Source organism: Pleuronectes platessa, chromosome 19 (assembly GCF_947347685.1).
Source record: "Pleuronectes platessa chromosome 19, fPlePla1.1, whole genome shotgun sequence".
NCBI classification, from domain to species: domain Eukaryota; kingdom Metazoa; phylum Chordata; class Actinopteri; order Pleuronectiformes; family Pleuronectidae; genus Pleuronectes; species Pleuronectes platessa.
The window spans coordinates 16,513,658-16,638,335 of NC_070644.1; the positions used below are offsets into that span (position 1 = coordinate 16,513,658).

The window sequence follows — 124,678 nt, forward strand, 5'->3', positions numbered from 1 at the left end:
GTTCAGTCCATAGAGACGGTGAAGGTGGACGGGACCGGTCGTTTCTCCTTCAGCGGACTGTTCCCCAGGCGAGTTCCTCTCAGCCTGGCGGTGTTCGAGGGTTTGTTCTACTGGGTGGACGTCAAAGGGCTGTGGCAGGCTCCACAGAACCATCCCAACCAGAAGAGGTTCCTCTGGAAAGATGATCTGCCTCTGTTGACTGTTTTCCATGAGCTCCAGCAGCCTCAAGGTATTTGTTACAACAGTATATTGACTTTTTGTATGATACGTTCATCATATTTTTTAATCATTTCATCTTATCATCCATCAGGCTCCTCTGCCTGTTTGAAGACTCTGTGTCACCTCTGCCAGTTAACTAAAGGAAACCCAGCCGGATTCATCTGCACCTGTCCAGACTTCAAAATGCTGCTGCTTGATGGGTCATGTCAATGTAGGTTAATTATATCAATTTATTGAGTTATGATCAATAAATGCATCTTTTAAAGGACCAATTATACAGTAAAACAGTTTCTTTTTAATTTCTCCATTGCTTAAACGGATCAAATAAAAGGACATTTGTAATGGCACCTTTCTCTTTAGACTTCAGGGAATTGGAGCCATTTCAATATATTAATGAAACAGATTATAATTAGCTGCACTCCTGTGATTAGTTGGAAAGGATGTGGGAGTCATTCAAATCTCGTTTGGTTCCACAGATCCAAGATTTCTTTACGCCACCAGCACCAACATCAACCTGTTGGAGTTCAGAGAGAAAGTGTCGTCTGACAAGCTGCTGTTTACCACCAATGACGGGATCCTGTCGTTTGATGTGGAATGGTACAGAGACTGGTTGTACTGGGCCAACCACACCGGCCACATCCAGCGCACCAGTCTGACGCAGGTCAGGACCGAGGTGGTGCCAGCTCCTGTGCCAGGTTTGTGTTTGGTTTGACGCTTTACATTTCATTGGAATTGAATGTATTGAATTTGAAATAAATGTGACGTTAGTTTCAGTCCCATCATTCTGATCTCTACTGACTCGTCTTCCTGTTTTTCTTCTTTTCAGTCTGTCATATAAAAGTAGACGAGAGGAAGGGAAGTCTTTACTGGGTGTCCTGTGACCAAAAGAGCCTGGGCACCACCCCAGCTGGCGGTGGTCTCCCACAGCAGCTGTACCGCACAGAGAGGAACATCCGGAAGTTTTATCTGGACTGGCTGAGAGGTGGCATCATCTGGATGGAGGACGACCGCATCTTCAGCATGAGCTCGATGGGCGGCAAAGCCAAAGAGCTGCTGCAGTTGGCTGGAGGAGTCCGAGGGAACATGGCCTACGACCTCAGGGCCAATACTCTGCTGTGGATCTCAGAAAGCTCAGGTCGGCTATTCTATATTCAGTGTAGATTACATTTTTGGGGTTATGACAAAATTATATTTCCAAGATAGACAAAATCTATTTATTTGTCTTTATTTTATATTTGTTGATTTATATATTCCTGATAACGTGCCAGTAAACTGTACCTGAACATGGGTACTATTTTTAAAACATGCAACAGACTCATAACTCATTCATTTTTATATGGATTCTCTACTGATGAGTTTTATTTCTCGTTCCCCTTTCTTCAGGCCTCACAGCCTTGAGTTTGGTGAAGGGGCGGAGCCACCAGGCTGGAAGACGATGGAACATTTCCGGCTCGGTTGTCGGCGCCTGCGAGCCCTTCCTGTTGTCGCTCTCTGATGATGGCATGACTCTGTGGGACCGGCGTGACGGGACGCCCCTCCAGAACATCGCAGTGAGGGGTCAGGTGGTCACAGTCGTCTCTGTACTTGGGGAAGTTCGAACAGGTATAGAAATAATATTCAAAAAACATGCTGTTAACTATATTAGACATCAGGATTCCTACGATCATGAAAGACCTGGCAAAGTCATGGAATTTTAAAATGTGTTTTTCCAGGCCTGGAAAAGTCATGGAAAAAAATAATATCCCCAAAGTTTTTGGAAAAGTCATGGACATTTTTTATATTCAAATTTTCATGTTAATTTACGCTGAGTTTTAAATAATTCATATGCTTCTAAAGAAATGTGTTCAAAATATAAGCGGGCATACTTGGGTTTGTGTCATTTAAGGTATACTGTGGGCCTTGGAATTCTCATTGTTAGTTTAAATAAAATTCATATACATATACACCGAGATTTGACAAAATGTTCGGTCATGGAAATTTGGTTTAAAGTTATTGAAAAGTCATGGAATATTGGTCAAAATGTGTATGAACCCTGAGATATATTGTGAATCATCTTGACCGAGACTTTTTTGTAAGTTAAGAATTTTCTGTTGAAGTTTCAGGTAATGCTTGATTCCAATTGGCTTGGAGGGCTAGGGACAGTCAGGCCGATTATGAAAGACAGACATTTTAATCTTAATAATTTTCATTAACACAACTTTCCACAGTGCCGAGTTCCTCAGCCTGCAGTGCTCCGTCCGTGCTGTGCAGACACTCATCAGTCTGCTTCTCTCAAGCTCAGCTGTGTGACGGTAAACGGGACTGTCCCGAAGGAGACGACGAGGAGTTCTGCGTCACCACATGTCCATCTAAAGGTAACGATACAAATCTAAACTTAAACTTATTCTAAGTATCCTGTAGTTTGTGTAATTTTCTTTTTAACTGTTCATTTTAGAGGATTTCAAGTGCAAGGACCACAGCAGCTGCATCGCCAGGAATCTGGCTTGTGACGGTCACGCTCATTGTCGCGACGGCTCGGACGAAGTCGACTGTCCGACCGCGGCTCCTCCTCCGAGTCGCCAAAAAGCCCTGAAGTGTCGTGTGGGCTGGAAGCTCTGTGACGACGGCACAGAGTGTGTTTCAATCAACCACGTGTGTGATGCAGAAGTCGACTGTAAGGACGGATCAGATGAGATGGGATGTGGTGGGTGTCACTAAATCAAAATCTCTCTGGTTATTGTCAGTCAAGGTTTTTGTTTTTAGTTTGTAGAAATAACCATTTGATTCTTTATGTTCAAGATGCAACTCCAGCCAGACCTATCACCTCATCCACCACCTCTCCTGCTCCGACTGAGCCGCCCTGCAGCAGCCCCTCCGTGCTCTGTCCTACAGCTCAGCTCTGCATTGCTCCCAAACAGTTCTGTGACGGCCGTGAAGACTGTCCTGACGGCTTTGACGAAAAGAACTGTGTGAAAAGATGCCCTTCAAAGAGTACGCTGGAGCCTGTTCAATCTTAATGGTTTTCATGGTTTCAAGAGTTATTTTACGAAGTCCTGAAAGTTGGAAACCTTCAGATATTCCTGACTGTTTTCTTGCAGGTGATTTCCGCTGTAAAGACCGACGGAGCTGCGTCTCAAAGAGTCAGGTCTGTGACGGTCGCTCTCACTGTCACGACGGCTCGGACGAGGTGGCCTGTGCGGCCGTAGCTGCTCCTGCTCCTCGTGTGAACGTCCTGAAGTGTCGTGTGGGCTCCAGACTCTGTAGAGACGAGACAGAATGTGTTCTCTTTACTCACGTGTGTGACGGAGAGAGAGACTGCAGAGACGGATCAGATGAGGAACAGTGTGGTGAGTTATTATGCAAAGGTTGAAACAAACTGAATTGTAAAAATGTGAAATAACTCTTACACTTGTTCTAATATCTCTAGATGCTGCACACAATGCCGCTAATGCAGAAAATCCCAAAACTACGTCACCTTCACCAGTGGCACCATCGACTGAGCCTCCAACCAAACCACCCTGCACCAGTCCCTCAGTTCTGTGTCCAGGTTCTTCTATATGCATCAAATTAACACAGATGTGTGATGGAAAGAGAGACTGTCCTGATGCATCTGATGAGAACTGTGTGAAAAGATGTCCCTACAAGAGTAAGTGCACAGGTTGAAGATGATGGTATGAGCACTGTTAGGAACAGTTTAAATCATTAAACCGAGCCAAACTGGAAAATAAGACAACTTGCTTTTTATTTTGAAGTCATATTTTTCCAGCCAACATCGCAGAGTACCGGTTTGAGCTATTTCAAGTTATTTTTTAAAGTACACAGAGCAAATCGGATAGGATTCCACTCGTGTCTTTGAATATTCTTTTTCCCTCCACAGCCGACTTCCGCTGCAAAGACCGACGGAGCTGCGTCTCAAAGAGTCAGGTCTGTGACGGTCGCTCTCACTGTCACGACGGCTCGGACGAGGTCGCCTGTGCGGCCGTAGCTGCTCCTGCTCCTCGTGTGAACGCCCTGAAGTGTCGTGTGGGCTCCAGACTCTGTAGAGACGAGACAGAATGTGTTCTCTTTACTCACGTGTGTGACGGAGAGAGAGACTGCAGAGACGGATCAGATGAGGAACAATGTGGTGAGTTTGCTGATCTTGTATCACAAAAACAAACAAATGTTTAACTAAAAAGACTCTAAACATAATCTCTTGTTATTACTTTTCTAGCTGCTGCACACAATGCTGCTAATGCAGAAAATCCCCAAACTACGTCTCCTGCTCCAGTGGCACCATCGACTGAGCCTCCAACCAAACCACCCTGCACCAGTCCCTCAGTTCTGTGTCCAGGTTCTTCTATATGCATCAAACCAACACAGATGTGTGATGGAAAGAGAGACTGTCCTGATGGATCTGATGAGAACTGTGTGAAAAGATGTCCCTACAAGAGTAAGTGCACAGGTTGAAGATGATGGTCTGAGCACTGTTAGGAACAGTTTAAATCATTAAACCTGAACCAAACTGGAAAATTCAACGACTTCATTTTTACCTTGAAGTTATTTTATCCAGCAAACATCTCAGAGTACCGGTTTGAAATATCAGAACATCTCAAGTACAGAGAGCAAATGTTTCCCTCCACAGCCGACTTCCGCTGTAAAGACCGACGGAGCTGCGTCTCAGAGAGTCAGGTCTGTGACGGTCGCTCTCATTGTCACGACGGCTCGGACGAGGTCGCCTGTGCGGCCGTAGCTGCTCCTGCTCCTCGTGTGAACGTCCTGAAGTGTCGTGTGGGCTCCAGACTCTGTAGAGACGAGACAGAATGTGTTCTCTTTACTCACGTGTGTGACGGAGAGAGAGACTGCAGAGACGGATCAGATGAGGAACAATGTGGTGAGTTATTGTGAAAATGCTGCTTTTGATCTTGATGTCAAAAAATCCTGGATCCACCCCTCTGTCTTGGCCAATCTCCCATCCTACCACTAAGTTTCCTAGAAATCTGTACAGTAGGTTTTATTTAATCCTGTGGAAAAACAAACCGGACGGCCTGGAACATGACGACCTTGGTGGAGGTCATGCTATATTGATGTTTCATCGATGGTTTGTGTTTTTCTAGATGCTGTAGAGATCTCTACTAATCCAGAAAATCTTCCTTTTTAAATATACCCCCTGCAGTCGCCCTGCCCTCGACTCAACCCCCCCACCAGCCGACCTGCACCAGTCCTTCAGTTCTGTGTCCAGGTTCTTCTTCATGCATCAGACCAACACAGATGTGTGATGGACAGAGAGACTGTCCTGATGGATCTGATGAGCGCTGTTTGACACGATGCCCTGACACGAGTGAGTCGACTCAAATCCTACTGGGAGGGTGTACGGGTTGTTTTGTTAGACTGATTCTAATGCATAATGTTCGTGTTACATTCTTACATTCCCAGATCAGATTCTCTGCAATGACCACAGGAGCTGCGTTTTAAAGGATCTGGTCTGTGACGGCCGCGCTCACTGTCACGACGGCTCCGACGAGCTCGACTGTCCGAGCGAGTCTCCTCCTGTGTCTCGGACCAATGTCCTGAAGTGCCGGAGGGGCTCGAGGTTGTGTAACGACGGCGCAGAGTGTGTTCTGTACAGCCACGTGTGTGACGGAGAGGAGGACTGTGAGGACGGATCTGACGAACGAGGATGTCCGGAAACCTGTAAACAAGGTGGTTCCACTAAAAACACTCACAACTGACCCATTGGAATCAAATGTTAGGTTCAGTGCACTTTGTGAACACGTTTTCTTAAGGGCTCCAGAAAATCATTTCAAATTTGGCACAAACATTCAGTTTGACTGTTTTAAAGGTCAAGATCACATGGACCTCACAGGTTGGCAGAGGCTCAGGTGGATGATTCTAGTTTTTCTCTACCCCCAAAAACACAATATTATCAAGTCAACAATCTAATCACTAAAGTCCTGAAGAAGTTAAGATGAACCCCGGGCTTTTCTAAACACACTGTCCTTTAAACGAGGATTAGCTTTAAGGCTGTTTCATTCAATTCGTCCTCCGCCCCAGATGAGTTCCAGTGCTCCCACGGGAAGATGTGCATCCCTGCGGCTCAGGTGTGTGATGGGAAGTCTCAGTGTCGGGATCAGTCTGATGAGCTCAACTGCCGGCAACAAACCAAGAGCTGCGAGTATCGATGTCCCGACGGCAATCGATGCATCCCCAAGAAGTTCCTGTGCGACGGAGAGAAAGACTGTGTGGACGGCACGGATGAGGAAGGCTGCGAAGGTATGGAGTGGAAAACTAACTTAAGGCCAATGTATGCTTCTCCGTTTTGACGGACACGGACAGATAGGACCGCCCTCTCCAACGTGGAACGCCCTCTCCGGGCCTCTCCGAGGCTCCTCGGAGAGCTTTTCGTGCAGCTCTCATTTTTCTAACTACACGTCGAAATGACGGACAGCCCACGGATAGCACTTGGCTGTGATTGGTCCGCTAACGCCAGCATTTCGGAATGGAAACTTCCTGTTCCATTCCCTACATCACAATAAACCAAAATCACAACTACGACTCTATGATTAATGTGACAAGTGTGTTAAGCCAGCGGCGTTTTCCGGCTGACGGTGGCTGGTTAGAGCACTTACAGCATGTGTGTACGGTCACATACGGTTATAACGAACTTTGATAACGGGGATAGCGGGCTAGCCACCATGCTAACTGCGGTGGGAACAGCGCAAAAACCCGCTGACTTTAATCCCACGGCTCTCATGACACTGTTTCTCAAACACCGTCAGGTTAGAAGCAAACACTTGGTAGTAGCTAGTATCGGGTGTCCCTGCTGACTGTGTGTGGAAGCTAGCTGCCTCCGTGTAGCTTCAAGCTGTTGCAGCTGTTGAATTAGCAACGCAGTTTGGAAACAAGACCGGGGAACAGCTGCGTTAAGACATGATAACAAAAGCATTTTGACCCGCTGGGTGTCACTTTATTCAGCAAAAACTGTCGCGTCATCAACATCCTTTTTCTGTTAGTTGCCATCGTTCACTGTGTGTGAGGAGCCGGGAGGACGTAAATAAACCAGCGTGGACTTCTTCTATATACCTCATGAGGTAGGCTTGTCTAAGCTCGACTTCCGTTTCGCCATCTACTGTTCTGGCGGTGAATTGTTTTCACAACAAAAAGGCTCGTAGAACTATAAATCAAAAAGGGTCCGTCCGTCCGTCATTCCGAAACGGACTCGGAGAAGCATACTGAGGCCTTAAGACAGTCCTGCCTGTAAGTTCAGTTTAACATTTACTTCTCACGTCTCCAGACCCTGCGACCACAGCTGAGCCTCCTCTCCGCAAATTCAAGTTGGCTTGCGTTGCACCTTCAGTCCTCTGCCCCAGTTCATCCATGTGCATCGCTCAGAAACAGCTGTGTGATGCACGACGAGACTGCCCTGATGGATTTGATGAGAAGGACTGTGTGTTCCAGTGTAAAAACAGAGGTAAGCTATAGAGTCTGCAAAGCAACAGTAGCTGCACTCTACTCCACTCGGCGACCTAATGGTGAGGTTTGACTATTTCTCACCCTGCACCTCAGATGACTTCCTGTGCAGCGACCGGAGAAAGTGCGTCTCCAGGGTGGAAGTGTGCGACGGACGTTCCCACTGTCCCGACGGCTCTGATGAGATGAAGTGTCCGTCAGTTGACTCCTGTAAGAAAACAAGAAAAATACACTTCAACAATAACTGCAAGAACATTTTTAATCATCTTTAGTTATCGATGGACAATTATCACTATTTGCTTGCACACTAGTAACTACACACTTTGAACTACAGTCCCCAAGACAAGCAAATTACACCCCATAGCATCCTAGGCAGGACACCATACATACTGGCTACCGCTTGGTTTCTAGCTGTATCCCAGTTCAGGGGCCGCCTCCTTCAAAGGACATGAAGGCGGAACTGCAGAGACTTGTCTGGTCGATGGAGGATTTCAGTAATCATTATCACCAGCTTGTCCCACCCTTATCACTGTTGCCTAGCTGTTCAGTCGAGTTAAAAGGGACATAATGTTCCCACTGCGGGGCTGCGCTGGGGCTCTCGCAGCCAGACTCACCGGGGGTGAGGGGGGCGGGGCACTCAAAACAGGTCAATCTGAGGAGGGCTGTTTTAGACAGGGTAAGAAAGTGCTGTTTTAAATTATCTTTGTGGTATTTTGACCAAAATATGTTACAGACATACACTGTGGTAAAATGGGCATAATATATCCCCTTTAAAGCCCGACACTTGCATTTAACAGTGTAAGCTTCAAATATTTTGGTCTCATCTCTTGCTGCTGCTGTTATCTCTTTGAAAAGCAGTTTGTCACAGAAGTGCAATGAATCCTGGGATCGACTGGCCTGAGCAGGATGCATCTGTTAGAGCCTCTGGTGCTCAGGGACGGAGCCTCTGAAGGACGCAGCCCCTGCATTGAGACACAGCTAAAATACACTTTACCAAACACAACCACCATTTAATAACCACCAACTAAAAGGCATCTGAGAAACCACCGGGTAACTCGCCACCAACCTTTTAGCCACATTTTAGCTTCAAATCCAATCTAACCACTCTAAATTTGCATCGTTTGAAAAATCCCACAAAAAAAAAAGTTTATGCTCTAATATCATTGTCTTCATAATGTGTTAAACTCATAACTTTCCCTCTGCCCAGCCTCCAATGTGCTCAACGACAAATCGGCCCCTCTGAAGTGCCTCAAAGGCTTCAAGCCGTGTCACGACGGCCTGGACTGCGTCATGTACAGCCACGTGTGCGACGGAGAGAGAGACTGCCACGACGGCTCAGACGAAGAAGGATGTGCTGTTGAATGCAAAGAAGGTCTGTTTGTGTTTCGGTGAGGGACTTGTTTGACAGATGTGGACATTTTAAGGATGACATGTTGAGACGTTTATTCGCTCTTCCTCCAGGTGAGTTCCAGTGTTCTCACGGGAAGAGCTGCGTCCCACTGGAGCAGGTGTGTGACGGGGAGTACCACTGCCAGGACCGGTCTGATGAAATGGACTGTTCCAAGATGAGCGACGGCTGCCATCAGCGCTGTGACAACAACACCCGCTGTATACCCAAGACCTTCCTGTGTGACGGCGAGAGAGACTGCGCTGATGGGTCGGATGAGGAAAAGTGTGGTAAGAGATTTTGAACATTAAACGGCCCGGATCCAGACTCTCAGAAATCCCCTCTGCAGTCATCAGATGATTTCCATATTTCTCTCCCCTTCTTCAAGGTCTGGTGGCCTGTGCAATTAACCAGTATCGCTGCACCAGTGGTCACTGTGTATCTGAGGCCCTGAGGTGTGACGGATACGCCGACTGCAGCGATCGCTCCGATGAGAGGGACTGCACCAGACCCCCCCGCTGCCTGGCTCACCTCCGGTGCCTGCACAGCCACGAGTGCCTGCAGAAGGAGTGGCTCTGTGACGGAGAGAACGACTGTGAAGACGGCTCAGACGAGAAGGTAAGGATGGACGAACAATGTCCTAATACAAATTGAATCATTGCTTTTAACGTTGTCTCCTCATTTGTGTCCAGAACTGTGTGAAACCGGCAGCAACGTGCAGGGAATACCAGTGGCAGTGCGGAGACAGCAGCCAGTGCATCCCTCTGTCCTGGAAGTGTGATGGCAAAAAGGACTGTGACAATGGAGCAGACGAAGACAAATGTGAGCATGTTTTATTCTCAGATCTTCTCTTCTCGGCTCCAGCTGGGGGCAAAGTGTTCTATCCTTCTGTTTCATTTTGTGTCTTGTGAAGAAATTCTACCTCTGCTTCCACAGGCCCCAAGAGAAAATGCCCCTCTCCCCTTTACCGGTGTGGCAGTGGAGAGTGTGTGGACCCTGGCCTGGTGTGTAACGGCTTCACCAACTGTGCCGACAGGTCAGACGAGGGCGCGGGGTGTGCTCAACGCAACTGCTCCAGCCCGTCAGCTCCTCGGTGTGAACACGGCTGCGTCAGCACCCCCAAAGGAGCGGTCAGTGGATCTGGTTGTTTCCATCACTTTGAGCTGAATTTCACGTCAGTACAACAACCCTTCTCCTGCTTGGCTTGAACAATGCATTTCCCCTCACTTCTGCAGAGGTGTTTCTGCGCTGCAGGTTTCACGCTGCAGCCCAGCGCCGTGTCCTGTGTTGACATTGACGAGTGCAGCGAAGCGCCTCACGCTGTTTGCAAACACAACTGCCGCAACACCCGTGGGTCGTATGCCTGTGACTGCAACCCTGGTTTCTTCCTGGAGCCTGACAACAAAACCTGCAAGACCAAGGGTAAAGAAGGCTTCATGAACCAAGATCTCCATAGTTGTGCCTTTTTGTATTCTACGATTAAGTGCCCAAAACCTTATGCTTTTGGAGTTAGATCTTTGACGGTGAAATATTTGAAATCGGATCCTGTCATGCACCAAAATGATCTCTTAATTCTGCTTAGACAAAATGAAAATATTGAAATGAATTTGATGTATCATTCTTGCAAAGTTCAAATCAGTTTCATGGCGGCCTTTTCGTCACGTCTCCGTCTCTAGACGAACCTTTGCTCCTGGCGTCCGTGCAGTCGGAGCTGTTGCTCCTGGGAGTCCACAGCAGCACCTTGCGTCTTCTCTCCTTCGCCAATCGGCCGGTCTTCTCGCTGGATTACCACTGGGCGCAGCAGAGGGTTTACTGGCTGAGCCCCGACTACCAGAGCATCCGCTGGACTGACATGAAGGGGTCCAATAACAAGGGAACACTTATCAAAGGTACGACTGACACCACGTTCAATAAGTCAGTTCCTTGGTTCTGGAGTTGTGCTAAATCTGGCTTTTCCTGCTTTGCTAAGTCAAAATGAAAATGTTTAAACATTAGAACATGAAACATGAAAGCGTCCCACCACGTTCTGTTGCAGGAGTGAAGTCGGATTTTATTGCCGTGGACTGGGTCGGTAAGAACCTGTACTGGGTGGACGGACTCGTCGGCCAGATTCTGGCTGTGAAGCTCAGTGACACGACCGTGAGATCTCAGGACTACACTGTGGTTCTTGGAGAAGATCTGGAGCAGCCGAGCTCACTGGTGCTGCTGCCACACAGAGGGTAGGATGCTCAGTCGGGTTGTAGATGAAATTATAGAAAATCTGTATATTTTTCAGACCCTAGATCTTTCATAATTCCAGGCTGATGCTGTGGTCCGAGATCGGCAGCACCCCTCAGATCGAGCAGTCTGGTATGGATGGTTCCCAGAGGAAGGTGGTGGTGAGTCAGGGGCTGAGCTGGCCCGTCAGTTTGGCCTATGACCTCCTGGACGACAGGGTTTACTGGGCCGATGAGAAGCTGCGCTGCATCGGCTCGGCCTCCCTGGACGGACACCAGGTCAAGGTAAAGTGATGAACCTCGAATCCTGCAGGGGCCGTTTTAAAATTACAGATATTATATATACAGCTCATCTCCCAGCCTCATTATTAAATGACGTTGTCCTTCTCTCACTAGATTCTCCAGTTAGCTGAAACTCCTAGCCCTTTCTCTGTCGGGGTCTTTAACGACAGATTGTTCTGGTCCGACACGAAGAGGAGAACGATCCGCTCGGCTGATAAGAACACTGGCAAAGATCAGAAGGTTCTCCTGAAGAGACCCGGACAGCCATTTGGACTGAAGGTGAGTATTTGGCTTCTAATGATGTCAGCAATCTAGAGGTTCCTAGCAAGAAATTAGTTTTTACATATTCATGTTTCCTCTCCCCCAGCTGATGCATGCCCTGTCCCAGCCGGTCACACCCAGCCCCTGCGATCTCCTGCCTTGCTCCCACCTCTGCCTGCTGGCTCCTGCAGAAAGAGGCCAGTCTGGAGCACCAGGAGCTCCAGTGGTGAGGGGGCTCACGGCAGTTTGTCGATGCCCAAAGGGGCTTCTGCTCTCCAAGGACAAGATCACCTGCTCTCTGCCGATGGACTCGTCTTTCATGCTGCTTTTGTCTCCCACCACAGTCTATCAGGTGAATTATCTCAGCGTGGAGACCAGACCATAGATCTCTCCTTTCTGGTGTGCACGTCTTTAATTTGTAACTTAAAACATCTTTTTTTTTTCTGCTAAACTGTTCTGTTTTGTTTTCCCCCCTTTTTATTTTTCCTCTTACTACTACTCGACTAGATTTACCTGCACACCCTGCAAAAAGAAGGCGTTGCTCTTAAAAAAATGCCAACCAGTCGAGTTTTGCCTCTTCCTGGAGTAACTGAGGCTTCAGGCCTGGACGTGTCCATCCACGAGTTCTCTCTGTTCGTGGCCGATGCAGGACAAGGAACTGTGGAGGTGCTGAAACTGAGCGGCTCCAGGTCCAGGCAGGGGCTGACACCTGCTGGACAAATCCTGAAGCTGAAGGAGGATGCAGTCACAGCTCTGGCGGTCGACTGGGTGACCTCTAACCTCTACTGGAGCAGCACCAATATGCCTGACCTCCACGTGACCTCCCACCAAAACGGCTACACCACCTCTCTGCTGCAGGGATCACTGATAGTAAGGCAGGATGTCTTCTGTAGACTGTCCTCATAAAATAACCCTAATATACAACCAAATTTAATGGAAATCTTAGTTTGGAACATTTGATTTGAAGGAAATTTTGCATTTGTTAATTATTCATGAACCCTAAAATCAACTCTTGGTCATAGATTGAATTTTTAAAGTGCAGATAAACTCTTTCCTTTGCTAAATCTATTATAAATCATGTATTGCCTTTTTCAGGGAACTACATCCATCGCTCTGCACCCCCCCTCGGGACGACTTTGCTACACAGCGATAGTTGCGTCCGATGAAAAGAGCCGGACAGAGGTGAACTGCGCTTGGATGGACGGCCGGGACAAGGCGGTGCTGTCGAGGAAGTCTCTCATCCCCACCTCGCTGGTTTTCTCCCATGAAGGATCCACGATCTACTGGGCTGACCCGGGTAAGCACTTAGAATAAACCCCATGAACTTGATGAGACAATGCAGGTTTCTGCAGGGTCATAAATACATAAGAATATTATGTGTTTTGTACATTTGAGCATTTGGTAGCAAGCAGTCTTTGATTTCATTTAAACTTTTGGGATCCTGTATAAACCCTTTATTGATTTATTCAAATTTCTCTCTTCTCAGGTGAGGGGGTGATCAGCTCTATCGGAGTGGATGGATCAGGTTATAAAACGTATGAAACGGGACCAGGTCTGCTCATCTCCTTCACACAAACCGAGAACTTCCTCCTCTGGATCACTCTGGACATAGGTCGGGCTACTTTTTGTTTTGTAATACATTTCCTTTCACAGTTGGATGTGCTGCTGCTCGGGGCTCGGTGTCTTCTCTCTCTCCTCTGCTGCTCCGTCCTGCTCCTCGAGTAAAATGTCTCACCTTCACTTCCATTGTCTCTTTCTCCCCCTTCAGGCAGCAGATGTCATCACAGACTAATGTAGCACTGAATTATGCAGCCAAGTAATTATTAGCAAACTGCTCTGTCTTCAAACGCTTCCTCTTTGAATCGCTGGCACTTTGTCTTCTCTCCCTCAGACCTGTCCTTCCTGTCAAATCCTGAAATTCACTGACTAATGAACGCATGTTAAATATTCCCTCCTGAATTCTGCACTGCACTAAACTGAATTTTTAATGTTGGTTGATTTACATCTTTACTTTTTTATAATACGACCGTTTACAGATGTGACCAAACTGTGGTTCAGTGACGGACTTCAGCCTAAACAGCTGTGGTTTGAGACCAAGACGAGACTGGTGGAGGTGAAGGCCTTCAGCAACGACACCCAGTCCGGTAGGTTTCTGCAAAGTGGGTCTCCTTTATCGAAATATAAGAGCAAATAAAATGTTATATAACACCAAGTTAAGCTAAAATTCAACAGGATAAAACGACAATCGGGTAAAACATTTAAAATTGGCAGCATGAGATAAGTCTAAGACAAAAACCTTCCGACAAACTGAAATAATGCTCCATCTGTAGATCCAGACACTGACTCATCTGACAGACTGAGTGGAACAGCTTTGGGCTGAATCCAGATCAGTGTTAATTTTGGCAGCTATTTTTGATTTAGTCTTAGTCTTAGTCTTTTGACGAAAATGCATATTAGTTTTAGTCACCTTTTAGTCATTTTAATCCTTCTTAGTTTTAGTCTAGTTTTAGTCGACGAAAACAAATTCCATTTTAGTCTAGTTTTAGTCGACGAAAACTAATTCCATTTTAGTCTAGTTTTAGTCACATTTTATAGCCACATTAAACTCCTTTTCTATAAAAACATATAGCTGCAGCCTAATAGCTTAAAAATATATATTTAATTTTAAATGTGAAAACAAAAAGGGAGAGCAGGTCAGACTGGAGCCGGACACAGAAACTGAACCTCGGTACAAACCAACTGCAGCTTCTGCTCTGATGAAGAAGCTGAAGCGCTGATCTCTGAGCAGCTGAGACCATAGAAACTCTGGTTTTCACTGTTTCCATAGTTAAGAAGCAGTCGGTCACTGAGAGGCTGCTCCACGAGAACGCGCTCTGCTTTCACTGTGTCTCTCTGAGCGAGTGCGCGAGGCGGGGGGGGGGAGCTACGGACCGGAGCGCTATCTGGGGCGCACACACACACATACACACACACATACACAGACACACACACTCGCCCGCTCCTGATACTTCATGACGGCCTGATACGATGATGTTTTAAAAATTATTGTGACTTAGTCAACCACCAACATTTTCGTCTCGTCTCGTCTCGTCAACGAAAATTAAAATAGATTTCGTCATAGTTTTTATTTTCAAAGATTCGTTTTCGTTACGTCTTCGTCTCGTCTTCGTCATGGAAAAAAGGTCGTTAACGAATATATTTCGTCATAGTCTTCGTCAACAAAATTAACACTGATCCAGATGAGCTCAAACACTTGTTAATAAAGAGTTTAATCAGAACAGAGAGCAAAGGAGCAGACTGATAGAATCTAGTTTATTTTTGTTCTGCCAGTGAAATGCTCGCCGCTGCAGTTTGTGGGCGACGTGAGAACATGAGCAGAAAAAAGGACGAGAAACCAAATCGAGATGTGAAACATTTCATGGATACAAATTAATTTTCTGTGACTTCTATAAAAAGAAGCATGACTTCACAAATTGACATGCTTGTATGTCAAAGTCGATATCGCAAGCAAGACGATGTCATGATGTTGATGAGAGGAAAGATCTGAGGCAAGAAGGAGAGGTTGGAAATATAACATTTTCAACATAAAAGTATACGAAAACCAGTTGAAGTTTCGCATTCACCAAATTGTGGTTACATTTGAGAAGCAGATGAGAAACACTGGTGTTTAAAGCTCCTCCAGTGATGTTGAGTCACAACATGCAGCTTTAACACGGAATATTATAATGTTGCAATCAGAGTTGATTTACCAGGAGCTGGTTGGACAGAAAAAATAAGCTTAAGGATCTCGATCACCCCCTGGTGGCTGGCTGCAGTGTAGCACACAAACTCTGCCTTGTCCTTGTTAGTGGCTGGAGCATGGACCAAAGGTAGTACTTTTTTTATTTTGTTATAGATAGCTCTTATCACACGGATGTTTGTTCAACTGTACATTTTTCTGGTGAGTAGTGAAACGTCATGACGCTGGCTGAGACTGACTCACGATTGAGTCAGAGTGTGTGTCGGGGCTGACTGTGGTTCTGTACTACGCAGGTCTGTAATCCTCACCGACAGGACGTGCAGCACTTGGATTTCTAAAGCAGAAACCTGCCGGACTAGTTTGTTAGTCATCATCATCATCACAAAGCTTTTCACCTCTACTTTGCTTTCTGGAGAAAGCAGCTAAAGTGTTACTGGACACCCCGGGCAGAATGAAAAGCCTCTCTTAGGCTGGGCTTGAGTTGAATAGAAGCTGATGTGATAGCTGCAGGGAGACGTGAGATCAGACGCCTGTTACAGTTTTCCGCTGCAGTGGGAAAGACGGACGATGAATGGAGCTCGAACACACACTCACTGTTCCCTCCTGATTCTTCTTCTGACCTGTGACACACACAGTATTAATATATTCAAAGCAGCGCTGCTCTCTTGCGTTAACCAACATCCTGCTGCTGTAATTGGAGAACGGATTGTGTGTTTTAGTTTGTGTGTGAGGCTGCTTCTCAAATCTTTGTTATCCATGTTTTTTATTTTGAAATCCAACCTTTTTACTTTGAAAATAATATACGCAGGCACACGTATGCCAAGTCTTCAGACATCTGCAATCAGCAATCAACATTCTGAAGAAATACCAATTAGAAATACTATGATTTACAGTATAATTTCCTGATTATACAGTATCATTTTCTTACAAAAATATCTTTACAAAGTATCATAATGATTTTAATCACAAATTAAAGTCTCTTAAATTATTTAGTGCCAGTATTTCAGATTTTAACAAATTCTGGAAATCTGATTGGCTACGAAAACTGAGACTTTACTCTAGTGCAAAATATGTTGTGTCGCCGAGCACGTCAACAAATTGACAATCGTCCAGAAGCACGCGTGAATAAGAAATCCTTGCACAACATCACATCAGTCCTCAGTTGATCACACACTGAAGCCAGACGCCCTTTAATAATACTCAATTATCCATTGACAAATCGTCACACCTTTTTCCTCTGAATCTGGGCGTCACCACAGTCTGAGAGCTGTCATTCCTGTGCCTTAGTTCAGTGGTATGTCAGCCAGAAGGCCCTGATTTATGTAGACCGCAATTAAAAGACTAAGTTTTTGATTACCTGTTGTATACTATTGTTATAATCTTGTGTAGCTAATAAGGACGTGTAAACAAAATGCGGTATCGATGAACAGAAAAAATTCTACGGACACTTTAAGACCTGTGAAATACTTTAAAGAACGTGGCTCCAAATAAAGTGGTCCCTCGGTTATATCAAGTATATCAAATTGTTAATTATCTATAAATTAATCATTTTATTTCATTTCATTTATCAAAATCCATGACCCTCACCTTCCTCTCAGACATCAGTTTTCATTTGGACTTCCTTCATCTCCTTCAGGAACAAATGGCTGCTCCGACAGTAACGGCGGGTGTGCCCATCTGTGTCTGGCCTTTCCTGGAGGTCGCACGTGTAAATGTGGCGAAGACTTCTACAGCGTCGGCGCCACTTCCTGCGCCCGCCTCCACAACTGCCCGGACGGAGAGCGGTCCTGCTTTGATGGAACCAAGTGTATCAGCAGCAGCAGGTTCTGTGACGGACGCGTGGACTGTCAGGACCAGTCTGACGAACTGGACTGTGAGTGGGTTTTAAAGGTTATGAAGTACAGCAGCATTTTTCTTGCCTAGAAGATAAAAACCCAGCACATAGGATTCTGTTTATTTGCCAACTTGTTATAGACTCCAAAAAACATGAATAATACTTAAAGATGCTTATTTGTTTTTTTCCTCATTTGGTCATGAATATGTTACATTATTGAGAAATAATTTGGTCTTATATCAAAGTTAATATCAGACTTATAATATATTCATAATTGCTGCATATTTTCAGTGATCTGTGGCTTTTCTTGGTGGTTTATTTTCTCCTCAGGTCCAAACACAGACAATTTCGGGAGCAGAGCCGGTGATGACCGTCCTCATGACTCTAACTCTCCTCACCCGAACATCCCAAAACACGAGAACGCTCTGGAGTTTAAAGACTGTGATCCCCAGCGCTGCCACGGTCAAGGTCACTGCGTCGCTGAGGGTGAAGCCGCTCGCTGCCAGTGCTCGGCCGGGTACAGCGGAGAGTTTTGCCAGGAGACGGAAGGTGGATACCATCACGGGGGGGTCATCCTCGGCGTTTTCAGCCTCGTGGCCTTGTTGATGGCGGCTGCTTTTGTCTTTGCAAAAAGGTAAAGACAACAGGTTGTTTTCTTTTACCCTGAAGAGAGGGATTCACTTCGAACACGAGTGGTGGCCAGAAGACTGTCGAGCAAGATGTTTACCTCCACACAGGAGTTTTCATCTCTGTTTGTTTGTTTGTTTATCAGCAGGATTCCTCAAACTACTTTTTTCCATGAAACTCTAAAGAGACATGGGCCAAGAAATAACCTTTTTAAAGTTGTTTTATCTCGGAGTTTAAATTTATACAAACTGATATTTACATGTGACCAATTTGTTCCGGCTTGATTAGATTTATACTGAGTATTTGACCCGTGTGCCTTTGATTCCTCAGGAGAGCCTGGGCGTCCATCAGGAGCAGATCCATTGAGAAGGAAACTCTGTTGGCCAACATGGGTCTGCCGTCTGAAAACTACGATTCTGAATCTGAGGTAGACACATTTTTTCTTTTTAGAAGATTTTCCTACCTATTATTATAACTGATATTTTTCTTAAGTACGCCTTCATTAGTTTGGAAGATTTGATTATTTCCGTTCAGTTTATCTAAAGTTGATTTGCTCTGTTCTTCCTCCTCAGGAGCTGGAATCCCCAGTCGACACCAAGAACCCAGCGTTTATGTTAAAGACACTCAAACCTAAATAATCATCTGCATCCGCTGAGATGTGGAAAAGTCATATCTGATCCTGGATTTCAACATGCTGATGCAGACTGTATTGTAATAAATCAAATGTATAATGAACCAGTAACCAGACTCAGTTTTGACCTCTCATCCATACTCACACATCTCACTAGTGAACTTGTAATATCAGGTTTGTTTATCTCAGTTCACTTTGAATGTGACGAGTTGTTGTCACAGGTCCTCGTGTGAATCTGTGGCCCTTTTCGTAAACTGAACCACTTTCAACCAAAAACTTCCTTTTGTTGTTCTGGTTCCTCTTTCCCTCCGATTAGTTCTATAGAAACACTATCGGCATTAAAGGTTTCTTTGTTCATTTACTTCCACCTGTATTTCAGACAGACTTGATCCGGTATCACACCATGAGCAGTTCAGAGGCACTCGTCTATGGAAACTCTAGAAGAACAGATTCTGTTGAGAAGAAACGGCAGAAAATGATTTTGCTCTTAAAGTCCCTTCTCAAGATAACTACCAAAGTTAGGACCTGCCCTTTGACAACTTTCAGCTGTTCATTAGGATCCTTTAGAAATGTCTTCTCTTTGCACAGAGTATTTATCCAAGCCGCAGGACTGAATCCAGGACAAAACACAAGGATTCTACAACTGTATGATCTGCTGCACAGGCATGTCCCTCCTGAGAGCTGTGTCCTGTTCCAACCTGCCTTCTCTCTCTCTTCTCTATCCCCCTGTTGTCTCGCCCCACACCCTCTGCTTGGTCAACAGTGTTGTCGTCCTCAGGTCAGGGTGTGTGTCTGTGACTGCAAGAGAACATGCAAGTTACTTATCGTCCAGTTGCAGCTTAGAGAGAAGACGTGTTTATTCTGATCAAACCAATACCACATTTAACATTTGCTTAACTTTTATCATTTTAGTTGAGGTGGATCCTGGTGCCACACACATGAATTTATTTTCCCCATGCAGGGCTGCCAGAGCATTAAACATGAGTCACAGATTACCCTGAAGCAACGGATTGGTCATGAGCACACCCCTTATGAAATGTGAGGTTGCTCCAGGAACGTGAGCAGCAGCCGCGAGTGTTTGGCTTAAGCCCAGTGAGAGATAAAGCAGGAGAAGGAGGAGGTGATGTGTGTCTGTGTGTGTTTATGGTAAAGAGCAGGCAGGTATTCTAAGTTCTCAGCTTTCTTCCTCATCCCGCCTTCCTTGTGTGACTGATTCCCTCAGAGGAACAGGAACTTTCAATTCTTCAGAGGAGCAGACACACACACTAACACACACACACCTGGGGAGCGATACAACCAAGACCTAAAACTCGACCACCTTCGTTTCAGGACGTCCCGACTGCATTCTTTGTTCATGTGAGTAGATGGGTTTTCATTTTGTCACTGCTTTCCCCCCCCCCCCCCCCCCCTGTAATCTGTGCTGGAGGGGAACCTGATGAACAAGATGCTTTTAGAGGCAGTAAAACTTCACCTAAAAGCGATTTATCAGTTCTCCTGCCTTGCTCAAGAGCTTTAGAAAGTCTCGTTTCTTACATTTTTCCACATTGGTTATTTGCAATTTGTGTTTGGGACCAACTCCCGAGGCTCAGACTGTCGTTAGAACATGTTTTACTGAGGAAGAGAAAAACTGTCAGCTTACTAGTCAATGTGCACTTCTCTTTTCAACACACCTTGACTCTGTGTTTTGTGTTCACCTGAATCATCTGTGAACTTTTACCTCCATTTACTTCATCCGTCAACTAGTTGGATGTTTTTTGAATAGGAGCCGACCACATGTTAAACTACCTGAGTCCGTTTGTGTGTTGCTGGTGCAGATGAAACGTGCACATCCGGAGATAATGGGACGAACAATGATCTGGGTTTATCACGTGGGAAGAAGAAGTGAAAATAACTAAATGGACTAACATGGAATAGTTGATTTAAGTTGTGTGCGCGAGCAGGCTGCTCCTGTTTTGGGTAATTTGTTTGCAATGATTTAAAAGTAAAATATCTCTTGAGGGCAAGTCACTACAGGACAAGCAGCTCTGTGGATATTTACATTTCCTTGGAACACGACTTAGTCTGTGTCAGAGTATCTGGTTTCATTGTTGTTGATTCAATGTGAAAACTGTGACGGTGAATGTGTCCGTATGAATCTACATATATTACATTGGAGTTCATTCTTAATTAAAAAACACAATGAACATTCGCTTCCTCAGACTCTGTGGTGGGAAACATCAGATCTCATCCGGCTATGAATCATAAACTGTCCCAGTAACATAATGTCTACCACATTCTGCACTGCACACAGTGCTGTAATTATGACTGATGTTTTAAATGTTAGTTTGCAGGATGTGCACAACATAATCACATGCTGCACCTTAGATAGAAAGATAGAGAGATAGATCTGGTTCTTGGTCAAAGGGAAATTGGGAAAGTAGAATTAGAACCACAAAGCAGGTAAAGATACTTTAGGCCTATATTTACAATATGTATATACACAGCAAACAACGAGATAAGAAATAGAATGAATTATAAAATTAGGATTTAGGTTATTAAAATTTTTTGTAATAAAACAAGGGAGAGAAATGTGGTCGTGAAAAGGCTCAAAAGAAAAACTCACTTGTCTGTGGTAATAGATCAGATTTGTCTGTTTAAATCTTTCCCACAGTTAAAATGTTTTTATTTCACTGCTCTCAAATCAGATTTTACAGGATCCGTGTGTGCAGACCTCAGGGTCGTCCATTAGACCAGTGAGAGACACGCAGCTCCCAGTGAGAGGTCTTTGTCTTCTCTGTGTTGTGTTTACCTATTGTGTTTCAAGGTGTGTCTCCTCCATTCAGCGTCTCTCCTGTTCTCATTCCATTCCCCCACACAGTCTCCCTCCCTCCTGCCATGGCCACTCTTGCATCCCTCCTCCTTGCCCCCCGAGGCATCGACCTCAGCCTGCCCACCTGCGGAGAGAGACAGTGCAACAGCCACGGGGCCTGTGTGTCCCCTCCGGGTGGGGGGGTCAACCTGTTGTGTGACTGTGACCTGGGCTACCAGGGCGAGTCCTGCGAGGACACGGTGAACGGGTCGCTGAGCGTCCCTCTGACCCTGAGTGTGCTGGGCGCCATCATCGGCGTCGTGATCCTGGCTTTCATCATCGCCAAGGTCCGGCAACATCAGAAGAAGAATCGCAGGTACTGAAACCTCAAGGAATTTGATCTTTTACCTCTATTCATTTTAACAAACCGATTGTGTCTCCTTCTCTTACTTGTGTCTTCGTGTGAGCTACTGGATTGATGAATTTCCCCCTGGGGATGAATAGAATAAACTTTATCTATATATTAGACTCATGGCTGATACAACCTCGGTCCTAGGACTGTTATTATATCACTTGAAGTGTCAATATTTTTAGACAAGAATTAAATCATTGAGATTTATATTATACGCTCAGTTATAAAATAAATATTTAAAATATAAAATATGTATAAAAAGACATTTTGGAAATATCAAAACTTAATTAAATGATAAAACACAAGCAGGATTGAGTCTAGACCAAACCCAAGGAAGATAGGTAGAGCTTTTATTTTGGTACTTCCTGTGACTATAGCGTAATAGCGTATTAGCGTAATATTTACTTTCATCACATTTATATCAACATTCACATTTTAGATTTAACATTTAATGTGTACCTCTACAAGTTAAGTAAATGTGATGACGTTCTTGTGACTGCCTGAGAGCACAATACCCATCAATCTCAGATGACATGTGTAAATAGACAAAACACACAAACATTAAGAAAACATGGTTCACCTCCTGTCGGCAACACAACACAATGTTACTGGTGACGTAAGATCAGAAAATATTTGGAAACTAACTGTTTGTCTTTCTGTTTCGTCAACAGGAAAAATGCTGCAAAGAAATTAGGGCATGACGTTGTTGTGTAATGAGAAGAGTCTCCTTAAATCTGAGGTAAGGTGCTGACTGGAATTACCCATTATGTATTGGTTATTGAACATTTCGGGAAAGTGTGTGATATGCAAATCAAAGGATGGACTATGTGCACAATCACCAGACAGGAAACAAAGGACCCAACATTGCTCAACAGCGCCACTAGTGGTCAAACATTCCACAGGCTCCACCTTTAAGTCACAAATTACTTCCACCTTAAAATCTGTGTCTCTGAGTCTAAATTTGGGTTTTGAGTCTAGAACCATGGAAGTTGTATTTATTAATTTATGAAACTTAACTCTCACAGATGAAAGTAATAATTCTCTTATTCTCATGCAGGTCAACCACCAGGGCTTGCAGTCCAGTTTGTTCAAGTATGTTTCTGACAGAAATGGACTCAGTTACACCCGTCTGGCACAATGTCTGACTTTTTACCGCAGCTGTGGGACAAAACCAGAACCTCCAACACTGAACTGGTAAACTGAACGTTTACTGAGAGAGAGACTCGACTGATTTTATTATCATTCGCCAACTTATTTGACACTAGCATCCTCCATACATCTGTGGATTTCTTAGAATCACAGCTAGTCACTGATCGTCCTGTAAGATTTTACTGATTCATCAAGTAGTGACTTGATTGTTGTGCTGTTTTGTGTTGTATTATTTTGTGCACCACTGACTGAATTAATGTTTCTATTTTACTTTTTGTCATTTTCTCTAAACACAAGCTTTTTTCTCTGAAGTGAAGACTCGGATTGACACAAGAACATAGAAGATAATGTGTTTTGATATGTGCCTCTTTTCTATTTTGTGCAACAATGAGGAGAATATATTAATTTTGCTCAGAAGGCAAACGATAACTGATGATTTACGTTTCTGCTGCTGCACACAACACCTGGCGACTGATCCTGAAGGTAGAGACCGAACTGTCCCAGCAGATCACCATCACCGATCCAGACAAAAACATGTTTATAACGTGAACTGACCGAGAGAGAAGACTGTGGTTTTTTATTTCAACCACGGAAAACGTGTTATCGACCAACAGAAACCACGACGTGTGCCCACACTTTCTCAGATCCTGTTCTGCTTCATTTTAAAATTCCTCACGTGCCATAAATGTTTCACAGGTTTTAACACAGGAATGTTCTTTTCACTCATTTGTTTGTTATAAATGGTTTGTACCCTTTTATGCCTATTGAAGCTGTATATTTATCTTTGTACAACATTTTTAAACCTTCAGAACTAACTTTGAAAATGTGGAGCAAGCTATAAGTCTGTTTTAAAACTTATTTCTTTATCCATTAACCGGCTGTTTTTCAACTTTCTTGTTTATTTTCTAGCATATATATTTTTATTATTTAGGCTGAAGACAACACTGGATTTTAAGTTAGCTTGAGCTGCTGTGTTTTATTTTCAACATTAAACTCATACCACGTGTATGGTCTCCAGCTTTCAAATAAAAAGTGAAATCGCCCCAACAAGCCAGTGGTTTATATATAACTACTGTATAGAAGTGTATATAAATAAATTCAGTTACTGACATGAAGACATTGTTTATTTTTGTCGGGTAAGACAAACAAAAACTAATTTGGGAAGTCAGTCCTCAGTGTTAATGTTCACCCAGTTTGTTTCACTGATCTGTGTATTACTTGTCTCCTCAGAATGTCACTAATTGTTACTTAATTCTGCCCAATCCAATTAAAACATAATTATTCAGTTGTTCCAGTGATCTGCTCTGAGGTACTGTCAGCATGTATTAACAGTGAAAACAGACAACTGCCAGTATGTGTGTGTGTGTTGAGTTTACTCTGAAAAACTGTTAAAACTTTCTCTGGGATCCAGTGACACGAGCTTCTGTGTTTACTAACAACAAATACCAGGTGATGAATACAAATTATGGAAGTTAACCTCACTGGTATTATTACACAAGACGACATGTGTCTGTTTCAACAAGGAAGAGGAGGGACCTGCCCTGAGGGTGAAACCACGTCGAAGCCTGTTTCCGGATTAATGAGCCATCTTTGCATGTTTGTTTTGCAGGAGGAGCTCAGTGAGATATTATGGAAATTTGTAGGTATGTTGACATTGTGTAAAACTACTGGTTTTACAAATAATGTTTAGTTTAAAAACCACTGGGAGTGATGGACAGTTTGGACACGATGAACTATACACGTCTGAGAGTGGAGGAATGTGAGAACGAATAAACATAATAATAAAAGTTATTTATAGTTTGTCACACCCTAAACAAAACATCTCTTCCAACCCCAACCTGCAGTCTGATCAGTCTCTGTCGTGGCCACAGTGTTTCATGATTAACACGAGTGTAAAGGATTCATTTAGACAAATATTATAAATAACAGTGTAAATAGACAGCACCTGACTTCCTCCAATAGTTTCTCCTGTGTTTATATTTACTGTTCTTCCTGACTCATTCTCACAATAAGGCTGAGAACATGAAATAACTCTGGAGCATCCGAACCACAAACTTTATCTGAGACATCAGCAAACTAATGTCACTCGTCGTCTTCCAAGTCACAGGAAGTGGACGATACAAACTCTTCCACAATAAAACTCTAAAATAGTATCAGAGGATCCATCTCGCTACACAGAGCAGTGAGCGAGCACTTGCAACTGCTGAGTTTAGAAGTCTGCTTTATTTCATACTTCTCTTTTTGAAGAGCACATAGCCGTTGACATGTTTTGCCTGTTATAATATTCAATACTGCTTTGTCAACTCAAATTACACAGCAGCCTATATATGTCTTATCTGTATTCTTTGCCTCAGTTAGCAGGATGTTTCATTTGAATTCACTTTTAAACTTTAAACAAGGAAAATTAAAAAAAGGAAAAATGTATTTCGAAGCATCACCGAAATAAATCTCGCTGTGGTCAAACTGACTTATCTGTATTGAAACAGATATAAAAGGACATTGGCTCTGTCACTGTGATCCACAGACGTTAAACCATCACTATTTGTATTTGTCAGAAGTACCAGTTTGGAAACTTTTAATCAAATTGCTCCGACCCACTTATCTTTCCCTCAACTTGTTAAATATTCAAAGCAATTATCAGCAAGTCTACCTTAGCTCATACTTTATTTCCATCTGTTTGAGCCGATACCTTCACATGACACAGTCTGTGTTTGCTCCCGAGTCTGAGCCTCAGAGAGAACACAAAACTAACATTAGCTTTAAAAGAGCCTTAATCTTCATGCAAATCAACTGTCATTGGTTGTAGTGTCTTCCTGGTCTTCCAGGGAGAACTGCCTCGTCTTTCCCTGGGGTCCACTTCAACGACAATAGACTCAGAGTCATGGAAGGATTGTTCAGTACAGTGCAGCCTTGTTTCGAGACGTTAAGCCAGTTTACACACAAGAAGCAATGCTGCTGGACCAGTTGCTCTTAAACCGGTCAGGCTGCATTGTCTGTAGACTCATGTGGTTCGGACCGAGCCGACTGGATGGCAAGGAAAGAAAAACATCTTTGAGAAGTGACGTCGGGGTGTACGTGTGTTTGAGTAGAGCTTCATAACGACTTTTCTTTCATGCAGGAATCTTTGCAGGTGTGGTGGAGAATCTGAATGTTCGAGATTCCTGCACTGAAAGGCAGCATTGGATCTTTCTTGGGTCCCTGAACATGATGTGTTTGCATCAGTCTGTCACATTAAAGATGCTTCATCCACTTTAAATGTCTCCAAACTTACTCTCCCTGCAGCACAAGAGGAATAAATCCATATGTATTTCAATTAAAGTACTTTTAATAGTTGTCTAATCTCTAATCTCTAAAAAATACAATGCTTTTCCACGTGTTTCTGCAGTGAAACCTTTAATAAGTTTGCTTTGCACCCTTCCCGCCACTCGAACAAGCAAGACAAACACAGTTAAGTTACAAAATAAAGAGACCAAGTCGTGTCTTATTCACAGTGACCGTTTAATGAACTGCACTTGTGCCACTGAGCCACGCACGGTGGGACAATATTGATCAGCTCAGGATGCTTCTCAACAGGGGGCCCATCCTTCTATGAGCTCGGCCACATGTTGTAAAGTGCATTAACAACACAATATTTACATTAAAAAAGAAAGAAGTTGGATTAGGCAGTGATCACAGGGAGAAAGACACATTTTTTCCTCAGAGAAATATTTACAAACGGAGTTCAGCATCATTTGCAGAAAGTTAAAAGACAGACGAGGCAAATCGGTTCCTCCCTCCTCGATTCACTCAAGGAAGTTAATCAGAGAATCCTCCACTTTCCAGACTTAATCTCTTTTCGCTGTAATATTCTTACAATCCTCTACTACATCATCCTACAGCACAGCTAGAGGCACATGGGTGTAATGATGTCAACGCTTATAATGACACTAATCTGTAGCCCTGACCCCCTATTAAACATTAAACACATTATTCTCATAATACACAAATGCCTTCAAACACTTTAATACTATGTTTTAATTCATTCTTCCTCATTCATGTAATAGTGAGTTTACATCTATTTAAGGGTGTTTGATCTCTGGATAAAAAGTATTCAGCGCCTATGGTTTCACACCAGGCAACAATGGTGACTTAAAAGTGATACCCCTGAATATTAATAGGCTATTTCTAATATAGATGGTGGATTGTAAAGTCATCACTCCAGGACTTCTTCCTGGAACAATGTCCACTCTCAGTTCCTTCTCTCGTGTCCCTCCTCAGGTTGTGTTACCCTCTTAGTGCGCCCAGATGTGTGAGTCCAGATGTGTGAGTCCAGATGTGCTCCTCACAGGTCAGCATCGTAGGGTCTGCCGCCGTACGAGCTGTTGTCTGTCCGGACCGCGGGGCTCTTGGCCCGGGGGAAGGACACATCATCATCCATGGAGTTCCTGGAGTAAGGCACGCTGCTGCTGGCGTTGCTCCGGTCCGGACGGCTCAGGCTCGGCACGACGACGGGTCTCGGTGGCGGCTTGGATCGGAACCGCGGGCCCGCGACGTCCTCGACCCGCCTCTCGCCTCGGTTCTTCCCGCCGCAGCAGCGACAGATGCCGATGAACATGACGAAGCCGCCCACCATTTCGAATATCCCGCCGATGTAGCCCAGGATGATGCAGTAGCCGACCTTCACATTGATGGTCGGGCTGACCGTGGCGACCTCCTCGAGGATGTGGGTGTACCAGGCGATGGGGATGATGGTCATGACGCCCGCGAGGAAGAAGAGCAGTCCACCCAGGCCGGCCGTGGTCCAGTTGGGTTCTGGTTTCCAGCAGCGGACTCCCGGGATGGCCACACACAGGCCGATAATGGCAACGATCAGGGAGGCGACCATCAGCCCCTGCGCCGGCTCGATCACCTCGTTTCTGAAGTACGCGGTGTCCACCAGCCCGCACTCCGGCCTCTGGGAGGACGGGGTGGTCCTGCAGATGTCCCAGATGCCCTGCTCGATGTACTCGCTCTCCGGGGAGTTGGGGAGATTGTTGAGGGTCCTCCAGTTGGGGGCCACGGTGGCGACGAGGGCCAGCACCCAGCCGCAGGGAACCAGGACCATCCCAAAGATCAGGATGCCCGGTGTGCGAAGGGACAAGCGGACCCACTCCTGCGCGGATCGGCTCGGCATGGCTGCTGCTGCTCGCTGGCTGTTGTTTGCTAAGCCTTGTTGAGTCCTAAACAAGGAGTAGTAACTTCTGAGAGAAGTGACCGAGTTCTGACAACTTCAACAGCTGCGCTTATAAACAAGTCGGACTGAAACCACCCGGCGGTGGGCGGGGCTCCTGCCTCACCTGTGCGCCAGATAGGACACAGGCTCTCTCATCCTCCCTTAAAGAGATGAACAGAGAGGGGGGGGGGGAGTTTCGACTAGACTTTTATGATGCAAATGTCTTATGAGTGATGAGGAACACGAAAAACATCCGTCAGTTCAAAGCTGGAGGCATTATCAGCAAAAAAAACAGCCCATTCTATATTTATTCCCATTAATGTATAACTCACACAAGTTGGTATTTTAAAAACTTTTAAATAAGTCTGGTTTAGTTTAAATAACTTAAAATGACTGATGAACACGTAAGCCCAAACTAGACACTACATCGCACATCCTCAAAAGTACCATGTCTCATAATTTCATCAAGATTTCATAATTAACTCTCTGAGAATTCGGTGAAAATTATGGAAAAATCCACGACCTTACAATTACAAAACCATTCCCGACCCTTTCCACCAAGACTCAAGGAAATCTGTGCAGTATCTTTTTTTTAAGCAGACAAACAAACAAAGTTTTGTCCGGGTTAATGAAGCAAATACATATTTTACAGCAGTTACTTTATAGTTGAGGTTTTCGAGCTTTTGATTAACGTTGGTGGTTAATCTTTGACAACAGGTTTGCGATCGACACAATAAAACCAGAATGAGACTGAAGCACAAAACTCGGTAGCTTTTATAAAACCTCAACAGACTCTAACTGGGGCCTCGGCTCAGGAAACTCCTTTTTTTAAATCTATTTTGAAGAAATTTCTGTTTTAATCAGGGTTTAGTTTAGAAGAGGAAGTCGGACTGAGAGATTTCAAAGTGTGATTAGGTGGGAACTGTTTTCGATAAGAATGTAGTTCTGCAGGAATCCAATGACAACAGCTCAAAGCCCGTCCTGCCTCTTCCTCTCTCTCTCTCTCTCTCTCTCTCTCTCTCTGTTCCCTTCTTATGTCACATCTAACTGTTGCTATGTTTCACTTAGTTTTTGTTTCAAATATGAACTATTCACACACGCTTAGCTCAGTTCAAAACCCTAAAAGTGAACAACTTACAAGACATCATCGAGCCTTGCACACTACCATCGTCTTCATCAACCTCACAGGGGAAGTGGCTGACCTGTCTAAGTCTATGAGAGGCCCAAAGAGCTATTTATTCTTAAACAGGCCACTTCTCAGCTTCTTGTCGTCCCCGCCCAACGACATCCTCCCTGATTTTAAACCACTGTGGCATCTTGTGATTGATGGTTGTCACCGAACAAGACACACCTTGATCCTTTATTTGAAAAATAACAAACAGCCAATTGCTTATTTTTAATGGGAAAAGATGAGACGATGACTTTATACTAGTTGTGTGACGCTTGTATCTATAGCCTCGGTAGTTGTAGAAGTTAAGGACATAGAATAATTTCTCATTTTTGAATCTTTTCTTGTGAGGATTGGACTTCAGGCTAAGTTTAAACTCTGTAACACTAAGATCGGTTGGAGGAGGAATGTCGACAAACCGACCAGGCAGAATTTTGCTTATTCATCCTCTGACAACACAGTCTTTTAAAAACAACATGTGATCAGCTGATCGGCTTGTGGCTGGTATACACAGACATATAAGTGTTGCATATTATTAAATATTCTTTACTTTTAATTGCCATTTTGGTGCAGATGTCAGGGCCCATTTTATTTGCCTCAGTCTTAAAATGTTTTAATCGTGTTTCAGCCATATAGTGCACTTTGTTTTAAATAGTGATGTATAAAGAAAAGTTTATTATTATTAATATTATCATTCTGGATCATCTAGATATATTTCAGAGTTAAATAAAAGACACCATTAGTGTCTCAAATCATTTAATGAGTATATTGTCCCTTTGGTAAACTGTGGGTCTATTGACCAATGTCTTCAGCCTTCAAGCAGAGATTTAGACTTTTAAAGTGCCTGTTGGCAATTGAAACCAAACTTTCTAGACCCAGAGAAAAAAAGTTTCGCAAGCTTTCAGTGTTGATATGCGATATCAATTAATCTCTGTTCCAGGTTCTGTTTCTGAGCATCACAAAAACGATGCATGAATGTATCCGTGGCTAAATTTATCCTAGCATTTGTGTAACAGGTCATGTTACAATTCAGTGCAGAATGCATTTACAAGATGCTGGAGTATTGTGGTTACACTTCTTGGATACAACACTGACACACAGGGACTGATCCCTCAAGCGGTACTTGTTCTTGAGTTCTGATTGTCAACCAGTGTATGAGAATAGATTGTGCTCAGCATGTGATCAGCAAAGTATGAAATTGAACCTTTATCAAGAAACTGGTAGCGTAGTCATACACATGCTTATAAATAGCACCAGAGGCTGTGAGCCAAATTTCCAATCCTATAATCTCTTAGATCATATTTTTAGTTTTACTCTTTTAAAAAAGCAAACACAATAACTGGAATATTTTTCCGTCATCTGCAGCCCTTGGATTTATTAATTGATATTTGTAGCTTGGATTCCTTCTCAGGACAGAAAATGTAGAATTACGAAACAGGATGCAACTTCAGTGGAGCAAAGGGGGAACAGTAAAGTGGAACCAAACCAGTGTGGTTACTAACATACCTCCAGACAGAGTCAGCTGTCAGTCACATAAACACACCTTCCTTATAAGACCTACCCAGTTATTTGATTGAATAAACATTAAATATATTTAAGGCTCGTCGATTAAAACCATTAGCATTAAAAGCCACTGTATTAGTCAACAATACTTGTAAAATGTTGTTTATATTATTACATATGGATAAGAACGATTGATTTGTATTTTATTATTGGAAATAAGATAAAATCATATACCAACACATATACACATTGTAATTTGTGAATATGGGCTTTACAAATACAAGTTTATCGATTGATTGTTTGACCAGTGTGTCACATGTCTTGACTCACTTTTTCAATTCTATAGTTGTATAAAAACATGTTTTAAATTTCTCAATGCCTTGTAACATTTGCCAAAAATAAACAGCGTGTAAAGAAAAACCTGTTATTGTATATTTGTATAATGTAAACTTTGTTATTTGTCATATGTTTTGGTCTTATCACTTGGTTTTCATGCTCAGTCTGAAGAAAGCCAAGGTAATTTCTTCATTACCAATCATCTCCCCTCGATGGCGCTATTGTTTAGAGCCAGGCCAGTTGACACTCATCAGCTCATCAATTACATCACATTCGATTTAAATTGTGTTGATCCCTCAATTATAATCAGTCTCTGTCTTAATCATTTATACACATTTGATTGTATTGTTCAACTGAATGTGACGTAAAAGCTACGAAGGAAATAAAATGTGGATACAATTGAAATCCTAAATGTGCACAACATTTTCTTTATGTCCATCAAGTATCTGTTTAGCTTTTTGCTTAGTTATAGAGCAACAACACAACATGAAAGAGATATAAAATTATTAAATCAAAATATGAATATAGGTACAAATATTTCGTTTTTGTGAAGGTGAACCCCAGCCTAGTATTTTCAGTCTTCCTCCGAAGAAAAAAAAAATGATGCACTGTATTTTTCCTAAATCTCAAATAACTTGCCTTAAATGTCAAATTGTTGTATTTATATATATGTGTTTTTTTGTAATGTTATTGAATGTGCTGATGTAGTTTGATAAAGTGTGAACCTGTGAAGGCGGAAGTTGTGTTTCCTCGACCGGAAGTTGTCACCAGTGTTTTGTTGCTAATGGGGACTGTTGTGTTGTGAAAATGGCGACGCCTCGTCGCTCCTCTCAGCAGCAGCAACAGCCGAATTCCCTGCTGTCCTCCCCGCCCCGCGGCTCCTCGGGCCCCGGTGGCCCTCCTGGCTCTCCTCCGGCACCCGTCGACGATGCCGCCCCGCTTCCTCCCCGGGACGGATTGATGGAGAGCCCGCCTGACGGTGAGGCAGACCCGGCCTCTCCCACAACTACCACCACCACCACCGCTACCAACAGCAGCAGCGGCTCTCCATCTCTGGCCCTCACCGCCAGCAGCAGCACAACCAGCGGCAGCAGCAGCAGTGGCAGCTCCCCGACCACCACCGAGGGTACCGGGAGCAGCCCGGGCTCCACGCCCGAGTCGGGTTGCGGTAACCCGGGCAGCAGCAGCAGCAGCAGCAGCAGCAGTAGCGGTGGTGGTGGAGCTAACGGTGCCTTCAGGGAGCTGTTTGAAGCCTGTCGGACAGGGGATGTTTCCCGGGTGAAGAAGCTCGTGGACGTGTTGAATGTGAACGCTAAAGACATGGCGGGACGTAAATCCACTCCTCTGCATTTCGCAGCAGGTAAGAATGACCCAAAATCTAATTTTCAACTCATAAAAAGTCATTCGCAGACAGGCTGTGCAGCTGGATGATGCGTTCAGGGACTGGAGTGACCAGAAAGATGCTAACCAACACTGGAGCCACTCACTAGAAGTGTTAATATGTATTCAATTAGTTTGTCAGGATGATAGTGAGTACGTAGAAGTACTTTATTAAAACAGGGCAGAAATATAATAACTACTTTTTCTAATTTTCATCAGTGTAAACAAAGCATCTATTGTGTGTTAAACAGCACTTCCCAATAACAAAGTTCAGAAGGACACACGCATGCACTACACAACTTGAGTTACTGGTGGTGAAAGATGATTTGCATTTGTTTAGTGTTTTTGAAATTATATTCAAATTTGGGCAAGTGAAAATGCAAACATATTTGAAGCAGACAGCGGACTGACGGTTCCCTTTTAAGTTTGTTTTCATCCTGACTTTCTCTCTCTTGTACAAACAGCATGTTATAAGATGTGCATTTTAAAATAAGCTACCCAGCAGCTGCAAAGGGCCCATGGACCTTTCAATATGCACCTTTTATTCTGATAAGGTCTAAAAAAAACTGACAACAGTCCATTCTACACATTTAATGAATTTATGAAACTTTTGCTTATTTTACTTAATTGACTTCTTCCAATATCTCACCTACACATTAGATAAATACGTTGAATCCTTGTTACCACACCAGAAACAAGAATATATAGATATCTTAAGAGGAGACATGTCACACCGTCTGTGTTTATGTTCTTTTTGACAAACGAGGAAATATTCTGCTTGAATTTTATTATCTGGAACATGTCACTAATTCATGCCGCGGTCCGTATTAACAATTTGTCTGACAAAGCAGTCATGTCTGCAACTTAACAACTCGGGCGTATTTGTGAATTTGACGTCATATTTAAACATTGGCTATGGTGTAACACGAGCCGGCACACCTATTAAAATGGAGGGCATTTAATTTTTTAGCCACATGCAAAATCTAAAGCAGATTTGAATCGAGGAAGGAAAACAACCCTGGATATCAAAAGAGCAGTTCACCTCCTCTCTTCCACGCTTGACTCTTTTTTAATTCTGTCAACAGCAAAGACTAAAAGATGAAAATCAGAGACCCAGCTGCTTTACATCTCTCTCTTTAGTCCTCAGCAGCCTGAACAAGAACAGATTCTCTCTGTAGTGAAGCGTCACATTTTCTGAACTTTCACAAACAGCTGTGACTCATGCTTCACAAAACAAATACGTACTTTATGATACAAAGTATTGATTGATTCTTGGAAAAATGAACCAAATGACAAAGCTGAAAGTTCTCAGAAGTAAAAGAAGACAGTGGACAGAATAAAAATCCATAACAAGGCGGTAAAACAAAAGCTTATTTTGAATGTTATTTTATCTCCTGCTCTCTTTTCTTCACGTGTCAGGTTTCGGGCGGAGAGACGTGGTGGACCACTTACTTCAAACAGGCGCTAACGTGCACACGAGGGATGACGGCGGTCTGATCCCGCTCCACAACGCCTGCTCTTTCGGTCACTCTGAGGTGAGACTGAACACTGGAACATTTCAGACTTGTTTGTGTTGTTTCTGTCATTTGTATTATTTTCAGGATGGAATATATTGTGTCGCTGCCTTTCCACTGTGCCTTTGTGATTTTGACAAAGCCAGAGGTAAAGCTAAATATTATACAGCCTGTGTAAACACACACGTGTGCTGTTGTCGAGTTTCTGCCGACCCCAAAAAATACAAAGCGCACATTTATCCTCACAGATCACATTGAGAAAAGCAGAACATTCATTTCCATCGCTTATTTGAGATTCTGGTCATCCCCTCGCTACTGATGATGTTCTGGATTATCCGTGACAGATGTGCTGAAGCTTTTTTTTTTCTCCCCGTCCTCCTCACCATTAACCACAGTGATGGGTTGAGTGTTTACAGTTTCAGTTGCGTTAAAGGCTTTTAGAGGCTTTGTAGGAGAGCACTTTGCAACGTCGTCACAGAAGTGCTGTGCTAATGCTGCTGTATGATCACAGGGATGATTAGCATTATGATGGGAGTAAAAGTACTGCCTCCAAACTGAAACCGCTCAAAGTTGTTGTTGTTTGTCTTGTTTAGTTTTTTGATTTCACTTTAACTAAAAGTGTAGTGGGTGGCAGGCAGAGAAAAGTCAGGCTTTGATCTTCCACTGTCTAACTCAGGCAGCAGCTTTTATAGGTCGTCAAATTGTACATTTGTTAAGACAAAGATTGAACACTAAGGCATTGACAAGCAAATTTTGTTAACTTATAGCTATTTAATTTTTTTAAATAGAAGGTTTATATTCCTCAATCTAAAATAAGTAATTCCCAACTCTAACAAAAGATCAGCACGGGCATCTATGAAGTTCAAGTTAGAGCCGGACCAACATAATCGATGATATCAGACATATCTTTTTCTGCATTAATGTTTGCTGAAAGGAAAACAAATGAATATAATAATAATAATAATTTGTGCAGAATAAAGAGGGTTGAATGTTCTCTGTATGTTGTTTTCAGGTGGTGTCCTTGTTGCTGTGTCAGGGCGCCGATCCCAACTCTCGAGACAACTGGAACTACACGCCGCTGCACGAAGCCTCCATCAAAGGCAAGATAGACGTCTGTATAGGTAAGTACACAAAAACACGCACGAAAAATATTGTGGACCAAGTAAACGTGTATATTGTATGTTTTAAATATCCATATCTCTAAGACTGAATTGGTCTGAGTTGTGAAGACAACAAAAACACTAAAAACTAAGTCCTGCTGGTGCAGTGAATGTCATTGCTTCCTCCTTGTTGTTTTATTACCTGCGGCTATAATACTTTTGCTAATTGTTAGATATTAAATTAAGTTTGTAATTGCGTGTACCTTTTTGTTTTAAGTGCCTCCGCCCCCCCACCACTCCTCCAAAGTCTCATTCCAGAGTTCTGGTTCACTAAGTAATTTTTTAGAAACATAAATAACCAAGTATGCTGTTATTTACCATTAAGCATAAAGCAGCAAATAATGTATAAATTGCAATCACTGTGTTAGTGCTTATTCTTCGGCTCACACAGGGGACAGAAGAGCATTGATTTGTTTGTCCCACAATATATGAGCAGCCACCAACGTAGTTTTAATTTAAAAAGTGAAACAAACTCCACAGGCTCGGTTCAGAAGCAGCAGCAGCAGTAAATCTTAGAAACATGAACTGAAGAACAAGCCACTGATCCCTGAAGTAGACAAGATGCACCTCAGCGTGAAAACCTGCAGGTCTGAGCACTGGGTTGTGTTGTAATCGTTATGATCTTAATGGAAAAGCTTTGCTCGGTATGAGTTATAAGAATAAAATACTAACGAAAGGCTGCAATGAAAGTCGGTGTCACCGTGTTCTGAGTGCTGACAGCGAGAGGGAGGAAAAGGTGCGTCAGTTATTTTATCTCTGATGATCAATTTGCAAAATTTTGATCTCGTTGTCGAGGCTCAGAGCAGGTGATTGATTTGTCAATAATTTGAATGACATAGAAATGTAGATGAAACAACTTTCTGTATCTGCATGATGTGCATTAATAGTTTTTTAGCTAGGATATGCCCCTAAATCACACACACTGCTCCTTTAATTCACCATATCTGATGAAACATTTGTAGGTTCATACATCATTTAGCTTAAACCTGACTAACGTGACTCTCAGATTGATTTTAAGCTCTTTTCTGCACTTCTTCTATCACAATCACCGCTTTACCTTAGAATAACTTTTTTAATTCCAATCTAACTTAATGTCAATCCTTTATGTTTGTTTCACAGATGATCTGATGACACATTGTTAGCAGTCCTATTCATAGTTTTGGATTGTTTCAAGCCACCACAGACACTGAATTGATAATGTTTTCATGAAGCTCCTCTTCTTTTTTGTTGCACAAATGTAGTGGAGCCATAAGAGCCGTTAATTTAAGGGCATTCATCAAACTGTAACGAGCTTTGGTGAATCCAACCTTGAACACTCGTACCAACGAACCTCCCAGAAAAAGGTGACATGTAGGATAAGAAAATGAAACTGTTCTTGCATGAAGCCGTTTTTTCTCTGAGTCACAGTGACCGGGCTGTGGAGGGACGAGGTCACGCAGAGGATGTGCTCACTGCTTTGGTTTTTCCAAAGCCCTTTCGCTAATTGTTTTTAGGCCACATTTAATTCACTTCTTTAACAGTGTTAGGGTGAAGGACACAGACGAGCTCTGATTGGTCCAGAGCAGTGAGCACGACTGAGCACTATCATGTCGCAGCACTTCCAATTTCAGAAGATAGTGTTTCATAACATTTTGTGATGCACGAAGATGATAAATACGCTTTTATTCTCGCGGTTCAAAAGGTAAATATTTTCAGGTCACATTTCCAATTTGTTGGATAATTTGAAAAGCTGACTCCTCCACTGCTCCCATACATCTTTTGCTGCCCTCTGGCACAAAGAGAAACTGCAATACACATTTCCACTTATCATTTTCCAGCCCGGGATGTGCAGCAATAAGAGTTTTGCCATTCTCTGCATTATTATAAGAATACTGACGAAACATAAAGCAGATTATCAAGTTTTATGTGTCTGTGTAAGTTTCATTTTCATAGCATCCTGAAATGATCAGACACCAGCAGCTGCCTGGGATGTAGGGAAAGTCTGAAAACATATGGTAAACTGTGGGGAATGGTCCAAGATTATGTTGCTTGGATATGTGTTTTGCCTGCGTAATGAAATATGACTTAAAAATACTGTTCTCAGTTTAGAGTTCACGTTGTGTTCAGTTTCTTTTTTCATTTTTCAATATCTATTCTGATCAACTCTGCATGAATCAAAAGCACAGTTCATTTAGATTTAACAAGCGGATTGACGTAATGATTTCCTTTGAGTACACAGCTGTGCAAACCCAGTGCACAAAGGTTTTTAAAGAGCTGCCAGACGAGTCCAGTGCCTGAGCAGTTTGTTTAAGGTGAAATCATTCAGACGCCATTAAAGCAGACGTGTGAGGCTTTTTCAGTTTCTCTTCCCTCGGGTGTTATGTAAGTTTTCTGTGTAGAAAAGTTCGGCAAAGTTAAAAAGCTCAATCTTTGGTTAAGGGAGAAAACTCAGCTCCTAAAGCTCCTGAAATGTAGTTCGGTAAAGCCAGAGGGAGCGGAGGGCGATGTTTCCTCCGAAAGCTGGAAGCTGTTGACCAATCACAACAGACTCACATCAGAACCGACTGGGCTTTTTTTCTAGTTTCAGACAGTGGCTGAAAAGAGGAGCTGTAGCAATGGCTAGAATGAGGAAAGTCATGTTTTCTTCTGAACCTTAGGAACCTTTAAACCTTTTCAAGTAATAACCCAAGTAAAATTTTTTGAATCAGAATATTAGATAACAGCCATCAAAGGCCACGTTTATTTTGTTTTGCGTGAGCCGGAGCTGAAAAACTGACCTAAATGTTTGGTGATCCTTTTCTGCATCCTCAAGCAACGCATGTCAACAAAAATCACATGACCCCCGATGGCTTGTTTATTGGACGGAAGTCTGGTGGGCTGTCGCCAGGTTTCGAGATTTGTCGGCTAAATGAGAGTCAGATCAGCTCTGATTCGTCTGTAACTGCAGCTCAGTGTGACGGACGCTCTGGAGTTGGAAATTACTTGACCTGCATCTCTCCAAGCTCAAGGTCCAAAGAAAATCTAATCAACAAAGTTGGGAAAAGAAGATCACGGAAAATCCAGAGGCAGCCATTTCTATTGGCCCTGAGTTTGACAGTTTAACTGTGTCCTCAGTTCTCCTCAGTTTAATTTCACTGGGCATCGTTATGACCACAAGCTGCTAGGACTTGACACTTTTCTCACATTTTTTGTGACAGACATCGGAACCATTGATTAGGAGGAGCCAGGGTTCGTTCATTAGTCATCTGCTCTCTGACCCTCAACGGAAAACCAATACAGCTAATGGATGGATGGATCCGCTCTATGAAATGTCAGAGAGACAAGAAATATTAGCGTTACAATATTCTTTAAAATGAAAAATGGCAGATTCTACCATTTTTCCTACCTTCATATGTGGGAAAAAGTGGGAAAGCAGTGTTTTCTGTCAGTGCGACTTATGAGTAAATGATAGTTTGAGCACCACATAGCATATAAAAACCTGCTGTACATTTCGAGTCGTGGGGGTTTCATGCAAACAGATTAGTTGTTGCCATGAGATTTCAGTCCGTGTTGTTGCAGACTGCATGCAGAGTTCTTTATCTTTATTATGGAAGTTGGAGATTTGACTTTTGTCAGCACCTCAAGCTCTTAAATGACTAAATGTTGACTTGTGCGGAAATGTCACCAAACAAAAATACATCAAAATGTAAATTTAGACCCAGTAAAAGCCGAACTTGTTCCTTTTCACATCTGTGATGCACCTGCCTCCGGTTTGACTGCTGGTTTCTGCTGTTTTCATTCTTCAGCTGCACTTTGTTCCCATGATGTAATCATTTTAGTTTTATTCCCTATTTTGCTTGAACACTTAAAAAAAAGCACCCACACAGATGAGAGGGCTGAAATAAACCTGGTCATTTACCCTGTGGTCATGGACATTGTCCTGGAAACTAATCCTCGCAAAAAAGGGATTTAGTTTAATCAGATGAGACGAGTATAAGGCAGAAGATTTTAACCTCAGTCTATATCAATGATTATTACGATAAATGTCAAAAAATGTAAACGTTGAGAAACCACACAGTTAAATTATAATTCTGAGAAGAACCCATTTTGGTGCTGATCTTGGAATTTTTTTATCACATTTCTTTAACATAACGGGAAGGATGTTGTTTTTCAATAATTTCCCGGGAATAATTAATGGATCTTAATGAAATTATTATTAAGGGGACCATTGTGCTATAATGGAGCTCTGAGCTCTAGTGCCATTCTAGTATTGCTGTTTATTGAGCTTTTGTTTAATTTTTTTGTTGAAGATTACTTCGACAAAGTAACTCAATTGACAACTTATGAGTTCCTAAAACATGTCTGATGTTTTCATCAAGATCCATGAATTATCTTGCAAAGAAAAAAAAGTGAAAAAAAACACACCCTTTGTCCGAATCGGCTCCAAAACGGTTTAGCATAATCCTGCTGAAGACTCAGGCAAACAAATAAATAAATTGAGATGGGGAAAAATATATTACCGTAGGGAGTCATTGCTGTTGTATCACCAATACCTATAGAATATATATGGAAACAGCTCAGACTGGCCTGAAAGGAATGTGAATGATTTTTTTGAGTTGTGTTTGCAGTAGAAACTGACGATTCCCTCTGTAGGCACATCTCATATTCATCACTTCTGGGTATCATAACATGTATAGATGTGTGTGAGAGATGGAGTGATTGCTCGATTTATGTGTGAGGGATTGGTGCAGCGCTCAATCATGTTTTTATTGAGTGGGTGATGAACGTCAGCGTTGGCACAGGTGCACGCACGTGCTCCTATATGCACATGCACGCCGGCTTATCGTCCCTGCTGTGTCTCAGCAGGGCTGGTTTGAAGCAGACAGGAGTCAAAGGGCATGTGCAGCGGGACCGGCTCGCCTGTCACAATAGCGGGATGTGAGGCGGAGGGGAAGGCAGGCGGAGCGGTGACACCAGAGCCCTGGAAGGAGCTAATTTACAGCAAAAAAACGAGCTCAGGCAGAGTTTGTAATTCAGCTCATACCTGTTTGGTAGTCACATGGGGCTCCTCTCCTCTCCTCATCTCCTCATCTCCTCTCGGCTCTCTCTCTCTCTCTCTCTCTCTCTCTCTCTCTCTCTCTCTCTCTCTGCCTCTCTCTTGTTTTGCTCTCCCTCCCCTCTTCTAGCCCTCCGCTACTCCCACCCTGTCTGACTCTCACCCACCCCATCCCAACCTTCTCCCCTCCTCTCTGACTCTCACCCACCCCATCCCAACCTTCTCCCCTCCTCTCCTCACTCATCTCGCTCTCCGCTGCATCGCTCAGTCAGTCGGAGGGGCGAGAGTCTCTCCGCTCGCGCTGCCTGCCCGTCTCGCTGCTGCTGCTGCTGCTGTTGTTGCTCCCTGGACAAGCTGTACCCCCTCGTCTCTCCTTTCCTCTCTCCCTTTTATTTATTTCCTCAGCTCAACCACAGCCATCCTTCCATCATCCATGGAAGTGGGATGTGCCGTTTAGCCTGTCGCGCAGCCCTTTTGTAAGGTCCTGTTGTTTCCCTGGTGCTGTGGTCTGGCGAGTAGCGTTTTCGCTGCTCTTGTTGTGACATGTCTGTTTACATCAGCAGCATGGCTCGCAGGGCAGGGGCAGCCAGCAGCAGCCAAGGGAGCAGCGCTAGCAACAGAGGAGGAGCAGCCGGAGGAGGAGAGAAATGTGAAGCAGGACTTGCAGAGGGGCTGCAAGGAGAGCCAGGAGATAGAACAAGAGGAGGAGGAGCAGGGGGGATAGCAGGAGAAGAGCGAGGGGGAGAAAAGGGTCCGGGAAGAGCAGTTTATGGAGCAGGATGTGGCTCAGTGGCGGCAGCAGCAGGAGGAGGAGGAGGCGCCGCAGGTGGAGGAGGACTGGGAGGAGGTGTGTGTCGGGGAGTTTGTATGTCAGTTCAGGAGCTCAGCTACTGTCTGTGTCTGCCCTGTTGTTGTACAGTGTTGCTGCAGCACGGAGCCGATCCCAACATCCGCAACACCGACGGCAAGTCTGCCCTGGACCTGGCTGAACCCTCCGCCAAGGCCGTGCTCACAGGTCAGTGTCCTGCCGCCGTGTCTGTCCGTCTCACATTTCACATGTCTGTGTTTCTTTGTGTTTTACTGTCTGTGGACTGAACGCTGTTGCAGACTGCTTATGCTTGTTTACGTCTCTGCTGGTGTCAGTTTCTAGTGTGCTCCTTTCTTCTCCCTCTGTCTTTTACATTTCGTCCACAACTCTCAAGCCCACATTGGTTCCTTCTTTGTGTGAAAGGCTGCAGGCACTACCACCTTCTCTCTGTCCGTCTGTCACCCTGTTGTGTTGCAAGGCAGCGCTGCTCACCACGCTCGTTATTCTCCTCCTGCCCTGAACACACACTGGTCACTACTTCACATTTTCTTTGTTCTGCATTCTTTTCTTTTCTGCCTCCTTTTCTGGCTGAGGCTGAACTCATTGATCAGCTACTCAATAAACAACCTCTCTCTGTTGAATTTTTCATGCCTTGCTTCCCCTTTTCTTACCTCCTTCCTTCACTCGAGTAATAACACAAACAATGAGACATAAGACCTTTACTGTTTATTCAGAGCAATCTTATATTTCCAAAAATCTGTTTGTCTGTGGCTTGCATATCTTGAGAACCGTCTATTGTTTTTAGGGCTCAAAGAAATGCAGTATTGAATTTGGTGCGATTTGGACACGTAATACGTTCAATATTAATAAACTGTGATAGACAGGTGACCAGCGCTCGGTAGCAGTGGCAGCTGGCGTCATCAGCATACGTGACGTTGTCGATCAGGACAACTGCTTCTCCAGTTGAGGGCTCTGCATCCTCGAGCTTCACTGAACTTTCAATAAGCAGTAGATCAACTCTCTGTGCAGCAGCGGGGGTGCAGCCTCAGGGTTCTGGGGACTGAGTCTAGCGGCAGGTCGTCACTTGCCGCAGCTCAGTTACTGCAGGTTATTTTTTTACTGTTTCACAAAGAAAGCTGCAGCCGACATCTCCACAGGACCAGCAAACCATTTCAAACAGGCAGGTTTAGAATCAGACTGGGGCCTCATCTATCATTGTCGACGTCATCCCACTTGGGTTTAAACTGGTGTTGGATTTTAAAGGCCAGAACTTGACCTTGTTAACTTAAGTCACGGAACTCTACTTTAATTTAAAGCTTCAATAATTTTATTCCTCAGCTTTTCCACCAAATTAATTGGTCCCCACATTTCCTCTAAATAAAACAGCAGGACACAAGCTCTAGTGGTCAACATAGGATGCTAAAAGTGTGTAGTGAAACTACAATAATTTACTGGTTCTTTTATTGGAACAAGCTGTTAAAGGAAGCAGGACTCGTTACAACTGCTCGTTGGCAGAAGAACAACTGGGCCGGCTCTTGTTTGCCTTAAATGAGAAGCTAATTAAAAGATTGTCCTTTAACGTAAATTACTTCTTTCTGTTTATCCCAACTTGGAAACGATTTTAGTTCAGTGTGATTGTGTTAAATGTTATCTGCTGTTGAGTCTTTTTCTTTTATAGATGGGAAAATTTAAAAGACGTGGCTCTTATTGAAGTAATTTGTGTTTTTGTTTTGTAGTAGATGGTGAGTAAAGAAAAAATTATAAATTCAAATATCCATGTTCATCGTCTCTCACCGTCTCGCTCCCTCAGTATCGATGTTGGCACTCAATCAGATGTGCCAGCACCACTTCTCTGTTTACACTGCGTTACATCATCAATTCCTTTTTGTTTGGCCTCCGCGGTGAACGAGATGAACCTCGAGATACCACAGCGAGGAGCTGTGTCGTGTCAAAACACCGGGGGGGAATTTTCACCGCAGCCGCGCCGTGAAAAATGATTGTCCTCGGCAGCTGGAATTGAAATGAGGGCTGTTCGGGGCCAGGATTATTGAACGCTGCCGCATGTGATGCAGTTAGCCCCTTCACCCCCGTCCCTGTATCAGACACGTCGCATGTTTTACAGTGTAGTTCTCATGGTAGTGCGGTTTACAAGCAGTAAAACCAACAAGATTCAGCAGAGTAGTACTTTAATCGCCCTCGGTTTATATGTGTTCAAAAAACAAACACGGCACACTTCAAATCAAATGTGTGTGTCTGTGTGTGTGTGTGTGTGTGTGTGTGTGTGTATAGTATGTAATGACTCAGTGTGGCTAATAGTGTAACTGATTAGATGACTCGTTAAATCATTTCAGTGCCAGGACACCTAACTGGAATGTGCAAAAAGCCCATTAGAAGTTACATATTCCACACATTTTAATGAAAAGAACAACACAGTAAGTCATTAACACCTGAACGCTCTCTCCCTGTCTTCAGCATCAGCTCTTTTTCACACGTACACCCACTGATGCATTCAGGTGAAAATCAGCGGTTATCAGGGAAACTAGTTCTTCCATAACACCGACTCCCTGACTCTCCCCTCCATCACTGGTCTCCTTCTCCTGCAGTGGCCGTTCTGCACTGAGAAATTCATCTTGCTAGAAACATGAGTTATGCTCTTAACTGCCAGCGCTAATTACCCTAAACTACCCTCCTGTCACACTGTCACTCACCCAGTGCCACCCTGGAGTGATTAGACTGGTGTAAAGACCATCTCAAGTGATGCAGTTCATGCAGTTATCACTTTTATTACTGCGTATGGGAGGCTTTTGTATAGGTGTCATAGAATTTGCTGCAGGATAAACCCTTCGAGAAGTAATTAGATGTGTGTTTCTGCACATATACCTTCATTTTACACAAGTTAATCCTTTTCCCCCCTGGCCTATATGTTCTGTGTCTACGATCTTTTCCTTATTTCTGCCGCATGCCAGCACAGCTTTCAGCTTCAGTCTGTGGTGATGGAAGTTTATATTGACCCATAAATTAGCTCTAGTGCTCTGCCACATCCAGAAAACTGCTCCCAGAAAGGACTCTGTTCCCCTGTTAGTTGGGGATGTGACAGGGAAAAGCAGAGGGTATCTTTCTCTCTTTTTATCAAACCTATCTTCAAACTCCTGTCACACCGATCTAATGTATACAATGGGTTTGTTTTTGTGTTTTGTTAAACTCCATCGTGTAGTTTGTTGTCCTGAATATAATGAACATAAACGTAAGAACACGGCAGAGCGGCGTTGATTGTCTTAAATGTTCTTTGCTCAGTTTCTCCCCGGATACGCCTCTCTACAAACACAACCATGAAATCCTGTAGACTGCTGCTGTACTCGGTTGCAAACACAACACACCACTAATCACACCACACCAGGGGGCAGACTCACACGCACAAATTAATTACCCACATTGTGGATCCAGGGTTTAAAAAAAGCCTGCGCAGAATGTTTCATCAAGTTAATTGGCAGAAGTGCAGTGAGTTCGTTAGGATAGATGCTGTACGTTACAAAGTATTATTGCCCGGGCATGTAATCGGACACCTTGTGCTTTTGCAATGGACGAGATAAATCTATTAAAGACCATCCAAATTAGCATAGCATTATCAGTCACACAACAAATGAGCAATTAAGTTGGATAGAAATATAAATTCTTCAAAGCTAAAAGTGCAAGAAGCAAGCGACTTTCTCCATTGGGGAGTGGGAAGTTAATTGTGTTGTTCCTTATCAAGTTACAGAGGAGGGAATGGGCAGATTTGCTGTGAGATTAGCCTGTCTCTAAATGGTCAGTGGCTCCGGGGGCTGAATTTGAGCGGCCTGCAGTGCACAGCCTTTATCAGATGTCGGAGCTAGGCCGGTGTGTTTCGACCTGATTTATATTCCTGTGTCAACTGTTGAGGAAGTGCTAAACAAATTTGCATTTGCGATCGAGCACGTTCAGCACAACCTGGAGCTACTGCTCTCCATCACCGGCTGAATGAGAATATAAATTTAGCCTAGCCTATAAAAAGAGGTATGCACAGTGCGCTCATTTGCAGGTGTAGAGTTTTGATGGACACAGAACTCACCGTGCACAGTGGCCATTTTAGTTTCTGCTTCAATAATGACATTAATTGCGGAAAATGACAGGGAAATGTGAGATTGGACATTTTCCAGAGTTTGATTTTTACATTTGAAAAAGGCCGTAGGAGGTTGTCAGGATCTGACTGATTCACAGCGAGAAGAAAAGGTCTGGAATATTCAGACGAGCAGGAGCATTTAGGTAGAAAATGCAGTGGGCAGGATGTAATGTATAACCTCTGCTTCAGAAATGACAAGTTTATGTTTACTGCACATCTACACCGGTGTCTGACCTTTGACTTATTGTCTTTAGACATGTATGACACCTCTTTTTTCTTGTTCAGAAGGAATTCACATGGGCTCACTTAAACATTTTCTGGATGTTTTTACTGGGGCCGGCTAAAATGTCTCACCAAGTCCCTCCTGAAAATTTCCGGGAAACTGTCTGTCTGGACTTTTGCTCACAAATATCCAAGAAACAGATGTTCTCACAGAACTTGTTCAAGGCCCAAATCCCCAGTCATGAAACCAGTTGTCGTTAATAATCCACGTTGACCCAACAGCCAAGTCAAGGTTTTTTCTGAAACTCCTGCTCTGACGTCTGAGGGTTATCAAAAACCTGAAGTATCCCTTTAGCAGACTGCAGATAGGTAATTGAGAGAATCATGCAGTAATGATGTGAAAAGCCCCAGAACAGCTAACCTAAAAAACGAAAGGTTCACCACAAGGATTTGTCTGTACATCTGTCTTTTCCGTCATCGATGATTGATCTCAGTCTCTGGCCCGGAAACCAGTGATTAGGACTCTTTCATCAAGTTGTGTCTGTCCTTGACGACTATTTCTCTTCTTCCCTCATCTCTCCATTGCCCACCCCTCTTCGCTCATCAATTGCGCGGCTGTTTAATGAGCTTGCAAGTACAGCACGTACCCGATTCTCTCCTCATCCTCACCTCAGCGTCGGTGTCACTCTCATTTCCTTTGACTCGTCGTCTGTTCTGTTTTGTCCTCTTGCCCCCTGCTGTCTCCCAATCCATCTCAAGCTCTGTAACAATCAGACTTGGCATCTTTCACCCTTTGACATTTGTCATCTATTCTCTTTCTCCTCACTTGAAATGTCTCACTCTGCCTCCGCCTCTTTAAATCTCTGTCAGTAACATAAGTCTAGTCTTACATTGGTCTCTGGTGCATCGCAGACCTCATGCAACCCTGGAAAATGTTACTTAACCCCCTTTTTAGTTTTATCAGGTGAAGGTTGGCAATCATCGCTGCAAAAAGTTATCAACTATTATCAAGACTAAGGCTTTTTGTACAATGAGCTTAATTTAAATAGACTTTTTTATAAGCTTTTGTAATGTAATTTATGTGGTTCTCTTGTCTTTGGTTTTAAGCTTTAATTAGTGATATTCATCTGCATATTTTGGTCTCACCCTTTCACGGTTTTGTTTGTTTATGCCTAAAAAAAGAAGGAAATCTTTATTAATAAATTTTTATATACAAAAAAATATTGAAAAACACCTGTAGAAGAGGAAACTTTTTCAATTGTGCATATTGTTGCTTCAACGTCTGGCTCGATTCGAGTGAGTGACAGGTGTGTGGGTTTGTACTCGGAGCCATTGAGGGGGATGAGGGCGTGACTAGCTAAGTGTGCACTTATCCCACAAAGGCGGGGAAAGTAGCATATTGTGATGAGACTGAAAGTGTAGAATAAAGTATTGAGAACTCTTATTATAATCGAGCATGAAAAATGGAAGCTGATGTCATTGATATCTTGTCACTGCAAATACATCGTTAATCTTTAAAAAACATATTTTAAGCCCGACTGCGCAAATAAAGAATTGGCCTGTGGACAGTTTTCCAGCAAATTTCATCCAATTTTTCTTTCGAAAACAAGCAGGCTGAAATATTCTGTGCTGCTTTGTTTGAAGTGAGGCAGGTAACAAAGGTGTGAAAACCCACTTCAGGAGGTAGGGAGTATTGCATTATGCAGCTGTTATTATGCAGAGTATCAGCTTATAGTGAAAGTGTTATACCAGTGGTACATTGTTCTCACCATTATCTTACCTTCGATTTCTGTTCTCTGTCTCCAGTGCACATTGCATACATTGACCTGCGGTAAACCAACTTGAGTTACGGTAGTCTGAAATGTCTCTCTGTGTGCCAATAGCTTGGGGACAGTAATAAAGAAGGAAGGAAAATTATTATTATTCATTCCTGTGTGTATTATTCCTGCATAATAAAAAAGAGAAAGTAAGACTGAGGGGAATACATAGAGACAGAAGAGAAGGGAGAGTGAGAAGAGAGTCCATTAGCTGCTATTAATTACCTCTGATTGGTATTCACAGACCAGCTGCGTCTGAGCTTCAGAGAGATCAATTCTCTACACTGGACTGTAGTCAACACACACACACACACACACACACACACACACACACTAGCGTATAACTTTTTTTCCTGTTATTTTAACTCTTACTCACACAAATGCTGCCTCTCTGGCCTACGAAGACCTACTTCTTCTACAGGAGTGTTTCCAGCATATTTAGTCTGTGTCATATTTGATACCGACATGACCTCATTGCAGCACTGAAGTGCCACAAGCAGAGTTCGATTAGGACGACATGTCTTGTTGTTTGTTCAAACGAATTGTCAGCTTGCTGTTTGCTTGAGGCTAAGTGTCCTCCAGACGCCAATTTGGCATCCGGTGTGGGATTTCTCTGCATGTTGTCCGGATCGCCCCTTTGCTATGAAGCTGTTGGATCGCCTTCTGTTGATTCTACTTCCCTCTTCTTGACCTCGACCTCGTCTTGGATTACTCAGCATTATGAAACCGTATGTATTTTCATTGTAGGCGTTCTCTTGTGTACGTATGTATACGAGTGCACGCTTGAACAAGCCTGTGATGTTGTGTTGTGTTGTCATTCATGCTACTGCTGCTCTTTCAAATAACTCATTGTCACATCAGTGTGATCCCTTGTACAGCACATGTGATATCTCAAGATGTTGGCTCTAGATTGGTATTGACAGAACCAGACTTCAATTTTCAGCCATTATGCGTTTGGCTCGCCTGTCCATCAGTGCATCCTGTTTTTTCGTGAAAGCAATGTCTCAGGAACACTTTGAGGGATTTTCTTCATCCCAACAAGCTTTAACTTCAGGATGAACTGATTAGATTTCTGTGGTCATAGATCAAGTCACTGTCAACTCATGGCCATCCCATTCTTGTGAATGCGATATATCAGGAAAGCCGGGGGGGTAATATCAGTAGATTTCTGTCTACTTGGACTCACACAAACTGATTGGAACATGGTTGTCAAATGTAAATGTCAAGGTCACGGTGACCTTTTTCCCCATAACCCAAGAATCCATGTTCCAATTATGGCAATTATCACAAATTTCTAGTGAGATAAAATAATGAGATGACAACTTTTTATGTCCAAAAGGTCAACTTCACTCTGACTTAAAGTTTAAGCAATAACACTTTTCTGTCCCTTGTTCAAAACCATAACTCAGTAACCGAAGAGGAGATTGTGACCATATTTCCTGCACCTGGACTGTCGGCGAAGGCGGTAACTCTGGGCGCTGTATAAATTGATCTGATCTGAGGAGGTAAAAATAAAATACGGCTGCCTCCACTGCCGCGGTTAAGATAGCTTTTGATCCTTCTTTCTCATTTATTCTTTTGATGGAAAGGCATCCGCAGACACACACTCAGTGTGGGTCACACAGTCCAAGGCAATATCTGTGTAACCTTTTTACCAGACTCTTGCTGATAGACGGATAAGTAAGGGTCCGGGTTTCTGCTGTCGACCGTAACAATAGACCAGCGGATTTATGATACAGATTAGTGGACAGACTCTGCAGACATTCTTTGAGTATGCTCAAATCCATAGAAACAACATAAAATAGAGAAAGAACATTTCAAAGTGGCGCCGCCAAATAAATTGATAAATGTGTTTTTACAAACTCATTATCCCATTATGTTTCCATGATAAATCCTATTACTGTTACTAAAGCAGCAGCCCAGTTGCCCCTCAAAAATCAATTCTCTCAACTTATGAATTCCTCAAAGCACATTTGAACATTTATCTCTGCATTAGATGCTAATCAATATCCTGAGTAAAGAAAGCATTCGTCTCAACATAATGACATGAGCGGACAACCTTTGGCCACACAGATGGATTTAAAAAGATCTAAAGAATGGAGTTTATGTCGTGGATCGACAGGTAAAAGCCTCCCACCCTTTCTACATGGAAGCAAAACAGCCTGACTGGAAGACACACGACAAACCTCGCCAGGTTGTTTGCAGCTGTTTCATGTCAATCTGTTGTCATTTTGTGTCGAGAGGTAATGGTTTGCATGTGCAGGTGTATTGTCTTTGCACTCATTTCTGTCTTTTGTGTGTTTTTGCTCTTGTTATGTGTCTCATTGTGTTGTCCTATTGCATCCATGTGTAGCCTTTTACATCATTCTGTTGTCATCTTGTGCCGTCCTAGGATCATTTTTGAACTTTATTTTGTGTCTCTTTGAGGTAGTTTTACATTGGTTGGTGTTTTCGGATACTTGATAGTGAATTAATTTGACTTTTGAACAAGAAACCCCCCCCCGACTTCTTGACTGCTACAACCATGACAAGTTATCTTCCCTTTGTGGTGAAAGTCTTCAGCTGCATGTCCAGTTGTGTATTGGATCTCCGTCATCTACAGTCTGCCAAGACGGCAGGGGTGTGGAGAACTTTGAGTTAAGTTGCCTTTGTCAGAACTGTCCCTTGTCATTTTGTCATAGTCAGCTTTTCATCCTCGGGCCTGAGTTAGTGACGGCGGTAATAGGCTGTCGTCGCTAAAGAAACGGTGGCAGCAAGGATGTGCTGATATAAGAGGGACAAGGAAAAAATAATCCACTAAGAATAAAATGGCTTTCCGTCATTTTCTCATAGTCTCCCTGTCATCTTGTCATAACAGGACCTGGTACTAATCGGTATTTTTCGCTGCCACACAGGTTTTCATCTTTCAGAATCAACGAGGGCTTGTGTCCATCCTCCGCTACTTTTCAATCTAGCAGTTTTAACAGAAGCATTTTTCCCTATCCTGGCTTTTGCTGTTTGACTATTAAAATGAACAGTTTGTGCTTGAGAAGGTATACTTTTAACAGAAATTGTGTGTGCATGAGTGTTCCCATTAAAATAAATGTTCCTGCCATGCTTGATGTTGGAAGACCTGCTTTCAGTAAGCACTTCCTCTCGATTTTAAATAAAGAGAAAATATAAATTGCCGCTTTGAAGAGAGGTCTGTGGCGGCCAAGCAGCTTTACCACAGCAGAAAATTAGCCGGCGTGCTCTCGTGTCACATGGGCTTGTGGAAAATGATGGGAGATTTAAGAAAGCAAGGGAGGGATGGGGGAGAGTGGATGAATGAGGGGCGGGGGAAGAGAAAGCAAAGGAATTGGATAGAGGTATAAGAAGAGAACATATAAAAAGAGTGAGAGGAGAGAGAGCCAGGGAGAAAAGGAAGAGGAGGCTGACTGGCTTTGCTGGCAGACGAACAGAGAGATGAACTGATGCAACATCGTGTGAATGCAAAGAAACTGGAAGAGGAGGCAGCTCCGATCGTTGTGTACGTTAACATCCCGATCATGACGACAAAGAGCTGTAGCTGCTCTGAAGCCTCCGTCCTGATGCTGCAGGAACACAGGAGATCTTGCACCTGTGTGCACATTTGAGTGTGTGTCTGTGTGTGTGAGAATTCCTGCGGCGGCAAGGCCAAGTGTGTAGCTCTCTTTTCCTTATCAGCGACATGCTCATTGATTACCATGACTGCTGTTCAATTGGTCCCCCGTGATGAATGATCCCAAACCGTATATTTTTCTCCAGACACACAAACACAGATACACAATGATTCTGTTTTGCTTTCCTAATACCACAAAAAAAAAAAAAAAGACCCAGCAAGAGACGTAAAACAATTTTGTGTTTCTGTTCTAGTAAAATTATTTGGACTAAATTCTTGGTATGGTCGGGGTTAGGTTAAATCTCCAGGAAACGAATGCAAGTATATGTGATGTTAACAGTGACCCATGACAGCTTGTGTGTCGGAGCGAGAGAGAGAGATATGCACCAAGGTTACCTCACCCCCCCTTTGAGTCGTTTTCCTGCAGCTGAAATTGCCTAGTTTTCCACATGGCTGCACCGCTCCACAACACAGAGTAAGTCAGTGAAGGCAGTCGGCCACTGGGCGAGAGTGGACTGACAGACTTTGGCTATTAAAATTTAAAGAAAGTTCCCTCACACACTAATCCGTTCGTCCTGGGTTTGTGAATCTGTGCTAGAATTGTGTCACACAAATAGAAGCAAATCTTTGTTAATCACTGACGATCAAAAAAGGACTCAATGAAGCTGCTTATCTTCAGGAAGTTTGTAGTTTCACACTTTCAAACAGCATATCTGTGGAGCGCTGCAGTAATATCTTTATATTATCTGTCATGAGTCATTGTGTCGAGCGGTCTGGGTGTTTGGTGGACTGATGTAGAGGAATGAGCTGATTGGGGTCTGTTTGGTTTCTGCTCTTCTGTTGCGTGACTCCTCTGTTTGTGTGGCTCGCTCAGGACAAACGCGTCATGATCTAATCTTATCCATATTAACATAAATGCCGACGTTAACTTTGTTTATTTTGTTTTGCTCCTGAGAGGAGAAGCGTGCATTCTTTGTATCGCTGTAACAAAGAAGTCGGTTTATGTGTTGGGGCTTTTCAGGCATGCTAAGCAGCTTCCTGATACCATCACACATTAGCATCTTTTTTCCTGTTGATGTTTTTATTATCGCTATCTGGAGCCGTTTTCAGGCATGACCTGCGGCTAAAAACCTGGAGAGTTGGCTACTACGGAGTTTACCCGCAGTCTTTATTTCTAACTTGCACAGCGGGAGGTTCTCTGCACAGATAAACATCACAACAGCAACAAATCCACGGCATTATTCAGGCGAGATGTAAAGATCACCACGAACTCTCTAGACATCAGCGAGGGTGTCTTCTACGTGGATGATGTTCATGATTTGTTTTAGTTTTTCGCTCATTCACCTCCTCTGGACAGTGCATGTCTGAAACCTTCCGTAAACGTACAAATATTCAATATTCTACCAACACAAGCTGTGCTCTCTGACTCTGTGAGTGACCTCATCACTGCATCCTGTTTGAGTGTGATGCTGGAACCAAGAAAGAAGCTTGTGGAAGGACACACACCGCATTGAATAATCACAAGCAATTCCTCCTCTGGTTCAAAGAAGTTTATGCTTACAAACAATCCGGATTCTGCTGTTTATCACACGTGGGGGGGGGGAGTGGGTGAGTGGCTAAAAAACACAATTAATCCTTAGTTCTCTTTAGTGCACAGTGTGAGGCTATTAATCACACAGTGTAAGCGGTAGGTGTGTGTGTGAAGTTAGTTGAGGCAGCCAGAAAAACGACCCAAACTCCCTCTTTTATAATTTCTGTTCACCTACCATTTATTAGTTCGCCCCCCCCACCCCTCTCTCCTTTTGATTGGTCTCAATGCACCCTGATACACTTACAGCCGCAGCAGTTGGGACATTGCTGAGGTTAGAAGTGAATTGCTCAACCCCCTGACTCACAGCCAGTTGTTGTATAACATGCAGATAAATTGCTTCCAAAATAAATGATATTTGATTCAAACACACACCAACACACACACACACACACACACACGAACACAAACATGCGGACAGCTGGGCACTGAGGCGACTCATGGTCCAGTCAGCATCGGTCAGCGTCATGTTGGCTTGTGAAACCACTTAAAACACAAACACAGTATACTCAAAATACTCTGTATACTTTGTCATTGTTGCTTGGTCAAGTCACAGTTCTGCATCTGTTTGACATTGACTCGTCCACATCGGGTCATGACCTCTCGATTCACACTAATGTACATGCACATGCATCTACACACACGCACACACACACACACACACACACACAAGCATGCATGCACAGGCATTCATATTCATTTCAATGCAGTCTTTCAATTATACAACAATTAGAATTCAAACAGTGATCGGCGGTGTCCAGTGGATTCTGCCAAGTCAGTGACACACACACACACACACACACACACACACACACACACACTTACTTGCACATAATATCAACATTCAGGAGGCAGCTACCTTGTACCGAGCTTTAACCTGCCCTTGTCTCTTCTGTTCGGAGTCAGCAGGATTGTCTATGACGCACACAAACACCCAGACACACACCCAGACACACACACACACACACACATAGAGTTAGGCCCCACATTCTTTGTGTAGTTTGTTTTATCCCTGTCTGTTATCATCACCAACATTCATTCTCTTTAATGAGCCAGTCGCGGCCAGGAAGGGTTTGTGTTAACACATTATTATATTCTGGCAGCAGTGGTGATGACATGGACTCATAGTTCATTCATAAGGAAAAAAACGATTATTTTTTAAGGCCTGGGATGTTTTCCATATAATAAAGAAACACTGTGACAGCAGGTGGTCTCATCAAAAACAAACACACACTGTCTCCCATTAAATTAAGTGTTGGTCATTATTTCAGTTTCCCTGTTTTCTGCATTTCATTGTAATTTCACAGAAAAGATTGTGATACATGGAGTTGTTTGTGTGATAGGTCAAAGTGCAGTTGTGGATCTCTTCCCATTAATTTAGACAGAAATCTGCTTTTGTTAGGGGACTGTTCTTTAATAATTTATTTACCTTTTTCTTAGATTGTATTTTTCTATTTCCTTTATTCTTATATTTAGAATAACAGAAAACAATGATGGGCTGGCATTGGTAAAAAACTTCAAACCTCAGTGGACCATATATCTATTTGTCATTCCCTGGGTTTAATAGCATTTCTAAGCAGCCTCTACATCATAGATCAATACTCTTGTGTCCAGGTTGGTTGCTACAGTGTCACCTGGTAGACCCTTGGTGGCTGTGTGCAGAATCACTCTCTTACTGGTTCATTCTCTACTTCCTCTATTTACTCAATAGTGAGTCAGTAAATTAAGACCTGGGCTGCTGCTTGTTGGATTGTCAGATAGGTTTCGACAACACTCACCGTCTGCCTCGTCCACCTCTGAGCAACTTTACCAATCGGACCGATTGATGTTCACGCCCAAGATTTGAAAGGAGTTAAGGATAGAGCCTCTCTCAAGACCTCTTTTCGGAAACAGTCTTAATTTTGAGGACTTTTCTGACGTGGATGCCCGGTTGTTCTGTTTGGTTTCTGGGGACTTCCCAGGTATTGTTGACTTTGGTGATTCTCTTAATTTGTTTATCTGAAACAGCCTTTCGAAATTAGAAGTGGGATTGAGCTTTACCTCCAAACATTTTCCCATTTTCTCAATCGGGGGAAAACAATTTCACTTTTGAATAAATTGTGTAAAAAATTAGGAGGATCAATCCCGAAGGTCATATCACAACTGGATGTATTTTTTGCCGCTGAAAGTGTGGGAGATGTAGTCCAGTAAAAAGTGCCGGCATGAAGACATTAACTTTGAAAAATAGCACGATGCCGAGCAAGCAATTACAGGTTGACAACGATAATGATTTTAATCGTATTTATGATCATGTAATGCAGCCGGCCTGTAATATCTCTGACTGTCAGGGGATTCATGGAAAAATAATTCTGTCTCAGCACATCAATGGGTTCAGAACTACGGCTTCTAATTATTTATTTTCCTGATCTCTTCCTGTAGGATTTTCTCCTTCCCCATTGTATTCATATTTTTCTGTCTCCTTGCCTCGCTCTGCCCCTCTCCGTCACTGCCGTCCTCCTTCCTCTGACGGTTCCGCCTTAGCCTCCCTAACACCAATTATACTGTGTCAAATCCATGCATGTCAGTTTCCAGATCCCTAATCATCCCTCCTCTCTTTCATCTGCAAATCCTTTGTTCCTCCCTCCTCCCCCCTTTTCCTTCACTGTAACCTTTCTTCTTCGCTCCTCACCCTACCCCACCCCTCCGTCTGCTCCGTGCGCACGCGGCCCATCCTCCTCATCCTCGTTCCATTTATCTCTATCACTTTTACCTCTTCCTCTTCCTTTGATTTTTTTTTGCTTTTAATTTTCCTATTTCAATTTTATACCTGCCTTCCTCTCTGGCCCCCTTTCAGAGAACAACTATGTTGCATAAATGCGGCGGCAATTTTTCCCACATTGGTTTTCATGTCTGAATTTGCCCTCAAGTAACTTGTCAGTGGAAGTCGCGAAAGGTAGTCCGCCGAGGTCGGACCCTGTCATGGCTGTTTTTCTGCCCGCTGCAGTAAGAGCCTGTCACCTGCAGCTCCACCTCTTAACATCTCGCTCCTATTCTCCCAAATATGACAGAATGAATCAGTATTATGTTACCACATTGTTATTGAAGAATAACTTTGCGGACTTAGTTCCAGTAACTCAATATAGCAATTATAGCTGCTTCACAATAAAAGCCTTCGTCCAGGAAGTTTTAATGTGAGGCAGCAGCTTGTGCAAGGGGAATAAGGTTGGCTTTGATGGTAACAATGCAACATATTTGATCAAAGTATTGTTCTATTTATAGTAGATGTTTTATAATAAACAATACACCATTTAAATTACATTTTACATCCAGATTCAACCATTTCCATTCTAAACGTCCCTCACAGAACACACCACTAGGTCCGGAGAAGGAATAGCTCGAGGCTAAAATTTGCTAAGCTAAAATAACTAAGCTCAACTAGCTGTCTCCTGGTTCTCAGTCAATACTATAAGGGAATCTCCAGTGATTTAACACATCAAGCTCATCAAGAAGAGTAATGCTTACAGCTCATGAGCAGCCTTCTCTTTTGTCCTCTGTGATTATAAAGGGAGAGTTTAATAAAAGCTTTTGATATTGTAAAATCCAGTAGGTAAAATCTGCCTATTTGACTGTTTGAAACACCAGAGACATTGGAGCACTATAGGCTGTTTTTTTCTCCTGGATCCACGGATTTTCCCCTGGGAAATTGATGAAGAAGTAAAAGAAAAGTCTTTCAGTATAAAAATCCCGGATCTGCACCAGATCCACGTCGAATGGTAACAAGGTCTTCCTCAGCTCATACTTCCACCAAGTTTCATGGAAATCCGTCTTGTAGTTTTTCGCGTAATCCAACAGACCCGGCTGAAAGCCGTAGACTGAAAAATACAGGAACTTGAATAAATATAACTTCCTTGACACAGGTGTACATTTGATAATCACAGCTAAGAAATCAAGATCTTGATATGTCTCATATTTTATAAAATTTGAAGTGACTGTCAGAGATCAAGACCTTGCTGCTTGGAAATCAAACAGCAACCAACAACTCCAGCAGGTTACAGATCCCAAAGGGGCTTGTGTTTCCTCCACCCATGTCAGATGAGACCCTTCTATGTAAAGGTGTGTGTCTGTGTGTTATGACTGTAGTAACGGGGGGGCAGGGCCAAGAGAGGGGGAGAGAGATGGAGAGGTAGTGGGAGGTAGGGGGAGGGGTTTGTTTATTTCTGTTGTGGGTTCTTTTTTTTTTTTTTTTATGGCAACTGCGCCTCGTGAGTCCACAGGGAATAACAGACGGGGGGAGAGAGAGAGAAAGAGAGAGAGAGAGCGGGACAGAGATGATGATGGAGGACGAGGGGAGATGGTTAGCAGTATGAGCTGCTGCCAGGAGACGAGCGACAGAAGAGAGGGATGCGCGAACACACAGACGGGTAGAGGCTGAGAGCGCGTGTGGGTTCGCCGCTCGCCCCCCCCGAACAATGAACATGCTGTGGTCGCTGCCGGCAACACATCGTCACGGCAACCGGAGCCAGAGGGGTGCGCACTGAGTGAGAATGGCAGATCGGGGGGGGGGGGGGGGGGGGGAGAGAGAGGAAGGGTCTGTCTATTTGAGGGGGGGGAGGAAAGAGAGGAAGGATCTGTCTATTTGAGGGTGGAGGGTTGGGGAGAAAACACCATCTCTCTTTCCGTGGTTGTTGTGTACGTGTATGTTTGTGTGATTGTTGTCGCCGCTCCATCATGTGTGTCTGTGTGTGGTCGCTGTGCGTTAGCGGCCAGCTGTCTGACTCTGTGATCTTCTCTGACCATCTAGGTGAATACAAGAAGGATGAGCTGCTGGAGGCGGCGAGGTGAGTACCACACTCTTTGTTTTCCTCTCTTTGCTTTGTGTCGTCCCTTTCATGTTTTCTTCTCCTCTGTTCTCTTTCCTCTTGCATGTTCACCTGTTCTTCTCTCTCATCTCTTGCTTCCTTTGCTTACTTGCCTCCTCTTCATCCCCTCTTTTCTCCGTGTCTCCTTTCCTCTCATTTTCTATTTTCCCTTGTTTCCCATCCTTATCCCTTCCCTCTTGTTTTCCAATCCTCCCCTTCCTCTCTTCGCTGATCCACTTATGCTCTCTGTTTCCGGTCCTTGTTTCCTTATCCTCCTCTGTTGTTTTTCTGCTTCCTCTCTTCCCTCTGAGCTCCTCTGATGTTCTTTCTTTCCTGTCTTTTCCTCCCTCATATTTTCACCCTTGTTTCCCTTTCTTGAATCTTCCTCTCCTCTCTTGTTTATTCTTTTTTTGTTATGTTATTATCTGTTTTCTTTCATTTCTCTCATTATCTCCCGTCCTGCCTTCTCCAATCCTTTCCTTTTAATATTTTTACCAACGGTCCCTTCTTCCTTCTTCCCTTTATTTGCATTCTTTCCTTCTATTCCTCCTATTTGTTCTTCTCCTTGCCTTTTATCTTTCTCGTTTCAATTCCATCCTCCTTCTCCCAACTTGTATTCCACTTTCTCTCCCTGTGGAAGAGTGTTTATCAGTTGTTCTTTATTTCCCTCCATCTCACACAGACACACAAACACAGTTTCGCTCTCATCTCCCACACTAGACTGGTGTTTCAGATCCAAAAAGCCCAATACACGTGGGCCAGGGATGCACATTTTGGAGGCATTTCATGGTTGCAGGCAGTGCATGTAGGCAGCGTGTGTGTGTGTGTGTTTCCGTGTGTTGCGCCTCTCGCATGCGGAAACACCTAGCTTCGGTTTGGGATGTGTGTGGGTGGCTCAGCGCTCCATTCCTCAACAGCCCCCTCCTCTCTGCCTCTCTTATGCACAGGGAAGCAGCTGGCCTAGCATCGCAGCACCCCAGTGTATTGTGGGGCCAGTGTATAAGTGTGAACTGTGAACCCAGTGTGCTGTTCTCATCACAGCTGAGTCACTGGCGGGTTCATCACCAATGTCATTTGGTCAGATTCGTATATTACTATAATTTTCACACTTTTTATTGTTGTGTTTGGTCAAATAACTCCAACACATGGCTTACGGGGTATTGTTGTGTCAGGCTGTTGAGCTGCTAAATGTTGCACTTATTTAGTTTGATTTGCTTGTTGGCAAAAACAATCAGCTGAAAGATGCTAAAACGCTTTGGGGATATTATATATATATATATATATACAAACAGAAGTTCTGTTACTGTAAGAACCAAACTTTGAAGTTCTTGATGCTTTAGGTTTCCTCACTGAGCTGAATGATGCTTTTTTTAATTACCTCTAAGTCGTTTTAACTGATGGGTGTTAGTGGTATTGCTGTTGAACTTAATCGCTTGGCCAGATTCAGGCAGTTAAAGCCGCTGACTATCATTCAGTCGTGCACCTCTCTTGGAAGATCATACCCACTCGCCAAAGTTAAATAGTGCATGAACCGGGCGGGGGAGTGGGAACGAAAGAGGCGCCGCTCTCCCGACTACAAGTCAGTATACCATCAAAAAGATTTTTGAAGGGTTAGGGTTGTTTCAAGGTAAAATAGTTGCATAATATTGATTTAACATGCAGCTTAAGTGATTTGGAAGGCTTTGGGATGAGATGTAAGAAGCAGGACTCGCAGAGATGCTTGTTTGTTTCCTGTTCACGTATTTAAAATGATAAGCAGGCGTGTTTGTGAGCGCCGCAGATTATTTATTTGAAATCCTACCTGCAGAGCATTCACAATGAAACTAATGGTAAACTGCTCAGCTTAGCGTCTTTTTACATGCAAGCTAATCGCAAACAAGACATTATGCACTTTCTCTCCCATTTGGAGCCACCATGCTAAGCTAAGCTAACTGTCACTCTTAATGTTTTCTTCCTGTCTTTTCACCGGATTAATTGTCAGTAAGGCTGTGATAAATATTTCGTAGCAAAACAACTTAACTTGACAATTCTTACTTTACTGATAGGTCGAGCTGATAGAGAGCTGATGCTGCTTCACAAGGGCTAACTTCTTCAGAGAGTCTGATGTTTTTTCTAGACTGTATATTTTTAATCACAACAGGTCATTACAGCTCAAATATGAACTCCCACCCCTCATATTTAAATGAATATACACATTTTATAGGAGGCTCTCTTGTTTCTGGTACAAGCAGTGGGCGTTGACTAGCAGAGCACAAGCAAACTGATAGAAAGATGCTTAGCAGGGGATGGAAAGGTGGAGACGAGGGGAACGAAGGACAGTCTGGGGGATGATAGACAGCAGATAACGGTGGCTGGACGGTTGGAGGAGAACCCGAGAGCATGAGAGGAGGGATGGAGGGTTACAACGGAGAGAAGGAGAGGATGTGAATACAAGATTTAGATACAAAAAGAAGGAAGGACACAGAAAAACACAAAAGTAAAAAAAAGAGAGAGAGGAGGGGAACATGGACGAGGTGAAGAATAATCCCTTTCTCTCCATTAGAAAGCTTCTCCCTTTAAGGCTGTCACAGGGATGATGGGCGGTTTGGCTGCTGCCTTAGCAACACTTCCCTCTGGTCATCCAATGCCAGGGCAGCAAGGCTGAGAAGCAGGAAACACAGATCAACAACATAAACAAAATCCTAACTCCTCTGCAGCTACACTTCTCGCTCCTCTCCATCTCATCCCCTGTAGTCTGTTGTTGTCAAGTTTACAAGAAAACACACATTCTTTCATCCGTTTCTTTACGGCAGGCTGTTTGTGCGGATGAAAAAAAATTCTCAGTCTTTCCCCTTCGGTCTCAAGCTTCTTATCTCACTCTCCCTCATTTTCTCCCCCTCGCTCTCTCCCGCTGAGCAACAGCGCTAATCCTCTACGGCGGTGGACGTTTCCTGTGTGTGATGTGTGTGTTTGTGTGTGTACTTTTGCAGGAGTGGGAATGAGGAGAAGCTAATGGCTTTGCTCACCCCGCTGAACGTCAACTGCCATGCGAGCGACGGACGCAAGGTGAGGGCAAGACACACCCACCCACCCACACGCAAGCACGCACAAACACACACATACACACACACAACCACACTCCCGCACACACACACACTCGTATTTCTGTATAGTTGCTATCAAACATGCACTGGAGTCTAGATATCAGTCAGTTTCTCAGGTCATTTTCTGGAACTCTTACCCGACAGCGCCTTAGTAAAATGTAAGAGTGAGTCCATGTGAGAGAACAGCAGGAAAATTCACTGTGAGCGAAAGAGTTCACGTGTTAAAGATGTTTCTAACGCACGACTATATGTAGAGGACGCCACAGAAACTTCAACCTGGAAAGAAAACAAGATCTGAGAGCTTTTAGCATTAAGGCCCGATGGTGTTGTTTATGTGCTGTTAACATTTATAGGTTGTGTCCCTTATTCTGCATGCTCCTCACCTCTTGGAATTCCGATCACCTCACCTCAAGAAAGTCATTCGAGTTACAAAACCATCCGAAAAGTGCTTTACGATGTTATTTATTTACTCCGGAAGCTGAAAGTAACCCTGTTATTGGCAGCTTTCACTTTAGTTGTCTCCAATAGTCTGATCTATCTGTGGCAGGCAGCAGCAGCAGCCTGTCTTGGTTTTTGCTCATTAAAATGAAGAGATGGAGACACAACCCTTCAGTAAATATATTAGCACTCGAGCTGAACAATAGCTGTGCATAGCGTCACGTGAAACAATGTCAGACTCGGGGACGGCTGTTTTTATTCTCCCTGAGAACAAATAAGGAGGGAGATAGTAAATAATGAGCCTGTTGTTGTTGTTGTTGTTGTTATTTCTGCTTTTGTCAGTTCATAGAGGAATACAGAAAATGTGGAGATGCTCTTATTCAGTGGCCTTATTCCAGATGAATTTGTTTAGAGTAGCGGAAGAAGCAGATGGCAGTTATCAAAAAGCAGATGCGGTCAGTGATTGTGCACAAATGACACAGTTCTTTACATGTTACAACACAAACAATTGATTATGATTATTTTAATAGCTTAAAACGGCCCCATTTCCCTTTACCAACCCTGTATCCTGATTGGTTCTTATCGTTCATGACGTGACAAAACATTATAAACATTTATTCTCAGTTGCACCTCATCTTCATATGCAAGACACTACATCCCTCATCTGACTTCTCTGGGGATTATTCCTGATGCAGAGCAAACATGCTCATGTGGACGGACACAGTTTTAAAATGAAGACTCGAGTTTTGGTCGAACACAAAAACAGAGTAATCTGTTAAAATAACCAAATCTGTCGGCTGATAATGGTGTCTGTGCACTTAGAATAATCACTTAATTTGGAAAAAACATTATCAGTCCCTGTTACTGTGATTTGAAGTTCCACACAGAGAGAGAAACGTGTGGGTTTATTTGGCAGTGGAGTTTTTCTTCTTCACACAAGTGGATAATTTTGCCTAAGAGCTCCTTGAAGTGATAACCAGAAACCGCGAGCACACGATGAAGATATCTAACGCTCGATTCCACACCCCACAGAAGCCGCACTGGGCTGTGAGGCGTTGCAGGCGTTGTGGCCTCATGATGAATTGCAGGTCTCGTGATTCACACTGCGACAAACCGTTGTGTTATCATGACAAAATACGTCTTCATGCATTTCCCCGGGCATCGTTAAATGCCTTCACAGTTTGATGCATTGGTTCAAGTAAAAACTCAGTTAAATCTGATAGGAATGAATGATTGGAACAGTTCCATGGTTGCGAGGAAGGAAAACCTGTTTAATTAAGAGCCACTCAAGTGTGGGTTAATTTCCGGCGGTATGATACACATAATGAAAGAGGCTCAGTGAACTAGAATGAGCACAATTAACAGCTTTTTATTTTCCTCTTGTGCTAGTCACGCCTACATTATGTGAAGTGTGTAACCTCATGGTAATTACCTGTATGCTATACCCGCTCGAATAATGTTGTATAAGAGTGAATCTGTCAGATTGTGTTGTATGTGCCAGTTAATCCTGGTCTCATTAGATTGCAGAGACTAAATTAAATGTTGTGTAGAACAGAGAAAAGTGCTTTAGTACATCCTGTTCACTTTAATTGAGATTATTTTGTGGTGGCAGCATCCCTTCATGCTTCCTTGGGGAGTTTTGAGTCCTCAGGTTTAGTCACAGCAGCATTTGTCTGGATTGTGACTGATTAGTGCTTTGGATGAAAGACTATAAGGAAAAACAGACTCTTCTCTAGTTGTGTATATTCTATCGTCATTCTCCTGTTGGTATGGAGAGAGGCATCTGTTTCAAATGATTTAACCGTCCCTGCTCCACAAACTTCCATTAACATGGTTGTTAACCAGTTTATCCACTGGGGTCGAGTCAAGGCCAACAGCGGTCGTCCAACTTATCCACTTGCAAAAGTTCTCGCCACTGTTAAACTTTCTCTCCTATGATTCTCTCACTTGAAACTTCCGGTGCTACAGCTCTTTCCTCTGTGACTTGAACAAGTAGGGATGAAATGAACCAAGAGTTTGGACTGAAGGCTCTGTTTGTTTTCCTTTACGTATATCTTGAGGCTGACCCCGTTTATTCCCTGAGATCCAAGCACCCCACTGTGCGTGGACAATTTTACCAATAGGTTTGGGGGTCTCTCTTTTGAGCCCTCCTCTGTGCCTCCTCTGGGGTTTTATTCCCAACTCTCGTCAGAGAAGGAGCATCGAGGTTGTCATGTAACCTCTGGACTCTTTATTTAAAGTCCCATCTATCGAGAGATGGAGGACATCTCTAGAATATATCACGAGGAGTTTATGTATTGTTATGTGTTGTAGGCACTTGTTAACTTATCGGTCATTCAAGCAGACCTTGCTGTATTTTATTGGTTTCTAAGACAACTGCTGTGAAAACCAAGGAGCCTTTTTCTCCGTCATACAAATGTAGTTAACAGTCCTGAAGAGGCTCTTTCCAATAATTATGGGTACTTCAGTGTTGCCGACAATGCTTAGCTGCAGCTTGTATCCATCGCCACTGTAGCTGTAATTTTGAAGGAACATCCTCCGGCTATTATCCGCGCAGGTGGCCTGCCGGGGATGTGGCAGCCCGAGGGAAAACCGTGTAATTTGAAATTCTTCAGAGTTGCAGGGGACAAACAGCGAGAGATCATCGTGGACCGCTGAAATGTAATGCTTCATAATTAAATGAATGCAACCATGGCCGGAATATAAATGTGTTGCCAGAGACATTTTTTCTGAAATGACCCTTTCCCGCACACGTCTGTATTTAAAATGCTCCACAGACACTCAGACTGAGAGCAGTCATGCACAGTAGATGGAATATATTTTCACACCAGTGCAGTTTTATCCTCGTTATGCTCTTTGAATAATTTAATGGGGTGATGGGGGTTTACTTTCCCACTGCTAACAGAAATTATTGAGCAGCTTCTGCCTAATAACTACAGATATTAAGGGAAATTGAGAGAGAGAGTGAAAACTCGTCCGCACACGCAGTGCAGAAAGTGCTCATTACATTAACATACACAAATTACAACACAAACGTCTCGCAGATCGTCAATTATTCAGCAATAACAAATCTGTACTCACTCAAAACCTCAAATAGTATGAGTACAACACATTCTTTAGAAATGGATAATTTGTTACAGACTAAATTACATTTCGTACTCAGAATATTTTGTATACCAGCAGTTACCGATAACTGATACTTATCATAATAAACAAGCATGAGTTGTGTGTTTTTGTTGATTAAAAGGTTCAAACACACACTTGTGTGTTCCGTGGTATAAAGATATAAAGTCACAGATAATTATATTATAAACGTAATTAATATACGACTTTATCAAGTGTTCACTACATATTTTGCTAGTTGAATATTGGTCGACACGTTGAGCATCTCTCAGCCGATTCCAGGAGAAAATCGTTGTGAGACTCAGATAATTACAGCGAAAACCGAGCACAGCAGAATCTTAGTGTTTGATAATAATGATGATGTTTCTCCTAAACTTAAACAAGAGCCGCTTCCTTCTCTCTCGCTGTCTCTCTCCACTCCCCTCCTCCCTTTTCTCCTCTCTTTGATTTAATTAGAAGTGACACAAGCTCTCCGTTACACACACACACACACACACACACACACACACACACACACACACACACACACACACACACACACACACACACACACAGACGCAAGCACATGTGCAAATGGATCTGGAGCATAAGCGCTGATTGCAGACGCCTCTCTGTGAATTAAAACGCTCAGCTTGTACACAGCTCACACTCAGGAGGACAGAGGGGGAGCAAACAAGATAGATAGAGAGAGAGAGAGAGAGGGAGAGAGTGAACGACATAGTTGGCAAAAGCTATGCGAACCCCCCTGACCACTATATAGATGCTGTGTCCACATACATTTGGAAAGCAGTGTATGAACCCATTTCTTCTGGAAATTTTTTTATTTCCTTTACAGCTCTAATTCGAGCAAGAGCTTCTCGTTCTCATAGGCAGTACCAGCAGTGTAACAGCATCCTCTCTGTGTGTGTGTGTGTGTGTGTGTGTGTGTGTGTGTGTGTGTGTGTGTGTGTGTGTGTGTGTGTGTGTGTGTGTGTGTGTGTGTGTGTGTGTGTGTGTGTGTGTGTGTGTGTGTGTGTGTGTGTGTGTGTGTGTGTGTGTGTGTGTGTGTGTGTGATGATCAAATGATTGAGGGCCCATCAGAGTGGGATATTGTTAGCACATCTGAGTGCAGAGTGTTTTCTAGCTGCCTCTATTGAAACCTACCGCTTACTCCCATACACATACACATTTAGACAAACGCACTCACACACACACACACACACACACGCATCGATGCACGCTCACAAACAAGCACACTGCACACAGTAGTCGTGGGGACACTAATGGATCGATGTACTGCCTTAATTATGATAATGCATTTAAATTGATTTGAACCATATCCTCAACCTTTTGAAACATGCGTCTGAAAGTGAGGAACGGCCAAAACCTCCTCATTTAAACTGTCTAAAACGCAAACTAGTCTTCAACACATCATGGACTGACATGCACATACACACTCCTGCAGGCATTACTTCCTCTCACTGCATACTCAGGTTTTCCACCATTCCCTTTTTACATGCATCAGCAACTCTGACTGTCAGTAGCTCTGCTGGAAACTCAGTTTTGTGTTCGTTTTCATGTTTTGGACTCTGTCGAGCTCCATCTGTTGTGAATGTGTGTTTGCATTTGTTTGTGTGCGAGGGTATTTATGAATATTGTGAATTTTCAGATCTGTATTTCACCAGTGAGAATCGCTGCACACACTCGTGTCCTAGCTGGCGCCCACATCAAAGAAACCGACAAGGGGAGAGCAAGAGCGAGATTCAGATTCACAGAGGGAGAGGAATGAGAAAGAGAAAGTCTTTCATTGAAGTCTTGTTTAAATGTTGATTATGCGATCTCATCGTGCTGGGAGCCCCACGCCAACTGGCAGGGCTCGCCATTCTTATCTCGTGGAAAAAAACATGTATCTCCGAGAGGGAACTTTTCAGAAATAGACTTTATAGAGATATTTGAAGTGGGAGAAAATGGCTCGGGACTGGTTCGTTTTTAACTCTGGCTCGGACTCGCACTTTGCTGTGAAACCCTGACACTGACAACAAGGTAACGTTAATGAGACACAATCAAGAAAATAGTTTGACTTGGCCAATAATTTAGGTTTAAAAATAACAAATGAATGAAACTCACTCACCTGAAGACCAAAGATAGTTGCAGATGTAAACAGATCAGTGTGGGGCGACGAGTAGATGGTGATGCTGGAAAATAACGGATGTGCCATATTTCCAATTTTTGTATTTTAAAGTGCTCCAGATGAAAATAAACATTGATTTGCATTCTCATGGGTCATTTCTCTTGAAATTCGTAAAAAAAATTTGAAAAAGAAAAATTGTAAGTGGAAGATAATGGAAAAATAGAAACATTTATTCACTCCAATGCCTTTATTTAAGTAATACAATAATCTTGAAATTCAAGGACAGCCATTTCCTGAGCTTTGACTCTACAACTAAAAGAGGTTTATTTTTTTTTATCCTAGTGCTGTTGTCTCGATCCGTATTGGAAATGTGTCAGCTTGCCTGGAAACTCTCCTCCTCTGTAGGTGTCCCTCTGATCCTGGTGTGTTGGCAGATCAGAATCGAGGCCACCGTGGCTCTTGTCTCTGCAAAAGTTTGCTGAAGTTTACAAATCCAGCTGAACTCGCACAAGGCTGAAAGAGTGACTGTGAATTGAGCCGGTCTGGGTCTGGAGGGGTGGGGGGGGATTTGCAGAGCGGCGTTTTGTGTGTGTTTGTAAATGTAACCCCATGCCCTGTCTGAGAGATAATACACTTCGGCTCCTCTGAAACACAGAAGGAAAATATCCAGAGGCATTTGTTAACCGTTCAGATGGCAGATGACAAATAGGGTATGGAAAAGTTTTAATAAAGTTTTGGCAGTGACAAATTTAACCTCTTACGCTCATGTAGGCCCGTGGCGTGCTGCTGTCTGAGGAAGACGTATGCAGTTGCAGCTTGTGGGTTCGCAGATACTTCATCATTAAGAATCAGGTGTCCCAATCTGTGGTTCCCAATTAAAAGACCTACATTCATTCAAATATATATATATATACATCAAGCCTCAATTAGATGTCTTTGTCATAAAGGTTTGATAATGAAATTAAATCTAAGTTAACAAGCATTCGCTATTGATGGAAAATTCCTGATAGTTTTAACACCATCATGCTCAGATATTGCAATAAGTAATTTTAAAAGCATTGGCATTGGATGTAGCATCTGAACTTTCTTTTCCTGCTTCTAGGATGTGACTGACAGTTTAAACATAACACTGACTCGAGCAGGAAACTGTGTGTCATTTTCAAGCTGCATTATCCTGGAGTTCTACTTTTTGAGCCACTGGGCTTTAAACTTTCCATCGAGCCCTCACCTTAGTTTTTAGTCGGGAGGATGAGCAGATAGACAGGTGATGGCTGAGGTGTGCTTGCGTGTGCATGGAGAGCAAGGGATGAGAAATCTAGCTGTAGGTTATTTATCTGCCAAGCTGTTGGCTCCGCTGACCTGGCAACAGCTTCCTCTCTGTGTCTGTGTATCTGTGTGTCTGTGTCTGTGTATCTGTGTGTCTGTGTGCGCTATGCAGAGGAATAGCCTGTAGATTTGCAATTAAGTTCATAGATGCAGCCTTCTGACACTGCTCGTGTTTTCCAGTGCATCCATCTACAGCTAAAAGACCATTAGATTTATTTTTTCTCTACTTTAATGTTCTGTGTTTTTAACTAAGGTAATCATTTATTATATTGTATTTAACTTACTGACCCTCGACCTCATTTTAAAGTGTAAACACATTATAGAATGTAGTGTAAGATTTGTCTAAATTTGAAGTGGAGAATGTTTGGACTGATTCGTCCTGGTGTTAAAACATCAGGCATTATTTGGCTTTATTGTGAAATACACCCGTATTTGAAACAACCCAGTGAACTTCCTGAAACACTCTGTAGCAGATAATCTAATTTACTGTTTAATTAGCTCAGTATCATTACACTACATTACAATCTGTCAATAAGACACTCTAGTACATGGCAATTAGATGAGTGTCTGAGTCATTTCTACAAGATGCATCCTGTCTTTCTGTCCACCGGCGGATTGATCGTGCCGAATCTCCACAGCATTTCTCACAGGAGAAGATATTTATGACCTCAGCGTGCGTTCATTTACTGATTGATGCTCAAACCCACGCTGCAGATCCCATCTACGCCACAGTGTGTGAAAGGTTTATATATTTTGTTTCAGTGCAGGTACAGACAGTTATTTATTACACCGGGTGTCTTCCACGATTTCCCCTGCCAAAAAAATAAGATTGTAAGTTGTTGTGAAGATCCTGTTTACGCAGAAGTCTTTGGTATAATAGGATGTATAAAATAACCCAAATTAAACTGGTCTTTGATTTAAGTTGAATCATATCACACAACTGGAATGGTCTCTGCTCCATGGTTACATTATTTGCTTGTACTTCTTTTTGCAGTGTTGTGTTCTCACATTTACACGACTTCAGGCGATGTACAACACTAAAGCTTCAGTGCAGTTCACAGAGTTATGTTGATAAGAGTGAAACAGGTCTGCTACCTGCAAGGAAAACCTAAGGAATAACATACAGGCACGCACACACACACATACACACATACACACACACACACACACACACACACACACACAATACTAGACAAAATGGTCCAAATGTTTCCTTTCACCCTCCCAGATAGATCATGTTTCATTGCTATGGCAACTGCTGACAGCTAGCAGTCACCGTTGTCATGGGAACAACTTGATAGGGTCGTGAGAGAGAGAGAGAGAGATAGAGGGAGGGGGAGAGAGAGAGAGATTTAAGAAAAATGGAAACAAAGACAGAAATAACAGCAGATTACACACTCCATGTGTTTTCAAATGGTCTGTTAAATCAAAAATATGCAATTTGCATTTTTGATATTAGTGATTGTCTGTGATGTTTGATGATCACATAAGCAAAACCGGGTCGACTCTTTGAATTTACTGCGACCATCGGATGCAAATGTATTTCCATTGAGAGGAGAGGGATGAATTAAAAAAAGATAAATGCCACCGAGGGAAAACGAGATTAGTATTTTTTTCCATCCAAGCTTGAACGAACCCTCCGCATCGCTCCTCTCGCTTCCTGCTTCATTCGTTTTCCTCTTTCATCTTCCTCCTCCCGTCTTCCCCTCCTCACTCTCCCCGGTCCACAAAGAAAGCTTTTAGATGATTAAAACACAACAGGGTATTATTTTTTTTCTTTATTGCCATTGTTCACTCTCAGTCTGCTTGTGTAAGTGCCGATTGCATCTGTTTTGAAATATAGTCCACCGGGTCTCACTCCCGGGCGACATATTTCATCAAGTCTGAGAGGACATTAGGGACAGAGGGAAATAAACAGGTACGACTCAGGTACCAAACATCCACTACATCAAACTAAAAACTGGATTTAATCAACAGACACTCAGGAAAATAATTAGTAAACATTCCTACACTTTAAGAGATTAATTAATCATCTGCTCCGACAAGGTTCTGCCAAGAGTTAGATGAAAGGATCAATATTCCTTTCATGTTTGTGTGCTACATACAAAGCTAGCGGTGGTTAGCTTATCTCAGCGTAAAGTCTGGATGTAACTAGTGAAGCTATGTTAAAGAATGCAAAATAAATTTTTAGTAACACCTCTTAAATTCACAAATATACAAGTTATAGCGATGTCCCAGTTCAGCAGCCGTGTACTTCAGAGGTCCCAGTCTACACAACTCTGACATTACAGCCTTCGCCTTGCAAAAAAGCTACAGACAAAAATGGTCTTCGGTTGATGTGTACCTTTAGCTTTTCGGTGGTTTACTTACATTTAAAAATTAATTCTTCTGACCTTTTTTTGCCTCGCTTTTTGCCACCATTACCTTTTTGAAAAACAGTTTGTCACTTACTGAAGCACAATGAATCATGGGATATGTTGCCCCAGGAAGGAAGGAAACATTTGTCGGAGCCTTCGAAGTTGGGACAGCGAAGTCTCTGGGCTAGGCTTTGGAGGGATGCAGCCCGTGAATTGAGACACAGTTTGTATTGCAATTGCTAATTAATTAATTTGATAATCAGCGCTTGGCTAAATAGCACTACAGATAAGCTACAATAATAATAATTACAATAATAAACTTTATTTATACAGCTAATTTCTTAAAGGCCACTGAGATGGGGCAAATGTGTGTAGTTTGACTTGCATGCAAACAGCACTATTTCCAATTAGCCATGTTTATTCTGAAAATAGCAATATATGGAATACACAAGTATAATATGGAGTGACAGTGCCATCAATGTAAATAGAGTGGAAGTACTATCGAAGTAAAACTGAGTGAATCAGAGTGTTTTTCTCATCCTCATATTTCTCTGTACAGTAAATACAAACGTCTGTTGTGTACAGTGGAATCCACTGGAGGTTTGTTGTTTCAGGCGCTTGTGTTAACAGCCTCGTTTGACCTTCACCGCGCTCGTTGTTTTGTCACCAGCAGAACTATTGTGCCTGTGTAAAGACGAGCACACGTGAAAACCTTCATCTCCCTTCGCTGTTCCACGGCTGCTGCACGGTTGTTCTTATTTAAAGAGCATTAATTAAAAAGGAACTCATTATAAGGCCGAGGGCGTAGTAAAAACTAATGAAAAAACCTGCAGCTGTGCTTCGTAAAATGGCAGTTTAGAGCTTTAGGAAAACAACAGGCCGCAGTGGGGAAGAGTTGGAGGATGCATGACGAGTCAGACACTAGATATATGGGTGATGCTTGTGATTATTACTGTGACTGGTCTGTGGCTTCTGAGGTCAGAGGAGCGTAATATACATTTCGGAGGGAGCAGTTTTTGTTATGACTTCAATCCCAATAAGCTTCTGTGTGGAGAATTCAATACAAGACCTTTAGAGGCAGAGGTCTCACTCACACACACACACACACACACACACACACACACACACACACACACACACACACACACACACATGGGACACACACGGGACACACCCACACACACACACGTACACACGAGCATGCACACACATAAATATACATGAACACAGATTGAGGAGGTGGAGCTTAAACTAGTCTGACCCTGGCAACAACAGAGTGATGCAGCAGCACGTGTGACTGTGTTTGCGTGCATTTATGTATCCTTGTGTGTGTGTGTGTGCGTGTGAGAAGATGACTCACTGGTACCAAGCGTTTAAGGACCTGATTAACGCCTCAGTGTTTTTTTACCCTGTTTATTTATATTCGCAACAATTTGCAGTAACAAGAACACAGACACAGAACGACGCTGCATAATGCAGAACGAGGGTTATGACTAACTCGTGAGCCGTGTTCTGCTCCTCGCGACGACATTGTCACATCTTGTACGAGTGAACCATCTGTGGAACCATCCGCCTCTCCGCTCCGCTGCTGCTCCTCCGCCGAGTCGAGCTGAGGGAGCACATCACGAAAGACGATATATCTTTCAAGATCTCATCCGAATGCATGGAGCTAAATTCTCTGAAAAAACACACAGTTGCAACCACTTTTGATATTTTTTGGACATTCGTTAAAAGAATATATGACACTGGTCCAAAATGATTGGATCTGTGACATTTTGAGTAGTTGCTGCAACATTTTCTTGAAAGGCATCGAGCAGTTTCAAAGCCACGAGGCCATGAATCTCCTTTTTATGGTCGCATTGCAAAGTATTGGATGCACTGGAATTGTACTAAGTGTCAAAGAGGAATATTTGTGGTTATATCTAAAATACAGACATGGACAGCTACAACTTTATTTGTGATTCAGTGTCTGTGCTTCAGCATTTTTCAGTTTGAACTAAATCGATGTCGGCTGCATTAAAGTGCCAATTCTCAGCTGTAATTTGTGTAGGTTTACGTAGATGTACAAAGAACTGTGTGGGAGTTATGGCCCTTTTAACAGATGCCCGAATTGTAAATGTTCTAAAGTAATTCTGCTCTTGGCTTGGACCCGTCGTCTCTTTCAATGTAAGTTCATACTCTAAACTTTTGGGAGCTGCCTGTTAAAAGGGCTATATCTCCCACACAGTTCTGTCTATACTGATGTAAACCCACTCAAATTAAAGCTGAGACGTGGCACTTTGATGTAACACTGCATTGTTTGTTTCAAACTGAATGTGTTGAAGCTCAGAGCCTGGAGAACAAAAGTGTGTAACGGCGTAAATAACTGTCTGGACTGTACTTAGCCTAAATTCAGGCATTTACTGTATTTAATGCAACTGTAAAAAATTAAGCAAATGTCTTGTTTGCACATTGTGCGTAGTTCCATGTCTTCCTGCTGCATGTGCATGGCTTAATCCACAGTCCTAATCATACTTTAAATCTCTGTTGATCAATTTGAATATGATTGAACGATGGGAACATTCTCGCCCACTCCTCCTCCCGTCTGGGTGTCACTCCGGCTCGGGGGTAAGAGCGTATAGAGGAAACGCTGCATCTCATCTCAGACACATCATAAAACATCCAACCACGGTGGCTTTTCATCACTTTTATAGAGGAAATATAGTCGGTCTTTGTCACTGAAGAGTGATTCAGGAGTGGAAAAGCCCATTCCCCCGTGGAAAAGTCCTGCCTTAAAGAAATATGCTCAGCGAAAAAAAAACCTGTGTCTTCTCAACCCACTCTTTGTAAACAGGACTGATGATAATGAAATCATGGCGCTGGCTTGTCACGCCGCAGAAAGAACATATGGGCCGACATTTAATTTCTGTTTTCTCTTTCTGTGTCTCTGCAGTCCACCCCACTCCACCTGGCAGCAGGATACAACAGGGTGAGGATAGTTCAGCTGTTACTACAGCACGGAGCAGATGTCCACGCCAAGGACAAGGGGTACGTACACAAAAGCAAAATAAAGGACAGAAAGAGTTATAAGGAAAAGGAAAATATTATTAAAATATATAGAAGTAGCCTTTTAATTTGGCTTATATCAAGTTGCAGCGTTCTGATTGGGTCTGGTCGCTTTCAAACAGGAAAAACATGGCAACCAATCCGATTAGGTTTTCAAATGTATCCTCAGTTATTCATCGTAACTTGCTTGTTGAATAAATTTGATTCACCATTCACTGACTGAAGTAATTCTGTTCTGACCGACATTCACAGACTTTTTAATCAAGTGTCACAATGCGATTAACATTTCTGACTTTGAAAGGAATTCTCAGATGGTTTTGTAAAATATGAGATGCTCACATTCTCAGGCTCTTTTATCTTTTTACAAACTTCTCTATTGGACCTCAGAGGACATAAAAATTGAGTGGAGAAGTAAAGAATGTGGTTTGAATGAATAATTGATGTGAAGATAATAACAACGTTCCTTTGTGTTGGACTCTCCCAGTGGTCTGGTGCCTCTACACAATGCCTGCTCCTATGGACACTATGAAGTTACAGAACTTCTGCTGAAGGTATAAACAAACAACACTTGAGTCTTTAATGAATCCTGATCCTTAATTGATGCGATTCTTTTTTTGGGTTAATAAAACCCAGACAGATGTATATCTAACATACACCTTGAGCAGTGTTTGAAGTGTTTGACTGCCTAATTCCTCCATAGCTCTCCACATTGCACCCTGTGCCATGATTCCTCCCGGTCACTTCCTTCTCCACTGATCCTGTTGTTTCCTTGCAGCATGGGGCGTGTGTTAACGCCATGGATCTGTGGCAGTTCACCCCGCTCCACGAAGCGGCGTCTAAAAACCGGGTGGAGGTCTGCTCCCTGCTGCTGAGCCACGGGGCCGACCCGACCCTGCTCAACTGCCACAGCAAGAGCTCCGTGGACATGGCGCCCACTCCCGAGCTGAAGGAGAGACTCACATGTGAGTGTGGCACTTACATAAACTGCAGCTGCACCGTAGAGCTCTGCTAAAAGTATCTCTGTGCTGATTTAATGAATAGGTTGTTTTAGGAAGGGGGTGTTTGCACCAGTCATGTTTGGAACAGTTGATTTCAGTGTCTCTGAGCATTAAGACAGTTAAATAGTGTTTCCTGGAGCAGAATTATTGGTATGAAGAGAGACCGATGCCAGCGTCTGATAACAATCAGGTTCGAAATGCTCATTAAATTGAGCAGATTATAATGAAATCTCGACTGATCCTGATATTCAGTTTATTGTACAGTTGCATTTGTATAAAACACCACAGAAGAAAAACAGCAGCTTTTTAGTTATTCTTCTTTGAACTGTGGAGGTTGGTTGTGATGTCACTGATTGTTGTTTTCGGTGTTTTGTCACCTTGGCCGAGTTTCCTTCTTACAGTTGCTCATCATAACAGTAGCTTGCCTTCGCCAGACCAGTTCACATTTGCAAATGCTTTTAGAACAGTTTTCCAGACCACAGTGACTCTGGATGCAGGTGGATGGTTCAGCAACCAAACGTAATACAGTGCAAATATTTTGAATTATGTACCCTGCAGTTGTTTGTTCTTCTTTGGAAGAAAATATTCGGAAAAGTTAAATTAATAGTGTCATAAAAGCAGATTTAGACCTCGACACCTCAGCGGCTGCCACCTCTGTTTTGTTTTGATTTCAAGATGATTCACATCTGCTCGAGATGTATTTTTCATCTCAGGACATATCAACTTTATTGATATTCTCTCCCAAGAGTTGCCTTTTTAGATGCAGAAACTTTCCATCCTCATGCATGAAATAAATGAATTGAGCATTTGGGGCTATGTGATGTATTAATTAAATAGACGTCAAGTTAAACCGAGCAGTGTAAGTAAAACATTCTCTCAGAACCCCAGTGTGTTCTCTTCATGTCTGCAGCCAGAGTGAAGGTAAACAAGATAAATCCTTGTGTCTGCCAGGAAGCTCCTCAGGTAGAAGCTGAGCTACAGACTGAAAACTACTTTCCCTGACATTAAGCCTTTTATTCAGGTGGAATACTGAGGATGGATAAAACATGTTTGTTTTTGTTGATGTTAAGAATTTATTTAATTCAGATCACGAAATTGAAAGACGTTAAATGTAATTGCTTAGACATTCGAGTGAGCCAAGTACAATGGTGGCTTGTTAAAAGTAAAGTGTGACATTTTAGGAAGCTTGATTTTTATATTTTCTTGCTGTGAGGTTGCCTGACAACCAGCTTGAAGGTCAGGTAGTGCTTACTTAGAAATAGTCATCACAGCATAGAACTCTTCACTTTAATGAATGATGAAACAAACGAGACGTGTAATAATGAAGGAGCTTTAGAGGTTGTGGGGTAGATTGGTTTACAAGTTTCATACTGGTTGTTTGTAGTCTTGAGGCCAAATCAGCTGACGGATCATTTCGACTATTGGTCTCAGAAATCCTTCAAATGAAACAATCCATTCAGGGCAAAAATAATTCTCTGCTTTGTTTTGCACAATCTATCTCTCATATTGTTTTAACCTGTAAAATGGGATCACACGTAGACCTTGCATCATTTACAGGGGTCACAAACCCAACAGGTTCTGGTGCCACTGGGTGTGTGAGCTTCACTAACTGGGATGAAAAATGACTCCAGCTCTCTCGTGTAGAATAAACTGCAGAGGCTGCGTCTGCTTCCAATTTACCAGCAATTTTTTTCGTGCTGTTGATTCTCTCTTTCCCTCTCGACCACATTTCCCAGCTGATGTGACATCTGTGCTGCTCTTACCATTTGTCTGAATGTCTGATTATAAATGCATGAGGGCTGTTGCTCCGACTCGAGCAGACTCCTCTTTTATGCTTCCTCAAACGCTTCTGAAGCAAAGTAGTTTGTTGTTTGTAATTTTTCCGTCCTCAGGGGGATAATCACTTGTTTCCGCTCCAGCTCCGCCACACACACTGTTGCATGTGTTGCTGGGGAAAAACAACAACTTTGAAGTGATCTAGGAAGGATGTCCAGGAAATCTCACCGAGTGTGTGTATGTGTGTGTGTGTGTGTGTGTGTGTGTGTGTTTGTGCTCAGATGAGTTCAAGGGCCACTCGCTACTTCAAGCTGCACGAGAAGCCGACATGGCCAAGGCCAAGAAGACGCTGGCGCTGGAGATCATCAACTTCAAACATCCTCACACACACGAGACCGCACTAGTAAGACAAAACACACAAACACACAGATACACGCACACACCGGCAGAGATACAAAGCCTTATGGTTCTCTCTCTCTCTCTCTCTCCCTCTCTCTGTGTGTGTGTGTGTGTGTGTTAGCATTGTGCAGTGGCGTCACCTCACCCCAAAAGGAAACAGGTGACGGAGCTGCTGCTGAGGAAAGGTGCCAACGTTAATGAGAAGAACAAAGAGTGAGTGTTGTCGCACAACACAAGATCGTTATTCACACATGGATGCAAACACAACAATGAGAATATTATGACGTTTCCAGCTGATCCCAGTACTGCTAGACTGAAACTGTATTTGTAAGGGTTGAGGAGAAGTTTGAATTCCGTCCGTAACAAAGATCAACACATTTTTAATAATCGTTTACTGCTTATAAATCTGAAACAAAGACAAATCCTCCCTCTCCCTCCCTCTTCAGTTTCATGTCTCCTCTCCATGTGGCTGCGGAGCGAGCTCATAATGATATCATGGAGGTGCTACAGAAACATGGCGCTAAGGTAAATTACAGTTATTTTCTACCTTTGCACTCATCAGGCGTGTGGAGCAAATGTGAAGAAAAGGTTCTCACCCTGTACGTGCACCAAACACATCTGATCTGTTTGCTGTTCCTGGGTCTGTTTTGAACTCTCAGGCCTCATGCTGTGGGTGATGTCGTAAATCCACGCTCAGGACTTCTTTATGACGATAATGAATGTAAATAATGTTTTTGCGTCGATATGATGAAGCGTGATTTATGAGGTACTTTGTTGGATTAGATGAAAACAAATATTCCATTTTCTGAATTGATTTTTCCTTTAGATTTAATGCATCATGATATACAGAACGTCAATATCTCAACACATAGTGTGACTGAAGGTTAATTATAATCATGAAACTTAATCATGTGTGATTTAATTACTGAACACGACAGTTTCTACGATATTATCAGTAAACAACATCTACCAGGACGCACTTTGTTAAATATTTGTGACACAAGGCATTCTGGGAAGTGTTTTTTTTTTTTAAATAAGGTTTACACACATGTTAACTGGTTTATTCCTAAAAGTAAACATCTTGTGTTAACGAATATGAGCTCCACCGAAGAGGAGTTTTTTGTTTTTGTTTGCTTGTTTTTTTTTAATATATATTCAAAAACTCCTGAACAGTTTTCCATGATATTTTGTAGACGGAAGGGGGGCCAGTCTCTTTAACATGATGGGATTTTCAAATATATAGAGAAAAATATAGAGGCAGGCATATTGAGGGAACTAATATCTATGTAAAGTTGGCGGTATGTGCTTCCAAAGCGACCTTCTAGATTTTTTTATATAAAATTTGGATTGGATTTTGAAAGAACTCAAAGCTTATAATATATTGAATGGAAGCCTGGACAGACAGTAGTAGAGCTTGACTGTAGATAACACAGGAGAGAAGTGAAGCAGTTTAGAGAACAAACGTAGCCACTGAAGCTTCCTTTCAAGAACCATCTTACAGAGGTATTTGTGTGTGTGCAGGTGAACGCGGTGGACACGCTGGGTCAGACCGCTTTGCACCGCGCCGCGCTGGCCGGCCACCTCCAGACCTGCAGGCTGCTGCTGGGATACGGGGCCGACGCCTCGCTGCTGTCGCTGCAGGGTTTCACCGCTGCTCAGATGGGAAATGAAGCCGTTCAGCAAATACTCAACGGTACACCAACCTTTTTGTGTCTGTGTTAGTGTGTGTTAGTGTGTGTGTGTGGGCGGCTGGTGTGCAGATGTGCACGTAGGTGCTGGGTTTTGGTTGCTATGCACTCGCTGGCAACCGTGAGATTAACTGGGATTGTTCTGTAAAGGTCAATATTGATATTTCCTGACTTCAGATAGGTGCAGATTGGTTTTTAAGACAAAATGAAATTCCACATAATATTGGAAACAACGCTTCGTGTATATCTTTGATTTTTTTTCTCCTTAAAACACGTCTCTTGTGTCGTTTACATCATCGTTACAAATCTGCAGTTTTTGAAGGTGAATTGAACAATGGCAGATTCTGCATGTGGACATTTACCTGCAGCAGCTGTGGAGGAAAAGCATTTCTAATCCACGTTTCTCCTCGTTCTGCTGTGCAGAGAACGTCCCGGTGAGAAACTCTGATGTGGACTACAGACTTCTGGAAGCTGCTAAAGCTGGAGACCTGGACACTGTCAAGGTGATTCGATTGTTTCACATTTATTAACTGAACGATGTTGTGGAGTACAAAATAAATCGTAGATCAACTTTATACATAAAGGTAAACCCTGCAAAAGGCTTTGTCATATTTTTGTCTGCCAACTAAAAAATAAGTCGGGCTCTAGTTTTGCAGATGCATGAGTATGATTAAGTGAAATGTAATGTAATAATAAATCCTTTAAAGTTCTCTTTTGGCGCATGGGTCCAACAATAAGAAATTGTCAGTTTGCTTTAGGAGGGTCGGTGCTACATGGATACAGTTCATATTTTATCCTCCTAAAAAAATCTATTTTGCCTTAATTTGAAAAATGGAAAGTGACATTTTAGAAAAGGAACACGACCTCATTGGCCCCCCCACGTGTATTGACACCCACCCCAGGAAGTAATTTGCTCTTGAGTGAGCAGAAATCTTCTTTAATTGGCTCATTAAGGTTCGGAAATGTGGATTCTTATCCAGAAAATTGAACTGAACCAGCTGCATAAATGAAAATGGAAACGATTTTTTCAAACCTTAAATACCTGAACATTAGTTTTACTGGTTTGACTCCTGTTGAGCTCACAGGGGAATTGGGTTGAGATAAGGATTAGATAAACGTCCCAGTGAGTTTCAAATCAGGTCTCTGGTGACCTTAACCCAGAAAACTCCAACGTCCGCCAACACAGACTCTGCATTTTGAAATTAAAATGGAACAACATGTCGTGACCTTTTCACTGCTCCTGCTGCTCCTAGGGGGTCCCGGTCGTATTGACTTCCATGAAATGCCCTTTGGACATTGTTTTATGTAAAGCAAATCTTTTCTCATTGTGTCTTTTGTATTTTTAGTCACATTGATATTTGATAAAGGAAAATGGCCAATCGTTTTCTTATTAAAGGCCACATTTCCCATCTCAACAGGTTTCCGACCATAACATTCTGATCAAAGCCGTCTCATGCGGCTCGTTGCTCCGCCACAGTTTGTTTCAGTTTGATCTCGGTTTGATTTCCGATGGGCCCACTCATTTTCAAAGGGTAGGTGTTAGCTATGCGCTGTAATATACTTTTGATGAAAACCACCCACTAATTGTCAGGACCTGGTAACATGCGGTGAAGTATTTGACAGAGTATTTGGAGCGTTTGTGTCTTTCACCTGTGGAGATGGACAGGTATGGTTAACCACATGAAGAGGATCTGCCAGCGTGTGAAGTGTGAGGCTTTGGCAGGTTGGTGAGGATCATGTCTGGTCGGGCTTTCTGTCAGTCGTTTTTTTTTTATATACCTGAGACACAGACCTGTACGTGCACTGATTGATGTTAAAAAAACTTTTTTGCACATTTTCTGGGAGGATTCCTGTCAACTGCTCAAACGTTGAGGAGGTTCAGACTGTGACTGTTGGAACAATGGTCTCTCCAGGCGACGGGTCGAACATACAAACCAGTTGTCTCTTTCCAAAACAATCTCTGCATCATCCGTAAATACCATTAAACTAGACTGGCACTCAATACCTCCAGTGGAGTGGAACCAAATCACACAAACTCAAAGACACCGGTCCCGTATATACACCTGTTTTTTTTCCTGAAATGTAATGATCTTTATTACCCCATGCCCCATCCGCCCAAGTTTCATGGAAAGCCATTTCAAGCAGACTTTAATATCTTCCTTCTTTATCTCTGTCTCCTTCTCTTCAGTCGCTGTGTACGGCTCAGAATGTGAACTGCAGAGACCTGGAGGGACGACACTCGACTCCCCTTCACTTTGCTGCTGGATACAACCGAGTGTCCGTGGTGGAGTACCTCCTGCACCATGGAGCCGACGTGCACGCCAAGGACAAAGGGTGGGATACTTTAAGATTTGAGACAACGTAAACATAAATATTAGAAACTCAAGTGTGGGTTTAACTGGTCTTGTCTCTCCGCAGCGGCCTGGTTCCCCTGCATAACGCCTGTTCGTACGGCCACTACGAGGTGGCCGAGCTGCTGGTCAGACACGGAGCCTCAGTCAACGTGGCCGACCTGTGGAAGTTCACGCCGCTTCACGAAGCTGCCGCCAAGGGCAAATACGAGATCTGCAAACTGCTGCTCAAGGTCAGACCTGCACGTTTCTGTCTTAAAAGTAACTCGCTCTCGCTACTACCGAGTGTTGTTTAATCATCTGGGTATTAACATGAATCTTAGATGAAATCAACTCGTGCTCAAATACAGTTCAAACTATTCATTTTGTAGACATTGGTAGATTTTCAGTGTCTGCAGCCAGTGTCCTTATCCTCTTCTACAGTGTTTCAGTGGTTTGTGATCGTCACTTCTCTCTAAATGAGTCGTGTGAAAATGTTTTAGTTTTACAGCTGGATGTGTTCTAGTTTTTTCTGTCATAAACACCTCCAGACAAGGTTACATCACCACTGTGTTGCTGCCATATGGGCCTGAATAAATTAATGTTAGATCGCACTGATGAATTCACAGGACACACACACCCATACACACACACACACACACACACACACACACACACACACACACACACACACACACACACACACACACACACACACTCACACACACACCAAGACACACACACAGGGTTTCTGCTTCTACCATTTTAGGACATAAATTGACTTAATGCATTCCAACACTGGCTAACCTTCTCCTTTAACCTTAATCGTATACTTATTTTGACCCATTAGTCTTAAACCTGGTTTTAAACCTTAAACAACCCTGTCACAGAATGCGAGGACCAGCCAAAATGTCCTCACTCCCACTTAGTCTCAAACTAAAACCCTACACACATCAACAGTAGGGACTCGGCTGCTTCATGTGATGAGTTAGAGTAAATGTTATTGCACAGTAGGTTTCAATTCGAAGCTTCTTTATTGTTAAATACAAACATAATATATGTATAATAAAAGATTAAATACAAAAGTCACATCAAAAAGCCATTTGTTCAAGGACAATTGAGACATTTAAAGGTTCTGGATCACTGTCAGCAGGAGTGTTTCAAGGGACTTTGGGGGCCCTTTGCAAAAGGAACCTGGGGGGGGGGGCCTAACATCAAGAAGCACATGATTCATCATAGACATTCTAGCCTCCAACAAAATTGTAGTTGCTATGGATCAGGCCCCCCGCTCTCTCGGGGTTTGCCTGCTTTGCGTACCCTGTTGCTCCGCCCCTGAATGTTTTGCAGTAAACAATCTTAACTGCATTTATAACAATGAAAAAAGCCAGAGAACTTATTGTAGGATTGCAGAGGTCAGTCTGACAAGGTTGTGCTGGTGATAACAGAGTAAACAGTGATGATGCAGGGCGTCTGAGCGGTGCAGCAGAGTTGCTCGGATAACAGCCACGGTCGAAGGGAGTGGGCAGCGTTTAGGAAAGTGTCAGCTCTGGGGGAAAAGGCTGATTGGGCTCCGTGTCACAGAGCAGAGGAGCTAACCTGCACTGGCTGCTGTGGTGCGAGGGATTTCCCAGAGGCACACACTGGAAGCACTGGTGATGTCGTGCTGAATCGACCCTGATAACTTTATTAAGACAAGCTTTGTGTTTTCTATTGTTTTTTCGTCTGTAGTCGCTAACATGAGTCCGTCAGGGCCACTGTGGCTGGTCAGCTCTTTAGTTCAGTCCATATCCAGGGACACCATCTGCCGCTGCAGCTTTTGTTTGTGTTCATATCCGACATAAGGTTAGCGTTGCATCGTGGGAATTGTTTTTTCCCTTTTACAGGCCTGGAAGCTGTTGTTCTTTGTTGTTAATGGCTGTTGCCATCGGCCGAACCGTATCCATATGCAGCAGCTCATGAATAATACAGATGAAAACTCTGAGTCTTTGTGTTTCAAGATGAATCTGTGCCATCGAAGCAGTCGTTCTGAGTCACAGCAGCTCAGCCTCACGTTCACCGATCCGTTGATTGGTTCCGATTCTCTGAGGTTTACAAACACACACAGAAGGTCGATTTGTGCAAGTGGACACTTTCTTTTTTCACTCTGATCGATTTCAAGTTTTTTCAATCTGGCAAATTTCAGTTGGATGTTGTGTAGACATGGCAGCGTCCTCGTTTCTCCCTTTTAACACAGACCCAGACACACACACATGCACACGAGTAACAGAGTGGTCCTGCACTTCGGTGTTAATCTGCCACGGCCCCGGGATGTAACTGTTCTCTCTCTTTCTGAGTAAACTATTCCAGAGTCCGGCAGAAGGTTTTTCCCTTTTGTCTCCGTCTGTTTGTTGTCATTCCTCTGTTGTCCCTTTATTTGTGCTGAGAATAAAACTCTGCAGCTTTGGCTCCCAGGGCTCAGGAAGGATCGTGTCAGAAATACAAAAAGCATATTAACGTCTTAACTTCCGCCAACAAGTTGATATATCCTTTGTTTTTTTTAAACATTTGTTTGTAAGTAGGGCTACGCAAAAACTACTTATTTTATTTCCATTACACAATCGAGCTGTTTAATATTTATCTATGAGTGTGTGCCATGTGGTGCAGATCTAGATTATAATCCCGATCCCATGGATTTAAATGTGGTTCCTCAGGGGGACTGTGGGGCCTCGCTGGAGGAAATGTTCTTTATCATCATTTTGTAAGAGACTGGCTGTCGGTCAAACAAGGTGAAGTCTGAACTCCTTGTGTATGTGGCGACTTGTTTTTCTGTGCTCCGTCGCAGTGGATGAATCCTCAGCTCCTCTTGTGCGTTTTTCTTTTGTTTCCCTCTCGAGCTGCAAATGGAAAAATCAGCCAACACATTAAAGCGGCTAACTGGTTTTAACACGGTGGCTAATTGTTTTTTCTCTTGACTCGGTGCAGCCACGAAGCCGAGAAAAATGGTTAAAATCACAAAATGAGTTTTGAATCACATTAGTGATGGCTCAGAATGATCCTCATTAAAACCAGGTACCTGTATTAATGTCGTGGCGAATCAGTGCAGAGTGAGCTTAATGGAGGCTTAAGAAAACTTGTATTTATCTGTGTATGTAAACATTTATTTATATGGTAATGTCCCCGGTTATTTCTATTCTAATTTCCCCGCACAGTGAATCTATTACAGGTAAACATCAGTAAGGAGATAAGAAAAAAGAACTAGAGACGTAGGACTGAATACCATGAATGTGGATTTGTTCAAAGAAAGGATCCATACAGCCGTGAGAGAAGTATCTCAGGCTTTTCCAGGCCAGCACCGGATACCAAGGAGACCCCAGTCCCACGACATCCAATTTTAATGAGCGGATTTCAAAACTTACAATGAAACGAGGAGTTGTAACCTAGGAGAAAGCTGAGTGATAGAAATGTCTGCTTGCCGCTCCGCTCTCCAGGGTGGGCGGTGTTTTCCACTTCACTGGATGTCCCGTCCTCACCTCTCCACCTCCCTGTGTCTCTCGCTCTCTTCTCCTCTCTGGTGATTTACCTTCATCCTCTCCTCGCTCGTTGCTTGTCATCGTCTTGAAAATCCCCTCGCTGGGGTTTGAAGGATGAGGGATTTTGAGGACTGTGAGTTATGGGTAGCGTATGTTCTGAGCTGACGTTTGTGGTTTGTCAATTTTTTTGCTTTTTTGACTTTGACATTTCACAGAAAGGAACTTTAAGCTGGATTGCCCTCGGTGAACACTGACTCAATTATAGATGTGCACTGACACACCGCCCTTCTTTCTCCATCTCCTCCATTCTGGCCTCGTCTCTGCAGCACGGAGCCGACCCCACCAAGAAGAACCGAGACGGGAACACGCCTCTGGACCTGGTGAAGGACGGGGACACCGACATCCAGGACCTGCTCCGGGGAGACGCCGCCCTGCTGGACGCCGCCAAGAAGGGCTGCTTGGCCAGGGTGCAGAAGTTGTGCAGCCCCGACAATATCAACTGTCGGGATACGCAGGGACGCAACTCCACCCCGCTGCACCTGGCAGGTAGTGTACACGAGGAGAGACACACCACAGACACACATTAACAGCTGATTTTAGTAAGTCAATGGCAAATGCGTCTTTCCCAGGCATTAGAACCACTAGAAACATTTGACCCTGAAACTGGAGTTTGCCTTTTATAGATGAAGAACCCTTAATCACCCAAAGATCTCCTTGTCTTTCCAAGTTGACATCTTCCTCAACGTCTTCTTTGTGTATTGCTCCTTTTATTCATCCTGGGAAATTTGTATCGTTCCAGTTTTTGCGGCTGTCACATGTTTTGAAATGTCATCGACAGCCCCCCCCCCCCCTAAAATGAAGTCAGTAAAACAGTCACATTTACATTCACGCAGAAGTTTTTCTTTCGGCGTCTTCACACGCTGTCAGCACAGCCGTCAGGAGCGATTGGGGGTTCGGTGTCCTGCCCGTGGCAGCATTGTAATAGCGACCGGTCGACCCGCTCTGCCCCCTGAGCCGCAGCCGCCAACACCTCTCTGATTATGTAAAGCTCACTTAGCAGACACATTAAAATGAGGGATAAAGCGAGAAGGCTTTCAGACACTGTTTGGCTGAAGTCTGCAGGATTTGAGCGACTAGTGGAGATGGCATATTTGCGGGTGCCAATCACTCAGGCTCCAGTGTTTCTTGGGATTTGAGCTCGAGTGCGGTGCCAAGAACAAGGCAGCGAACACTTACAGACAGGGAGTGAGTCAAGAGGGCAGAATCACTTTGATCCTAGACAAGCAGGCTTGGACAACTCAGAGATTTATCAATACATTTTGATGAAAACCTTTTTGACAATCATGTGCTGAAGGTTTAGCTCACAGATCACTCATCTGAACTTCAGGTCCTACCACAGCGGGGGCGTTTCTATCGTGTGATTGATGTGCACGTCTGAAGGGATTTTTTTACCTTTGCACAAGAAATGGAGTCATCAGCCGATCACTGTGCACTCCAGCATAACAACTTACCTCAGACACACACTGCTCTGGGTCAATAGCAGCCTAGTGTGGTCTCCTGCCTCCTCAGAAGTAGCTTTAACATCCTCAGCAGGATCTCAACTGTCCTACTGATATCCTAAAAGATGTCTGGACCTCCTGTCTCAGGCAGTGAATCTCTCCCTCTCTCTTTCTACTGTGAGAAATCTCTTCTTTGGGAGGAGGAGGAGGAGGAGGAGGAGGAGGAGGACATGATCCTGATAGTGAACTCATCTGTAAATTGATCGAGCTCAAATCTGTTATTGAAAGCGTGTTGCAACTGTCACAAATTTGCATCGCTGCAGGTATGACCATTTTTATATTTTTTCGACTTTTAGCTGGTTTCTCAAAAATTCTAGTCTTTGTGTAGACATAGTAAAAGGGTGTTAAACTAAGAGCTGAAGAGTACATTCACAATACTTCCTGTTTTTCCTGCATCGTCTTCTTCATCCTCCTCCCGACAGACAATCGATTTTGCCTCCGTCCATTTTAAGACTCTATTTATAGACTTTCTAGACCAGACTGAGCCTTGTGTTGTGATGACGTATAAATCTTAATTAGAGGATGACACTTTTATAGCTGAGGAACGGCAGAAAAACACTCTGAAGGTCTTTATTTCATGGAGCCGAAATAAAGACCTTCAGCTGACCACTTAGGAACACACCCACACACCCTCTGCCTGGACGCAGTGGGTTGTAAAAGGAAAAGATGATTACACGCTGCAGCAGCAGATGTAGGCTGACATGTGTCTCTATCTCTCTTGTTAATTCTCTGTCACTGCCTGACTACATTTTTTTGTTTTCTCCTCTTTTCCCTCGGCCTCTGCTTCGCCTCCGTTGTCTTTCTTTATGGCCTGCTGTGTTTTCCACACAACCCACACTGCTCTGCAGCCGGGTACAACAACCTTGAGGTGGCAGAGTATCTGTTGGAACATGGAGCCGATGTTAACGCACAGGACAAAGGAGGGCTGATACCTTTACACAACGCTGCTTCATACGGGGTAAGACACACACACACACACACACACAAACTAATTAATTCACCATTAACCACTTATCGAGTTTATTTATTGAATTATATTATATATATTGTGACAGAGTTTTATTTTGTACCTTACATCCCTGTTAATAGGGATGGTTTAATAGGGGAACATCTTTTTGCCTTTCACAGCTCAGGAAACGCCTGCAGATTTCTGATGTATGATTTTAGATGTATTCCTTATTTCCACTCTTTTTTTCCCCATTCAAATGTTTAAATGACTGTTATTATTTACTATTACACATCTCTGAAGAAGAGCCTGTGAGTTGTCCTTCATCTGGAGTCTTGTCATCTGCAGAGTCACATACTGCTCCTACTAGACAGCACGCTGCTACTGAAGGAGTAAAACACATGTTTGAATGAAAACTTAATGAGCTCTGCATATTGGGGACAGACACACACACACACACACACACACACACACACACACACACACACACACACACACAGTGGCGCATCTCCCACTGTTACCCACAAACCAGCTATGTTGTGTTTGACGCTGAGGCGAGAGCTGGAGACAGACGAAGGGGGGGAGGGTGGGGGCAGGAAAAGAAGGAACAGAAGGACCGGCGGGAAGACAAGGATCCTGACTTTGTTAATAATTCACATAATTTCTGTTCCACAGGATTTAACATATAACATTTTCTTCTGATCACTTTGTTTCCAGGACTTATTCACCACTCTTCCACATCTGCTCTCGCTAAGTGCTTTCATATTTGTGGTCTTTTATCCCTCCTGTCATCTAACACCTCCGTGCTCTTCCTCCTCTTCCTCTCGTCTAGCACGTGGACATCGCCGCCCTGCTGATCAAGTACAACACGTGCGTCAACGCCACAGACAAGTGGGCGTTCACCCCCCTTCACGAAGCGGCCCAGAAAGGACGGACTCAGCTCTGTGCTCTGCTGCTGGCCCACGGAGCCGATCCCACCATGAAGAACCAGGAGGGACAGACGCCTCTGGACCTGGCGACGGTACGAACTGATTTTCTCACACATGTCTTTCAGTACTGGCCCACGCTTCCTCATATTGCATGTGTGCTACATCAGCACATGTGAGATCGTTAGTTCGGCTGATGTTTGGTTGGTAATGGTTAACTTATCAGTCAGTGGATGAGAAATGTAGATGGGGGGATGGAGGCGGCCTCCTAACTCCTTGGCCCCTAACAAGGCTTCCTCACAGTGTTTCCTTGCCCCTGTGGTTTGAGTTTTACCCAGAAAACAACACTTCACTGCAGATGATGGGCTCAGGAAGTGAAGAGCCGTTGTGAAAGGTTATTTCCAGCTAAGAGCATTTCCTCTCTTTTAATGATCTGAAGATTGTCTCAAATCAAATGCCTTAATTTTCCCACTTCTCTCTATTTGGGCATCAGCCAGTCGTCCCTGTCCCATCTGCAGCTGGTGCAGAAAGCTACTGTTAACTGGTACCAGTTTCTCCCTGGCATGGCAATATATAGGGCGTTATCACAGCACCCTTCTATTTAGTAAATGTAGCACATGACATATCAGAGTTATCCACAATTAAAATCTGCATTTGTGTTAAAGATATCATGATAAAAAGTACATTTAAACTTTGAATTAATAGTTTAACATAACGTCTTGTCTTTCTGTCTGTTTCTCTGTTGCAGGCGGATGATATCAGAGCGTTGCTGATCGATGCCATGCCACCAGACGCTCTGCCGAGCTGCTTGAAACCACAGGCCACCGTGGTAAGTCACACTTTTACACGAGTGCAGAGACAAAGCGTTCAGCTGAAGCCTGTTCTGCATGGTGGGCGCATTTATTCCTGTTAGAACAACAGCATTGGAACTGTCAGAGGAGAAAGCTGTTGAGAAAGTGAAGGAGCATGCAGTGTAAAAAAAAGAAAAACACCTAAATAATTAAGCAGGGTTTGTGTTGGTGAAATGTTTTTTACTTATCAAATTAAACCTCAAATTAAATATTGTCTCTCTCTCTCAGGTGAGTGCGACTGTGTCGAGCAACGGTGCAGTAGGGGGCGTGGTCATCTCTCCCTCGCCATCCCCATCCTGCCTCTCCGCAGCCAGCAGCCTCGACAACCTGACCACGCCCCTTGGGGACCTCACAGTGGGCGGGGCCACCGGTCCTGCAGATGGAGCCTGTGGGTCGGACAGGAAGGAAGGAGAAGGTACGTTCACACAGACGTCCTCTCCGAAGTCAGAGGCAGAGAGTCTGGTTTCTTTTGAATTGAGTCATCTCCCTCTGAGAAGTTGTGGATGTTGTTAACATGCTGTCGTTTGTGTGTGTTTGTGTGTTTGTGTGTGTGCAGGTCTGCTCGACATGACCATCAACCAGTTCTTAAAGAGCCTGGGGCTGGAACACATCCGAGACACCTTCCAACGGGAACAGGTGCACACACACACAGACACACACACACACACGCACGCACACACACACACACACACACACACACACACACACACACACACACAAAGAGGTTCAAATTACATCTAAGTGAAACAGTTAATGATCCCACTTAAATATCCAACTTTGTAATAACTTTTTTCAGCCTGAAATTATTCAAAGGTTTTAATCTCCTGCCTTCCCATCCCATTTTGTTCACTTCTCCTGTCAGTTAGTCATTAGAAATAGTTGATTTTTGGCAAAGACGAACAGAAGCAGAGATATGGAATCAGTTAGCGCGGCGCAGAGAAGAGACGGTGATGAGATGCAGTCAGAGAGAGGTCAAAAAGAGGGGGGGGGAGACGGAGAAAAATAGAACGACGGAGAGAATCGAGAAAAGCAGATGGGGCGACAGAAAGAGGAGAAAACGGAGAGACAGAAATAGAGAAATGGAAAGGTGACATCTGGCAAAAAGGCAAAGCAGAGATGGGAGATCTGTGTGAATGTGTTACAGTTAATATCCTTTTCCCCTCAAGGGAAACGAGTCCTCATTAATATTCAGATGAAGTGACGTGGAGTATATAACATTAACAAGAAGAGTTTTAACAAGGGAAACTATTATTTCCCTGACATTACATCATTACTCTGTCCTTTTAATTTTGATTATAAAACCAAACTCATCATGTGTACAAAATGTAAACTGTATAGGAAATTACAAAATATTATTAAATCCAAATACGAGAGACTCTAGAGTTGATTTAATAATTAAAAACTTTCTGCTGTGTGAATCCTCCTCCTCCATTTGTAAAGCTTCACCGCCGACGACTGTGTTCGATATCTAGGTTCATTCAGCCTTTTATAGCAAAACCAGTCCTGAGACCTTGAAGGAACTGGTTATAAAGATGGATGTTGAAGTCGAAGTCTAAAGTTCACACTACATGACTTGTTGCTCTCGGCCTGGACGCACTTCAAGTGGACATGTCACTATTTCATCTTATACCGAGTTCAAGCTACTCGATCTTCAGCTTGAAGTTTCACCCGGCAGTCTTGCGGTCATGGCGAGTTCATACCACACCTGACAGACGACAGGGGGGGTCGAACCTCACACGCCCTGTCAGCAGGAGAGACCCCAGACTGTCTGGTCACACCGGCATGGGCTGTGATTGGCTGTGGTTGTCTCTGACTTGTCTGGATGTTTATGCCGAGTTCACACTTCACTGCTTTGAGTCTGATTTTCCAGTCAGTTACAAGTTTTGGAGCTTGAAAAACAGCCTCAGGTCAGATCCAAATCGTGTTTGTTTGACAGTTCCCAGTCGCTATGTGTGAACTCTGAGAGTTCAACTCTTCAAAGACAAGTCGAGAGTCTCTCGCCAACACGTAACCTCCTCTGACTGATCTGCAGCAGCCTAAATATCAAGATGAGTCAGCGACAACTACAGCCAGTCAGAGGCCGGCTGGGTGACCGGACATACCAGTGGGGGGGTGTTGGTGCTGGTGAAACATCCTGTAGTGTGTGACCTTCTTTGAGGTGACTGCTTCACATTGGGTGTGATATAAACTCATAGATAGAGAGATGATGCAGGCTTCTGTTCTCTTTGCTGTGATTTCTGAAACGAAACACAGGAGTTTTTGAAAATGTGGTGCCACCTCATCTCCATCCTCCCTGAACAAACTACACCATCATCCATTTGCACATCACCGGCTCGATCACACTCATCTGTTCATTGACCTTTTCCTCGAGCTGCCTCCGTCTTTCTCTCATGAATATTTTTGCTTCTGCAACACGGTTTAGATCATTGAACTCATTATTGATTGCTGGCAATTCTGAAAATCAGCTGTCAACCCCCGACCTGCAGGTGTCAGCGTTAAACTGATGTATTTTATTGTGTGAGTTATACAGTCACGTTGTACATCCGACTCACAACACTCGTCTGTTGCTCCTGAGCAGATCTCTCTGGACGTGCTGGCAGACATGGGTCACGAGGAGCTGAAGGAGATCGGCATCAACGCTTACGGTCACAGACACAAGCTCATCAAGGGCATCGAGAGGCTGCTGGGAGGCCAACAAGGTCAGATCTGTTCCTTTGGAGAAGATAAAACCACTGAACTGAGTTTAAAGAACATTTAGAATTACGTGTTGAGCTTTAGCATCAAACTCTTGTGCAGATAAACAGGACATTTATGATAAGCCGTAAATGTGATGACCGGTGGGTGAACCAGAGAAAATTCAAGATCAGTGGCGTCATTTATTTCCCGTCAGACTCTCCCTCACTTTGTGTGCGTTTGTGTGTTTGTGCGTTTGTCATTTGCAGGTGGAAATCCATACCTCACGTTCCACTGCTCCAGCCAGGGCACCGTGCTGATCGACCTGGCAACGGACGACAAGGAGTTCCAGTCTGTGGAGGAGGAGGTACGACAACACGACTTCAGTTACACACAAACGCCGCACATAGATACAACTAACACTTAGTCCATGGTGGTTATTCCTCGTCCTTAGCACCTGAATGAAATCAGTTAGTGTCCCTGAAGCTCGATGACACTGTGTGCAGAGTATTAGTGCCACCGCTCTGCTCCTGTAAATCAAAGTAATGGAAGGCGACAGCAGATTTGAGTGTGAATGAGTTTGAAATTAATGAGGAGCATCAGAAATTTAACAGGTAATTTAAACTGTAAGTTTTAGTTGAGATTGTGAAAAATGACACGTGACATCTTTCTCCCGGAAACACAAGTTAACAGCGTTGACCTGTGCACTCCGGTGATTTCAGTTATTTAGGGAGATGAAGTCGTTCTGTGAAACCCGGTCTTCCACGTTTCCTCAGATGGCTCCGGTCATTTCATGGATCCAGCGGCTGCACTTGTCTTTATCGCTGATCACATTCACCTCTGCAGTCGCATCGCTTCCAAGTTCCCCTCAGGCGTCGTCGATTCTCTAATCTACTCTGGTAGATTCCCGGTAGATACTCGAGCTGGAATTGTTCATGGAGTTGGTCACTGGACGAGTAGCTGAGGTGGAAAAGGACTCAGAGAACATCATCGATCACGATCCATGAGCAGCATATAAGGAAACTCTTAAAGAGCTTCTCATGTGTTTGATTGTCTCCTGTGTTTTTCCTCCTCAGCTGCAGAGCACCATCAGAGAACACCGCGATGGAGGCAACGCAGGCGGAGTCTTCAGCCGCTACAACATCATTAAGGTTCGTCCCTCTTTCTCTTTTAATAATGTGGTTGTGTAAAGAAGCTCAGAGAGGAGTCGGCGTTCGGATGACAGTCATCTGAAGAACAAAGATGCACCGACAATCAATATGCTGGTATTTTCATAGTTATCATATTCATGGTATAGTGCATTATTCATGAGTAGTACAACAGGAGTGTGGTGTGCAGTCAATTATTCATGCGTGACCACTCCCATGACTTCACATAATACAATCTGCACATTTCTAACCTTTACTGGAATAAACACATCCTGTGATTGGACATGAAGACGTCTCTCGTGCATCAAGGGGGAAACACATTCTCACTGTGCCCTTCAGAAATGATTCACACAAACATATCAACATACAAGTATCTGTAGGTTATTACATTATTCCACCTCAATAACCAAAAATGGAGAACCGGATGAATTGTTTGTCAGCTGTAAATTTGACGACTTATTTGACCTTTGCTCATTCTCTGCCTGCAGATTCAGAAGGTGGTGAACAAGAAGCTACGGGAGAGATACTCACACAGGCAGAAGGAAATCGCAGACGAGAATCACAACCACCACAACGAGCGCATGCTCTTTCATGGTAAATAAAAAGATAAATAAAAGATGAAACCAATTCCAGATACTATATTAATCACTAATGTTTAAGACATTTTCACAGATTTCCATTTTTAGTGGACTGATATCTGTGACTTTTTGAAGAGTTTAATTGAATTTGAATGCTCTGCTGACTGACAGTCTAGTTAAAAAAGCAGCACCAGGCTCATTACTTTGTTTATATCATTGCTGGAAATGTGATTTCTAGGAAGAAGCAGAAGATGACGGGACAAACATGGCATCTGTTAGTGAATTCAGAGAAGCAGCTGCGCAGAGTCACATGAGACTGGATTTGGTTTTTTCTGATCCGTAAAACTGCAGCAAAATCTGATTATTTCCCGGTTGGAGATTCTTGTCGTGGGACAAAGTTGTGTTTGTCCAATCCAGTGACAGTTTTTCTCCTCATTACGTTTTGAACAGTCTCCCCTGCAGCTTCAGTCACTTCCTCTTAGTCGACATAAGTAAATACACAGCTCAGTCTTCTGCCTCCGGATTCAACCGTTAATATGTTCTGAGATGAACTCGGCTTCGCCCGGCGACGTTTTCTACTCCCGCTGCCCGACGGCAAGCTCGAGCAAATCGCATTAATCCTCCACGTCCCCTTTCAACCTCAAGGCTCGTTCAGGACACAAACCTCTACAGCCAACTTCTGTGTCTGTACTTCAAACACTGTGGAGGCTACATCACTCTAATTTTCTCGACAGGTCCGAAAATAAAATGTGTTTAGAACCCAGAGGGAAAGAAATGTGTTTTCTCATATTGTGTTTTCATCTTGTCAGGTTCTCCCTTCATCAACGCCATCATCCATAAGGGCTTCGACGAGCGCCACGCCTACATCGGCGGCATGTTTGGCGCCGGCATCTACTTTGCAGAGAATTCCTCCAAAAGCAATCAGTACGTGTACGGGATAGGTGGCGGAACGGGTTGTCCCACCCACAAGGATCGATCCTGCTACGTGTGTCACAGGTGAGAAGCTTTACTGGTTCAGGTAAAATTTATTTTGATTGCCACCGTGGACATTTGTTTTTACTCAACAACTCCCATATGTCTGTGCAGAAGAGGAGTGATGTATACAGAAAAGCAGATCTATATGTACAATATTGTTACTGTTGTTATATATTTATAAGTAACACAAAAGAATTCTGATCTCCATTTATGTGTCTTGACCGTTGACGGCGCTGCTCTGTGTGTTTTCAGGCAGATGTTGTTCTGCAGAGTGACGCTGGGGAAGTCCTTCCTCCAGTTCAGTGCCATGAAGATGGCCCACGCTCCCCCGGGACACCACTCTGTGATTGGTCGACCCAGCGTCAACGGACTGGCGTATGCAGAGTACGTCATCTACAGAGGGGAACAGGTCGGTAGAGCGCAGACACACACACACACACACACACACACACACACTTTTCCATGACTACAAACAGTTTCTTCATGTCTGTAAAACACTGTCAGTTGAGCTAGTATATGAATTTAATAGATTTTCACTAATTAATCAGCAAATTTTTTCTAAAACATCTGATGAACCTTCTTTAGAATATGTGAATTAAACAATGAATCAATTCTAAAATAAATTTGATAAGCCCGGCTGATATGGACTTTTAGGGTCCGATACCAATATTAGAGAGTAAAATAAATCAAATACGGATACATGTATATTTTTAAACTATGCAATGATTTCTAAAATGTTGTCATCAAACCTTTCAACCATAAACGTTATAATAAATAACAGTTAATAAAAGAAAACACAAATACAACCAAATATATAGAACTTGAATTAGGAAAATATATATTTTTTTATGTAAAAGGTAAATGTACATCTCCACTGCATCGTTTATTCTGAAATAACAGTTTTCACATTGTCCTCCATGAACTACAATACCAAAAAGTCTGCTCAAGTTATGATTTCAATGCTCACAGTATTCCTGACGTTGTGTTTTCCAGGCGTACCCGGAGTACTTGATCACCTACCAGATCGTGAAGCCAGAGAGTCCGGCCACGCCTTCTGCCACAGCGGAGCAGAAGTCCTAAGACCCGGTGGCAGCTGGATCCAGAGACGCCAGAGGGCAGTGGACTAAACGCTGGTTCTCACGGGACTAGAACTGAACTAGCAGGCGTTTGAAAGTCTCCCGAGCTGAACTTGACGTGGACGAGCGTCGGACCAGGGGGACGATCCTCGGAAAACAGACGTGCACTTGTCAAGACGGAGGGAGGACAAAGAGGATGAGGAGGCAGTCTCTGAGTTAGGGGATATGAAACATGCACAGTCAAGCTGACGGCGAAAAAATCCATCGCGTTCTGTAATTAAATGGATCTAATCTTGCAGAAGAAAATGCAAATGGTTTGATCAATGCCTCTGGAAATGTACCAGTGAGCTAATTTTTTAATTTGTCGCCCGGTGGCTCGATCCCATAAACAATTAAAGAGAGCGATTACAACAGGACACAGAACCAAAGCAAAATCAACATCTCTGATTTTGCTCCTTTGCAACACTCCACGTATTCTAACCCCCCGTTTCTAAATGTGTTGTGTTGTTACCGTGTCCTCGTTCGGCTTTTGTGCGTCATCCACCGCAACGAAACAACACCTCGAGGCCACTTCCACAAACAGAGATCGTTGTGCTGAGAGAAGAGAAGCTCCGCGCCGGCTCCTCACGTTTTTTTTATTCTTCTAACCAACGGGGCTCATGTGCACAAGAGACACTCACATCGCCCCCCCGCTCTAAACACGGAGAGAACGATGCAATGAGCGTGAGCGCGGGGAAGGAAAAGAGATTTACTGTGGACAGACGCCCAGGAGTCAATAAGCAGAGAGCAAACTGGAGACCTCAGTGTTTGTCTGTCGAGTCTCCTCTGCACTTCACTACCAGGACCATCTCCTGCACACACACACACACACACACACACACACACACATACACACACTGAGGAGGAACACGGGCATTACCCTCACATGAGCGAGCAGCAACCAGTGTGTCCCACCTGACACCTGTCAATCTGCCTTAATTTCTCCTTAATGGAGCAAAATGTTTTTATTTGCTTGAAAATATAGATATACATTTTCAAAGTTTATTTCTTATCTTAGTTTCATATTAACGTGGCGGTTGCTGCTTGTATTTAGCTCAGTTTAAAAATAAAAGACCAAACTTCTTGATCCAGAACCAGGGGCGTGTCCTACGAAGCAAGTTCCACATAGTTCATAACCTGTTGCAGCGAAAGTTATCACTGTGATTTACCTCGTTTTATTATTAAATGTATAATACATCATTTCAGGCCACTCTGGTCTCAATTTAAACTATAACAAAAGATTTATTTCGATGATGGAGCTAATTATACTGATTTGAATCGACCTGTCGTGACTCGGGAGCAAATCATGTTCACAGATGAGGTCAAAGTTGTAAAGTTTTATTCATGTTACACAATAAACGGCGAATGAATAATCAGGATCTGTTACAAGAGAGCAAATCAATCAGTGGAAGGAAAAAGTTAAGTTAAAGCAAACACGAGGAAAGACGGTGGAAGTCGAGAGTAAAGAGACGACGCGATTAAAGTCAAGAAATCTCTCTGAGTTGGAAAAGTTTTGGATGATGTAAGAACACAAGTCGCACAACGTGTATAACAAAGGTGGATTCTAGACCAGAGTTAAAACCTGAAGTTACCTTCGAGAACCACACATCCTGCTTCGTAGAACAAACCCCGGGTTCGACCACAAGGGACCAGATCGTGACACTGTTCTAACTACAGACGTAAACATGCACATCTCCTCTTTAACAGATTTACAACACGAGCCCGGAGAGAAAGTGACCATCACTCCTCAGGAGGGAGCGCTTTGGTTTTACAGTTACTACCGAACGTTATTTACAAAGTTCTGGATCTGAAAAATGGTCTCGTGCTGCTTCAACATTCTCTCCTGCTTCATGTGTTCTAACGTCTGTTGTTGTTGTTGTTGTTTACATGAACCTGCTGCCTCTCCTCTCTACCTGGAACTGTCAGCGCCGCCCAGTGGTGGCACAGAAGAACTGTGGGCTCGCAGTATTTAGCACGTCCAGTGTAGTTTTTTTTTTTTGGGAGGCATTTATCTTGAGGTCAATTTCCACACGGTACTCGTTATTTGTGTGGTTTTTCTTTTTCTTTATTGTGTTACACTCCTCAAACATTAAGAAACATGTGAAGTGAGAATATTTTTTACATAACCAGAGAATTACTGAAGTTGAAAATAACAGATCCATGGATAACGAGATGAACTAACTCCTCACACTATACGTACTGTAAGTTTGACCTTTTTCTTAATGACTCTGACCATGTTTATCTGTTGATGTTTTTATTATTTATCTGTATTGTTTGTATCTTAACGACACTGTACGTTACACGGGACCACGCGCGAGTTTCATTTCCTTCAGGTCGATCGAGTCAGAGCGAGTCAAAGGTTTTGAAATTCCTTCAGACGACGGGGAATGGATAAATGAAAGTGGCCTTACATGTCTTTTGAACTTTGCCTTGAACTCGTTTGGAAACTCACAACGGAGTTTACCCCGAATCGAACAGTAGCAGAAAGAAAGCTCGTTTATATTCTATATCTGACAAGCAGCGAGAGGATCTGGGTTTTTAATTTGAACACGTTTGAGTTCCTTTTAATTCTGCTTTTAGAGTTTCTGCCGCTCGGACTCAGATTCCAGCTGATTTGCACTTTCAGGCGGGAGGTGAAGATGACGTCGGTCTGAGCCTGAAACAAACTAAAATCAAACCCTCGTTAGAACTCGGAGCTTAAACTCTTTGTTTCCCGCTAACGCTCGGACAAATGAACTAAACCTTTTTTTTAAATCAATCTACTTTTTTAACTGTGACGTTTTAACATCGGCTTTTTTCCTCCAGCCCACACGTTGGATATCAACAGTTCATCCCCAACAGCAATGAATGATAAGAGAAACGATTTCTGCAGCTTCACATGTCAACAAGTTATAATGTGATTCATCGAGGGGGAGGAAGTGGAAAAAGGAAATTAATTGAAACCGAAAAACGAAACGAACAAAGTGATGACTACAGCAGGAATGAGAAAAACTAATAAGCTTGAAATGATATTGTAAACGCTGCAGCACTGGGACACAAACACAGTGTACATATTCTGATCCCCGTGTAAAAGGAGGTTCTATCTGACATTTCACACAATGTTTAATCTTAATTTACAAAACTCTGATCAGGGTTTTAAAAACTTTCTTTCACTCGAAGGGAGAATCTAACATTTCCCCGCGCTGTCTCTGGATCTGTGGAAGAAGTTTCAGATGAAGGCGTTTATGTCGTCGACCCCTTCAGAGGTCGACGGCCCAGTTTGATTTATGTTGTTTTAAATGAGACTGTATATACACTAACTCCAGATGGGCCCATTAATGGGTCTTTTATGGACAATTTCCAATTTATGTTTCTTTCTTTTTTTCTTCTTCTTTGGAAGACTTTTCAAAGACTTTTTTTATGTGACGATAAATATTTGAATTGTGTTTTATTTTTTTTCTCGCTGGTCTCTGCTCATCCATCGAGAGCCATGCGGCCATCTTTGTAAATAGGGATTGTAAGAGAGTGTGTGCGAGTGCGTGTTGGATCGATCCATCGCTCACGTTCCGACCTGCCTTCTACCAAAAGCCACAAGTTTGATGCCCACATTTTCTCATGGGTTTTGTTTGACCCGCTGTTGTACAGACGGTTGCACAGAGCTGCCCGACCAGCGAACTCTTAAAACAGAGAAACTCTTGTACAGATGAAAATCCTTAATAAAAGAACTTGAAGTGGCGTCTGTGTTTTACTTCAGCTGAACGTCTTCAGGTTATTGGCAGCATGTGGATCAACTGGATGTTCTTCTTAAGTTTTATATTTATTTACCTTCACTAAAGCACAGAAGTTTGTCAAAGCACAGAGCAACTTTCAGATTCATATAAAAAATGTTTGTGAATGTATTTTTGTTGGTTATAAATTTGTAATAACAAGCGTATTGGAACGATATTGAAAAAAAAGAGGATAATGTCACAATATCACGATTTAAAGAAAATACAATTTTAAGAATTGGAATTTAATGAGTAAAAAGTTGTAATAAGACAAAGTTATAAAACAGCTTTTAATAATATTACGAAAGTATAATTGCTATTTAATTCGTAAAAATTATATTACGAGGATAAAGTTGTAATTTAATCAAAAAACGTTATAATATTAGGAGAGTAAAGTTGTGGATGTGTTGCAGGACTGTTGCATATTATTAGATAAGGTTCAGCTTCTCTTTGTTGTGACTTGAACTTCCGCTTCACTTATTCACCTTCAAACCACCACAGGTTCTGATTATTGGACCTTTCAGACTGAACGAGAGGATTCGGCTCCACATGAGCAGATTGATCTTCTTCTCTGAGATAATTGAGGCAGTAACTGTCTCCAAACTCCACTTCAACCTGTTTCCTGCAGCGCTGCATTGATTTTCTGTTTGTGCGAAGAGATAAACGACCACGAGGGTGAAATTGTTCTGTGGGAAGAACCGGGAAGCGCCGCGGCCACACACACACACGCACACACACAAGCACATAATCTACTGTGCAGGGGCTGCAGCTACAGGCTTGCGTAGCTCAGTCACCTGTGAAGACCAGCATCATTTACCCCTGAACCAGCGCGGAGAAATGCGCTCCCTGGGCCACAGGGATGAGCCAGCCCGACGCCACTACGCTGCTATGGGTGGAACCAGGACACCAGTGGACACAGGAGCTGGGTCCGAACTGATTTGGATTAGGGTGAAACAACTGTTGCACCAGTTGTGTCCAGGGGTGGACTGGCCATCTGGCATACCGGGCATCGTCCCGGTGGGCCGTTGACCCAATGTGGGCCGGTCTGGTCCGCTATGGTTTTTTTTCCCGTTTTTTTTTCTCTTCTTCCTCTCTAAATTCCCTCCAAATGGGCCGGCCAATTGGCCTTCACCAGAAATCTTTTATCTGAATCAAAGTGATGGACTGAGAGAGGGATACAAATGTCACACAATTTTATTTATTAGGACCCAAGCACTGACAGTGAGGCCCTATTGAAATTGTAATGATTATTATTATTTTGCAGGCAAATTAATTTAATTTAATTCAATTTTTTTTTAAATTAAATTAAATTAAAATAAATTAAAAAAAAAAAAAACTGCGCCCGCCTGCAGAAGCCTACTGCGCACATCCTGCAGAAGACCATTGCGCACATCCTGCGCAGAAGCCTACTGCGCACATGTGCGCAGAAGACCATTGTGCACATCCTGCGCAGAAGCCTACTGCGCACATGTGCGCAGAAGACCATTGCACACATGTGTGCAGAAGACCATTGCGCACATCCTGCGCAGAAGCCTAGTGCGCAGGAATTGGCGCACAGTTATTTTTTTTTTTTATTAATTTAATACATGTTTTCATTCAGCTCGCGAAAGGGCATAGTATTTTATGTTCCATTTTGGAGATATCTAGCTGGCTCAGGATTGTGCACGTATACAGTGCTAGCTGATTTAGCGGAGGTGTACCGCCGTCATCTAGCAAGATAACGTGCTGCTCAAATAGCACCCGAGCAACCCGGACGCTCGTGGTTCCTTTGAGGCAGCCTAGTTGGAGCTACCGGGAACGCTAGCGGTTCCATTCAGCTAGGTGGGATGTGGTGGTCGTGAGTAGCCCTTATTGTGCGCCAAAGAACCCAGTTAACAGACCTGCGACGGGGGGTGGAACTGATCGTTTTATTTGTGCCTTTCCAGTGCCGGCTTTTGTATTTTCTCTTATACCTGTATGATGTACCTGTTTGTAACAGGTGACTGTAATTTCATGTGAACACAACGTTTATGTTATACTAGGGATAGTTTTGTGACAGTTACTATTCTGTGTGGCCTATTATTAGCTCCCATATTGATAATTCAGTTTTAAATGTGAAGTGCTGTTCGATGCAGTTCATTGATAAGGGAGATTGCTATTGTCATTATTGGCCTAGTGCCCATATCCATTGAATTTGTTATACAGGGACTAAATATAGTTTAAATAGCCTAAACATAACTACATCTTATTTCCAGGAGCGAATCATTATTATTTCAACTACACGACTGCTTTGGTTGAATAAATTATTTGTAAATAGTTGACAATGTGTTATGGACTCCTCATTTCCATTAGTAGACATTATTCAGGTGGTTTAAAGTGAACTCAGGTAAAAGCCGAGTCTTAACAGGGAGTTGACTATAGGGCTACATATATATGGACTATTACAATCAATAATATATTGAAATTAATTAAAATAAAGTAATTCTGTAATTTCTGTACAAAAATGTACAGAAATTACAGAATTAATAGCCTAGGCGCTTCTCGCTTCTCGCGCCTAGGCTATGCTTGGTAGGCTATGTGCGTGTTGCGCCAACTTTTTTTGGAGAAAGAGACCCCCTTAGAGACAAAAGATAATTCGAACCCTGCCGTGGTTCATCAGCCCAGACTCTCATCTGGATGTTTAATTAAGATGGTGATAAAACAGGATCATCAAGCAAGGCCGGTGCAGAGGCAGCTGTTCTGACGGAGCAGCTCAAGTTTAGCTCTGAAACGGTTCAACCCTGAAATGTTATCACAAGCAATAAGAGTGAAGTGTGATACTGGCACTTAACTAAGGGGGTTTAGGGTCGCGGTTAGGGTCATGGTTAAGGTTAGGGTCTCGGTTGGGGTTAATGTTTGGTTGGGGTTGTGGTTAGGGTTAGTAGCACATAGGCGAAGGAGATATTCTTGAATAACTTTTCTTCAGAAGGTGGTAGACTTCAGAAAGGCCAAAGGCAATGCACTGGTCCACAGGTTTGGGGGGGGGGGGGTTAGGGTTGCGATTAGGTTCTGCTATGATGTCAGATGATTAAAGATACAGGAACCCACCATATTGGATTGTTGACTACAGGTGCTGGTGAACAATAGATGAGTTAGTTAGGAGTTACTTGTCTTCACTGAGTCTTATCCAAATTATATCTAAAAAAAATTGGTTAAATTTGTATGTCAACCTTAGAAATCTGGTTTATTAATTTGCTTTTAAACTAACAATAGATAAATATTGTTAAACTCTTTAAGCACCTGCCTGAGACACAAATAACCCTGTTACTCTAGAGTTTATATTTTAGGATGACACAGTGAACAGCAGTTTATTCTAGTCATGTGGATTCATCAGATTTCTATCACTCTCTGTGTAAGAAGATTAATTCTGATATTTCTATGTGTTTTTAGTCTATCATAGATTTACATGAAACAGACCTCTTGAGAACAAATACATGTTCTCACCGCTGGGTGGTGCTGCAGGCCTACTCTTGGTTTCTGTCACAAAGGATGATTTTTAAATCACACTTTCCCAATTAATGGTTTAAATCACATTTTAAAGGAATTCAGTTAGAGAATATTTGTTTTTAAGCCATTTAATGATCGTATGAAATGCTCACAGCCTTTTATATATGTACATAAACATGTACTATAATGCCTCATATTCTTTTTTCAAATCCTCGAGTAACACAAGTTTAGCAAATGCAGTCACTTTCCTAATGATATTATATTGAATTACCTTAGACTGGACATGAGCATAAAAGAAAAATTCTGCTCTAACACTAATATTTATTATTATTACTAATTAACGCTATTAACACTATTATTTCATCAAGCTGTGATTAGATGAGTAATTCTGAATTTTCTGTCTTTTCCTTGAACCCGCATTCACTGAACCTGCTTCATGTACACTTAGATAAATTAAATAGTTTTAGTATAAGATTTTGATTTAAATTTAAAAAAAAGAACCTTTAACAACGTATGAAGATTTTTTTTTTTTCCTAAATCGCCAAGAATGCCATCTATGATTCATTACTTATGATCCTAAAGTTCATATGAATATAAACCCTTACAGATAACCCTATAAATATTATGTTTGTTTATTTACCCTTTTCAACACAGAAGAAAAACACACATGACTTAATTAAGAACATTGTTTATTCAACAGTGGATCTTCAGTAATAAATAAATGCACAGATCATTCATTCCACAATAAAATCGAGGGAAAGTTCTTTTTTTATATATAAATGTCCGAGCGGAGGATTGATATTGCCATGATGGGTGAACAGACAGAGACTCACACAGAGAGGCAGACAGACGTGGACAGACCACACGCATGTGTACAAAGTATTGCGTTTTTCACTGATTGGCTCTCTTCTCTCCTTCTCTCTCTCTACGAGGACAAAATGTCTTTATGCAAAGTCTAGTCAGTCTAACATCACCATGATGTGTAAATCACTCACAAATTATAAATACAGTATTGCATCACTTCAAAGTGCTACAGAGATAGGTGCCGACAATCTTCAAAAACAGAAAAGAAAGGTTTGTTTTCTTTGAAACCCTGTTTGTATATATGTGTGTGTATGTACGTGTGTGTGTGTGTGTGTGTTTTGTGCATACATCAGGACTCGGGTATAAAAGTAACCGCGGTGGGACTTTGTGCCTTTGGATGTCTAGTGCGGAGCGCAGAGCTCAGCCTGGTACGAAAAGCAGGAGAAGTACAAACATTGTCTCGATCTGTGGCATCGTGAAGATTTGACCTGAAGTCGAAGAACGACGTCGTGAAACGTCTCCGCTGTCAGAGTGCTATGGAGACAACTGAGGACACTGGAGAAGGGACATGGCTGCTTGACTGTTTTTTTTACCACGAACTGTTCATAAAGATGGACGACGTGACAGCTCCCTAAAAGTGAAGCCTTGAAAATATATATCGCCCTCTTGTGGCTGGTTACCCGATTGGTCGAGCCCCTGAATGCCACTACGCAGAATCCGGCTCCAAAATGAGCAAGATGGCGGCGTTACGTATCAGCGACAATTTGGCTTAATTTCTGGATAGTGGGAGGAAGTGGAAACACGTCGTCCATCTTTGTTTACAGTCTATACACAATAATTAAGATAAACGTTTTCTGTTATTGGGTCATGGCCTCAAAGGTCAAACCTTAAAATCATTGTCGAACTTGTTTTGTGAGGCAAAACACTAAAACCTTAAAAGATATAGTGTGTATAGAAGTATTGCAATCCCATTTTAGTTAAAAATCTCAGCGTATCTGTTTTTAATTATTAGGAACCTAAAATGTTTGCAGGACTGTTTCTGTACCGTGTTTGAAAGTAACCTGAGTTCTTCACGAATGCCGTTTCTGTTTAATCCTCTTGATTTTCCTTTAGCGTCTACAGTTTATTCTGTGTGTGTGTGTGAAGATGAGGAGGGAAGCTTTCTGCTCTGTAAAGGGAATCAGAGCCTCAACCGATTATTCTTGTGACTAACATTCAGCGATCTAAAAAATAAATGTCCCGGGCAAATCCAGGGACGCCTAAATCCATAGAAGACCTTTATGTACAAGGCACAAGCATCTTTAAAAAGGAGCCGTTTCTGGTGGTGCACATTTTAGCTCATTATCAAAAACCCATTTTCCAAAGCATCCAATAAATAGAGTTGCTAGAGGAACTGAAATCACTGTTTTTTTAAAGTTACTTATAGTTTCAATGTTTTGGAAAATTATGACCAGTAATAAATAGGTGATTTATAACGAGTTAAAAGATACAAAGCCTCCAGCTTCGTCCTTTAAGAGACGTCCAGGGTCAATGTGCTCTGAAAGACGCCCTCTGATCTAAAATAAAAAACAACAAAAAAAAAGGTAAATCGATGAGAACGTCTCAGTCACGTCTCATCTCCTCGTGACCTTTTTGTCCTTTCAGCCCTTTCATTCAAAACTAATGTTTATGCGATGTAGAAAAAAGGGGGAGTTTCCTAGGAGGTGCCTGCCGAGGGGTTTCCCAGTCCATTTACAAGGGGCCCCGGCCTTTATTTGGCATCTTGTTTGTATTTATTTAGCCTCTTCAGTGAAGAAGAAGATGAAGAGCGGAGGAGAGGCGGCGAGGATGAGAGGGAGAGGTGATGAGGAGGAGGAGGAAAGGAAGGAGGAATATAAAAGGATGAATAGGAGATGACAGGCGGGGGGGGGGGAGGAGGAGGAAGAGGACGTGTGAAAGACAGGAAGCTCCGGTTGTATCTTCGGCAGAGCACCTGTCACTGAGGAGCCTCCTGCTTTCTATCACCGTCCCCTTCCCTGGTTTTTCCGTCCATCTCTTTTTTGTCCTGGCGACAGGAGGGACACCCTCAGGACGGGGAAGGAGCGGGGGCTTAAAATTCCTCCTTCCTTCCTTCCTGTGTCCTTCCGTCCTGTGTCCGTCTCCTCTCCTAAAGACATGTCGTCTCCATAGCAACACAGCCTGCCTTCATACTGAGCTTATTCACTTGGTAGTCATGAACGTGTGTGTGTGTGTGTGTCTGTGTGTGTGAGTCAGAGAGAGGGAGAAAGAGTGTTCGCTGCCTCTCGGTGTCAGGGTGTGTGTGTGCGTCAGTGTGTCTCTGTGCGTGTTGTTGTTGTTGTTGTTGTTGTTGTGGAGGAAGAGGACGTCTCAGTCCAACACTCCGTCCGAACCTCGTCACTGAAACCAGCTTTGAGAGCCAAGTCCATATTTGGTCAGTGTGAAGAAGTCTCGTGTTGAGGCGGACGGAGCATCGGCTGGTTTCTGAACGTTAGAAAAATTCTGTCTTTCAGTCTTTTTGAGTTTTGACTCAGGCACCGTGAAGCTTCTCACCCCCCCTCCCTTCCCTCCCCCCCACCCCTGGAAGCATGTACGTACTGCAGCGGCCAGTGAGACTGTCAGCTCCCTCAGCCCAGTTTGTGCTCAGATAGTCTGTGGTAGGGGGGAGGGGGGGGGGGGGTGGCTGCGATCGGCTGTCCATCAGCAGCCGGGCGAGGTCGTGAGCGGGCTGTGGTGCAGGTAGGTGGGGTTCACCACGGACACGGGGAAGTTGAAGATGAAGGGCGACGTGGGCGTAGCAGCGGTGGAGGTGACGGCCGTGGACGACTTGGGTCCGAGGAGCGGGCTGGACGTGGCGGCCGCCTCGGCAGCACAGGAGGTGGCGAGCAGCTGGGACTCGAACTGCAGCAGCTGGCCCATGAAGCTGAAGTTGGGCGAGATGATGCTGCGGCGCCGGCGCACGAACTCGAAGGCTTCGTCCAGACGCACGCGCTTCCTCTTCATCAGGTAGGCCAGGCAGATGGTGGCGGAGCGGGAGATGCCCGCCTGACAGTGGATCAGCACTCGCCCACTGGAGTCCCGCACGGAGTCTGAGGAGAGAGGGAGGGCAAAGGTCAGATGCTTCCATGAACATTACAATTCTTTCAGAGAATAAAATAAAAACAACCTCCAAATATCCAAACATCATTTCAATTATAAAAATTTGCTTGTTTTATTATCCATCAGCTGAATTACAGAATAACTACTGAACAGATTTCCACGAAACTTTGGGGAAGGATGAAACATGGGCCAAGAAAAAATTAGATTTTCGTGGATCCAGACGCAGCACTTTTATTTTTCACTTTCCTTAACATTGCGAAGTGAATTGGTAAATTACATTTTCTCGAAGAATAATTCTTGATTTAAAAAAATGTGCCAGGTTTAGGGGACAGATATTTACGAAATAAAAATATGGAGCCATGAAAATAAGTTCTTCTAAACACATCAGATGTTTTGCCTCAGACACTCGTCACTTCCTCTCCTCCCTCCTTCCTTCCTCTCTCTCACACTCAGATCAGTAAACTAACCTCAAAGTGAGAACGCAGCAAATCACATTAAACTGAGACATGTGCAAAACATAAATCAGCAGCAGGCCCCGTCTTTCACACTTCCTCCTCATGTCCTATTTCCGTCTCTGCCTCTTTTAGACACACACACACACTAACACACTGTTACTTTGTCAGTGTGAGTAACCAGATTTAGTTAATGGTTTGATGAAAGCGTTTACAGTAACTAAATGTTCTGAACGTCCTCGGCTCGGATAATGAGTCGGACGCTGCTGCTAATGTCCTGGAGCACGTGTGGCCCACCGCGGGGAATTAGAATCCGCCAGCACCGAGGAGATAATGGAGGAACTTCATTGATTGCTTTCTATTTCCATGTTGATGGCTTTAATTTAATTTTCAACCACCGCCGCTTCATTAAATATAATATCACAGCTTTGAATACACTGGAGTAGCAGAAATCTACAAGGCTGAAGAATGTCTGCTGCCATTTCTCTGAAAGCACAGATGCTTGATGGGCGACAGACACCTCCCCCCCCCCGCTCACTCTCTTAGTACGTCGTCGTGTTTTTCAGATGCCTCTCACTCATCTCTCTCTCTGTCTCTCACACACACACACACACACTGATCTCAGGTGACTCCACCACCACAGCGTCTGTTCACCCGGTTACAGCGGATGAGTCAGACTCTGGTCCCACAGCAGCTAACTATGACGCATACCAGTACCTACCCCCCCCCACACACACACACACACGCGCACTAACCAGAGTACGCACTAACCAGACTAGCACTCAGCCCGGAAACCACACACACGTCTACACACAGCATGGATATACGAAGCAAAAGCAAAGCTCACACTTGCAAAACATTTCTGAAATCATGCTGCAGAGAAATTATTGATTGGAATATTTTTTTTATCATTTTTAAATTCATTCGAATCTGGTAGGTTTTCTTTTCTTGGTTATTTATCTCTGCTGAGATGTGATTTGCTACTCGGGAAAAAAATTATTCATCTGATTTGTCATCACCGGCCTGAAAGCTTTTCCACGGCGGCTCTTCTCTGAAAGATCGTCTCCGGGAATAATTGTCGAGCTCCAGACGAGAAGGAAAAAGCGCTTTTGCATTTCTGGTCAGTTTGAGATTAAATAGAGGAAGAGGAACGTTAAGACGAAGACGAGCCACTGTGGCTGGAACGTTGACGCCATCAACAGAACGTCCAGGGGGAGGAGAGAGGACAGCACGGAACAGCCCACACCGTCTGATTGACAGGTGATTAGATTCATCTTTAACAAATATATTGAACGTTTAGATCTGTGATTTGTCGAATGAAAGAAAATGAATCTGCAACTTTGAATATCTACAGTGAATTTAATGGGAAAATATATTTGATGTATCAGTCTTAAAATTTCAGAATTTGCTGCTTTTCCTATTATTACACTAAAATAAATTTCATAACTTATATCTCACCCACCCACAAAATGTTGTTGAAATCAGTTCAGTAGTTTCTGTGAAATCTGGCTAATTATCAAACATAGAAATACATATTGTTTGTACAAAACCTAATAACAGCCTGAACGTAATATGACCTAGAAGTCACGTGACCTGAAAACAACCCCCACCCATAAACTCACTGACCTATGAACTCGATGGCCTCCAGGAACCAGCAGCTGATGTCCTCTTTATGGTTGTCCTGCACTGGGATGCACTTGTACTGGTACGCCCCCTCGAAGTGGTTGGGACAGTCGGCGGACACGTTGAGCAGGGCGGAGATGCCGATGGCGTCCAGCACCTCCTTCTTCGAGGCGTGGAGGGCGCTGCCGAGGTAGAGGAACGGGAGGATCTCCACCGGGCCGGCCTGGACAGAGGACAGATGGGAGGGCTGATGATTAATTAATGAATTATGTCTTTATTGCTTAATTGAGTCAGTCTCGTTAAGAGAGCCAGCGGAAATGTGCTGAAATGAAAAAGGAGCTCACACGATGAGACAAAGAGTTCAGTGTGTCGTTGAGCAGCCGAGGCCGGATGACTCCAGCGCGAGCATGACCTCCCTTAAATACTTTGTTAATCACGTTACCCGCACTCCTCATCAGACAGGGAAGGGGGGGGGGGGGGGGCTTATTATCTGCCTAATTAATGCAGAGTCGTTTGATTCGGACCATTTACTTTGTTGTTCTTCATCTCGAGGCCGAGTTGTTTCCATCTATGAGAGCACGACCCTCTGCAGCTGATCAGGTGACCGGCGAGGACACGCTCCAGTCACAGAGCTCAGTGGGAAATATCAGCATTGTGCGTTTTTTCCTGCTTTGTGTTATTTTTTAACTTGATGATTTCACTCCATCAACTCGTGTATTCAGAAGGAAACTGTGGGAAAACTGGTCTTTTCTGAGAAAAATATGCCCCATTGCAACATTTTCCCAGTAAGTCCCTCGGGCCTGGTGCTATGACCTAGTACATCAAGTACATGACGGATTGTTACACGCGCTCATAATAGAAAAAGGAAGCGTCTGGACGAGCGTGGAGAAATGTGAGTACGTGTTTAGACTTCTGGGTTCGGCAGTTTTCTGGTTAAAAATAGTAATTTAACCCCAAGACCTTCCTCATCATCATCATCATCACTGTCATCACCCTTCACGATCCACCACCATCTTGTCCTTTTTTTTTAAAACAAGTGACCATATTTGGAGGAGTGGAGCCTGATTATGATATATAAATAAATATATCAAATATATCCCACAAGCCGATTTACTCCTGCGTGTGTGAACCAGATCTCTAATCATATTCTGATTCTGAGTATTGTTTTTCCTCTCACCGGGTCTGAGAGGTCAGGCCGCTGCCGGTCTATACCGGTAGTGAGGCCTATTGACGAGGGCTGCTCTCTGTTTATGTCCCGGCCGCTGACGACCTCGCTACTGACACAGCGGCAGGAAATGATCGATACCGCTAAGAGGTGTAATGTGAAGAGGGGGGGAGGGAGGGGCGAGAGGGGAAAATACAAGAGAGCCTACTTTCTTTTTTTAACCCACTCCATCCTATCAATACTCCAGCAGGAACTAATGCCTCCAATTAAAACTCCACCTGACAGCGCGGCCGAGACCAGCGAGACTTGTTTTTTTTTCCTTCAAAGAACAACAAACAAAGAGCGGCTTGTCCTCGTCTCGCTCCTCGTGCATTCCGCCGGGAATTAAACCCCCGAAACCCGCATGTGACTTTGAGCATTGCGTAAAAAAATATCCTGCCGGCTCGAGCAGCAGAGCGAGGCCACCGAGGTCACAGGAAGTGACAGGAGAGGTGAGGCGGAGGGGAAACGCCATCGGGCAAAATGATGAATTTAATAATTTGGCCGAGGGACTGAGGAGACTTGAGGTTGAGAAGCAAACATCCTCCAGGGTCTGTTCAGTGTCAGTGGGAAAAACTTAAGAATGTTTTACAAGATAAAAAGACAGAAATACTCGATAATTCAGTTTGTTGGATCAGGCAAAACTAAAAGAATGAAAAAAATCCCAATATTTTCTAGCTTTTCTGTTAAATATTATAAAAACTTGATTATTTTAGTCTAATTGAGACAATTCAAGACTGTTTTTCAGACAGTGGTTCTTCTTTGAATGAAAACGCTCATTGTTTGAACAACCGGCTGCATTCTCTCAGACGCTGACCTACATCAGTTTGACACCAGAACACACAAACATGGGTGAAAAGAGTGTGTGAGTCCAGGTTGTCGTGCACGTTGTGTTTCTCTTTACCTGGTCGTGATGCGGCGTCCCACAGGACGAGCAGGACGAGTCCACGCTGGACTGGCTGCTGAGGGACGGTAAGGATTTGGTCTTTAGACAAAACTCTGGGTATTCTGAGAAAAACCGGTCGTATCCGCCTGGAGAAAAAAAAAAAAAGAGACATAAAGATATTTAGTATGAGTTGAATGAATAAATTTACCACAGACAGACGCTGCAGCACCATTATAGAAACACACATTTCATTTTTTGTCGTGTTAAAATATAAAAACACACGACAAAAGAGGCTTTGACCCACGTGAACATTCCCACATCTGCAGGATTCTCTCCCCTGCATCCCACATGAAGTCAACTCAACCCACCTCTGACCTACTCTGTGCTGTGGAAACAATTTCATCATCCCTTTTTTAAATACAAATTCATCTGCAGGCTGACCAGTGCTCCCAGCACCTCGGGGGATCAAACCAGATTAACCGTGGCTATGTCATCTTTCTGAGCTACACACATGTCCTCCTGTGCTTCAAGGCGCCTGCGTCATTAGGATGCACAAGAAAACGAATGCGCCACAGCTCGCAGCAGCTTTGCTCTCTCAGATTCCCTGCAGTCTAAATATAGTCCGGTGGTGAGAGTAAGAAAAAACATCCAGGGCTTATTTCAGACTTTACTGGTTCCCATCGGGTATTTACTGGAGCTGGACGCTTTCTAGAAGGACCAGTGTGTGTCCTGCGAGTCCCCTCCGGTTAGAAGTGGCTTCCATGCATCAGCATTACCTCATTCACTCAGCACAGAGGCATTGGGCTGTGTTAGTGTGTGTGTGTGTGTGTGTGTGTGTGTGTTTGTGTGTTAGTGCGAGTGACTGAGTGAGTGTGGGATTTGTAAAAGAAAAACATGCATGAAAATAGAGCAGGCACCGACAGCAGGATATTTAAATATCTGCTTCACAAAAACAATAATCGTCAATAAAAGAATATTGATTATGCTGATGAAAAGATACTAAATAAAATAAGCTGTGACCAACATTGTGTTTAATAAAAACAATGCTGCTTTTACTATTTTTATTGGCTCTATTCTTTAAAGACTCCATTTTAAGAATAAATCTATAACATAAACATCAAAATCCTCAAAGCAGATTTACAGCTGCTGTTATTATTTTCATTATAAATGTTATTTTTTGCTTATTCAAAAGGAAGAATTAAACAACATTAGCACCCACGTATATTTAAATGACTGCTATATTGTAGATTTGTGTTTCAGAATATTATTGCGGTGTCCATGAATGAAATCAAGTATTTGTGAATCATTATAATTTGTTTTCTGTCTGATTATAATGATTTCTAGACATTATCTTTATGGAATATCCCAAAATAAACCAGTGCACAACAACAACATTGGAATTAAATTATTGAAGTTGACACTCACAGATTGAATCTTGACATTTAATGAGCATATTGTTGTTTTTCTACAGATAAACCAAATGTACCTTTCAGCAGGTACGTGTCCGTGGCGGCCGAGTCCCCGCACAGCGCGTGCAGCACCAGCGTCACGGTGCTGTCCTCCTTCACCGTGTCCGCGTCCGGCGTCCTCTCGTCGTACAGCACCACCGCGGAGAACATGCCGGAGCGCAGGCGGCCGCGCACCTCCTCGTCCCCGGCCAGCACCTGGTCCAGGCTGAGCGCGGAGCCCTTCGCCCGGCGGCGCACGATCGTGTTGCAGCGCGCGTTGACGGCGCCGCGGATGTGTCCCGCGCTGAAGGCGAGGAACGAGCGGCAGTCCAGCAGCAGGCACTTGGCGCTGTCGTCCTTCAGGAGCCGCTTGAGCACCGACACGTCCATCTCGCACAGGTCCTCCATGGTGTCAGGCAGCTGCGGCTGTGATCTCTGTCTCTGTGTGCGTGTGTATGTGTGTGTTTGTGTGTATCCCTTCTATCCACGCATCGCTGTCACCGCACCGCTCATCACGCACGCTCCCGCACCGCTCGGCTTCGTGTGTCTACTGAGGAGTTTCTGCTCCGGACTCTGCTTCGCTTTTATTTTTTATGTTTCTGTTTTTTTTTTTTTCTAAATGAATGGCTGCATCGCGTCACGCCGGAGGTGACGTCAGCTGGTGGCAGCCAATCAGGAAGCGTCCAGTTGCTCGGCCCGTCTCCTCCCCTGGTGTTCATTCATAAAAAAAAAAAAAAACAGACCTCATTGAAAACGGGAGGTGATGAAGATGAGACCTCGTGAGGCGAAGACTCCATAAATCATTGATAGAAGTAATCATAGAATAAAGGCTTTAGAAAGAGGCATGAGTTTAAAGTTTCAAATATCTTATTCTCAGGTACAATGAAATAAAGTATAGTATATATATATATATGTAGTTTATATTTAATATATATATGTAAGTGTACAAATTTACAAAATGGTGCAAGGTTTTTTAGTACACCTTTTCCTAAACCAGAACTAAAGCATTAAGCGTAATGTACTATCAGTAGCTTTGTTTTATCCATATGTGGACAAACAGGAGGTGATGAAAATCATATCATGTTTTTTTTAATTATATTTCATATCTTAATGTCCCGTTTAGACATGAAGAGTTTAAACCTTCATTAATGAATATGTCCATGGTTAAAGTGAATGAATACAAGAAAAGATTGATTTAATATGATGAAACTACAAATTTAGCTTTTAAACTCCTTTTTTCAGTCTTTCAGCTTTTTATGTTTTTGTGTGTCTTCACACAAAAGTAGGTGATTGCGTTTTCAGTCTCGCTGCGATCTTCAAACCCACCACCAGGGGTTAGTTGGGTTTTGTACCCAGGGAGCGGCCTAGCTAAATGTAAGTGGGACGTTAACACATGTGTTGCTGATTCAATAAATGAATACATATAAAATTAACATAACAGAAATGGATTTAAAAACTGAATGCTAACGTTTAGCTGTAGTAGCTTATCTGACAGTAAAATCTATCTCTGCCATGCATTGGCCAAAAAATCAACCGATAGAGCTTTAAGGTCATATCACATCTTCAAAATCATACATTTTACTTGTCATTAAAAATAAAGACCAAGATTATTATTCATTTTAATCCTTGATGGGAAAAATGCATAGTTTCTTAGAGATGGATGATTTCAGTATCTCTGTTTTGGAGAGAGATCTACTGGACTGCAGGTGGGCGTGTCTCCTACCGTACGCACACATCCATAGATCTGCGTATGTATGTGTAGGTATCAGTGTGCATCTGAGTGTCTGTGTGTGGGCGTGCAAACCTACAAGCGGATATGATATTTGCATCTTCTGTCGCACACAGCCTCAGCGAGCGTGCTCAGGTATTTGCATGTTGATCTGGTTTCCATGGTAAGGAGAGGATAGAGAGAAGTGAAACCAAAACAGAGCGGCTGCAGAAAGAGGCGGAGCTGAGAGAGACCTGCAGATACACAGACCATAAAAACACATCATTGTTAATATTCTATCGGTCACAGATGCATTTATGAATGGGTGATAGATAGAATAACAATGCATGTGCACAAGGACCTGTGTTTGTGAGGCTTCAGCTCGCTGCTCAACTCAAAATGCTTTGAGCTTGATTTCTTTTTAATGAGTCCTCCAAGATGTAACTCATGTAGAACAAGTGGGATCTGACAGCCATGTTGAAATGACGCTCGCAGGCAGATGATCGGGATCAGAAGCTGCTCCTTTCCCACCGGCTTGAACTCGCCTGCACTTGAGTGTTTATGTCGTGTTTTCTGTCTGGCATATGCAAAAAATAAATAAAATGAAAGCGTATATTCTATAGTCTCCACGTGTAAGCAAATGCCAAACCTCTAGAGATGAGATGTGGTTGACAAGGGAAGGAAGAGGATGGAGTGATGAGAGGACGCACAGGGGGATGGGGTGTGGGGATCGGGTATAAGAAAAAGGAAAGACGAGATTGATATCTTATGCTGGATCACAGCCTTCGACAACACACACACACACACACACACACACACACACAGACACACACACCACTCTGCATTACTACCGACCCCAAACAAAGCCTCGTACAGGCGGGATGATGCTGCTGCCGTAGCAACAAGGGAGAGGTGTGGGGAGGCGGAGGCAGCAGGCAGTGGGGGGGGGTGATGTCATCCCTTCCCTCCCTCCCTCCCTCCCTCCTTTCCCCCTCTCTGCTCTCCCCTGTCCATCCATTAATCCATCCTCACATCGCTCGCCCGCATGTCGTCATCCGTCAACACAGCGCTTGAGCGTGAATGAGAGAGAGAGAGTAAAAGAGAGAGAGAGGGGTTCGCTCATGTCGTAGATGGTAAATATCTCTCCCTCCTCGCTCAATTCCCCCCCGCCCTATCCCCCACTCCTTCTTTTGTTGACCTCTTTGACCCTAATCAATCCTCTCCTCCATTTTTATTACAGGCATGAAATTAAAAAGGAAATATTAATATTGCGCACATGAACTTTTAGAAGGCCCCCTGATCGAGTCAGACCCAATTGAGCAATACGTGAAAAAAACATGCAATTAAAAGAAATAGCAAAACAGGAAAGCTGTCAATCACAGGAGTGGTGGTCAAGGCTGCAGTGAAGTGTCCTTGAGCTGAACACTCACAACAATTGCTCCCAATGGCTTTGGTCTAGAGTCACTACACAAATGCTAATAGCATGTTATTTATCTCAAATGTCAACCTGTGTAAACAACAACAACAATCCCTCAGTAAGAAAGCACACGTGTGCAGTTTCCAGACATGTTGAGCTACACTCCTTCAACAGAGCAGTATGTGCAATGTAATTGTGGCGTGTATGCAGTAGTGGTCCACAAGGAGAAGTGGTGAAAACAGCTAAATATCTTAAAAACAACAACATACATGCAGAGGAGTGTGTGGGACGAGTGTGTGCGAGTGTGTTTGTGAGGTATGTGTATCCACACTCTAAATCTGTCCCGCTCTCTAATCCCATAATCCAGTGGTTAAACCCCGACTGAGTGCCGCTACGTTTTCATGAATGAGTTTTTGTCGTTTGTCGTGTGTTTACGTGTGTGTGCCGTCGAGAGAGAGGGAGAGAGAGAGTGAGAGAGGGAGAGAGAGACAGACAGAAAGTTAAAACAGAAGAATGACTATATGGCAGATAAAAAGGAGGACACAGGGATCCTGTAAGGACACAGAGGAGAGAAAAATAAGATGAACAAAAAGGAAGAGAGACAAATAGAGTGAGGGATGAGAGAACGTGGTAAGAGCTGTCACAGATCTATCATATCCTATGTTTTATATCTTACAATGAAGAAATTAGTCCTTATAAGATCATTGTTTCACTTTTTGTAATATAAAGACAATCATAAACCATATTTGACATTCCTAGGATATATTCATGTGAACCTGGATTTATTGCTTTTGTTATCCAGTTTGGATTCCTACTTTTAATTTTGTTTGCCAGGGCAATATTTTAACTATTTTGTGTGTTTTATATTTTTCTAGCTTACAAGTCTGTTCCAAGTGTGTCGGCAGATGACAGCTTTGTTTTTCTGCCAACATTTTAAAAAGTGGATTTTGGGAGTTTTGAGATGATGCCATGTTTGTTCTGAGCCGTTTGTTGAGACTGTCTGAGTTAATAAGTAATAAAGCTACAGGTCAATAGCAGCTTATCCTTGTTTCAGCGGTTCAACCTTCAACAAACACACAGACACACACACACAGATGCAGGGTCATTGCACTGAAGCCCTTCATCTTGTCCAGCTCTCACATGCTCACCTACCGATACTGAAGCTGCCATCACGCACCCACGTGTCTGACTGCCTGTTTACTTCCACTCATCCCCGTGAATGTGAATGTGAATGTGAATTGCAGGCTCTTTATTTGGTCGTTGAGTTGCTTCCTTCCTGCTCAGCCAAGTGTAAACACTCCCCCTGATAACCCATCTGAAATCGAAAGATAAGTAAACAGCTGTTAATGCTAAAGTTGACTTTGTAGCATCAGCAATTAGACTTCATACAAAGTTGCAGAGTTTATGTACAGATGAGAGAGAGAGGGCTCAATTTTTGTATTAAACAATTATTAAACAAAATGAGCATCACATAAAGGACGTCTTTGCTTGTTATGGAAAATTGCTTCTCCATGATATGGTGTTAACTTTAACCCAAAACCTGAAGTAAACTTGTTCCTTCTTTCTGTCACACACTCAAAGAAAACACACTTCTTCCTCAGTCAAATCTCACTGTGTGTTTTGTATAGTCAAAGCAGCACAGGATGAACCAGTTGGATCATATTCAAATCTATTCATATCTCATCCGTAACCCAGGGACATGGGTGCGTCCGGACACTTCTGTTAAGTCTACAACGTTCAAGCTTTTCAAATTACACAGCTGATACAAATATTGTTTGACTTAATGAGAACAAGAGAGAATTCATGATCATGGCCTGGAGGAAGCTAAAAGTGCCTTCCTGTCATAAATACTGCCTCAGAGCCCGGGCACGAGCCCAGAATACTTGTTTTTAATATATATATATATATAAAGATATTTGGTGTTCTGGGTTACGTCCACATGCCGGTGCCGGGGGCATCACTGACAGCGCGGGTGCCACAGAGAAAGGTGAAAGTAAACACTCATCATATTTGGATGATGTGAGGACATGAAACAGTGCTAAGGAGCATTTTAGATAGTTTACAGTTAACATTCAGACACAACAGACACTGGCACAGCAGATCATGTCTGCCTGTCTGTTAACAAAATGGTTCTGGATGATTGATTATGAAGAGCACCTGGCAGGACTAGTTACAGCTGTGCTCAAGCTAATCGCTAACTTGTCCTTGAACGGCCCTGTGATGTGCGTTTTTAACAGTTTATTAGTTTGGATATAGATGACTTCTGATATGGAGCTACATCTCTCATCTGAGCAGAGATTGTTTTAGATTTCAATCTACAACATATTAGCATATTTGTAGCTTTAGCCAGCTCATGAACATGCTAGCACCAGTCAGTCACAATAGTCGTCTGATTTTCCATCTATTTTCTGGGCCGTTAAGGCTAATTTACGTCCAAAAGGAGAAACATCTGTTTCAAACGATTTAACGATGTCATGTGATCGACTCTTGGCTACACTGCCCCCTCCTGATTCCCTATGGTACTGCTCCACGTTGTCCATTTCGCACACGTCTTTCAGAAGCTTTCAGAGAACTTCCATTAATTTTAGTGAAATTATTGCAGAGTGCGGAAAGAAGGCTCTGTCCTTTTCTGCATATCTGACGTGAAATTAGCCCCTTGTGGCATTCTGTTGCTAGCCAACCTAGTCGTAAACAAGACAAAAACAAGCTCGAGATCCATTTAAAATACATTTGTGCCCCTGACCTCTGTCTCTGGAGTGTCTGCAAAACCTCCTCTCTTGTTTTAAGTGGGTGGTGCAACATCCTAAATTCATTTTTCGATCCAAGGGTCAGCACCGTGGAGACAGGTTCAAGCAGTATTGGTCAACAGCATCACTGTGAATGCAAAGTTGAACATTACAGTGGGAAACATTCACAGATTGACTCAATCCACTTGAACGAATGGATTTCTCTGCTAACTTTAGTTGACCAGCTGCCTCTGCTGTGACTGGGAGGAAACCAGGTCTGTGTCAAATGCAGGCAAACGCTTTAAAAACCATGTAGGAACTGGGCTATTTTTATAATTGTAAACATAATGACAGTAACTGTCATAGTAAATGTAATTGTTAACACGATTTAGAAGTAGACCAGACAGTTATACAATCAATTCAGATAAAACACAACATAGTTTTACGTGTTTTTATTTTATTTATTTATTTTCATTAGTGATTCAGCTCCTCTCAGTGTCTATGAATGAATGACTATATGAAGACAGGTCAAATGCAGACAGGATTAAAGCACAATGTTTGTTTTGTCTGTGTGTCTTTCTGTGTGTGTGTGTGTGTGTGTGTGTGTGTGTGGTAAAAGCAGAACAGACAGAGGGATTACAGACAGGAAACACACTTAAACCCTCTCCGTCTGCACACAAACACACACAGGATGCAGTTTGTTAGTCATCTTTACACTGAAGCTGTGAGTCTGGATGCAAAAATGGTATATTTGACTGTTGCTGACACAGACACGCACACACGCAGACACACAGACACACACAGTCACTCCTGTGTGACAGAGGTGCCTCCGACTTGAGATGCACGTTGTCATCATCCATCTGTCATGTTTTCTTTTCTTTGAGGAAACTGTGACAGAGACAGGAACTGTGGTTACTCCGGCAACGAGCGGGCACATACGACTGGTGACGACAAGTGTAGACAAACCATGTGCACGCACAAACCATGTGCACGCACACAGATACGCACAACAGTACGTGCACAGCGTGCAAGTGCAAAAGAGAAAACAGACTGAACTCGTGCTGCAGGACGACATCAGCTCAGTCAATTTTCCCAGAAAACAACATGAAGGGCAGCTGAGCAGTGATTGGGGTACTGAGGGGGGGGCAGGAGATGAGTGGGGGTGAAACAACAGGAAGTGGAGTGTCCTTGTTAATGTGACATGGTCACATTTAAGTGATTGAATTTCCTCTCTCCAAGCGAGTGTGTGTGTATGTGTGTGTGTGTGTGTGTGTGCATACGGGAGTGTGTAGCCATGAGTCAATTGCTCAATTGCCTGACAGCCAACATGGCTAAAGTTACACAACACACAACCCCCCCCCCCCCCCCCCCCCCTTCTTTGTCCGCTCGTGGCACGAAATGAAAGTCGAGACTCGAGGTGTGATAACATTCTTCCACAGCACAACTCGGCTGAATCACACTAAATACACTAAATACTGTGTCGCAACATTAGTTAAGTTAAGACAACTTAAAAACTTTCCTTTAAGCTTCATCAAGGAGCCTGAAACGAGGGCTGTGCCAGTGTGGATTTCTTCTCACCGCAGTGATAAAGCAACATATTTTTAATACATATATATACATATATATATATATTAAATAGCCAAATTATAGAATTTTAGCATAGACATACAGTGCTGTGGGGGGAACGGACAGATATCTTATGCTTTCTTTCCCAGAGAGAAGATTGACAACAACACATTCTTGCAACACATGCTAAGCTAAGCTAGCTGTGTTGTGGTTATAGTTTCATATCTATCAAACAGGTTCTGTGTGAGTGTGGTATCAATGTTCTAATCTATCTGTTAGACATTTCATTCGGATAAATTGAATTATTTGGAGTTGGCATAATTTACATGTTTGCTGTCACAGTAACGTTACAAACCAAATCATTTTTTGCATTATCGTGAGGGAAGGAAAATTGTTTTTGACCTCTATGTCAAGGAAAATAAAAATAAAAAGCTTTTATGTGACTTGCTTTATAAGGATTTCTGCAATAATCTATGTGTTTTTTGGCAAATTATTCCAGCATTACGTTTTATTTAAAGGTTAGTTTTGGGGGCCCGACCTTGGCCCAGTGTTCCCCCAGTGTCAGCGCCCCTGCTCAGTAAATAAAGGTCAAAGCGCTCGTTGCTGTCACAGGTTAACACGACGACACATCGACTTAAAATCACGTCCTGGTTCCGTTTAATCCTACAGCACTGACGTCCTCTTCTCTGCCATAATAACTCCCGACCACGAAATATCATCCTGTTCCAGAAGTGAGGGTTGAGTCACATTTACTGGACCTTTTAAAGTGCACTGCATTATCCACATTGACTTTGCCATGGATACCCATTATCTGTTTATGCTGCAAGCGATGCCCTTTGCTTGAACGCTCCATCTATAAATAACCCGCCCTCGGTAAAGAGCGACTTTTAGACAATATTTACAGGAGAGTTGAGCTGTTACATACAGGATGTTATGTAATTTTTGAAACCAGACAGAAATTCTCCACGGATCGTTTGAGCGACTTTATTTTTTTATCCGTATCAAATATTTCCCACTAATAGGGGATAGGCCTCGTGCTCGCTGCGGGGGAAATGCCTCCTTCTTCAAATTAGCTCCCATGAATAACATCCCTCAGTCTGTCACACATTCATCTCAACATTGCACTTTAATGGTTTCCAGGAACCATTAGATGATGTATTGGGTCCTGTGTATCAGTTGTTATATTACCCATCCTGCTCTGCACTTCAAGTACACTTTGTTTATCACACTCAGGAAGGACACTATAGTGGGCAGTCTTTTAATAGCTTTTTTAACATCTTCAGATCCTGAAGCAATCTAAACCCAGGAGGAGGCGGATAAGACACTCGGGAGAGAGAGAGAGAGAGAGAGAGAGTGCTGGAACTGACAGTGCAACTCCTACTCAGTCCATCAGCCGGGCACAGAATCCATTCTTCACTTTCTTGAGATGTGATTTCGGTCTTTTCTCTCGTGTCGAGGTGTCGGGACTGGGAGAGTTTTGTCGTTACTCCCGATGTTCTAACGGCTGTTATCTTCTCTAATTGTGCAAAGACAAACATTCCCCTCCTACACTCCCACTGGGAGAAGTTCTGAGGAAAGAAAAGAAACCACAGCGTGGAGGATTCAAGGATGAAGCATTGAAGTGAGTCAACACTCTATAACCATTGTGATGATTCACTGCCGAACAGAATCCTACAGCAATCAGCCTCAGTCCTATCATTATCATTATCCATGATTGAAAAAGCAAAATTGGACAGTTTTTATATATTTATATATCTTTATCAATTGTAAAATACAATCCATCATTCCATCCAATATCTACGTACACTACTTATCCTGTGAAGGTCGAAGAGGGGCTGTGGACAATCTGAGCTAATCATTGGGTGAGAGCATAGACTGTATGTAAAGATGGATGATATGTCTCCACTTCCTCCCACTATCCGGAAATTTAAACCAAGACGCAGAGTGCCGCCATTTTGTGCATTTGGTACCAGAGCCTTGGCAGTGGCGATCGGGGTCTGGAGCCGCCATCGCCCGTAGATCTCAACCGTCAATAAGAACATTTCACCCTGTATTAATAGCATTTAACTTATAAATAAAACTAAACTAAAGATTTTGAGTTCATTTCCTAAAAATCCATGGCTTGAATCACAGAAAAAAAGTTGATTGTGGACATTGCAGCACACTGTGAAAGTGATGCAAGACTTTAACCAAAAACTCTCCATCTGAGTTCCTTGTATCAAAAACTATACCAACTGGAATCGGCTCTGGAGTTACCTGAACCAATCAGTTTGCATGAGTGAGCGGATCACTATGTGTATAACGGTCAGGAGGGGGAGCGGGACTATTGGAGAAGTGGCCTGACCTCCTGATTCAAACTATGTGAGCACGGCTAAAGCTGTAAAGGAAACAGAACCGCTATTGTTGAGTTTATATATCAGTGTGTTGGAAAGCCAGCCTTCCATATTGAGGATAAACATACTGTTCACTGAGCTTTGTGACACCGAGCAAACGGCACAGACTCAGGGGGGAGAATGCAGCGGGTCTGGATGGTGGCCTGGTTCAGCTGCTCGCTCGGTGTGTATCTGCTTAAGTCTGTAGGATCGGGGGGAAGCAAGTTTATGATATTTATGTGCGTAGAATAGGAGAAACCATTTCCAAATATTACAATTAGTAAGGCCAAACCATATCCCTACATCCCGATTTTTATTTTGGATCTGCACCAAATTGCGGACACATAGATATATGTCCATCAGGTCCTTGAATTATTCTCTGAGAAATTAACAAACGACTTTGAAAAAGTGGAAAAAGGTTTCCTGAATTTCACCCTATATTTAGCCCTCTTCAAAATTGTGAGACAATTTTCACAATTCGTCATAGAGAACAATTTATGGATCTTTAAAAATAGCATTCTAGTCTCTTATGCAACAGTTTAACCTAAAATACATTAGCAGTTCACATTCATAACTTAGTGAGTTCAGTCCAAAACACAGTTAAATGTCATCCTTTAGATTCTGACTGTGGCTGAACTTTTCATTTAACTTCCCTCCTCCTCTACTCTGACCTCCTCTCCCCTCCTCTCATTCCATCCATCCATCCATCCATCCTCCCCCATCCACCTCTTCCTCTCTCCAAGTGGACGTCACCGGAGATGGAGCCACTGGCCGAGCGGCTAAAAACAGTTCAAGTGTTGTTCCGTGATGTTTGAAACGAATGGCCGCACACGGGAGAAGAGATCGAGGGCAGGGACACGGTGCGAGAGACAGAAGAGGAGGACGAGTGGTTGAGAGTGTTTGCAAGTCAGAGTGAGAGTATGTCATCGAGGGAGGGAGGCGTTTACTCAACTGTTCTCACAGCCACTCATCTGACTCCCCTGTTTTCTCTCCATCTCCCCTCGCGTGCATTTGAAACATAACTGGAACGACATTTGATTTTTAATGTTAAAGTTATATTGAGACTCACACGTTGATGACAGATGCTCCTGAAATAGTCTGTGCATAATGAGCTGATGAATTATTCTGGTGTCAGAAGCTCGGTGACGATCGAGCATTGAGGAGGAATAAAAGAAGCACTTCTGTGGTTTGTTTATTAAATTAGTGTTCGATGTAATGTTTTCTGAATCAAGAACATTTACTTTACTGTTATCAGTCTATATTTACAGCTTTTTCAGAAGGAAAGAGAGAATGGTGTGATATCTGGGTTTTTTCACACTGGAGGCTAAACACCCACGTATCCATGTTCTCTTTCTGTAAAAAGACGCTGATCAGCAACATTACAAACAGCTCAGCTATGAAAATGTGAGATAATTCATACATACAAAAAAGGATTACAGAAATAAGAAAGAAGAGCCGTTAGGGGACTAAATATCCTCTGGGAAAACCCCATAAAAATCATAATCTTCAGGATTTAAAGGAATATACCGATCAATATATTCCCCTGTATTTTATGCCAGGAAGGATTTTGCATTAAAGCAAGTAACAGTCAACTGACGTGTCCTTCAGGGTGGTCCCTCCGCTGTGTGACTCACAGAACTGCATGTCTGGAGACTCTTAGTCAACTTATGTATCAATAAACAAAATAAACACCAACAAATTAATGGCTTAAAGAAATAGAAAGAAAATATTCAACCCTTCTTATTTCAGAAATGAATGCAAGTTTTACTCTTCCTTGTTTTCAAACCGTATTTCATTTAAAATTCTAGTCAGATTCTCTCATGAGGACTTTCCCTCTCTGATTCCATCAGTGCTGACAACCGAGGAAACGACTACAGACTCGGAGCCGCGTCCACACATCTGTCAACTTCCCCGACAAGTCCCAGGAGGTTCATTAAACATTCTGTGGAGCTGAGCGACCGAGCCGACAACCAGAACTGACCACTTCTCCAACTTCTGCCTGAGACAGCTACGTCAGGAGGTTCAGGCCCATTTTCTGCCTCACGTACTTCTATTTGACGGCAGCGTGCTCTGCTGTCGAGGGTTCCCCCGGTGAACCTGAGCGGCTGCAAGAGGGAAGATGAATGAGACAATTAAACAGTGCGTGATGGCACCTCGGTGACTAATGCCTCCTTCCTTCCTGCCTGTCTGAGCACAGACAAACACTGTAGTAAGCAACACGAGCGCGTGCTGCTGTGTTGTCGGATTGTGTGTTTATCTGAGTGGATGTGTGTCTCTGTGGTTTTGTGAGGTCTGGGGATCGTTGCAGGAATTCAACTGCAGAATGGTCTGACTGTTGTAGACATGAAAACAGCTGATATGAAGGAAACAGGAATTATCCGACCGCAGCGAAGAGGAACAGTTAATCACGCTAAGAGTTAGAATAGGCCTCTCACAAGGAAAGCAGAAGAGTAAGGAATGGATTTAAACAATATTCCTTCTGCTCTACCATCTTTCCTTTTGGAAGTAATTTGGTTCTCAGTTTCAAATGTCAGTCATGACCTACCATCTCATTTTATAGGATCAAATAACCATTTAAAAACAAACCTATCGGAAATATAGGTTTTTAGTTTATCCCACTGATGTCCCATCTGCTAACATGGAGGTGAGTGTTTTGAAATCCATCTGAAGGTTTCACTTTCCTCAGAGGCCTTTGTTTCTCTTTGTTTTTTATTCTTTTCACAAGTTTTTGCTCATTCTTTATTGAATTATTTATCAACATGCTCATCATTGTGTGATTTCATTTGCCCCTTTAAAATCTACTTATCTCTAAATACAGATGTGCTTGCTTACCCACTCGTGTTTACAGTGACGAGTGTCTGTGTGTGTCCCTGCATGTGTGTCGGGGGGGGGGGGGGGGGTTCCTGCCTGTACTTCCTGTTGTATAACCTTTTAAAGGACAACAGTCCACTGGGAGTGGACGGACAGGACAGTCATGTGGTAATTAGCTCTGCTCATTAAAACTGACCCCAGGCTTTGTTCTGCCATCTGGATGCATTGTCCTGCCTCCTGTTAGACACGTGTGTGTCAGAGGGCGACTGACATGATGACCTGAGTGAGCGTTTCCCTTTCTTCTACACTCTGACCGATTTATGGGTTTCTCTGACGGAATCTGCCAATAGGAGCCTTTCACAGATTTATCAAAACCACCTCTGCTCCTCATGTTGTTGAAAATCATTAAAATGCCAGGCACCTTCTCTTGGGAGGCTTTATGGCCGGGGACCCACGGGGGATACCAAGTATAATCCCTCACTGGAGGGATTATATTTCCCATCTGCCCTGGGAACGCCACGGGATCCCTCTGTGGAGCTGGAGGAGGGATGCCAGGAACACCCCGCTCAGCCGGCTGCTTGGACAAGCAGGAAGAAAATGGATAAATGGAAAGATTGCCATTCACCAGAGCAAATTCACTGGGGCATTGTTTGAAGGACACACTGTCAGGTGATTTTCGGTCGGTTTAGAGTAGAATGCGACACACATGCAGTGTGAAATGCTGATCTGTCTGTCAGGTGACGTCACGGGTCGCTGGTTAGATTCCTGCAGCAGACGACGTGTATGAATCAGATCAGTGTTTTATGTGCAACGTGTGCACAAACAGAAATACAGTAGTTCCTGCATATTCTACATGTTTCCAACCGTTAACCTATCATGACAGTTGACAGTATTGATGCCTGACTTCACAGATAATGGTTTTCTTTTGCTTCACTACAATAAGAGAATACATTTATCAACATTTTCAGTTTGTCTTGATTAAAAAAACTAAATATTACACGCTGATTATTGATCTCTAAAGGGCCTTATAGAGTATTTAATGGACATATGTCGAAATAACATATGTCTTCTTACGAGTAACTGAACTATCCACAGTAAATATCAGTACCAATGATAATATGACCTCGGCATA

The 124,678-nt window shown here is 43.2% G+C and overlaps 4 protein-coding genes and 2 long non-coding RNA genes across 6 annotated transcripts; 4 read left to right on the forward strand and 2 right to left on the reverse strand.

The window, feature by feature from the left end:
* The first annotated feature begins 15,615 nt into the window (after positions 1-15,615).
* Positions 15,616-18,631, forward strand: LOC128425250 (low-density lipoprotein receptor-related protein 2). Its single transcript, XM_053411782.1, has 6 exons — positions 15,616-15,733; positions 15,826-16,166; positions 17,169-17,405; positions 17,697-18,000; positions 18,324-18,420; positions 18,566-18,631. The coding sequence occupies exons 2-6, from the start codon at positions 16,100-16,102 to the stop codon at positions 18,629-18,631; spliced, it is 771 nt and encodes a 256-aa protein (XP_053267757.1). The 5' UTR covers positions 15,616-15,733; positions 15,826-16,099.
* Positions 18,632-19,652: 1,021 nt separating this feature from the next.
* On the forward strand, positions 19,653-24,271 carry LOC128425110 (uncharacterized). Its single transcript, XR_008333091.1, has 4 exons — positions 19,653-19,980; positions 21,482-21,788; positions 22,496-22,563; positions 22,882-24,271. It is a non-coding gene; the product is annotated as an uncharacterized LOC128425110 (long non-coding RNA).
* A 2,183-nt stretch (positions 24,272-26,454) lies between these two features.
* Positions 26,455-28,237, reverse strand: cldn23.1 (claudin 23.1). Its single transcript, XM_053411617.1, has one exon. The coding sequence runs from the start codon at positions 28,123-28,125 to the stop codon at positions 27,295-27,297; it is 831 nt and encodes a 276-aa protein (XP_053267592.1). The 5' UTR covers positions 28,126-28,237; the 3' UTR covers positions 26,455-27,294.
* Positions 28,238-31,963: 3,726 nt separating this feature from the next.
* On the forward strand, positions 31,964-97,936 carry LOC128424524 (poly [ADP-ribose] polymerase tankyrase-1). Its single transcript, XM_053410732.1, has 29 exons — positions 31,964-32,531; positions 33,971-34,086; positions 35,078-35,186; positions 41,159-41,254; positions 57,212-57,248; positions 60,239-60,314; positions 72,639-72,733; positions 73,236-73,302; positions 73,527-73,713; positions 75,807-75,928; positions 76,046-76,137; positions 76,371-76,449; positions 77,446-77,617; positions 78,036-78,115; positions 79,801-79,946; positions 80,031-80,196; positions 83,778-83,997; positions 85,859-85,968; positions 86,789-86,977; positions 87,631-87,711; positions 87,962-88,148; positions 88,290-88,369; positions 90,312-90,432; positions 90,676-90,773; positions 91,483-91,557; positions 92,043-92,148; positions 92,942-93,128; positions 93,360-93,516; positions 94,101-97,936. Exons 1-29 carry the CDS (start codon positions 31,979-31,981, stop codon positions 94,185-94,187), a joined length of 3,891 nt encoding a protein of 1,296 aa, XP_053266707.1. The 5' UTR covers positions 31,964-31,978; the 3' UTR covers positions 94,188-97,936.
* Positions 97,937-104,934: 6,998 nt separating this feature from the next.
* On the reverse strand, positions 104,935-111,542 carry dusp4 (dual specificity phosphatase 4). Its single transcript, XM_053410733.1, has 4 exons — positions 110,985-111,542; positions 109,517-109,644; positions 107,412-107,631; positions 104,935-105,323 (listed from the first exon to the last, which is right to left on the reverse strand). The coding sequence occupies exons 1-4, from the start codon at positions 111,352-111,354 to the stop codon at positions 104,935-104,937; spliced, it is 1,107 nt and encodes a 368-aa protein (XP_053266708.1). The 5' UTR covers positions 111,355-111,542.
* Positions 111,543-114,363: 2,821 nt separating this feature from the next.
* On the forward strand, positions 114,364-121,997 carry LOC128425130 (uncharacterized). Its single transcript, XR_008333092.1, has 3 exons — positions 114,364-114,701; positions 119,647-119,984; positions 121,479-121,997. It is a non-coding gene; the product is annotated as an uncharacterized LOC128425130 (long non-coding RNA).
* The last annotated feature ends 2,681 nt before the right edge of the window (positions 121,998-124,678 follow it).

Excerpts from the sequence above, each read along its gene's own strand:
- LOC128425250 (XM_053411782.1), top strand. The coding sequence starts at position 16,100 with ATGAATGGAGCTCGAACACACACTCACTGTTCCCTCCTGATTCTTCTT. Across the intron at positions 16,167-17,168 it reads TCTGACCTGTGACACACACA|GAACAAATGGCTGCTCCGAC; the intron begins GTATTAATATAT and ends CATCTCCTTCAG. Across the intron at positions 17,406-17,696 it reads CCAGTCTGACGAACTGGACT|GTCCAAACACAGACAATTTC; the intron begins GTGAGTGGGTTT and ends TTTTCTCCTCAG.
- cldn23.1 (XM_053411617.1), bottom strand. The coding sequence starts at position 28,125 with ATGCCGAGCCGATCCGCGCAGGAGTGGGTCCGCTTGTCCCTTCGCACA.
- LOC128424524 (XM_053410732.1), top strand. The coding sequence starts at position 31,979 with ATGGCGACGCCTCGTCGCTCCTCTCAGCAGCAGCAACAGCCGAATTCC. Across the intron at positions 88,370-90,311 it reads ACACCTTCCAACGGGAACAG|ATCTCTCTGGACGTGCTGGC; the intron begins GTGCACACACAC and ends GCTCCTGAGCAG. Across the intron at positions 93,517-94,100 it reads TCATCTACAGAGGGGAACAG|GCGTACCCGGAGTACTTGAT; the intron begins GTCGGTAGAGCG and ends TGTGTTTTCCAG.
- dusp4 (XM_053410733.1), bottom strand. The coding sequence starts at position 111,354 with ATGGAGGACCTGTGCGAGATGGACGTGTCGGTGCTCAAGCGGCTCCTG. Across the intron at positions 109,645-110,984 it reads GGACACGTACCTGCTGAAAG|GCGGATACGACCGGTTTTTC; the intron begins GTACATTTGGTT and ends TTTTTTCTCCAG. Across the intron at positions 105,324-107,411 it reads GGAGGCCATCGAGTTCATAG|ACTCCGTGCGGGACTCCAGT; the intron begins GTCAGTGAGTTT and ends CTCTCTCCTCAG.